The following is a 144,179-nucleotide window of genomic DNA, read 5'->3' on the forward strand; positions in this document are numbered from 1 at the left end:
AGCATGTGTCCCACCAAATTGCAGCAGCATGTGCCATCATCAATTGCAGCAGCATGTGTCCCACCAAATTGCAGCAGCATGTGTCCCACCAAATTGCAGCAGCATGTGTCACCATCAATTGCAGCAGCATGTGTCACCATCAATTGCAACAGCATGTGTCCCACCAAATTTAAGCAGCATGTGTCCCACCAAATTGCAAAAGCATGTTTCACCATCAATTGCAACAGCATGTGTCCCACCAAATTGCAGCAGCATGTGTCACCATCAATTGCAGCAGAATGTGTCTAACCAAATTGCAGCAGCATGTGTCACCATCAATTGCAGCAGCATGTGTCCCACCAAATTGCAGCAGCATGTGTCACCACTAAATTGCAGCAGCATGTGTCATGACCAAATTACAGCAGCATGTATAACCACCAAATTTAAGCAGTATGTACCCCACCAGCACGTGTCACTACCAATTGCAGCAGCATGTGTCCCACCAAATTGCAGCATGTGTCCCACCAAATTGAAGCAGCGTGCGTCACCATCAATTGCAGCAGCATGTGTCCCACCAATTTGCAGCAGCATGTGTCCCACCAAATTACAGCAGCATGTGTCACCATCAATTGCAGCAGCATGTGTCCCACCAAATTGCAGCAGCATGTGTCAACATCAATTGCAACAGCATGTGTCACCATCAATTGCAGCAGCATGTGTCCCACCATATTGCAGCAGCATGTGTCACCAAAAATTGCAGCAGCATGCGTCCCACCAAATTGCAACAGCATGTGTCACCATCAACTGCAGCAGCATGTGTCACCATCAAATGCAGCAGCATGTGTCCCACCAAATTTCAGCAGCATGTGTCACCATCAATTGCAGCAGCATGTGTCCCACCAAATTTCAACAGAATGTGTCCCACCAAATTGCAGCATGTGTCCCACCAAATTGCAGCAGCATGTGTCACCATCAATTGCATCATTTACCTCCAGCACGTGTCACTATCAATTGCCGCAGCATGTACCCCACCAGAATGTGTCCCCATCAATTGCAGAAGCAAGTGTCCCACCAAATTGCAGCAGCATGTGTCACCATCAATTGCAACAGCATGTGTCAACACCAAATTGCAGCAGCATGTGTCACCAACAAATTGCAACAGCATGTGTCACCATCAATTGCAGCAGCATGTGTCTCACCAAATTGCAGCAGCATGTGTCACCATCAATTGCAGCAGCATATGTCACCACCAAATTGCAGCAGCATGTGTCATGACCACCAAATTTAGGCAGTATGTACCCCACCAGCACGTGTCACTATCCATTGCAGCAGCATGTGTCCCACCAAATTGCAGCATGTATCCCACCAAATTGTAGCAGCATGTGTCAACATCAATTGCAACAGCGTGTGTCACCATCAATTGCAGCAGCATGTGTCGCACCATATTGCAGCAGCATGTGTCACCAAAAATTGCAGCAGCATGCGTCCCACCAAATTGCAACAGCATGTGTCACCATCAACTGCAGCAGCATGTGTCACCATCAAATGCAGCAGCATGTGTCCCACCAAATTTCAGCAGCATGTGTCACCATCAATTGCAGCAGCATGTGTCCCACCAAATTTCAGCAGAATGTGTCCCACCAAATTGCAGCATGTGTCCCACCAAATTGCAGCAGCATGTGTCATCAATTGCAGCAGCATGTGTCACCATCAATTGCAGCAGCATGCGTCCCACCAAATTGCAGCAGCATGTGTCACCATCAATTGCATCATTTACCCCCAGCACGTGTCACTATCAATTGCCGCAGCATGTACCCCACCAGAATGTGTTACCATCAATTGCAGCAGTAAGTGTCCCACCAAATTGCAGCAGCATGTGTCACCATCAATTGCAACAGCATTTGTCCCACCAAATTGCAGCAGCATGTGTCACCATCAATTGCAACAGCATGGGTCCCACCAAATTTAAGCAGAATGTTTCCCACCAAATTGCAGCATGTGTCACCATCAATTGCAGCAGCATGTGTCCCACCAAACTGCAGCAGCATGTGTCACCATCAATTGCAGCAGCATGTGTCCCACCAAATTTCAGCAGCATGTGTCATCATCAATTGCAGCAGCATGTGTCCCACCAAATTTCAACAGCATGTGCCCCACCAAATTGCAGCATGTGTCACCGTCAATTGCAGCAGCATGTGTCCCACCAAATTGCAGCAGCATGTGCCATCATCAATTGCAGCAGCATGTGTCCCACCAAATTGCAGCAGCATGTGTCCCACCAAATTGCAGCAGCATGTGTCACCATCAATTGCAGCAGCATGTGTCACCATCAATTGCAACAGCATGTGTCCCACCAAATTTAAGCAGCATGTGTCCCACCAAATTGCAAAAGCATGTTTCACCATCAATTGCAACAGCATGTGTCCCACCAAATTGCAGCAGCATGTGTCACCATCAATTGCAGCAGAATGTGTCTAACCAAATTGCAGCAGCATGTGTCACCATCAATTGCAGCAGCATGTGTCCCACCAAATTGCAGCAGCATGTGTCACCACTAAATTGCAGCAGCATGTGTCATGACCAAATTACAGCAGCATGTATAACCACCAAATTTAAGCAGTATGTACCCCACCAGCACGTGTCACTACCAATTGCAGCAGCATGTGTCCCACCAAATTGCAGCATGTGTCCCACCAAATTGAAGCAGCGTGCGTCACCATCAATTGCAGCAGCATGTGTCCCACCAATTTGCAGCAGCATGTGTCCCACCAAATTACAGCAGCATGTGTCACCATCAATTGCAGCAGCATGTGTCCCACCAAATTGCAGCAGCATGTGTCAACATCAATTGCAACAGCATGTGTCACCATCAATTGCAGCAGCATGTGTCCCACCATATTGCAGCAGCATGTGTCACCAAAAATTGCAGCAGCATGCGTCCCACCAAATTGCAACAGCATGTGTCACCATCAACTGCAGCAGCATGTGTCACCATCAAATGCAGCAGCATGTGTCCCACCAAATTTCAGCAGCATGTGTCACCATCAATTGCAGCAGCATGTGTCCCACCAAATTTCAACAGAATGTGTCCCACCAAATTGCAGCATGTGTCCCACCAAATTGCAGCAGCATGTGTCACCATCAATTGCATCATTTACCTCCAGCACGTGTCACTATCAATTGCCGCAGCATGTACCCCACCAGAATGTGTCCCCATCAATTGCAGAAGCAAGTGTCCCACCAAATTGCAGCAGCATGTGTCACCATCAATTGCAACAGCATGTGTCAACACCAAATTGCAGCAGCATGTGTCACCAACAAATTGCAACAGCATGTGTCACCATCAATTGCAGCAGCATGTGTCTCACCAAATTGCAGCAGCATGTGTCACCATCAATTGCAGCAGCATATGTCACCACCAAATTGCAGCAGCATGTGTCATGACCACCAAATTTAGGCAGTATGTACCCCACCAGCACGTGTCACTATCCATTGCAGCAGCATGTGTCCCACCAAATTGCAGCATGTATCCCACCAAATTGTAGCAGCATGTGTCAACATCAATTGCAACAGCGTGTGTCACCATCAATTGCAGCAGCATGTGTCGCACCATATTGCAGCAGCATGTGTCACCAAAAATTGCAGCAGCATGCGTCCCACCAAATTGCAACAGCATGTGTCACCATCAACTGCAGCAGCATGTGTCACCATCAAATGCAGCAGCATGTGTCCCACCAAATTTCAGCAGCATGTGTCACCATCAATTGCAGCAGCATGTGTCCCACCAAATTTCAGCAGAATGTGTCCCACCAAATTGCAGCATGTGTCCCACCAAATTGCAGCAGCATGTGTCATCAATTGCAGCAGCATGTGTCACCATCAATTGCAGCAGCATGCGTCCCACCAAATTGCAGCAGCATGTGTCACCATCAATTGCATCATTTACCCCCAGCACGTGTCACTATCAATTGCCGCAGCATGTACCCCACCAGAATGTGTTACCATCAATTGCAGCAGTAAGTGTCCCACCAAATTGCAGCAGCATGTGTCACCATCAATTGCAACAGCATTTGTCCCACCAAATTGCAGCAGCATGTGTCACCATCAATTGCAACAGCATGGGTCCCACCAAATTTAAGCAGAATGTTTCCCACCAAATTGCAGCATGTGTCACCATCAATTGCAGCAGCATGTGTCCCACCAAATTGCAGCAGCATGTGTCACCATCAATTGCAGCAGCATGTGTCCCACCAAATTTCAGCAGCATGTGTCATCATCAATTGCAGCAGCATGTGTCCCACCAAATTTCAACAGCATGTGCCCCACCAAATTGCAGCATGTGTCACAGTCAATTGCAGCAGCATGTGTCCCACCAAATTGCAGCAGCATGTGCCATCATCAATTGCAGCAGCATGTGTCCCACCAAATTGCAGCAGCATGTGTCCCACCAAATTGCAGCAGCATGTGTCACCATCAATTGCAGCAGCATGTGTCACCATCAATTGCAACAGCATGTGTCCCACCAAATTTAAGCAGCATGTGTCCCACCAAATTGCAAAAGCATGTTTCACCATCAATTGCAACAGCATGTGTCCCACCAAATTGCAGCAGCATGTGTCACCATCAATTGCAGCAGAATGTGTCTAACCAAATTGCAGCAGCATGTGTCACCATCAATTGCAGCAGCATGTGTCCCACCAAATTGCAGCAGCATGTGTCACCACTAAATTGCAGCAGCATGTGTCATGACCAAATTACAGCAGCATGTATAACCACCAAATTTAAGCAGTATGTACCCCACCAGCACGTGTCACTACCAATTGCAGCAGCATGTGTCCCACCAAATTGCAGCATGTGTCCCACCAAATTGAAGCAGCGTGCGTCACCATCAATTGCAGCAGCATGTGTCCCACCAATTTGCAGCAGCATGTGTCCCACCAAATTACAGCAGCATGTGTCACCATCAATTGCAGCAGCATGTGTCCCACCAAATTGCAGCAGCATGTGTCAACATCAATTGCAACAGCATGTGTCACCATCAATTGCAGCAGCATGTGTCCCACCATATTGCAGCAGCATGTGTCACCAAAAATTGCAGCAGCATGCGTCCCACCAAATTGCAACAGCATGTGTCACCATCAACTGCAGCAGCATGTGTCACCATCAAATGCAGCAGCATGTGTCCCACCAAATTTCAGCAGCATGTGTCACCATCAATTGCAGCAGCATGTGTCCCACCAAATTTCAGCAGAATGTGTCCCACCAAATTGCAGCATGTGTCCCACCAAATTGCAGAAGCATGTGTCACCATCAATTGCAGCAGCATGTGTCCCACCAAATTGCAGCAGCATGTGTCAACATCAATTGCAACAGCATGTGTCACCATCAATTGCAGCAGCATGTGTCCCACCATATTGCAGCAGCATGTGTCACCAAAAATTGCAGCAGCATGCGTCCCACCAAATTGCAACAGCATGTGTCACCATCAACTGCAGCAGCATGTGTCACCATCAAATGCAGCAGCATGTGTCCCACCAAATTTCAGCAGCATGTGTCACCATCAATTGCAGAAGCATGCGTCCCACCAAATTGCAGCAGCATGTGTCACCATCAATTGCATCATTTACCCCCAGCACGTATCACTATCAATTGCCGCAGCATGTACCCCACCAGAATGTGTCACCATCAATTGCAGCAGCAAGTGTCCCACCAAATTGCAGCAGCATGTGTCACCATCAATTGCAACAGCATGTGTCCCACCAAATTGCAGCAGCATGTGTCACCATCAATTGCAGCAGCATGTGTCCCACCAAATTTAAGCAGCATGTGTCCCATCAAATTGCAGCATGTGTCACCATCAATTGCAGCAGCGTGTGTCCCACCAAATTGCAGCAGCATGTGTCACCATCAATTGCAGCAGCATGTGTCACCATCAATTGCAACAGCATGTGTCCCACCAAATTTAAGCAGCATGTGTCCCACCAAATTGCAGCAGCATGTGTCACCATCAATTGCAGCAGAATGTGTCCCACTAAATTGCAGCAGCATGTGTCCCACCAAATTGCAGCAGCACGTGTCACCATCAATTGCAACAGCATGTGTCCCACCAAATTGCAGCAGCATGTGTCCCACCAAATTGCAAAAGCATGTGTCACTATCAATTGCAGCAGCATGCTTCCCACCAAATTGCAGCAGCATGTGTCCCACCAAATTGCAGCATGTCTACCACCAAATTGCAGCAGCATGTGTCACCATCAATTGCAGCATTTACCCCACCGACACATGTCACTATCAATTGCAGCAGCATGTACCTCACCAGCATGTGTCACCACCAATTGAAGCAGCATGTGTCCCACCAAATTTCAGCAGCATGTGTCACCATCAATTTCAGCAGCATGTGTAAAACCAGATTTCAGCAGGTGTCCTACCAAATTGCAGCATGTGTCCCACCAAATTGTAACAGCATGTGTCCCACCAAATTGCAGCTGTATTTGTCACTACCAAATTTCAGCAGCATGTGTCACCATCAAATTGCAGCAGCATGTGTCACCATCAATTGCAGCAGCATGTATTGCAGCAGCATATGTCACCATCAATTGCAGCAGCATGTGTCTCACCAAATTGCAGCAGCATGTCTCACCATCAATTGCAGCAGCATGTGTCCCACCAAATTGCAGCAGCATGTGTCACCACCAAATTGCAGCAGCATATGTCATGACCAAATTACAGCAGCATGTATAACCACCAAATTGAAGCAGTATGTACCCCACCAGCACGTGTCACTACCAATTGCAGCAGCATGTGTCCCACCAAATTGCAGCATGTGTCCCACCAAATTGTAGCAGCATGTGTCACCATCATTGCAGCAGCATGTGTCCCACCAATTTGCAGCAGCATGTGTCCCACCAAATTACAGCAGCATGTGTCACCATCAATTGCAGCAGCATGTGTCCCACCAAATTGCAGCAGCATGTGTCAACATCAATTGCAACAGCATGTGTCCCACCATATTGAAGCAGCATGTGTCACCATCAACTGCAGCAGCATGTGTCACCATCAAATGCAGCAGCATGTGTCCCACCAAATTTCAGCAGCATGTGTCACCATCAATTGCAGCAGCATGTGTCCCACCAAATTTCAGCAGAATGTATCTCACCAAATTGCAGCAGCATGTGTCACCATCAATTGCAGCAGCATGTGTCCCACTAAATTACAGCAGCATGTGTCCCACCAAATTGCAGCAGAACGTGTCACCATCAATTGCAACAGCATGTGTCCCACCAAATTGCAGCAGCATGTGTCCCACCAAATTGCAGCAGCATGTGTCACCATCAATTGCAGCAGCATGTGTCCCACTAAATTGCAGCAGCATGTGTCCCACCAAATTGCAGCAGAACGTGTCACCATCAATTGCAACAGCATGTGTCCAACCAAACTGCAGCATGTGTCAACATCAATTGCAGCAGCATGTACCCCACCAGCATGTGTCACTATCAATTGCAGCAGCATGCTTCCCACCAAATTGCAGCAGCATGTGTCCCACCAAATTGCAGCAGCATGTGTCACCATCAATTGTAACAGCACGTGTCCCACCAAATTGCAGCATGTGTCAATATCAATTGCAGCAGCATGTGTCCCACAAAATTGCAGCAGCATGTGTCACACCAAATTGCAGCAGCATGTGTCATCACCAAATTGCAGCAGCATGTGTCAACATCAATTGCAACAGCATGTACCCACCTGCATGTGTCACCATCAATTGCAACAGCATACGTCCCACCAAATTGCAACAGCATGTGTCATAATCAATTGCAGCAGCATGTGTCAACACCAAATTGCAGCAGCATGTGCCCCACCAAATTTCAACAGCCTGTGTCATCATCAACTGCAGCTGCATGTGTCACCATCAACTGCAGTAGCATGTGTCCCACAAAATTGCAGCAGCATATGACCAACCAGATTGCAGCATGTGTCACCATCAATTGAGACAGCATGTGTCCCACCAAATTAAAGCATGTGTCAACATCAATTGCAACAGCATGTACCCCACCAACATGTATCACTATCAATTGCAGCAGCATGTGTCCCACCAAATTGCAGCAGCATGTGCCACCATCAATTGCAACAGCATGCGTCCCACCAAATTGCAGCAGCATGTGTCATAATCAATTGCAGCAGCATGTGTCAACACCAAATTGCAGCAGCATGTGTCAACACCAAATTGCAGAAGCATGTGTCATCACCAAATTGCAGCAGCATGTGTCACCATTAACTGCAGCAGCACGTGTCACCATCAATTGCAGTAGCATCTGTCACCATCAATTGCAGCAGCATGTGTCCCACCAAATTGTAGCAGCATGTGTCACCATCAATTGCAGGAGCATGTGTCACCATCAATTGCAGCAGCATGTGTCACCATCAATTGCAGTAGCATCTGTCACCATCAATTGCAGCAGCATGTGTCCCACCAAATTGTAGCCGCATGTGTCACCATCAATTGCAGCAGTATGTGTCACCATCAATTGCAGCAGCATGTGTCCCACCAAATTGCAGCATAAGTCCCACCAAACTGAAGCAGCATGTTTCACCATCAATTGCAGTAGCATCTGTCACCATCAATTGCAGCAGCATGTGTCCCACCAAATTGTAGCAGCATGTGTCCCCATCAATTGCAGCAGCATGTGTCCCACCAAATTGCAGCAGCATGTGTCACCATCAATTGAAGCAGCATGTGTCCCACTAAATTGCAGCAGCATGTGTCCCACCAAATTGCAGTATGTGTCAACCTCAAATGCAGCAGCATGTGTCCCACCAAATTGCAGCAGCATGTGTCATCATCAATTGCAGCAGCATGTGTCCCACCAAATTGCAGCAGCATGTGTCCCACCAAATTGCAGCAGCATGTGTCACCATCAATTGCAGCAGCATGTGTCCCACTAAATTGCAGCAGCATGTGTCCCACCAAATTGCAGCAGAAAGTGTCACCATCAATTGCAACAGCATGTGTCCAACCAAACTGCAGCATGTGTCAACATCAATTGCAGCAGCATGTACCCCACCAGCATGTGTCACTATCAATTGCAGCAGCATGCGTCCCACCAAATTGCAGCAGCTTGTGTCCCACCAAATTGCAGCAGCATGTGTCACCATCAATTGTAACAGCACGTGTCCCACCAAATTGCAGCATGTGTCAATATCAATTGCAGCAGCATGTGTCCCACAAAATTGCAGCAGCATGTGTCACACCAAATTGCAGCAGCATGTGTCATCACCAAATTGCAGCAGCATGTGTCAACATCAATTGCAACAGCATGTACCCCACCAGCATGTGTCACCATCAATTGTAACAGCATGCGTCCCACCAAATTGCAGCAGCATGTGTCATAATCAATTGCAGCAGCATGTGTCAACACCAAATTGCAGCAGCATGTGCCCCACCAAATTTCAACAGCCTGTGTCATCATCAACTGCAGCAGCATGTGTCACCATCAATTGCAGTAGCATGTGTCCCACAAAATTGCAGCAGCATATGTCCAACCAGATTGCAGCATGTGTCACTATCAATTGAGACAGCATGTGTCCCACCAAATTGCAGCATGTGTCAACATCAATTGCAACAGCATGTACCCCACCAGCATGTATCACTATCAAATGCAGCAGCATGTGTCCCACCAAATTGCAGCAGCATGTGCCACCATCAATTGCAACAGCAAGCGTCCCACCAAATTGCAGCAGCATGTGTCATAATCAATTTCAGCAGCATGTGTCAACTCCAAATTGCAGCAGCATGTGTCAACACCAAATTGCAGAAGCCTGTGTCATCACCAAATTGCAGCAGCATGTGTCACCATCAACTGCAGCAGCATGTGTCACCATCAATTGCAGTAGCATCTGTCACCATCAATTGCAGCAGCATGTGTCCCACCAAATTGTAGCAGCATGTGTCACCATCAATTGCAGGAGCATGTGTCACCATCAATTGCAGCAGCATGTGTCCCACCAAATTGCAGCATGTGTCCCACCAAACTGAAGCAGCATGTGTCACCATCAATTTCAGTAGCATCTGTCACCATCAATTGCAGCAGCATGTGTCCCACCAAATTGTAGCAGCATGTGTCCCCATCAATTGCAGCAGCATGTGTCCCACCAAATTGCAGCAGCATGTGTCACCATCAATTGAAGCAGCATGTGTCCCACTAAATTGCAGAAGCATGTGTCCCACCAAATTGCAGTATCTGTCAACATCAAATGCAGCAGCATGTGTCCCACCAAATTGCAGCAGCATGTTTCATCATTAATTGCAGCAGCATGTGTCCCATCAAATTGCAGAAGCATGTGTCCCACCAAATTGCAGCAGCATGTGTCACCATCAATTGTAGCAGCATGTGTCCCACCAAATTTCAGCAGAATGTGCCCCACCAAATTGCAGCATGTGTCCCACCAAATTGCAGCAGCATGTGTCATCAATTGCAGCAGCATGTGTCACCATCAATTGCAGAAGCATGCGTCCCACCAAATTGCAGCAGCATGTGTCACCATCAATTGCATCATTTACCCCCAGCACATGTCACTATCAATTGCCGCAGCATGTACCCCACCAGAATGTGTCACCATCAATTGCAGCAGCAAGTGTCCCACCAAATTGCAGCAGCATGTGTCACCATCAATTGCAACAGCATGTGTCCCACCAAATTGCAGCAGCATGTGTCACCATCAATTGCAGCAGCATGTGTCCCACCAAATTTAAGCAGCATGTGTCCCACCAAATAGCAGCATGTGTCACCATCAATTGCAGCAGCATGTGTCCCACCAAATTGCAGCAGCATGTGTCACCATCAATTGCAGCAGCATGTGTCACCATCAATTGCAACAGCATGTGTCCCACCAAATTTAAGCAGCATGTGTCCCACCAAATTTCAAAAGCATGTTTCACCATCAATTGCAACAGCATGTGTCCCACCAAATTGCAGCAGCATGTGTCACCATCAATTGCAGCAGCATGTGTCCCACTAAATTGCAGCAGCATGTGTCCCACCAAATTGCAGCAGCACGTGTCAAGATCAATTGCAACAGCATGTGTCCCACCAAATTGCAGCAGCATGTGTCCCACCAAATTGCAAAAGCATGTGTCACTATCAATTGCAGCAGCATGCTTCCCACCAAATTGCAGCAGCATGTGTCCCACCAAATTGCAGCATGTCTACCACCAAATTGCAGCAGCATGTGTCACCGTCAATTGCAGCATTTACCCCACCGGCACATGTCACTATCAATTGCAGCAGCATGTACCCCACCAGCATGTGTCACCACCAATTGAAGCAGCATGTGTCCCACCAAATTTCAGCAGCATGTGTCACCATCAATTTCAGCAGCATGTGTAAAACCAGATTTCAGCAGAAGGTGTCCTACCAAATTGCAGCATGTGTCCCACCAAATTGTAACAGCATGTGTCCCACCAAATTGCAGCTGTATTTGTCACTACCAAATTTCAGCAGCATGTGTCACCATCAAATTGCAGCAGCATGTGTCACCATCAATTGCAGCAGCATGTATTGCAGCAGCATATGTCACCATCAATTGCAGCAGGATGTGTCCCACCAAATTGTAGCAGAATGTGTCCCGCCAAATTGCAGCAGAATGTGTCACCATCAATTGCAGCAGCATGTGTCCCACCAAATTGCAGCAGCACGTGTCACCATCAATTGCAACAGCATGTGTCCCACCAAATTGCAGCAGCATGTGTCCCACCGAATTGCAAAAGCATGTTTCACCATCAATTGCAACAGCATGTGTCCCACAAAATTTAAGCAGCATGTGTCCACACCAAATATTGCAGCAGCATGTACCCCACCAAATTGCACTAGCATGTGCCACCATCAATTGCAACAGCATGCGTCCCACCAAATTGCAGCAGCATGTGTCATAATCAATTGCAGCAGCTTGTGTCAACACCAAATTGCAGCAGCATGTGTCACCACCAAATTGCAACAGCATGTGTCACCATCAATTGCAGCATCATGTGTCTCACCAAATTGCAGCAGCATGTCTCACCATCAATTGCAGCAGCATGTGTCCCACCAAATTGCAGCAGCGTGTGTCACCACCAAATTGCAGCAGCATATGTCATGACCAAATTACAGCAGCATGTATAACCACCAAATTGAAGCAGTATGTACCCCACCAGCACGTGTCACTATTAATTGCAGCAGCATGTGTCCCACCAAATTACAGCATGTGTCCCACCAAATTGTAGCAGCATGTGTCACCATCATTGCAGCAGCATGTGTCCCACCAATTTGCAGCAGCATGTGTCCCACCAAATTACAGCAGCATGTGTCACCATCAATTGCAGCAGCATGTGTCCCACCAAATTGCAGCAGCATGTGTCAACATCAATTGCAACAGCATGTGTCCCACCATATTGAAGCAGCATGTGTCACCATCAACTGCAGCAGCATGTGTCACCATCAAATGCAGCAGCATGTGTCCCACCAAATTTCAGCAGCATGTGTCACCATCAATTGCAGCAGCATGTGTCCCACCAAATTTCAGCAGAATGTATCTCACCAAATTGCAGCAGCATGTGTCACCATCAATTGCAGCAGCATGTGTCCCACTAAATTGCAGCAGCATGTGTCCCACCAAATTGCAGCAGAACGTGTCACCATCAATTGCAACAGCATGTGTGCCACCAAATTGCAGCAGCATGTGTCCCACCAAATTGTAGCAGCATGTGTCACCATCAATTGCAGGAGCATGTGTCCCACTAAATTGCAGCAGCATGTGTCACCATCAATTGCAGTAGCATCTGTCACCATCAATTGCAGCAGCATGTGTCCCACCAAATTGTAGCCGCATGTGTCACCATCAATTGCAGCAGTATGTGTCACCATCAATTGCAGCAGCATGTGTCCCACCAAACTGAAGCAGCATGTGTCACCATCAATTGCAGTAGCATCTGTCACCATCAATTGCAGCAGCATGTGTCCCACCAAATTGTAGCAGCATGTGTCCCCATCAATTGCAGCAGCATGTGTCCCACCAAATTGCAGCAGCATGTGTCACCATCTATTGAAGCAGCATGTGTCCCACTAAATTGCAGCAGCATGTGTCCCACCAAATTGCAGTATGTGTCAACCTCAAATGCAGCAGCATGTGTCCCACCAAATTGCCGCAGCATGTGTCATCATCAATTGCAGCAGCATGTGTCCCACCAAATTGCAGCAGCATGTGTCCCACCAAATTGCAGCAGCATGTGTCACCATCAATTGCAGCAGCATGTGTCCCACTAAATTGCAGCAGCATGTGTCACACCAAATTGCAGCAGAAAGTGTCACCATCAATTGCAACAGCATGTGTCCAACCAAACTGCAGCATGTGTCAACATCAATTGCAGCAGCATGTACCCCACCAGCATGTGTCACTATCAATTGCAGCAGCATGCGTCCCACCAAATTGCAGCAGCATGTGTCCCACCAAATTGCAGCAGCATGTGTCACCATCAATTGTAACAGCATGTGTCCCACCAAATTGCAGCATGTGTCAATATCAATTGCAGCAGCATGTGTCCCACAAAATTGCAGCAGCATGTGTCACACCAAATTGCAGCAGCATGTGTCATCACCAAATTGCAGCAGCATGTGTCAACATCAATTGCAACAGCATGTACCCCACCAGCATGTGTCACCATCAATTGTAACAGCATGCGTCCCACCAAATTGCAGCAGCATGTGTCATAATCAATTGCAGCAGCATGTGTCAACACCAAATTGCAGCAGCATGTGCCCCACCAAATTTCAACAGCCTGTGTCATCATCAACTGCAGCAGCATGTGTCACCATCAATTGCAGTAGCATGTGTCCCACAAAATTGCAGCAGCATATGTCCAACCAGATTGCAGCATGTGTCACCATCAATTGAGACAGCATGTGTCCCACCAAATTGCAGCATGTGTCAACATCAATTGCAACAGCATGTACCCCACCAGCATGTATCACTATCAAATGCAGCAGCATGTGTCCCACCAAATTGCAGCAGCATGTGCCGCCATCAATTGCAACAGCAAGCGTCCCACCAAATTGCAGCAGCATGTGTCATAATCAATTGCAGCAGCATGTGTCAACACCAAATTGCAGCAGCATGTGTTAACACCAAATTGCAGAAGCATGTGTCATCACCAAATTGCAGCAGCATGTGTCACCATCAATTGCAGTAGCATCTGTCACCATCAATTGCAGCAGCATGTGTCCCACCAAATTGTAGCAGCATGTGTCACCATCAATTGCAGGAGCATGTGTCACCATCAATTGCAGCAGCATGTGTCCCACCAAATTGCAGCATGTGTCCCACCAAACTGAAGCAGCATGTGTCACCATCAATTGCAGTAGCATCTGTCACCATCAATTGCAGCAGCATGTGTCCCACCAAATTGCAGCAGCATGTGTCACCATCAATTGAAGTAGCATGTGTCCCACTAAATTGCAGCAGCATGTGTCCCACCAAATTGCAGTATGTGTCAACATCAAATGCAACAGCATGTGTCCCACCAAATTTCAGCAGCATGTGTCATCATTAATTGCAGCAGCATGTGTCCCATCAAATTGCAGAAGCATGTGTCCCACCAAATTGCAGCAGCATGTGTCACCATCAATTGCAACAGCATGTGTCCCACCAAATTGCAGCATGTGTCACCATCAATAGCAGCAGCATGTGTCCCACCAAATTGCAGCAGCATGTGTCCCACCAAATTGCAGCAGCATGTGTCACCATCAATTGCAGCAGCATGTGTCCCACCAAATTTCAGCAGAATGTGTCCCACCAAATTGCAGCAGCATGTGTCACCATCAATTGCAGCAGCATGCGTCCCACCAAATTGCAGCAGCATGTGTCATAATCAATTGCAGCAGCTTGTGTCAACACCAAATTGCAGCAGCATGTGTCACCACCAAATTGCAACAGCATGTGTCACCATCAATTGCAGCATCATGTGTCTCACCAAATTGCAGCAGCATGTCTCACCATCAATTGCAGCAGCATGTGTCCCACCAAATTGCAGCAGCGTATGTCACCACCAAATTGCAGCAGCATATGTCATGACCAAATTACAGCAGCATGTATAACCACCAAATTGAAGCAGTATGTACCCCACCAGCACGTGTCACTATTAATTGCAGCAGCATGTGTCCCACCAAATTACAGCATGTGTCCCACCAAATTGTAGCAGCATGTGTCACCATCATTGCAGCAGCATGTGTCCCACCAATTTGCAGCAGCATGTGTCCCACCAAATTACAGCAGCATGTGTCACCATCAATTGCAGCAGCATGTGTCCCACCAAATTGCAGCAGCATGTGTCAACATCAATTGCAACAGCATGTGTCCCACCATATTGAAGCAGCATGTGTCACCATCAACTGCAGCAGCATGTGTCACCATCAAATGCAGCAGCATGTGTCCCACCAAATTTCAGCAGCATGTGTCACCATCAATTGCAGCAGCATGTGTCCCACCAAATTTCAGCAGAATGTATCTCACCAAATTGCAGCAGCATGTGTCACCATCAATTGCAGCAGCATGTGTCCCACTAAATTGCAGCAGCATGTGTCCCACCAAATTGCAGCAGAACGTGTCACCATCAATTGCAACAGCATGTGTGCCACCAAATTGCAGCAGCATGTGTCCCACCAAATTGTAGCAGCATGTGTCACCATCAATTGCAGGAGCATGTGTCCCACTAAATTGCAGCAGCATGTGTCACCATCAATTGCAGTAGCATCTGTCACCATCAATTGCAGCAGCATGTGTCCCACCAAATTGTAGCCGCATGTGTCACCATCAATTGCAGCAGTATGTGTCACCATCAATTGCAGCAGCATGTGTCCCACCAAATTGCAGCATGTGTCCCACCAAACTGAAGCAGCATGTGTCACCATCAATTGCAGTAGCATCTGTCACCATCAATTGCAGCAGCATGTGTCCCACCAAATTGTAGCAGCATGTGTCCCCATCAATTGCAGCAGCATGTGTCCCACCAAATTGCAGCAGCATGTGTCACCATCTATTGAAGCAGCATGTGTCCCACTAAATTGCAGCAGCATGTGTCCCACCAAATTGCAGTATGTGTCAACCTCAAATGCAGCAGCATGTGTCCCACCAAATTGCCGCAGCATGTGTCATCATCAATTGCAGCAGCATGTGTCCCACCAAATTGCAGCAGCATGTGTCCCACCAAATTGCAGCAGCATGTGTCACCATCAATTGCAGCAGCATGTGTCCCACTAAATTGCAGCAGCATGTGTCACACCAAATTGCAGCAGAAAGTGTCACCATCAATTGCAACAGCATGTGTCCAACCAAACTGCAGCATGTGTCAACATCAATTGCAGCAGCATGTACCCCACCAGCATGTGTCACTATCAATTGCAGCAGCATGCGTCCCACCAAATTGCAGCAGCATGTGTCCCACCAAATTGCAGCAGCATGTGTCACCATCAATTGTAACAGCATGTGTCCCACCAAATTGCAGCATGTGTCAATATCAATTGCAGCAGCATGTGTCCCACAAAATTGCAGCAGCATGTGTCACACCAAATTGCAGCAGCATGTGTCATCACCAAATTGCAGCAGCATGTGTCAACATCAATTGCAACAGCATGTACCCCACCAGCATGTGTCACCATCAATTGTAACAGCATGCGTCCCACCAAATTGCAGCAGCATGTGTCATAATCAATTGCAGCAGCATGTGTCAACACCAAATTGCAGCAGCATGTGCCCCACCAAATTTCAACAGCCTGTGTCATCATCAACTGCAGCAGCATGTGTCACCATCAATTGCAGTAGCATGTGTCCCACAAAATTGCAGCAGCATATGTCCAACCAGATTGCAGCATGTGTCACCATCAATTGAGACAGCATGTGTCCCACCAAATTGCAGCATGTGTCAACATCAATTGCAACAGCATGTACCCCACCAGCATGTATCACTATCAAATGCAGCAGCATGTGTCCCACCAAATTGCAGCAGCATGTGCCGCCATCAATTGCAACAGCAAGCGTCCCACCAAATTGCAGCAGCATGTGTCATAATCAATTGCAGCAGCATGTGTCAACACCAAATTGCAGCAGCATGTGTTAACACCAAATTGCAGAAGCATGTGTCATCACCAAATTGCAGCAGCATGTGTCACCATCAATTGCAGTAGCATCTGTCACCATCAATTGCAGCAGCATGTGTCCCACCAAATTGTAGCAGCATGTGTCACCATCAATTGCAGGAGCATGTGTCACCATCAATTGCAGCAGCATGTGTCCCACCAAATTGCAGCATGTGTCCCACCAAACTGAAGCAGCATGTGTCACCATCAATTGCAGTAGCATCTGTCACCATCAATTGCAGCAGCATGTGTCCCACCAAATTGCAGCAGCATGTGTCACCATCAATTGAAGTAGCATGTGTCCCACTAAATTGCAGCAGCATGTGTCCCACCAAATTGCAGTATGTGTCAACATCAAATGCAACAGCATGTGTCCCACCAAATTTCAGCAGCATGTGTCATCATTAATTGCAGCAGCATGTGTCCCATCAAATTGCAGAAGCATGTGTCCCACCAAATTGCAGCAGCATGTGTCACCATCAATTGCAACAGCATGTGTCCCACCAAATTGCAGCATGTGTCACCATCAATAGCAGCAGCATGTGTCCCACCAAATTGCAGCAGCATGTGTCCCACCAAATTGCAGCAGCATGTGTCACCATCAATTGCAGCAGCATGTGTCCCACCAAATTTCAGCAGAATGTGTCCCACCAAATTGCAGCAGCATGTGTCACCATCAATTGCAGCAGCATGTGTCCCACTAAATTGCAGCAGCATGTGTCCCACCAAATTGCAGTATGTGTCAACCTCAAATGCAGCAGCATGTGTCCCACCAAATTGCCGCAGCATGTGTCATCATCAATTGCAACAGCATGTGTCCCACCAAATTGCAGCAGCATGTGTCCCACCAAATTGCAGCAGCATGTGTCACCATCAATTGCAGCAGCATGTGTCCCACTAAATTGCAGCAGCATGTGTCCCACCAAATTGCAGCAGAAAGTGTCACCATCAATTGCAACAGCATGTGTCCAACCAAATTGCAGCATGTGTCAACATCAATTGCAGCAGCATGTACCCCACCAGCATGTGTCACTATCAATTGCAGCAGCATGCGTCCCACCAAATTGCAGCAGCATGTGTCCCACCAAATTGCAGCAGCATGTGTCACCATCAATTGTAACAGCATGTGTCCCACCAAATTGCAGCATGTGTCAATATCAATTGCAGCAGCATGTGTCCCACAAAATTGCAGCAGCATGTGTCTCACCAAATTGCAGCAGCATGTGTCATCACCAAATTGCAGCAGCATGTGTCAACATCAATTGCAACAGCATGTACCCCACCAGCATGTGTCACCATCAATTGTAACAGCATGCGTCCCACCAAATTGCAGCAGCATGTGTCATAATCAATTGCAGCAGCATGTGTCAACACCAAATTGCAGCAGCATGTGCCCCACCAAATTTCAACAGCCTGTGTCATCATCAACTGCAGCAGCATGTGTCACCATCAATTGCAGTAGCATGTGTCCCACAAAATTGCTGCAGCATATGTCCAACCAGATTGCAGCATGTGTCACCATCAATTGAGACAGCATGTGTCCCACCAAATTGCAGCATGTGTCAACATCAATTGCAACAGCATGTACCCCACCAGCATGTATCACTATCAAATGCAGCAGCATGTGTCCCACCAAATTGCAGCAGCATGTGCCGCCATCAATTGCAACAGCAAGCGTCCCACCAAATTGCAGCAGCATGTGTCATAATCAATTGCAGCAGCATGTGTCAACACCAAATTGCAGCAGCATGTGTCATCACCAAATTGCAGCACAATGTGTCACCATCAACTGCAGCAGCATGTGTCACCATCAATTGCAGTAGCATCTGTCACCATCAATTGCAGCAGCATGTGTCCCACCAAATTGTAGCAGCATGTGTCACCATCAATTGCAGGAGCATGTGTCACCATCAATTGCAGCAGCATGTGTCCCACCAAATTGCAGCATGTGTCCCACCAAACTGAAGCAGCATGTGTCACCATCAATTGCAGTAGCATCTGTCACCATCAATTGCAGCAGCATGTGTCTCACCAAATTGTAGCAGCATGTGTCCCCATCAATTGCAGCAGCATGTGTCCCACCAAATTGCAGCAGCATGTGTCACCATCAATTGAAGCAGCATGTGTCCCACTAAATTGCAGCAGCATGTGTCCCACCAAATTGCAGTATGTGTCAACATCAAATGCAACAGCATGTGTCCCACCAAATTTCAGCAGCATGTGTCATCATTAATTGCAGCAGCATGTGTCCCATCAAATTGCAGAAGCATGTGTCCCACCAAATTGCAGCAGCATGTGTCACCATCAATTGCAACAGCATGTGTCCCACCAAATTGCAGCATGTGTCACCATCAATAGCAGCAGCATGTGTCCCACCAAATTGCAGCAGCATGTGTCCCACCAAATTGCAGCAGCATGTGTCACCATCAATTGCAGCAGCATGTGTCCCACCAAATTTCAGCAGAATGTGTCCCACCAAATTGCAGCAGCATGTGTCACCATCAATTGCAGCAGCATGTGTCCCACCAAATTGCAGAAGCATGTGTCCCACCAAATTGCAGCAGCATGTGTCACCATCAATTGCAACAGCATGTGTCCCACCAAATTGCAGCAGCATGTGTCACCATCAATAGCAGCAGCATGTGTCACACTAAATTGCAGCAGCATGTGTCACACCAAATTGCAGCAGCACGTGTCACCATCAATTGCAACAGCATGTGTCCCACCAAATTGCAGCAGCATGTGTCCCACCAAATTGCAAAAGCATGTGTCACTATCAATTGCAGCAGCATGCTTCCCACCAAATTGCAGCAGCATGTGTCCCACCAAATTGCAGCATGTCTACCACCAAATTGCAGCAGCATGTGTCACCATCAATTGCAGCATTTACCCCACCAGCACATGTCACTATCAATTGCAGCAGCATGTACCCCACCAGCATGTGTCACCATCAATTGAAGCAGCATGTGTCCCACCAAATTTCAGCAGCATGTGTCACCATCAATTTCAGCAGCATGTGTAAAACCAGATTTCAGCAGAAGGTGTCCTACCAAATTGCAGCATGTGTCCCACCAAATTGTAACAGCATGTGTCCCACCAAATTGCAGCTGTATTTGTCACTACCAAATTTCAGCAGCATGTGTCATCATCAAATTGCAGCAGCATGTGTCACCATCAATTGCAGCAGCATGTATTGCAGCAGCATATGTCACCATCAATTGCAGCAGGATATGTCCCACCAAATTGCAGCAGAATGTGTCCCATCAAATTGCAGCAGAATGTGTCACCATCAATTGTAGCAGCATGTGTCCCACCAAATTGCAGCAGCACGTTTCACCATCAATTGCAACAGCATGTGTCCCACCAAATTGCAGCAGCATGTGTCCCACCGAATTGCAAAAGCATGTTTCACCATCAATTGCAAAAGCATGTGTCCCACCAAATTTAAGCAGCATGTGTCCCACCAAATATTGCAGCAGCATGTACCCCACCAGCATGTGTCACTATCAATTGCAGCAGCATGCGTCCCACCAAATTGCAGCAGCATGTGTCCCACCAAATTGCAGCAGCATGTGTCCCACCAAATTGAACTAGCATGTGCCACCATCAATTGCAACAGCATGCGTCCCACCAAATTGCAGCAGCATGTGTCAACACCAAATTACAGCAGCAGGTGTCAACACCAAATTGCAACAGCATGTGTCACCATCATTTGCAGCAGCATGTGTCTCACCAAATTGCAGCAGCATGTGTCACCATCAATTTCAGCAGGATGTGTCCCACCAAATTGCAGCAGCATGTGTCACCACCAAATTGCAGCAGCATGTGTCATGACCAAATTACAGCAGCATGTATAACCACCAAATTGAAGCAGTATGCACCCCACCAGCACGTGTCACTATTAATTGCAGCAGCATGTGTCCCACCAAATTGCAGCATGTGTCCCACCAAATTGTAGCAGCATGTGCCACCATCATTGCAGCAGCATGTGTCCCACCAATTTGCAGCAGCATGTGTCCCACCAAATTACAGCAGCATGTGTCACCATCAATTGCAGCAGCATGCGTCCCACCAAATTGCAGCAGCATGTGTCAACATCAATTGCAACAGCATGTGTCACCATCAATTGCAGCAGCATGTGTCCCACCATATTGAAGCAGCATGTGTCACCATCAACTGAAGCAGCATGTGTCACCATCAAATGCAACAGCATGTGTCCCACCAAATTTCAGAAGCATGTGTCACCATCAATTGCAGCAGCATGTGTCCCACCAAATTGCAGCATGTGTCCCACCAAACTGAAGCAGCATGTGTCATAATCAATTGCAGCAGCATGTGTCAACACCAAATTGAAGCAGCATGTGCCCCACCAAATTTCAACAGCCTGTGTCATCATCAACTGCAGCAGCATGTGTCACCATCAATTGCAGTAGCATGTGTCCCACAAAATTGCAGCAGCATATGTCCAACCAGATTGCAACATGTGTCACCATCAAATGAGACAGCATGTGTAACACCAAATTGCAGCATGTGTCAACATCAATTGCAAGAGCATGTACCCCACCAGCATGTATCACTATCAATTGCAGCAGCATGTGTCCCCCATGTACCCCATGTACCCCAACATGTACCCCAACAGCATGTGTCACTATCAATTGCAGCAGCATGTGTCCCACCAAATTGCAGCAACATGTGTCACCATCAATTGCAGCAGCATGTGTCCCACCAAATTGCAGCATTATGTGTCATCATCAATTGCAGCAGCATGTGTCCCACCAAATTTCAGCAGCATGTGTCCCACCAAATTGCAGCATGTGTCCCACCAAATTGCAGCAGCATGTGTCATCAATTGCAGCAGCATGTGTCACCATCAATTGCAGCAGCATGCGTCCCACCAAATTGCAGCAGCACGTGTAATCATCAATTGCCGCAGCATTTACCACACCAGAATGTGACACCATCAATTGCAGCAGCATGTGTCCCACCAAATTGCAGCAGCATGTGTCACCATCAATTGCAACAGCATTTGTCCCACCAAATTGCAGCAGCATGTGTCACCATCAATTGCAGCAGCATTGGTCCCAAAAAATTTAAGCAGCAAGTGTCCCACCAAATTGCAGCATGTGTCACCATCAATTGCAGCGGCATGTGTCCCACCAAATTACAGCAACATGTGTCACCATCAATTGCAGCAGCATGTGTCCCACCAAATTGCAGCAGCATGTGTCCCACCAAATTGCAGCATGTGTTCCATCAAATTTCAGCAGCATGTGTCATCATAAATTGCAGCAGCATGTGTCACCATCAATTGCAGCAGCATGTGTCCCACCAAATTGCAGCAGCATGTGTCACCGTCCATTGCAGCAGCGTGTGTCCCACTAAATTTCAGCAGCATTTGTCTCACCAAATTGCAGTATGTGTCAACATCAATTGCAGCAGCATGTACCCCACCAGCATCTGTCACCATCAATTGCAGCAGCATGTGTCCCACCAAATTACAGAAGCATGGGTCACCATCAATTGCAGCAGCATGTGTCCCACCAAATTGCAGCATGTGTCCCACCAAACTGAAGCAGCATGTGTCACCATCAATTGCAGTAGCATCTGTCACCATCAATTGCAGCAGCATGTGTCCCACCAAATTACAACAGCATGTGTCCCCATCAATTGCAGCAGCATGTGTCCCACCAAATTGCAGCAGCATGTGTCAACATCAATTGCAACAGCATGTGTCACCATCAATTGCAGCAGCATGTGTCCCACCATATTGCAGCAGCATGTGTCACCATCAACTGCAGCAGCATGTGTCACCATCAAATGCAGCAGCATGTGTCCCACCAAATTTCAGCAGCATGTGTCACCATCAATTGCAGCAGCATGTGTCCCACCAAATTTCAGCAGAATGTGTCCCACCAAATTGCAGCATGTGTCCCACCAAATTGCAGCAGCATGTGTCATCAATTGCAGCAGCATGTGTCACCATCAATTGCAGAAGCATGCGTCCCACCAAATTGCAGCAGCATGTGTCACCATCAATTGCAGCAGCATGTGTCCCACCAAATTTCAGCAGCATGTGTCCCGCCAAATTGCAGCATGTGTCACCGTCAATTGCAGCAGCATGTGCCCCACCAAATTGCAGCAGCATGTGTCACCATCAATTGCAGCAGCATGTTTGTCCCACCAAATTTAATCAGCATGTGTACCACCAAATTGCAGCAGCATGTGTCATCATCAATTGCAGCAGCATGTGTCCCAACAAATTTCAGCAGCATGTGTCCCACCAAATTGCAGCATGTGTCACCGTCAATTGCAGCAGCATGTGTCCCATCAAATTGCAGCAGCATGTGTCACCATCAATTGCAGCAGCATGTGTCCCACCAAATTTGAGCAGCATGTGTCCCACCAAATTGCAGTATGTGTCCCACAAAATTGCAGCAGCATGTGTCATCATCAATTGCAGCAGCATGTGTCTCATCAAACTTCAGCAGCATGTGTCCCACCAAATTGCAACAGCCTGTGTCATCATCAACTGCAGCAGCATGTGTCACCATCAATTGCAGTAGCATGTGTCCCACAAAATTGCAGCAGCATATGTCCAACCAGATTGCAACATGTGTCACCATCAAATGAGACAGCATGTGTAACACCAAACAGCATGTATCACTATCAATTGCAGCAGCATGTGTCCCCCCATGTACCCCATGTACCCCAACATGTACCCCAACAGCATGTGTCACTATCAATTGCAGCAGCATGTGTCCCACCAAATTGCAGCAACATGTGTCACCATCAATTGCAGCAGAATGTGTCCCACCAAATTGCAGCAGCATGTGTCATCATCAATTGCAGCAGCATGTGTCCCACCAAATTTCAGCAGCATGTGTCCCACCAAATTGCAGCATGTGTTCCACCAAATTGCAGCAGCATGTGTCATCAATTGCAGCAGCATGTGTCACCATCAATTGCAGCAGCATGCGACCCAACAAATTGCAGCAGCACGTGTAATCATCAATTGCCGCAGCATTTACCACACCAGAATGTGTCACCATCAATTGCAGCAGCATGTGTCCCACCAAATTGCAGCAGCATGTGTCACCATCAATTGCAACAGCATTTGTCCCACCAAATTGCAGCAGCATGTGTCACCATCAATTGCAGCAGCATTGGTCCCAAAAAATTTAAGCAGCAAGTGTCCCACCAAATTGCAGCATGTGTCACCATCAATTGCAGCGGCATGTGTCCCACCAAATTACAGCAACATGTGTCACCATCAATTGCAGCAGCATGTGTCCCACCAAATTGCAGCAGCATGTGTCCCACCAAATTGCAGCATGTGTTCCATCAAATTTCAGCAGCATGTGTCATCATAAATTGCAGCAGCATGTGTCACCATCAATTGCAGCAGGATGTGTCCCACCAAATTGCAGCAGCATGTGTCCCACCAAATTGCAGCAGCATGTGTCACCGTCAATTGCAGCAGCGTGTGTCCCACTAAATTTCAGCAGCATTTGTCTCACCAAATTGCAGTATGTTTCAACATCAATTGCAGCAGCATGTACCCCACCAGCATCTGTCACCATCAATTGCAGCAGCATGTGTCCCACCAAATTACAGAAGCATGGGTCACCATCAATTGCAGCAGCATGTGTCCCATCAAATTGCAGCATGTGTCCCACCAAACTGAAGCAGCATGTGTCACCATCAATTGCAGTAGCATCTGTCACCATCAATTGCAGCAGCATGTGTCCCACCAAATTACAACAGCATGTGTCCCCATCAATTGCAGCAGCATGTGTCCCACCAAATTGCAGCAGCATGTGTCAACATCAATTGCAGCAGCATGTGTCACCATCAATTGCAGCAGCATGTATTGCAGCAGCATATGTCACCATCAATTGCAGCAGGATATGTCCCACCAAATTGCAGCAGAATGCGTCCCACCAAATTGCAGCAGCATGTGTCCCACCAAATTGAACTAGCATGTGCCACCATCAATTGCAACAGCATGCGTCCCACCAAATTGCAGCAGCATGTGTCATAATCAATTGCAGCAGCATGTGTCACCATCAATTGCAGCAGGATGTGTCCCACCAAATTGCAGCAGCATGTGTCCCACCAAATTGCAGCAGCATGTGTCACCGTCAATTGCAGCAGCGTGTGTCCCACTAAATTTCAGCAGCATTTGTCTCACCAAATTGCAGCAGCATGTGTCACCATCAATTGCAACAGCATGTGTCCCACCAAATTGCAGCAGCATGTGTCACCATCAATTGCAGCAGCATGTGTCCCAAAAAACTTTAAGCAGCAAGTGTCCCACCAAATTGCAGCATGTGTCATCATCAATTGCAGCGGCATGTGTCCCACCAAATTGCAGCAGCATGTGTCACCATCAATTGCAGCAGCATGTGTCCCACCAAATTTCAGCAGCATTTGTCCCACCAAATTGCAGCATGTGTTATATCAAATTTCAGCAGCATGTGTCATCATAAAATGCAGCAGCATGTGTCACCATCAATTGCAGCAGCATGTGTCCCACCAAATTGCAGCAGCATGTGTCACCGTCAATTGCAGCATCATGTGTCCCACTAAATTTCAGCAGCATTTGTCCCACCAAATTGCAGTATGTGTCAACATCAATTGCAGCAGCATGTACCCCACCAGCATCTGTCACCATCAATTGCAGCAGCATGTGTCCCACCAAATTGTAGAAGCATGGGTCACCATCAATTGCAGCAGCATGTGTGCCACCAAATTGCAACAGCATGTGTCCCCATCAATTGCAGCAGCATGTGTCTCACCAAATTGCAGCAGCATGTGTCACCATCAATTGAAGCAGCATGTGTCCCACTAAATTGAAGCAGCATGTGTCCCACCAAATTGCAGTATGTGTCAACATCAATTGCAGCAGCATGTACCCCACCAGCATGTGTCACTATCAATTGCAGCAGCATGTGTCCCACCAAATTTCAGCAGCATGTGTCCCGCCAAATTGCAGCATGTGTCACCGTCAATTGCAGCAGCATGTGCCCCACCAAATTGCAGCAGCATGTGTCACCATCAATTGCAGCAGCATGTTTGTCCCACCAAATTTAATCAGCATGTGTACCACCAAATTGCAGCAGCATGTGTCATCATCAATTGCAGCAGCATGTGTCCCACCAAATTTGAGCAGCATGTGTCCCACCAAATTGCAGCAGCATGTGTCATCATCAATTACAGCAGCATGTGTCCCATCAAACTTCAGCAGCATGTGTCCCACCAAATTGCAGCAGCATGTGTCACTATCAAATGCAGCATTTACCCCACCAGCATGTGTCACTATCAATTGCAACAGCATGTACCCCACCAGCACGTGTCACCATCAATTGAAGGAGCATGTGTCCCACCAAATTGCAACAACATGTTTCACCATCAATTGCAACAGCATGTGTCCCACCAAATTGCAGTATGTGTCAACATCAATTGCAGCAGCATGTACCCCACCAGCATGTGTCACTATCAATTGCAGCAGCATGTGTCCCACCAAATTGCAACAGCATGTGTCCCACCAAATTGCAGCAACATGTGTCACCATCAATTGCAACAGCATGTGTCCCACCTAATTTTAGCAGCATGTGTCCCACCAAATTGAAGCATGTGTCACCGTCAATTGCAGCAGCATGTGTCACCATCAATTGCAGCAGCATGTGTCCCACCAAATTGCAGCAGCATGTGTCCCACCAAATTGCAGCAGCATGTGTCACCATCAATTGCAGCATCACGTGTCCCACCAAATTGCAGCAGCATGTGTCCCACCAAATTGCAGTATGTGTCAACATCAATTGCAGCAGCATGTACCCCACCAGCTTGTGTCACTATCAATTACAGCTGCATGTGTCCCACCAAATTGCAGCAACACGTGTCACCATCAATTGCAACAGCATGTGACCCACCAAATTGCAGCAGCATGTTTCATCATCAATTGCAGCAGAATGTGTCCCACCAAATTTCAGCAGCATGTGTCCCACCAAATTGCAGCAGCATGTGCCACCATCAATTGCAACAGCATGCGTCCCACCAAATTGCAGCAGCATGTGTCATAATCAATTGCAGCAGCATGTGTCAACACCAAATTGCAGCAGCATGTGTCAACACCAAATTGCAGAAGCATGTGTCATCACCAAATTGCAGCAGCATGTGTCACCATCAACTGCAGCAGCATGTGTCACCATAAAATGCAGCAGCATGTGTCCCACCAAATTGTAGCAGCATGTGTCACCATCAATTGCAGCAGCATGTGCCACCATCAATTGCAACAGCATGCGTCCCACCAAATTTCAGCCGCATTTGTCATTATCAATTGCAGCAGCATGTGTCAACACCAAATTGCAGCAGCATGTGTCAACACCAAATTGCAGAAGCATGTGTCATCACCAAATTGCAGCAGCATGTGTCACCATCAACTGCAGCAGCATGTGTCACCATAAATTGCAGCAGCATGTGTCCCACCAAATTGTAGCAGCATGTGTCACCATCAATTGCAGCAGCATGTGTCACCATCAATTGCAGCAGCATGTGTCCCACCAAATTTCAGCAGCATGTGTCCCGCCAAATTGCAGCATGTGTCACCGTCAATTGCAGCAGCATGTGCCCCACCAAATTGCAGCAGCATGTGTCACCATCAATTGCAGCAGCATGTGTCATCATCAATTACAGCAGCATGTGTCCCATCAAACTTCAGCAGCATGTGTCCCACCAAATTGCAGCAGCATGTGTCACTATCAAATGCAGCATTTACCCCACCAGCATGTGTCACTATCAATTGCAGCAGCATGTACCCCACCAGCACGTGTCACCATCAATTGAAGGAGCATGTGTCCCACAAAAATTGCAACAACATGTTTCTCCATAAATTGCAGCAGCATGTGTCCCACCAAATTTTAGCAGCATGTGTCACCATCAATTGCAGCAGTATGTGCCACCATCAATTGCAACAGCATGTGTCCCACCAAATTGCAGCAGCATGTGTCACCATCAATAGCAGCAGCATGTGTCACACTAAATTGCAGCAGCATGTGTCACACCAAATTGCAGCAGCACGTGTCACCATCAATTGCAACAGCATGTGTCCCACCAAATTGCAGCAGCATGTGTCCCACCAAATTGCAAAAGCATGTGTCACTATCAATTGCAGCAGCATGCTTCCCACCAAATTGCAGCAGCATGTGTCCCACCAAATTGCAGCATGTCTACCACCAAATTGCAGCAGCATGTGTCACCATCAATTGCAGCATTTACCCAACCAGCACATGTCACTATCAATTGCAGCAGCATGTACCCCACCAGCATGTGTCACCATCAATTGAAGCAGCATGTGTCCCACCAAATTTCAGCAGCATGTGTCACCATCAATTTCAGCAGCATGTGTAAAACCAGATTTCAGCAGGTGTCCCACCAAATTGCAGTATGTGTCAACATCAAATGCAACAGCATGTGTCCCACCAAATTTCAGCAGCATGTGTCACCATCAATTGCAACAGCATGTGTCCCACCAAATTGCAGCATGTGTCACCATCAATAGCAGCAGCATGTGTCCCACCAAATTGCAGCAGCATGTGTCCCACCAAATTACAGCAGCATGTGTCACCATCAATTGCAGCAGCATGTGTCCCACCAAATTGCAGCAGCATGTGTCAACATCAATTGCAACAGCATGTGTCACCATCAATTGCAGCAGCATGTGTCCCACCATATTGCAGCAGCATGTGTCACCAAAAATTGCAGCAGCATGCGTCCCACCAAATTGCAACAGCATGTGTCACCATCAACTGCAGCAGCATGTGTCCCACTAAATTGCAGCAGCATGTGTCCCACCAAATTGCAGCAGCATGTGTCACCATCAATTGCAGCAGCATGTGTCCCACTAAATTGCAGCAGCATGTGTCCCACCAAATTGCAGTATGTGTCAAGTTAAATTGCAGCAGCATGTACCCCACCAGCATGTGTCACTATCAATTGCAGCAGCATGTGTCCCACCAAATTGCAGCAGCATGTGTCCCACCAAATTGCAGCAACATGTGTCACCATCAATTGCAACAGCATGTGTCCCACCAAATTGCAGCAGCATGTGTCATCAATTGCAGCAGCATGTGTCCCACCAAATTTCAGCAGCGTGTGTCCCACCAAATTGCAGCATGTGTCACCGTCAATTGCAGCAGCATGTGTCCCACCAAATTGCAGCAGCATGTGTCACCATCAATTGCAGCAGCATGTGTCCCACCAAATTGCAGCAGCATGTGTCACACCAAATTGCAGCAGCATGTGTCATCAATTGCAGCAGCATGTGTCCCACCAAATTTCAGCAGCGTGTGTCCCACCAAATTGCAGCATGTGTCACCGTCAATTGCAGCAGCATGTGTCCCACCAAATTGCAGCAGCATGTGTCACCATCAATTGCAGCAGCATGTGTCCCACCAAATTGCAGCAGCATGTGTCACACCAAATTGCAGCAGCATGGGTCACCATCAATTGCAGCATCATGTGTCCCACTAAATTGCAGCAGCATGTGTCCCACCAAATTGCAGTATGTGTCAACATCAATCGCAGCAGCAAGTACCCTACCAGCATGTGTCACCAACAATTGCAACAGGATGTGTCCCACCAAATTGCAGCAGCATTTTTCACCATCAAAGTGCAGCAGCATGTGTCACCATCAATTGCAGCAGCATTTGTCACCATCAATTGCAGCAGCATGTGTCCCACCAAATTGCAGCAGCATGTGTCCCACCAAATTGCAGCAGCATGTGTCCCACCAAATTGCAGCAGCATGTGTCATCAATTGCAGCAGCATGTGTCCCACCAAATTTCAGCAGCGTGTGTCCCACCAAATTGCAGCATGTGTCACCGTCAATTGCAGCAGCATGTGTCCCACCAAATTGCAGCAGCATGTGTCACCATCAATTGCAGCAGCATGTGTCCCACCAAATTGCAGCAGCATGTGTCACACCAAATTGCAGCAGCATGTGTCATCAATTGCAGCAGCATGTGTCCCACCAAATTTCAGCAGCGTGTGTCCCACCAAATTGCAGCATGTGTCACCGTCAATTGCAGCAGCATGTGTCCCACCAAATTGCAGCAGCATGTGTCACCATCAATTGCAGCAGCATGTGTCCCACCAAATTGCAGCAGCATGTGTCACACCAAATTGCAGCAGCATGGGTCACCATCAATTGCAGCATCATGTGTCCCACTAAATTGCAGCAGCATGTGTCCCACCAAATTGCAGTATGTGTCAACATCAATCGCAGCAGCAAGTACCCTACCAGCATGTGTCACCAACAATTGCAACAGGATGTGTCCCACCAAATTGCAGCAGCATTTTTCACCATCAAAGTGCAGCAGCATGTGTCACCATCAATTGCAGCAGCATTTGTCACCATCAATTGCAGCAGCATGTGTCCCACCAAATTGCAGCAGCATGTGTCCCACCAAATTGCAGCAGCATGTGTCCCACCAAATTGCAGCAGCATGTGTCATCAATTGCAGCAGCATGTGTCCCACCAAATTTCAGCAGCGTGTGTCCCACCAAATTGCAGCATGTGTCACCGTCAATTGCAGCAGCATGTGTCCCACCAAATTGCAGCAGCATGTGTCACCATCAATTGCAGCAGCATGTGTCCCACCAAATTGCAGCAGCATGTGTCACACCAAATTGCAGCAGCATGTGTCATCAATTGCAGCAGCATGTGTCCCACCAAATTTCAGCAGCGTGTGTCCCACCAAATTGCAGCATGTGTCACCGTCAATTGCAGCAGCATGTGTCCCACCAAATTGCAGCAGCATGTGTCACCATCAATTGCAGCAGCATGTGTCCCACCAAATTGCAGCAGCATGTGTCACACCAAATTGCAGCAGCATGGGTCACCATCAATTGCAGCATCATGTGTCCCACTAAATTGCAGCAGCATGTGTCCCACCAAATTGCAGTATGTGTCAACATCAATCGCAGCAGCAAGTACCCTACCAGCATGTGTCACCAACAATTGCAACAGGATGTGTCCCACCAAATTGCAGCAGCATTTTTCACCATCAAAGTGCAGCAGCATGTGTCACCATCAATTGCAGCAGCATTTGTCACCATCAATTGCAGCAGCATGTGTCCCACCAAATTGCAGCAGCATGTGTCCCACCAAATTGCAGCAGCATGTGTCCCACCAAATTGCAGCAGCATGTGTCACCATCAATTGCAGCAGCATGTGTCCCACCAAATTGCAGCAGCACGTGTCACCATCAATTGCAACAGCATGTGTCCCACCAAATTGCAGCAGCATGTGTCCCACCAAATTGCAAAAGCATGTTTCACCATCAATTGCAACAGCATGTGTCCCACCAAATTTAAGCAGCATGTGTCCCACCAAATATTGTAGCAGCATGTACCCCACCAGCATGTGTCACTATCAATTGCAGCAGCATGCGTCCCACCAAATTGCAGCAGCACTTGTCACCATCAATTGCAACAGCATGTGTCCCACCAAATTGCAAAAGCATGCGTCCCACCAAATTGCAGCAGCATGTGTCAACAACAATTTGCAGCAGCATGTGTCAACACCAAATTGCAGCAGCATGTGTCAACAACAAATTGCAGCAGCATGTGTCCAACCAAATTGCAGCAGCATGTGTCACCATCAACTGAAGCAGCATGGGTCACCATCAAATGCAGCAGCATGTGTCCCATCAAATTGCAGCAGCATGTGTCACCATCAATTGCAGCAGCATGTGTCCCACCAAATTTTAGCAGCATGAGTCCCACCAAATTTCAGCAGCATGTGTCCCACCAAGTTGCAGCAGCATGTGTCACCATGAATTGCAGCATTTACCCCACCAGCACATGTCACTATCAATTGCAGCAGCCTGTACCCCACCAGCATGTGTCACCATCAATTGCAGCAGCATGTGTCCCACCAAATTGCAGCAGCATGTGTCACCATCAATTGCAACAGCATGTGTCACCATCAATTGCAGCAGCATGTGTCCCACCAAATTGCAGCAGCATGTGTCACCATCAATTGCAGCAGCATGTGTCCCACCAAATTTCAGCAGCATGTGTCACCATCAATTGCAACAGCATGTGTCACCATCAATTGCAGCAGCATGTGTCCCACCAAATTGCAGCAGCATGTGTCACCATCAATTGCAGCAGCATGTGTCCCACCAAATTGCAGCAGCATGTGTCCCACCAAATTGCAGCAGCATGTGTCACCATCAATTGCAGCAGCATGTGTCCCACTAAATTGCAGCAGCATGTGTCCCACCAAATTGCAGTATGTGTCAACTTAAATTGCAGCAGCATGTACCCCACCAGCATGTGTCACTATCAATTGCAACAGCATGTGTCCCACCAAATTGCAGCAGCATGTGTCCCACCAAATTGCAGCAACATGTGTCACCATCAATTGCAACAGCATGTGTCCCACCAAATTGCAGCAGCATGTGTCATCAATTGCAGCAGCATGTGTCCCACCAAATTTCAGCAGCGTGTGTCCCACCAAATTGCAGCATGTGTCACCGTCAATTGCAGCAGCATGTGTCCCACCAAATTGCAGCAGCATGTGTCACCATCAATTGCAGCAGCATGTGTCCCACCAAATTGCAGCAGCATGTGTCACACCAAATTGCAGCAGCATGGGTCACCATCAATTGCAGCATCATGTGTCCCACTAAATTGCAGCAGCATGTGTCCCACCAAATTGCAGTATGTGTCAACATCAATCGCAGCAGCAAGTACCCCACCAGCATGTGTCACCAACAATTGCAACAGGATGTGTCCCACCAAATTGCAGCAGCATTTTTCACCATCAAAGTGCAGCAGCATGTGTCACCATCAATTGCAGCAGCATTTGTCACCATCAATTGCAGCAGCATGTGTCCCACCAAATTGCAGCAGCATGTGTCCCACCAAATTGCAGCAGCATGTGTCACCATCAATTGCAGAAGCATGTGTCCCACCAAATTGCAGCAGCACGTGTCACCATCAATTGCAACAGCATGTGTCCCACCAAATTGCAGCAGCATGTGTCCCACCAAATTGCAAAAGCATGTTTCACCATCAATTGCAACAGCATGTGTCCCACCAAATTTAAGCAGCATGTGTCCCACCAAATATTGCAGCAGCATGTACCCCACCAGCATGTGTCACTATCAATTGCAGCAGCATGCGTCCCACCAAATTGCAGCAGCACTTGTCACCATCAATTGCAACAGCATGTATCCCACCAAATTGCAAAAGCATGCGTCCCACCAAATTGCAGCAGCATGTGTCAACACCAAATTGCAGCAGCATGTGTCAACACCAAATTGCAGCAGCATGTGTCAACACCAAATTGCAGCAGCATGTGTCACCAACAAATTGCAACAGCATGTGTCACCATCAATTGCAGCAGCATGTGTCCCACCAAATTGCAGCAGCATGTGTCACCACCAAATTGCAGCAGCATGTGTCATGACCAAATTACAGCAGCATGTATAACCACCAAATTTAAGCAGTATGCACCCCACCAGCACGTGTCACTATCAATTGCAGCAGCATGTGTCCCACCAAATTGCAGCATGTGTCCCACCAAATTGTAGCAGCGTGTGTCACCATCAATTGCAGCAGCATGTGTCCCACCAATTTGCAGCAGCATGTGTCCCACCAAATTACAGCAGCATGTGTCACCATCAATTGCAGCAGCATGTGTCCCACCAAATTGCAGCAGCATGTGTCAACATCAATTGCAACAGCATGTGTCCCACCATATTGCAGCAGCATGTGTCACCAAAAATTGCAGCAGCATGCGTCCCACCAAATTGCAACAGCATGTGTCCCACCAAATTGCAGCAGCATGTGTCACCATCAATTCCATCATTTACACCAGCACGTGTCACTATCAATTGCCGCAGCATGTACCCCACCAGAATGTGTCACCATCAATTGCAGCAGGAAGTGTCCAACCAAATTGCAGCAGCATGTGTCACCATCAATTGCAACAGCATGTGTCCCACCAAATTGCAGCAGCATGTGTCACCATCAATTGCAGCAGCATGTGTCCCACCAAATGTAAGCAGCATGTGTCCCACCAAATTGCAGCATGTGTCACCATCAGTTGCAGCAACATGTGTCCCACCAAATTGCAGCAGCATGTGTCACCATCAATTGCAGCAGCATGTGTCCCACCAAATTTCAGCAGCATGTGTCATCATCAATTGCAGCAGCATGTGTCCCACCAAATTTCAACACCATGTGCCCCACCAAATTGCAGCATGTGTCACTGTCAATTGCAGCAGCATGTGTCCCACCAAATTGCAGCAGCATGTGTCACCATCAATTGCAGCAGCATGTGTCCCACCAAATTGCAGCAGCATGTGTCACCATCAATTGCAGCAGCACGTGTCACCATCAATTGCAACAGCATGTGTCCCACCAAATTTAAGCAGCATGTGTCCCACCAAATTGCAAAAGCATGTTTCACCTTCAATTGCAACAGCATGTGTCCCACTAAATTGCAGCAGCATGTGTCACCATCAATTGCAGCAGCACGTGTCACCGTCAATTGCAACAGCATGTGTCCCACCAAATTTAAGCAGCATGTGTCCCACCAAATTGCAAAAGCATGTTTCACCTTCAATTGCAACAGCATGTGTCCCACTAAATTGCAGCAGCATGTGTCACCATCAATTGCAGCAGCACGTATCACCATCAATTGCAACAGCATGTGTCCCACCAAATTTAAGCAGCATGTGTCCCACCAAATTGCAAAAGCATGTTTCACCCTCAATTTCAACACCATGTGCCCCACCAAATTGCAGCATGTGTCACTGTCAATTGCAGCAGCATGTGTCCCACCAAATTGCAGCAGCATGTGTCACCATCAATTGCAGCAGCATGTGTCCCACCAAATTGCAGCAGCATGTGTCACCATCAATTGCAGCAGCACGTGTCACCATCAATTGCAACAGCATGTGTCCCACCAAATTTAAGCAGCATGTGTCCCACCAAATTGCAAAAGCATGTTTCACCTTCAATTGCAACAGCATGTGTCCCACTAAATTGCAGCAGCATGTGTCACCATCAATTGCAGCAGCATGTGTCTCACCAAATTGCAGAAGCATGTGTCACCATCACATGCAGCAGCATGTGTACCACAAAATTGCAGCAGCATGCGTCACCACTAAATTGCAGCAGCATGTGTCATGACCAAATTACAGCAGCATGTATAACCACCAAATTTAAGCAGTATGTACCCCACCAGCACGTGTCACTATCAATTGCAGCAGCATGTGTCCCACCAAATTTCAGCATGTGCCCCACCAAATTGTAGCAGCGTGGGTCACCATCAATTGCAGCAGCATGTGTCCCACCAATTTGCAGCAGCATGTGTCCCACCAAATTACAGCAGCATGTGTCACCATCAATTGCAGCAGCATGTGTCCCACCAAATTGCAGCAGCATGTGTCAACATCAATTGCAACAGCATGTGTCACCATCAATTGCAGCAGCATGTGTCCCACCATATTGCAGCAGCATGTGTCACCAAAAATTGCAGCAGCATGCGTCCCACCAAATTGCAACAGCATGTGTCACCATCAACTGCAGCAGCATGTGTCACCATCAAATGCAGCAGCATGTGTCCCACCAAATTTCAGCAGCATGTGTCCCACCAAATTGCAGCATGTGTCCCACCAAATTGCAGCAGCATGTGTCACCATCAATTGCAACAGCATGTGTCAACACCAAATTGCAGCAGCATGTGTCACCAACAAATTGCAACAGCATGTGTCACCATCAATTGCAGCAGCATGTGTCTCACCAAATTGCAGCAGCATGTGTCACCATCAATTGCAGCAGCATGTGTCCCACCAAATTGTAGCAGCGTGTGTCACCATCAATTGCAGCAGCATGTGTCCCACCAATTTGCAGCAGCATGTGTCCCACCAAATTACAGCAGCATGTGTCACCATCAATTGCAGCAGCATGTGTCCCACCAAATTGCAGCAGCACATGTCAACATCAATTGCAACAGCATGTGTCACCATCAATTGCAGCAGCATGTGTCCCACCATATTTGTCACGTACCTGGTAGGAGAGCCCAGAATGCAGGGAGCGGCTCCTCGTAAGCCTCCGGCTCGAGAGCCCCTGGAAGTGGAGACAGGGGTTCAAGAGTTCGGAGGGCACAAGTGCCAAGCCGGGGTATGCAGCAGCAGAGATCCACGAACAGCAGGCACAGGTGGTCAGGCTGGAACAGCGGGTAGCAGTCAGCGGGTACAGCAGGCACTGGCAATCAGGCAGGAACAGCGGGTACAGCAGGCACTGGCAGTCAGGCGGGAGCAGCGGGTAGCAGCAGACGAGATCGGAAACAAGCCGGGTCGGTATCAGGCGGGCAGCAGAAGTACACAGGAGAAGGCAGAGACGTAGTCAGGCAGGCAGGAGGTCGGTGGCAGGCAGCAATCAAACGAAGTCAGGAACAGGCCGGGTACGGTAATCAGGAACAAGCAGACACAGGTAGCAGAAGTCACAGGAAACGCTGTAGACAGGACAGCAAGAAGGAACAGAAGCTGATTCCTTAAGTAGCCCTTTGGGCGCCAAGAACGGTCACACGATGAGTCTGTGTGCCCCCGCGGGTAACCGTGCTCCCGTTCGTGACCCCACGCACGCCCGTTCACTTCGTCGTGCACCCGTGTGCGCTCGTTTGTGCCGACGCGCACCCGCGTGCGCCTGTTAGAATCTACATGCACTCGCGTGCGTTCGTTCGCGCTAACGCGCGTCTGAGGATACCGACGAGCTCTCCGTAAAGGAAACCTGAGATTTCCTATGTACGACCGGGACAATGGATTGACCGTGACATTGCCCCCCTCCAAGGGGCAGCCTCCGGATTCCCAACTGCACCATCTTATCCGGATGAGACCTTTTGAAGGCAAGGATTAGCCTCTTTGCATGTAAGTTAGATTCCGGTTCCCAGGAGTTTTCCTCAGGGCCATACCCCTTCCATTTGACTAGAAACTGAGTCTGATTCTGTCTTCTCCTGCAATCCAGAATGGATTCGACCTCGTATTCAAATTCTCCGTCGATCACCACAGGTTCTGGAGGGCTGGCATTCTGATTGGCAAAAGAGTCCGGGACTGTAGGTTTAAGTAAAGAAGCGTGAAAGACCGGGTGGATCCGGAATGACTCCGGAAGCTTCAATTCAAATGCCACGTCGTTCAGCTTTCTCACAATAGGGAATGGACCCACAAACTTTGGACCCAGCTTCTTAGATGGACAGGCCAACTTCAGGTTTAGGGTGGACAGCCAGACCTGATCCCCGACCTTGAGGTTGAGTTCCCCTCTTCTCTTCTTATCAAAGACCTCCTTGTTGTATTCCTGTGTCTTAGTCAAAGTCTCTTGTAGGAGTTTATTATTGGTTTCGAAGAAGTTGAGATCTTCCTGTACCGCCGGTACTGAACATTCAGGGAGGTTACTGGATAGAAAAAGCGGGTGAAAGCCAAAATTTGCGAAAAACGGAGATTGCTTGGTGGCGGAATGGATAGAGTTGTTATATGCAAATTCCGCTAGTGGTAAGAGCGATGCCCAGTCATCTTGGGAAAAGGAAGAAAAGCAACGTAGATATTGCTCCAGCGTTTGATTGGTTCTCTCAGTCTGGCCGTTGGTCTGAGGGTGGTAGGCCGAGGAAAAGCGAAGCTCAATTTTCAGGGCCCCACAGAGTGCTCTCCAGAACCTAGACGTAAACTGCACCCCCCTATCTGAAGTAATATTAGCGGGGATGCCGTGAAGCCTCACAACTTCCCTAATAAAAGTCTTAGCTGTCTCTGCGGCCGAAGGGGTGCCCTTCATAGGCAAAAAGTGGGCCATTTTGGTGAGCCTATCTACCACCACAAAGATTGTGGAGTAATCCTCAGAAGGTGGCAACTCCACGATAAAGTCCATGGAGATCATCCTCCATGGTCTATCCGGGACGGGCAGCGGTTTCAGCAGACCCCAAGCCTTTGATTTACTACCTTTATTCCGAATACACGTGGTGCATGCCTCCACATATTCCCTGCAATGCTTCTTCATCTGTGGCCACCAGAATGTACGTTGAAGCAAATCCATGGTTTTAAGTACCCCAAAGTGGCCGGCCAGCAGGTGGTCGTGGCAGGAGCTGAGGACCGAGACACGCACTTCTTGGGGGACGTAGATCCTGTCCTGGTGCCAAAGAAGACCATCTCTGGAAGTTAGTGGAGTGTCAGGTGGGAGGACCGGACCGCTGGAGGCTTGCTTAATTTGGGAGAGTAAATCTCCCTGAAGCAGGAGGAAGTTCCCTGAGGAGAGGATAGTGTCAGGAGATGAGGGACCCTCTGGTTCACTGTACATGCGGGATAGGGCATCGGGTTTAACATTCTTTGATCCCGGACGGTACGTGATATGAAACACGAATCTAGAGAAAAAGAGTGCCCACCTGGCCTGTCTTGGTTTCAGTCTTTTGGCAGTCTTAAGATACTCTAGATTTTTATGGTCGGTGTAGACCAGGATCGGGTGGGTGGCGCCCTCGAGGAGGCACTGGCAGTCAGGCGGGAGCAGCGGGTAGCAGCAGACGAGATCGGGAACAAGCCGGGTCGGTATCAGGCGGGCAGCAGAAGTACACAGGAGAAGGCAGAGACGTAGTCAGGCAGGCAGGAGGTCGGTGGCAGGCAGCAATCAAACGAAGTTAGGAACAGGTCGGGTACGGTAATCAGGAACAAGCAGACACAGGTAGCAGAAGTCACAGGAAACGCTGTAGACAGGACAGCAAGAAGGAACAGAAGCTGATTCCTTAAGTAGCCCTTTGGGCGCCAAGAACGGTCGCACGACGAGTCTGCGTGCCCCCGCGGGTAACCGTGCTCCCGTTCGTGACCCCGCGCACCCGCGTACGCCCATTCACTTCATCGTGCACCCGCGTGCGCTAGATCGTGCCGACGCGCACCCGCGTGCGCCTGTTAGAATCTACATGCACTCGCGTGCGTTCGTTCGCGCTAACGCGCATCTGAGGATACCGACGAGCTCTCCGTAAAGGAAACCTGCGGGCAGGTTTCCTATGTACGACCGGGACAACGGATCGACCGTGACAATATTGCAGCAGCATGTGTCACCAAAAATTGCAGCAGCATGCGTCCCACCAAATTGCAACAGCATGTGTCACCATCAACTGCAGCAGCATGTGTCACCATCAAATGCAGCAGCATGTGTCCCACCAAATTTCAGCAGCATGTGTCACCATCAATTGCAGCAGCATGTGTCCCACCAAATTTCAGCAGAATGTGTCCCACCAAATTGCAGCATGTGTCCCACCAAATTGCAGCAGCATGTGTCATCAATTGCAGCAGCATGTGTCACCATCAATTGCAGCAGCATGCGTCCCACCAAATTGCAGCAGCATGTGTCACCATCAATTGCATCATTTACCCCCAGCACGTGTCACTATCAATTGCCGCAGCATGTACCCCACCAGAATGTGTTACCATCAATTGCAGCAGTAAGTGTCCCACCAAATTGCAGCAGCATGTGTCACCATCAATTGCAACAGCATTTGTCCCACCAAATTGCAGCAGCATGTGTCACCATCAATTGCAACAGCATGGGTCCCACCAAATTTAAGCAGAATGTTTCCCACCAAATTGCAGCATGTGTCACCATCAATTGCAGCAGCATGTGTCCCACCAAATTGCAGCAGCATGTGTCACCATCAATTGCAGCAGCATGTGTCCCACCAAATTTCAGCAGCATGTGTCATCATCAATTGCAGCAGCATGTGTCCCACCAAATTTCAACAGCATGTGCCCCACCAAATTGCAGCATGTGTCACCGTCAATTGCAGCAGCATGTGTCCCACCAAATTGCAGCAGCATGTGCCATCATCAATTGCAGCAGCATGTGTCCCACCAAATTGCAGCAGCATGTGTCCCACCAAATTGCAGCAGCATGTGTCACCATCAATTGCAGCAGCATGTGTCACCATCAATTGCAACAGCATGTGTCCCACCAAATTTAAGCAGCATGTGTCCCACCAAATTGCAAAAGCATGTTTCACCATCAATTGCAACAGCATGTGTCCCACCAAATTGCAGCAGCATGTGTCACCATCAATTGCAGCAGAATGTGTCTAACCAAATTGCAGCAGCATGTGTCACCATCAATTGCAGCAGCATGTGTCCCACCAAATTGCAGCAGCATGTGTCACCACTAAATTGCAGCAGCATGTGTCATGACCAAATTACAGCAGCATGTATAACCACCAAATTTAAGCAGTATGTACCCCACCAGCACGTGTCACTACCAATTGCAGCAGCATGTGTCCCACCAAATTGCAGCATGTGTCCCACCAAATTGAAGCAGCGTGCGTCACCATCAATTGCAGCAGCATGTGTCCCACCAATTTGCAGCAGCATGTGTCCCACCAAATTACAGCAGCATGTGTCACCATCAATTGCAGCAGCATGTGTCCCACCAAATTGCAGCAGCATGTGTCAACATCAATTGCAACAGCATGTGTCACCATCAATTGCAGCAGCATGTGTCCCACCATATTGCAGCAGCATGTGTCACCAAAAATTGCAGCAGCATGCGTCCCACCAAATTGCAACAGCATGTGTCACCATCAACTGCAGCAGCATGTGTCACCATCAAATGCAGCAGCATGTGTCCCACCAAATTTCAGCAGCATGTGTCACCATCAATTGCAGCAGCATGTGTCCCACCAAATTTCAACAGAATGTGTCCCACCAAATTGCAGCATGTGTCCCACCAAATTGCAGCAGCATGTGTCACCATCAATTGCATCATTTACCTCCAGCACGTGTCACTATCAATTGCCGCAGCATGTACCCCACCAGAATGTGTCCCCATCAATTGCAGAAGCAAGTGTCCCACCAAATTGCAGCAGCATGTGTCACCATCAATTGCAACAGCATGTGTCAACACCAAATTGCAGCAGCATGTGTCACCAACAAATTGCAACAGCATGTGTCACCATCAATTGCAGCAGCATGTGTCTCACCAAATTGCAGCAGCATGTGTCACCATCAATTGCAGCAGCATATGTCACCACCAAATTGCAGCAGCATGTGTCATGACCACCAAATTTAGGCAGTATGTACCCCACCAGCACGTGTCACTATCCATTGCAGCAGCATGTGTCCCACCAAATTGCAGCATGTATCCCACCAAACTGTAGCAGCATGTGTCAACATCAATTGCAACAGCGTGTGTCACCATCAATTGCAGCAGCATGTGTCGCACCATATTGCAGCAGCATGTGTCACCAAAAATTGCAGCAGCATGCGTCCCACCAAATTGCAACAGCATGTGTCACCATCAACTGCAGCAGCATGTGTCACCATCAAATGCAGCAGCATGTGTCCCACCAAATTTCAGCAGCATGTGTCACCATCAATTGCAGCAGCATGTGTCTCACCAAATTTCAGCAGAATGTGTCCCACCAAATTGCAGCATGTGTCCCACCAAATTGCAGCAGCATGTGTCACCATCAATTGCAGAAGCATGCGTCCCACCAAATTGCAGCAGCATGTGTCACCATCAATTGCATCATTTACCCCCAGCACGTATCACTATCAATTGCCGCAGCATGTACCCCACCAGAATGTGTCACCATCAATTGCAGCAGCAAGTGTCCCACCAAATTGCAGCAGCATGTGTCACCATCAATTGCAACAGCATGTGTCCCACCAAATTGCAGCAGCATGTGTCACCATCAATTACAGCAGCATGTGTCCCACCAAATTTAAGCAGCATGTGTCCCATCAAATTGCAGCATGTGTCACCATCAATTGCAGCAGCGTGTGTCCCACCAAATTGCAGCAGCATGTGTCACCATCAATTGCAGCAGCATGTGTCACCATCAATTGCAACAGCATGTGTCCCACCAAATTTAAGCAGCATGTGTCCCACCAAATTGCAGCAGCATGTGTCACCATCAATTGCAGCAGAATGTGTCCCACTAAATTGCAGCAGCATGTGTCCCACCAAATTGCAGCAGCACGTGTCACCATCAATTGCAACAGCATGTGTCCCACCAAATTGCAGCAGCATGTGTCCCACCAAATTGCAAAAGCATGTGTCACTATCAATTGCAGCAGCATGCTTCCCACCAAATTGCAGCAGCATGTGTCCCACCAAATTGCAGCATGTCTACCACCAAATTGCAGCAGCATGTGTCACCATCAATTGCAGCATTTACCCCACCGACACATGTCACTATCAATTGCAGCAGCATGTACCTCACCAGCATGTGTCACCATCAATTGAAGCAGCATGTGTCCCACCAAATTTCAGCAGCATGTGTCACCATCAATTTCAGCAGCATGTGTAAAACCAGATTTCAGCAGGTGTCCTACCAAATTGCAGCATGTGTCCCACCAAATTGTAACAGCATGTGTCCCACCAAATTGCAGCTGTATTTGTCACTACCAAATTTCAGCAGCATGTGTCACCATCAAATTGCAGCAGCATGTGTCACCATCAATTGCAGCAGCATGTATTGCAGCAGCATATGTCACCATCAATTGCAGCAGCATGTGTCCCACCAAATTGCAGCAGCACGTGTCACCATCAATTGCAACAGCATGTGTCCCACCAAATTGCAGCAGCATGTGTCCCACCGAATTGCAAAAGCATGTTTCACCATCAATTGCAACAGCATGCGTCCCACCAAATTTAAGCAGCATGTGTCCACACCAAATATTGCAGCAGCATGTACCCCACCAAATTGCACTAGCATGTGCCACCATCAATTGCAACAGCATGCGTCCCACCAAATTGCAGCAGCATGTGTCATAATCAATTGCAGCAGCTTGTGTCAACACCAAATTGCAGCAGCATGTGTCAACACCAAATTACAGCAGCAGGTGTCACCACCAAATTGCAACAGCATGTGTCACCATCAATTGCAGCAGCATGTGTCTCACCAAATTGCAGCAGCATGTCTCACCATCAATTGCAGCAGCATGTGTCCCACCAAATTGCAGCAGCATGTGTCACCACCAAATTGCAGCAGCATATGTCATGACCAAATTACAGCAGCATGTATAACCACCAAATTGAAGCAGTATGTACCCCACCAGCACGTGTCACTATTAATTGCAGCAGCATGTGTCCCACCAAATTGCAGCATGTGTCCCACCAAATTGTAGCAGCATGTGTCACCATCATTGCAGCAGCATGTGTCCCACCAATTTGCAGCAGCATGTGTCCCACCAAATTACAGCAGCATGTGTCACCATCAATTGCAGCAGCATGTGTCCCACCAAATTGCAGCAGCATGTGTCAACATCCATTGCAACAGCATGTGTCCCACCATATTGAAGCAGCATGTGTCACCATCAACTGCAGCAGCATGTGTCACCATCAAATGCAGCAGCATGTGTCCCACCAAATTTCAGCAGCATGTGTCACCATCAATTGCAGCAGCATGTGTCCCACCAAATTTCAGCAGAATGTATCTCACCAAATTGCAGCAGCATGTGTCACCATCAATTGCAGCAGCATGTGTCCCACTAAATTACAGCAGCATGTGTCCCACCAAATTGCAGCAGAACGTGTCACCATCAATTGCAACAGCATGTGTCCCACCAAATTGCAGCAGCATGTGTCCCACCAAATTGCAGCAGCATGTGTCACCATCAATTGCAGCAGCATGTGTCCCACTAAATTGCAGCAGCATGTGTCCCACCAAATTGCAGCAGAACGTGTCACCATCAATTGCAACAGCATGTGTCCAACCAAACTGCAGCATGTGTCAACATCAATTGCAGCAGCATGTACCCCACCAGCATGTGTCACTATCAATTGCAGCAGCATGCTTCCCACCAAATTGCAGCAGCATGTGTCCCACCAAATTGCAGCAGCATGTGTCACCATCAATTGTAACAGCACGTGTCCCACCAAATTGCAGCATGTGTCAATATCAATTGCAGCAGCATGTGTCCCACAAAATTGCAGCAGCATGTGTCACACCAAATTGCAGCAGCATGTGTCATCACCAAATTGCAGCAGCATGTGTCAACATCAATTGCAACAGCATGTACCCACCTGCATGTGTCACCATCAATTGCAACAGCATACGTCCCACCAAATTGCAACAGCATGTGTCATAATCAATTGCAGCAGCATGTGTCAACACCAAATTGCAGCAGCATGTGCCCCACCAAATTTCAACAGCCTGTGTCATCATCAACTGCAGCTGCATGTGTCACCATCAACTGCAGTAGCATGTGTCCCACAAAATTGCAGCAGCATATGACCAACCAGATTGCAGCATGTGTCACCATCAATTGAGACAGCATGTGTCCCACCAAATTAAAGCATGTGTCAACATCAATTGCAACAGCATGTACCCCACCAACATGTATCACTATCAATTGCAGCAGCATGTGTCCCAACAAATTGCAGCAGCATGTGCCACCATCAATTGCAACAGCATGCGTCCCACCAAATTGCAGCAGCATGTGTCATAATCAATTGCAGCAGCATGTGTCAACACCAAATTGCAGCAGCATGTGTCAACACCAAATTGCAGAAGCATGTGTCATCACCAAATTGCAGCAGCATGTGTCACCATTAACTGCAGCAGCACGTGTCACCATCAATTGCAGTAGCATCTGTCACCATCAATTGCAGCAGCATGTGTCCCACCAAATTGTAGCAGCATGTGTCACCATCAATTGCAGGAGCATGTGTCACCATCAATTGCAGCAGCATGTGTCACCATCAATTGCAGTAGCATCTGTCACCATCAATTGCAGCAGCATGTGTCCCACCAAATTGTAGCCGCATGTGTCACCATCAATTGCAGCAGTATGTGTCACCATCAATTGCAGCAGCATGTGTCCCACCAAATTGCAGCATAAGTCCCACCAAACTGAAGCAGCATGTTTCACCATCAATTGCAGTAGCATCTGTCACCATCAATTGCAGCAGCATGTGTCCCACCAAATTGTAGCAGCATGTGTCCCCATCAATTGCAGCAGCATGTGTCCCACCAAATTGCAGCAGCATGTGTCACCATCAATTGAAGCAGCATGTGTCCCACTAAATTGCAGCAGCATGTGTCCCACCAAATTGCAGTATGTGTCAACCTCAAATGCAGCAGCATGTGTCCCACCAAATTGCAGCAGCATGTGTCATCATCAATTGCAGCAGCATGTGTCCCACCAAATTGCAGCAGCATGTGTCCCACCAAATTGCAGCAGCATGTGTCACCATCAATTGCAGCAGCATGTGTCCCACTAAATTGCAGCAGCATGTGTCCCACCAAATTGCAGCAGAAAGTGTCACCATCAATTGCAACAGCATGTGTCCAACCAAACTGCAGCATGTGTCAACATCAATTGCAGCAGCATGTACCCCACCAGCATGTGTCACTATCAATTGCAGCAGCATGCGTCCCACCAAATTGCAGCAGCATGTGTCCCACCAAATTGCAGCAGCATGTGTCACCATCAATTGTAACAGCACGTGTCCCACCAAATTGCAGCATGTGTCAATATCAATTGCAGCAGCATGTGTCCCACAAAATTGCAGCAGCATGTGTCACACCAAATTGCAGCAGCATGTGTCATCACCAAATTGCAGCAGCATGTGTCAACATCAATTGCAACAGCATGTACCCCACCAGCATGTGTCACCATCAATTGTAACAGCATGCGTCCCACCAAATTGCAGCAGCATGTGTCATAATCAATTGCAGCAGCATGTGTCAACACCAAATTGCAGCAGCATGTGCCCCACCAAATTTCAACAGCCTGTGTCATCATCAACTGCAGCAGCATGTGTCACCATCAATTGCAGTAGCATGTGTCCCACAAAATTGCAGCAGCATATGTCCAACCAGATTGCAGCATGTGTCACTATCAATTGAGACAGCATGTGTCCCACCAAATTGCAGCATGTGTCAACATCAATTGCAACAGCATGTACCCCACCAGCATGTATCACTATCAAATGCAGCAGCATGTGTCCCACCAAATTGCAGCAGCATGTGCCACCATCAATTGCAACAGCAAGCGTCCCACCAAATTGCAGCAGCATGTGTCATAATCAATTTCAGCAGCATGTGTCAACACCAAATTGCAGCAGCATGTGTCAACACCAAATTGCAGAAGCCTGTGTCATCACCAAATTGCAGCAGCATGTGTCACCATCAACTGCAGCAGCATGTGTCACCATCAATTGCAGTAGCATCTGTCACCATCAATTGCAGCAGCATGTGTCCCACCAAATTGTAGCAGCATGTGTCACCATCAATTGCAGGAGCATGTGTCACCATCAATTGCAGCAGCATGTGTCCCACCAAATTGCAGCATGTGTCCCACCAAACTGAAGCAGCATGTGTCACCATCAATTTCAGTAGCATCTGTCACCATCAATTGCAGTAGCATGTGTCCCACCAAATTGTAGCAGCATGTGTCCCCATCAATTGCAGCAGCATGTGTCCCACCAAATTGCAGCAGCATGTGTCACCATCAATTGAAGCAGCATGTGTCCCACTAAATTGCAGCAGCATGTGTCCCACCAAATTGCAGTATCTGTCAACATCAAATGCAGCAGCATGTGTCCCACCAAATTGCAGCAGCATGTTTCATCATTAATTGCAGCAGCATGTGTCCCATCAAATTGCAGAAGCATGTGTCCCACCAAATTGCAGCAGCATGTGTCACCATCAATTGTAGCAGCATGTGTCCCACCAAATTTCAGCAGAATGTGCCCCACCAAATTGCAGCATGTGTCCCACCAAATTGCAGCAGCATGTGTCATCAATTGCAGCAGCATGTGTCACCATCAATTGCAGAAGCATGCGTCCCACCAAATTGCAGCAGCATGTGTCACCATCAATTGCATCATTTACCCCCAGCACATGTCACTATCAATTGCCGCAGCATGTACCCCACCAGAATGTGTCACCATCAATTGCAGCAGCAAGTGTCCCACCAAATTGCAGCAGCATGTGTCACCATCAATTGCAACAGCATGTGTCCCACCAAATTGCAGCAGCATGTGTCACCATCAATTGCAGCAGCATGTGTCCCACCAAATTTAAGCAGCATGTGTCCCACCAAATAGCAGCATGTGTCACCATCAATTGCAGCAGCATGTGTCCCACCAAATTGCAGCAGCATGTGTCACCATCAATTGCAGCAGCATGTGTCACCATCAATTGCAACAGCATGTGTCCCACCAAATTTAAGCAGCATGTGTCCCACCAAATTTCAAAAGCATGTTTCACCATCAATTGCAACAGCATGTGTCCCACCAAATTGCAGCAGCGTGTGTCACCATCAATTGCAGCAGCCTGTGTCCCACTAAATTGCAGCAGCATGTGTCCCACCAAATTGCAGCAGCACGTGTCAAGATCAATTGCAACAGCATGTGTCCCACCAAATTGCAGCAGCATGTGTCCCACCAAATTGCAAAAGCATGTGTCACTATCAATTGCAGCAGCATGCTTCCCACCAAATTGCAGCAGCATGTGTCCCACCAAATTGCAGCATGTCTACCACCAAATTGCAGCAGCATGTGTCACCGTCAATTGCAGCATTTACCCCACCGGCACATGTCACTATCAATTGCAGCAGCATGTACCCCACCAGCATGTGTCACCACCAATTGAAGCAGCATGTGTCCCACCAAATTTCAGCAGCATGTGTCACCATCAATTTCAGCAGCATGTGTAAAACCAGATTTCAGCAGAAGGTGTCCTACCAAATTGCAGCATGTGTCCCACCAAATTGTAACAGCATGTGTCCCACCAAATTGCAGCTGTATTTGTCACTACCAAATTTCAGCAGCATGTGTCACCATCAAATTGCAGCAGCATGTGTCACCATCAATTGCAGCAGCATGTATTGCAGCAGCATATGTCACCATCAATTGCAGCAGGATGTGTCCCACCAAATTGTAGCAGAATGTGTCCCGCCAAATTGCAGCAGAATGTGTCACCATCAATTGCAGCAGCATGTGTCCCACCAAATTGCAGCAGCACGTGTCACCATCAATTGCAACAGCATGTGTCCCACCAAATTGCAGCAGCATGTGTCCCACCGAATTGCAAAAGCATGTTTCACCATCAATTGCAACAGCATGTGTCCCACCAAATTTAAGCAGCATGTGTCCACACCAAATATTGCAGCAGCATGTACCCCACCAAATTGCACTAGCATGTGCCACCATCAATTGCAACAGCATGCGTCCCACCAAATTGCAGCAGCATGTGTCATAATCAATTGCAGCAGCTTGTGTCAACACCAAATTGCAGCATCATGTGTCACCACCAAATTGCAACAGCATGTGTCACCATCAATTGCAGCATCATGTGTCTCACCAAATTGCAGCAGCATGTCTCACCATCAATTGCAGCAGCATGTGTCCCACCAAATTGCAGCAGCGTGTGTCACCACCAAATTGCAGCAGCATATGTCATGACCAAATTACAGCAGCATGTATAACCACCAAATTGAAGCAGTATGTACCCCACCAGCACGTGTCACTATTAATTGCAGCAGCATGTGTTCCACCAAATTACAGCATGTGTCCCACCAAATTGTAGCAGCATGTGTCACCATCATTGCAGCAGCATGTGTCCCACCAATTTGCAGCAGCATGTGTCCCACCAAATTACAGCAGCATGTGTCACCATCAATTGCAGCAGCATGTGTCCCACCAAATTGCAGCAGCATGTGTCAACATCAATTGCAACAGCATGTGTCCCACCATATTGAAGCAGCATGTGTCACCATCAACTGCAGCAGCATGTGTCACCATCAAATGCAGCAGCATGTGTCCCACCAAATTTCAGCAGCATGTGTCACCATCAATTGCAGCAGCATGTGTCCCACCAAATTTCAGCAGAATGTATCTCACCAAATTGCAGCAGCATGTGTCACCATCAATTGCAGCAGCATGTGTCCCACTAAATTGCAGCAGCATGTGTCCCACCAAATTGCAGCAGAACGTGTCACCATCAATTGCAACAGCATGTGTGCCACCAAATTGCAGCAGCATGTGTCCCACCAAATTGTAGCAGCATGTGTCACCATCAATTGCAGGAGCATGTGTCCCACTAAATTGCAGCAGCATGTGTCACCATCAATTGCAGTAGCATCTGTCACCATCAATTGCAGCAGCATGTGTCCCACCAAATTGTAGCCGCATGTGTCACCATCAATTGCAGCAGTATGTGTCACCATCAATTGCAGCAGCATGTGTCCCACCAAATTGCAGCATGTGTCCCACCAAACTGAAGCAGCATGTGTCACCATCAATTGCAGTAGCATCTGTCACCATCAATTGCAGCAGCATGTGTCCCACCAAATTGTAGCAGCATGTGTCCCCATCAATTGCAGCAGCATGTGTCCCACCAAATTGCAGCAGCATGTGTCACCATCTATTGAAGCAGCATGTGTCCCACTAAATTGCAGCAGCATGTGTCCCACCAAATTGCAGTATGTGTCAACCTCAAATGCAGCAGCATGTGTCCCACCAAATTGCCGCAGCATGTGTCATCATCAATTGCAGCAGCATGTGTCCCACCAAATTGCAGCAGCATGTGTCCCACCAAATTGCAGCAGCATGTGTCACCATCAATTGCAGCAGCATGTGTCCCACTAAATTGCAGCAGCATGTGTCCCACCAAATTGCAGCAGAAAGTGTCACCATCAATTGCAACAGCATGTGTCCAACCAAACTGCAGCATGTGTCAACATCAATTGCAGCAGCATGTACCCCACCAGCATGTGTCACTATCAATTGCAGCAGCATGCGTCCCACCAAATTGCAGCAGCATGTGTCCCACCAAATTGCAGCAGCATGTGTCACCATCAATTGTAACAGCATGTGTCCCACCAAATTGCAGCATGTGTCAATATCAATTGCAGCAGCATGTGTCCCACAAAATTGCAGCAGCATGTGTCACACCAAATTGCAGCAGCATGTGTCATCACCAAATTGCAGCAGCATGTGTCAACATCAATTGCAACAGCATGTACCCCACCAGTATGTGTCACCATCAATTGTAACAGCATGCGTCCCACCAAATTGCAGCAGCATGTGTCATAATCAATTGCAGCAGCATGTGTCAACACCAAATTGCAGCAGCATGTGCCCCACCAAATTTCAACAGCCTGTGTCATCATCAACTGCAGCAGCATGTGTCACCATCAATTGCAGTAGCATGTGTCCCACAAAATTGCAGCAGCATATGTCCAACCAGATTGCAGCATGTGTCACCATCAATTGAGACAGCATGTGTCCCACCAAATTGCAGCATGTGTCAACATCAATTGCAACAGCATGTACCCCACCAGCATGTATCACTATCAAATGCAGCAGCATGTGTCCCACCAAATTGCAGCAGCATGTGCCGCCATCAATTGCAACAGCAAGCGTCCCACCAAATTGCAGCAGCATGTGTCATAATCAATTGCAGCAGCATGTGTCAACACCAAATTGCAGCAGCATGTGTCAACACCAAATTGCAGAAGCATGTGTCATCACCAAATTGCAGCAGCATGTGTCACCATCAACTGCAGCAGCATGTGTCACCATCAATTGCAGTAGCATCTGTCACCATCAATTGCAGCAGCATGTGTCCCACCAAATTGTAGCAGCATGTGTCACCATCAATTGCAGGAGCATGTGTCACCATCAATTGCAGCAGCATGTGTCCCACCAAATTGCAGCATGTGTCCCACCAAACTGAAGCAGCATGTGTCACCATCAATTGCAGTAGCATCTGTCACCATCAATTGCAGCAGCATGTGTCCCACCAAATTGCAGCAGCATGTGTCACCATCAATTGAAGTAGCATGTGTCCCACTAAATTGCAGCAGCATGTGTCCCACCAAATTGCAGTATGTGTCAACATCAAATGCAACAGCATGTGTCCCACCAAATTTCAGCAGCATGTGTCATCATTAATTGCAGCAGCATGTGTCCCATCAAATTGCAGAAGCATGTGTCCCACCAAATTGCAGCAGCATGTGTCACCATCAATTGCAACAGCATGTGTCCCACCAAATTGCAGCATGTGTCACCATCAATAGCAGCAGCATGTGTCCCACCAAATTGCAGCAGCATGTGTCCCACCAAATTGCAGCAGCATGTGTCACCATCAATTGCAGCAGCATGTGTCCCACCAAATTTCAGCAGAATGTGTCCCACCAAATTGCAGCAGCATGTGTCACCATCAATTGCAGCAGCATGTGTCCCACTAAATTGCAGCAGCATGTGTCCCACCAAATTGCAGTATGTGTCAACCTCAAATGCAGCAGCATGTGTCCCACCAAATTGCCGCAGCATGTGTCATCATCATTTGCAGCAGCATGTGTCCCACCAAATTGCAGCAGCATGTGTCCCACCAAATTGCAGCAGCATGTGTCACCATCAATTGCAGCAGCATGTGTCCCACTAAATTGCAGCAGCATGTGTCCCACCAAATTGCAGCAGAAAGTGTCACCATCAATTGCAACAGCATGTGTCCAACCAAATTGCAGCATGTGTCAACATCAATTGCAGCAGCATGTACCCCACCAGCATGTGTCACCAACAATTGCAACAGGATGTGTCCCACCAAATTGCAGCAGCATTTTTCACCATCAAAGTGCAGCAGCATGTGTCACCATCAATTGCAGCAGCATGTGTCCCACTAAATTGCAGCAGCATGTGTCCCACCAAATTGCAGCAGCACGTGTCAAGATCAATTGCAACAGCATGTGTCCCACCAAATTGCAGCAGCATGTGTCCCACCAAATTGCAAAAGCATGTGTCACTATCAATTGCAGCAGCATGCTTCCCACCAAATTGCAGCAGCATGTGTCCCACCAAATTGCAGCATGTCTACCACCAAATTGCAGCAGCATGTGTCACCGTCAATTGCAGCATTTACCCCACCGGCACATGTCACTATCAATTGCAGCAGCATGTACCCCACCAGCATGTGTCACCACCAATTGAAGCAGCATGTGTCCCACCAAATTTCAGCAGCATGTGTCACCATCAATTTCAGCAGCATGTGTAAAACCAGATTTCAGCAGAAGGTGTCCTACCAAATTGCAGCATGTGTCCCACCAAATTGTAACAGCATGTGTCCCACCAAATTGCAGCTGTATTTGTCACTACCAAATTTCAGCAGCATGTGTCACCATCAAATTGCAGCAGCATGTGTCACCATCAATTGCAGCAGCATGTATTGCAGCAGCATATGTCACCATCAATTGCAGCAGGATGTGTCCCACCAAATTGTAGCAGAATGTGTCCCGCCAAATTGCAGCAGAATGTGTCACCATCAATTGCAGCAGCATGTGTCCCACCAAATTGCAGCAGCACGTGTCACCATCAATTGCAACAGCATGTGTCCCACCAAATTGCAGCAGCATGTGTCCCACCGAATTGCAAAAGCATGTTTCACCATCAATTGCAACAGCATGTGTCCCACCAAATTTAAGCAGCATGTGTCCACACCAAATATTGCAGCAGCATGTACCCCACCAAATTGCACTAGCATGTGCCACCATCAATTGCAACAGCATGCGTCCCACCAAATTGCAGCAGCATGTGTCATAATCAATTGCAGCAGCTTGTGTCAACACCAAATTGCAGCAGCATGTGTCACCACCAAATTGCAACAGCATGTGTCACCATCAATTGCAGCATCATGTGTCTCACCAAATTGCAGCAGCATGTCTCACCATCAATTGCAGCAGCATGTGTCCCACCAAATTGCAGCAGCGTGTGTCACCACCAAATTGCAGCAGCATATGTCATGACCAAATTACAGCAGCATGTATAACCACCAAATTGAAGCAGTATGTACCCCACCAGCACGTGTCACTATTAATTGCAGCAGCATGTGTCCCACCAAATTACAGCATGTGTCCCACCAAATTGTAGCAGCATGTGTCACCATCATTGCAGCAGCATGTGTCCCACCAATTTGCAGCAGCATGTGTCCCACCAAATTACAGCAGCATGTGTCACCATCAATTGCAGCAGCATGTGTCCCACCAAATTGCAGCAGCATGTGTCAACATCAATTGCAACAGCATGTGTCCCACCATATTGAAGCAGCATGTGTCACCATCAACTGCAGCAGCATGTGTCACCATCAAATGCAGCAGCATGTGTCCCACCAAATTTCAGCAGCATGTGTCACCATCAATTGCAGAAGCATGTGTCCCACCAAATTTCAGCAGAATGTATCTCACCAAATTGCAGCAGCATGTGTCACCATCAATTGCAGCAGCATGTGTCCCACTAAATTGCAGCAGCATGTGTCCCACCAAATTGCAGCAGAACGTGTCACCATCAATTGCAACAGCATGTGTGCCACCAAATTGCAGCAGCATGTGTCCCACCAAATTGTAGCAGCATGTGTCACCATCAATTGCAGGAGCATGTGTCCCACTAAATTGCAGCAGCATGTGTCACCATCAATTGCAGTAGCATCTGTCACCATCAATTGCAGCAGCATGTGTCCCACCAAATTGTAGCCGCATGTGTCACCATCAATTGCAGCAGTATGTGTCACCATCAATTGCAGCAGCATGTGTCCCACCAAATTGCAGCATGTGTCCCACCAAACTGAAGCAGCATGTGTCACCATCAATTGCAGTAGCATCTGTCACCATCAATTGCAGCAGCATGTGTCCCACCAAATTGTAGCAGCATGTGTCCCCATCAATTGCAGCAGCATGTGTCCCACCAAATTGCAGCAGCATGTGTCACCATCTATTGAAGCAGCATGTGTCCCACTAAATTGCAGCAGCATGTGTCCCACCAAATTGCAGTATGTGTCAACCTCAAATGCAGCAGCATGTGTCCCACCAAATTGCCGCAGCATGTGTCATCATCAATTGCAGCAGCATGTGTCCCACCAAATTGCAGCAGCATGTGTCCCACCAAATTGCAGCAGCATGTGTCACCATAAATTGCAGCAGCATGTGTCCCACTAAATTGCAGCAGCATGTGTCCCACCAAATTGCAGCAGAAAGTGTCACCATCAATTGCAACAGCATGTGTCCAACCAAACTGCAGCATGTGTCAACATCAATTGCAGCAGCATGTACCCCACCAGCATGTGTCACTATCAATTGCAGCAGCATGCGTCCCACCAAATTGCAGCAGCATGTGTCCCACCAAATTGCAGCAGCATGTGTCCCACCAAATTGCAGCAGCATGTGTCACCATCAATTGTAACAGCATGTGTCCCACCAAATTGCAGCATGTGTCAATATCAATTGCAGCAGCATGTGTCCCACAAAATTGCAGCAGCATGTGTCACACCAAATTGCAGCAGCATGTGTCATCACCAAATTGCAGCAGCATGTGTCAACATCAATTGCAACAGCATGTACCCCACCAGTATGTGTCACCATCAATTGTAACAGCATGCGTCCCACCAAATTGCAGCAGCATGTGTCATAATCAATTGCAGCAGCATGTGTCAACACCAAATTGCAGCAGCATGTGCCCCACCAAATTTCAACAGCCTGTGTCATCATCAACTGCAGCAGCATGTGTCACCATCAATTGCAGTAGCATGTGTCCCACAAAATTGCAGCAGCATATGTCCAACCAGATTGCAGCATGTGTCACCATCAATTGAGACAGCATGTGTCCCACCAAATTGCAGCATGTGTCAACATCAATTGCAACAGCATGTACCCCACCAGCATGTATCACTATCAAATGCAGCAGCATGTGTCCCACCAAATTGCAGCAGCATGTGCCGCCATCAATTGCAACAGCAAGCGTCCCACCAAATTGCAGCAGCATGTGTCATAATCAATTGCAGCAGCATGTGTCAACACCAAATTGCAGCAGCATGTGTCAACACCAAATTGCAGAAGCATGTGTCATCACCAAATTGCAGCAGCATGTGTCACCATCAACTGCAGCAGCATGTGTCACCATCAATTGCAGTAGCATCTGTCACCATCAATTGCAGCAGCATGTGTCCCACCAAATTGTAGCAGCATGTGTCACCATCAATTGCAGGAGCATGTGTCACCATCAATTGCAGCAGCATGTGTCCCACCAAATTGCAGCATGTGTCCCACCAAACTGAAGCAGCATGTGTCACCATCAATTGCAGTAGCATCTGTCACCATCAATTGCAGCAGCATGTGTCCCACCAAATTGCAGCAGCATGTGTCACCATCAATTGAAGTAGCATGTGTCCCACTAAATTGCAGCAGCATGTGTCCCACCAAATTGCAGTATGTGTCAACATCAAATGCAACAGCATGTGTCCCACCAAATTTCAGCAGCATGTGTCATCATTAATTGCAGCAGCATGTGTCCCATCAAATTGCAGAAGCATGTGTCCCACCAAATTGCAGCAGCATGTGTCACCATCAATTGCAACAGCATGTGTCCCACCAAATTGCAGCATGTGTCACCATCAATAGCAGCAGCATGTGTCCCACCAAATTGCAGCAGCATGTGTCCCACCAAATTGCAGCAGCATGTGTCACCATCAATTGCAGCAGCATGTGTCCCACTAAATTGCAGCAGCATGTGTCCCACCAAATTGCAGTATGTGTCAACCTCAAATGCAGCAGCATGTGTCCCACCAAATTGCCGCAGCATGTGTCATCATCAATTGCAGCAGCATGTGTCCCACCAAATTGCAGCAGCATGTGTCCCACCAAATTGCAGCAGCATGTGTCACCATCAATTGCAGCAGCATGTGTCCCACTAAATTGCAGCAGCATGTGTCCCACCAAATTGCAGCAGAAAGTGTCACCATCAATTGCAACAGCATGTGTCCAACCAAATTGCAGCATGTGTCAACATCAATTGCAGCAGCATGTACCCCACCAGCATGTGTCACTATCAATTGCAGCAGCATGCGTCCCACCAAATTGCAGCAGCATGTGTCCCACCAAATTGCAGCAGCATGTGTCACCATCAATTGTAACAGCATGTGTCCCACCAAATTGCAGCATGTGTCAATATCAATTGCAGCAGCATGTGTCCCACAAAATTGCAGCAGCATGTGTCTCACCAAATTGCAGCAGCATGTGTCATCACCAAATTGCAGCAGCATGTGTCAACATCAATTGCAACAGCATGTACCCCACCAGCATGTGTCACCATCAATTGTAACAGCATGCGTCCCACCAAATTGCAGCAGCATGTGTCATAATCAATTGCAGCAGCATGTGTCAACACCAAATTGCAGCAGCATGTGCCCCACCAAATTTCAACAGCCTGTGTCATCATCAACTGCAGCAGCATGTGTTACCATCAATTGCAGTAGCATGTGTCCCACAAAATTGCAGCAGCATATGTCCAACCAGATTGCAGCATGTGTCACCATCAATTGAGACAGCATGTGTCCCACCAAATTGCAGCATGTGTCAACATCAATTGCAACAGCATGTACCCCACCAGCATGTATCACTATCAAATGCAGCAGCATGTGTCCCACCAAATTGCAGCAGCATGTGCCGCCATCAATTGCAACAGCAAGCGTCCCACCAAATTGCAGCAGAATGTGTCATAATCAATTGCAGCAGCATGTGTCAACACCAAATTGCAGCAGCATGTGTCAACACCAAATTGCAGAAGCATGTGTCATCACCAAATTGCAGCACAATGTGTCACCATCAACTGCAGCAGCATGTGTCACCATCAATTGCAGTAGCATCTGTCACCATCAATTGCAGCAGCATGTGTCCCACCAAATTGTAGCAGCATGTGTCACCATCAATTGCAGGAGCATGTGTCACCATCAATTGCAGCAGCATGTGTCCCACCAAATTGCAGCATGTGTCCCACCAAACTGAAGCAGCATGTGTCACCATCAATTGCAGTAGCATCTGTCACCATCAATTGCAGCAGCATGTGTCCCACCAAATTGCAGCAGCATGTGTCCCACCAAATTGCAGCAGCATGTGTCACCATCAATTGCAGCAGCATGTGTCCCACCAAATTTCAGCAGAATGTGTCCCACCAAATTGCAGCAGCATGTGTCACCATCAATTGCAGCAGCATGTGTCCCACCAAATTGCAGAAGCATGTGTCCCACCAAATTGCAGCAGCATGTGCCACCATCAATTGCAACAGCATGTGTCCCACCAAATTGCAGCAGCATGTGTCACCATCAATAGCAGCAGCATGTGTCACACTAAATTGCAGCAGCATGTGTCACACCAAATTGCAGCAGCACGTGTCACCATCAATTGCAACAGCATGTGTCCCACCAAATTGCAGCAGCATGTGTCCCACCAAATTGCAGCAGCATGTGTCCCACCAAATTGCAGCATGTCTACCACCAAATTGCAGCAGCATGTGTCACCATCAATTGCAGCATTTACCCCACCAGCACATGTCACTATCAATTGCAGCAGCATGTACCCCACCAGCATGTGTCACCATCAATTGAAGCAGCATGTGTCCCACCAAATTGCAGCAGCATGTGTCACCATCAATTGAAGTAGCATGTGTCCCACTAAATTGCAGCAGCATGTGTCCCACCAAATTGCAGTATGTGTCAACATCAAATGCAACAGCATGTGTCCCACCAAATTTCAGCAGCATGTGTCATCATTAATTGCAGCAGCATGTGTCCCATCAAATTGCAGAAGCATGTGTCCCACCAAATTGCAGCAGCATGTGTCACCATCAATTGCAACAGCATGTGTCCCACCAAATTGCAGCATGTGTCACCATCAATAGCAGCAGCATGTGTCCCACCAAATTGCAGCAGCATGTGTCCCACCAAATTGCAGCAGCATGTGTCACCATCAATTGCAGCAGCATGTGTCCCACCAAATTTCAGCAGCATGTGTCATCACCAAATTGCAGCAGCATGTGTCAACATCAATTGCAACAGCATGTACCCCACCAGCATGTGTCACCATCAATTGTAACAGCATGCGTCCCACCAAATTGCAGCAGCATGTGTCATAATCAATTGCAGCAGCATGTGTCAACACCAAATTGCAGCAGCATGTGCCCCACCAAATTTCAACAGCCTGTGTCATCATCAACTGCAGCAGCATGTGTTACCATCAATTGCAGTAGCATGTGTCCCACAAAATTGCAGCAGCATATGTCCAACCAGATTGCAGCATGTGTCACCATCAATTGAGACAGCATGTGTCCCACCAAATTGCAGCATGTGTCAACATCAATTGCAACAGCATGTACCCCACCAGCATGTATCACTATCAAATGCAGCAGCATGTGTCCCACCAAATTGCAGCAGCATGTGCCGCCATCAATTGCAACAGCAAGCGTCCCACCAAATTGCAGCAGAATGTGTCATAATCAATTGCAGCAGCATGTGTCAACACCAAATTGCAGCAGCATGTGTCAACACCAAATTGCAGAAGCATGTGTCATCACCAAATTGCAGCACAATGTGTCACCATCAACTGCAGCAGCATGTGTCACCATCAATTGCAGTAGCATCTGTCACCATCAATTGCAGCAGCATGTGTCCCACCAAATTGTAGCAGCATGTGTCACCATCAATTGCAGGAGCATGTGTCACCATCAATTGCAGCAGCATGTGTCCCACCAAATTGCAGCATGTGTCCCACCAAACTGAAGCAGCATGTGTCACCATCAATTGCAGTAGCATCTGTCACCATCAATTGCAGCAGCATGTGTCCCACCAAATTGCAGCAGCATGTGTCCCACCAAATTGCAGCAGCATGTGTCACCATCAATTGCAGCAGCATGTGTCCCACCAAATTTCAGCAGAATGTGTCCCACCAAATTGCAGCAGCATGTGTCACCATCAATTGCAGCAGCATGTGTCCCACCAAATTGCAGAAGCATGTGTCCCACCAAATTGCAGCAGCATGTGCCACCATCAATTGCAACAGCATGTGTCCCACCAAATTGCAGCAGCATGTGTCACCATCAATAGCAGCAGCATGTGTCACACTAAATTGCAGCAGCATGTGTCACACCAAATTGCAGCAGCACGTGTCACCATCAATTGCAACAGCATGTGTCCCACCAAATTGCAGCAGCATGTGTCCCACCAAATTGCAGCAGCATGTGTCCCACCAAATTGCAGCATGTCTACCACCAAATTGCAGCAGCATGTGTCACCATCAATTGCAGCATTTACCCCACCAGCACATGTCACTATCAATTGCAGCAGCATGTACCCCACCAGCATGTGTCACCATCAATTGAAGCAGCATGTGTCCCACCAAATTGCAGCAGCATGTGTCACCATCAATTGAAGTAGCATGTGTCCCACTAAATTGCAGCAGCATGTGTCCCACCAAATTGCAGTATGTGTCAACATCAAATGCAACAGCATGTGTCCCACCAAATTTCAGCAGCATGTGTCATCATTAATTGCAGCAGCATGTGTCCCATCAAATTGCAGAAGCATGTGTCCCACCAAATTGCAGCAGCATGTGTCACCATCAATTGCAACAGCATGTGTCCCACCAAATTGCAGCATGTGTCACCATCAATAGCAGCAGCATGTGTCCCACCAAATTGCAGCAGCATGTGTCCCACCAAATTGCAGCAGCATGTGTCACCATCAATTGCAGCAGCATGTGTCCCACCAAATTTCAGCAGAATGTGTCCCACCAAATTGCAGTATGTGTCAACCTCAAATGCAGCAGCATGTGTCCCACCAAATTGCCGCAGCATGTGTCATCATCAATTGCAGCAGAAAGTGTCACCATCAATTGCAGCAGCATGTGTCCCACCAAATTGCAGCATGTGTCAACATCAATTGCAGCAGCATGTACCCCACCAGCATGTGTCACTATCAATTGCAGCAGCATGCGTCCCACCAAATTGCAGCAGCATGTGTCCCACCAAATTGCAGCAGCATGTGTCACCATCAATTGTAACAGCATGTGTCCCACCAAATTGCAGCATGTGTCAATATCAATTGCAGCAGCATGTGTCCCACAAAATTGCAGCAGCATGTGTCACACCAAATTGCAGCAGCATGTGTCATCACCAAATTGCAGCAGCATGTGTCAACATCAATTGCAACAGCATATACCCCACCAGCATGTGTCACCATCAATTGTAACAGCATGCGTCCCACCAAATTGCAGCAGCATGTGTCATAATCAATTTCAGCAGCATGTGTCAACACCAAATTGCAGCAGCATGTGCCCCACCAAATTTCAACAGCCTGTGTCATCATCAACTGCAGCAGCATGTGTCACCATCAATTGCAGTAGCATGTGTCCCACAAAATTGCAGCAGCATATGTCCAACCAGATTGCAGCATGTGTCACCATCAATTGAGACAGCATGTGTCCCACCAAATTGCAGCATGTGTCAACATCAATTGCAACAGCATGTACCCCACCAGCATGTATCACTATCAAATGCAGCAGCATGTGTCCCACCAAATTGCAGCAGCATGTGCCGCCATCAATTGCAACAGCAAGCGTCCCACCAAATTGCAGCAGCATGTGTCATAATCAATTGCAGCAGCATGTGTCAACACCAAATTGCAGCAGCATGTGTCAACACCAAATTGCAGAAGCATGTGTCATCACCAAATTGCAGCACAATGTGTCACCATCAACTGCAGCAGCATGTGTCACCATCAATTGCAGTAGCATCTGTCACCATCAATTGCAGCAGCATGTGTCCCACCAAATTGTAGCAGCATGTGTCACCATCAATTGCAGGAGCATGTGTCACCATCAATTGCAGCAGCATGTGTCCCACCAAATTGCAGCATGTGTCCCACCAAACTGAAGCAGCATGTGTCCCACCAAACTGAAGCAGCATGTGTCACCATCAATTGCAGTAGCATCTGTCACCATCAATTGCAGCAGCATGTGTCTCACCAAATTGTAGCAGCATGTGTCCCCATCAATTGCAGCAGCATGTGTCCCACCAAATTGCAGCAGCATGTGTCACCATCAATTGAAGCAGCATGTGTCCCACTAAATTGCAGCAGCATGTGTCCCACCAAATTGCAGTATGTGTCAACATCAAATGCAACAGCATGTGTCCCACCAAATTTCAGCAGCATGTGTCATCATTAATTGCAGCAGCATGTGTCCCATCAAATTGCAGAAGCATGTGTCCCACCAAATTGCAGCAGCATGTGTCACCATCAATTGCAACAGCATGTGTCCCACCAAATTGCAGCATGTGTCACCATCAATAGCAGCAGCATGTGTCCCACCAAATTGCAGCAGCATGTGTCCCACCAAATTGCAGCAGCATGTGTCACCATCAATTGCAGCAGCATGTGTCCCACCAAATTTCAGCAGAATGTGTCCCACCAAATTGCAGCAGCATGTGTCACCATCAATTGCAGCAGCATGTGTCCCACCAAATTGCAGAAGCATGTGTCCCACCAAATTGCAGCAGCATGTGTCACCATCAATTGCAACAGCATGTGTCCCACCAAATTGCAGCAGCATGTGTCACCATCAATAGCAGCAGCATGTGTCACACTAAATTGCAGCAGCATGTGTCACACCAAATTGCAGCAGCACGTGTCACCATCAATTGCAACAGCATGTGTCCCACCAAATTGCAGCAGCATGTGTCCCACCAAATTGCAAAAGCATGTGTCACTATCAATTGCAGCAGCATGCTTCCCACCAAATTGCAGCAGCATGTGTCCCACCAAATTGCAGCATGTCTACCACCAAATTGCAGCAGCATGTGTCACCATCAATTGCAGCATTTACCCCACCAGCACATGTCACTATCAATTGCAGCAGCATGTACCCCACCAGCATGTGTCACCATCAATTGAAGCAGCATGTGTCCCACCAAATTTCAGCAGCATGTGTCACCATCAATTTCAGCAGCATGTGTAAAACCAGATTTCAGCAGAAGGTGTCCTACCAAATTGCAGCATGTGTCCCACCAAATTGTAACAGCATGTGTCCCACCAAATTGCAGCTGTATTTGTCACTACCAAATTTCAGCAGCATGTGTCATCATCAAATTGCAGCAGCATGTGTCACCATCAATTGCAGCAGCATGTATTGCAGCAGCATATGTCACCATCAATTGCAGCAGGATATGTCCCACCAAATTGCAGCAGAATGTGTCCCATCAAATTGCAGCAGAATGTGTCACCATCAATTGTAGCAGCATGTGTCCCACCAAATTGCAGCAGCACGTTTCACCATCAATTGCAACAGCATGTGTCCCACCAAATTGCAGCAGCATGTGTCCCACCGAATTGCAAAAGCATGTTTCACCATTAATTGCAAAAGCATGTGTCCCACCAAATTTAAGCAGCATGTGTCCCACCAAATATTGCAGCAGCATGTACCCCACCAGCATGTGTCACTATCAATTGCAGCAGCATGCGTCCCACCAAATTGCAGCAGCATGTGTCCCACCAAATTGCAGCAGCATGTGTCCCACCAAATTGAACTAGCATGTGCCACCATCAATTGCAACAGCATGCGTCCCACCAAATTGCAGCAGCATGTGTCAACACCAAATTGCAGCAGCATGTGTCAACACCAAATTACAGCAGCAGGTGTCAACACCAAATTGCAACAGCATGTGTCACCATCATTTGCAGCAGCATGTGTCTCACCAAATTGCAGCAGCATGTGTCACCATCAATTTCAGCAGCATGTGTCCCACCAAATTGCAGCAGCATGTGTCACCACCAAATTGCAGCAGCATGTGTCATGACCAAATTACAGCAGCATGTATAACCACCAAATTGAAGCAGTATGCACCCCACCAGCACGTGTCACTATTAATTGCAGCAGCATGTGTCCCACCAAATTGCAGCATGTGTCCCACCAAATTGTAGCAGCATGTGCCACCATCATTGCAGCAGCATGTGTCCCACCAATTTGCAGCAGCATGTGTCCCACCAAATTACAGCAGCATGTGTCACCATCAATTGCAGCAGCATGCGTCCCACCAAATTGCAGCAGCATGTGTCAACATCAATTGCAACAGCATGTGTCACCATCAATTGCAGCAGCATGTGTCCCACCATATTGAAGCAGCATGTGTCACCATCAACTGAAGCAGCATGTGTCACCATCAAATGCAACAGCATGTGTCCCACCAAATTTCAGAAGCATGTGTCACCATCAATTGCAGCAGCATGTGTCCCACCAAATTGCAGCATGTGTCCCACCAAACTGAAGCAGCATGTGTCATAATCAATTGCAGCAGCATGTGTCAACACCAAATTGAAGCAGCATGTGCCCCACCAAATTTCAACAGCCTGTGTCATCATCAACTGCAGCAGCATGTGTCACCATCAATTGCAGTAGCATGTGTCCCACAAAATTGCAGCAGCATATGTCCAACCAGATTGCAACATGTGTCACCATCAAATGAGACAGCATGTGTAACACCAAATTGCAGCATGTGTCAACATCAATTGCAAGAGCATGTACCCCACCAGCATGTATCACTATCAATTGCAGCAGCATGTGTCCCCCCATGTACCCCATGTACCCCAACATGTACCCCAACAGCATGTGTCACTATCAATTGCAGCAGCATGTGTCCCACCAAATTGCAGCAACATGTGTCACCATCAATTGCAGCAGCATGTGTCCCACCAAATTGCAGCATTATGTGTCATCATCAATTGCAGCAGCATGTGTCCCACCAAAGTTCAGCAGCATGTGTCCCACCAAATTGCAGCATGTGTCCCACCAAATTGCAGCAGCATGTGTCATCAATTGCAGCAGCATGTGTCACCATCAATTGCAGCAGCATGCGTCCCACCAAATTGCAGCAGCACGTGTAATCATCAATTGCCGCAGCATTTACCACACCAGAATGTGACACCATCAATTGCAGCAGCATGTGTCCCACCAAATTGCAGCAGCATGTGTCACCATCAATTGCAACAGCATTTGTCCCACCAAATTGCAGCAGCATGTGTCACCATCAATTGCAGCAGCATTGGTCCCAAAAAATTTAAGCAGCAAGTGTCCCACCAAATTGCAGCATGTGTCACCATCAATTGCAGCGGCATGTGTCCCACCAAATTACAGCAACATGTGTCACCATCAATTGCAGCAGCATGTGTCCCACCAAATTGCAGCAGCATGTGTCCCACCAAATTGCAGCATGTGTTCCATCAAATTTCAGCAGCATGTGTCATCATAAATTGCAGCAGCATGTGTCACCATCAATTGCAGCAGGATGTGTCCCACCAAATTGCAGCAGCATGTGTCCCACCAAATTGCAGCAGCATGTGTCACCGTCCATTGCAGCAGCGTGTGTCCCACTAAATTTCAGCAGCATTTGTCTCACCAAATTGCAGTATGTGTCAACATCAATTGCAGCAGCATGTACCCCACCAGCATCTGTCACCATCAATTGCAGCAGCATGTGTCCCACCAAATTACAGAAGCATGGGTCACCATCAATTGCAGCAGCATGTGTCCCACCAAATTGCAGCATGTGTCCCACCAAACTGAAGCAGCATGTGTCACCATCAATTGCAGTAGCATCTGTCACCATCAATTGCAGCAGCATGTGTCCCACCAAATTACAACAGCATGTGTCCCCATCAATTGCAGCAGCATGTGTCCCACCAAATTGCAGCAGCATGTGTCAACATCAATTGCAACAGCATGTGTCACCATCAATTGCAGCAGCATGTGTCCCACCATATTGCAGCAGCATGTGTCACCATCAACTGCAGCAGCATGTGTCACCATCAAATGCAGCAGCATGTGTCCCACCAAATTTCAGCAGCATGTGTCACCATCAATTGCAGCAGCATGTATCCCACCAAATTTCAGCAGAATGTGTCCCACCAAATTGCAGCATGTGTCCCACCAAATTGCAGCAGCATGTGTCATCAATTGCAGCAGCATGTGTCACCATCAATTGCAGAAGCATGCGTCCCACCAAATTGCAGCAGCATGTGTCACCATCAATTGCAGCAGCATGTGTCCCACCAAATTTCAGCAGCATGTGTCCCGCCAAATTGCAGCATGTGTCAACGTCAATTGCAGCAGCATGTGCCCCACCAAATTGCAGCAGCATGTGTCACCATCAATTGCAGCAGCATGTTTGTCCCACCAAATTTAATCAGCATGTGTACCACCAAATTGCAGCAGCATGTGTCATCATCAATTGCAGCAGCATGTGTCCCAACAAATTTCAGCAGCATGTGTCCCACCAAATTGCAGCATGTGTCACCGTCAATTGCAGCAGCATGTGTCCCATCAAATTGCAGCAGCATGTGTCACCATCAATTGCAGCAGCATGTGTCCCACCAAATTTGAGCAGCATGTGTCCCACCAAATTGCAGTATGTGTCCCACAAAATTGCAGCAGCATGTGTCATCATCAATTGCAGCAGCATGTGTCTCATCAAACTTCAGCAGCATGTGTCCCACCAAATTGCAACAGCCTGTGTCATCATCAACTGCAGCAGCATGTGTCACCATCAATTGCAGTAGCATGTGTCCCACAAAATTGCAGCAGCATATGTCCAACCAGATTGCAACATGTGTCACCATCAAATGAGACAGCATGTGTAACACCAAATTGCAGCATGTGTCAACATCAATTGCAAGAGCATGTACCCCACCAGCATGTATCACTATCAATTGCAGCAGCATGTGTCCCCCCATGTACCCCATGTACCCCAACATGTACCCCAACAGCATGTGTCACTATCAATTGCAGCAGCATGTGTCCCACCAAATTGCAGCAACATGTGTCACCATCAATTGCAGCAGCATGTGTCCCACCAAATTTCAGCAGCATGTGTCCCACCAAATTGCAGCATGTGTTCCACCAAATTGCAGCAGCATGTGTCATCAATTGCAGCAGCATGTGTCACCATCAATTGCAGCAGCATGCGACCCAACAAATTGCAGCAGCACGTGTAATCATCAATTGCCGCAGCATTTACCACACCAGAATGTGTCACCATCAATTGCAGCAGCATGTGTCTCACCAAATTGCAGCAGCATGTGTCACCATCAATTGCAACAGCATTTGTCCCACCAAATTGCAGCAGCATGTGTCACCATCAATTGCAGCAGCATTGGTCCCAAAAAATTTAAGCAGCAAGTGTCCCACCAAATTGCAGCATGTGTCACCATCAATTGCAGCGGCATGTGTCCCACCAAATTACAGCAACATGTGTCACCATCAATTGCAGCAGCATGTGTCCCACCAAATTGCAGCAGCATGTGTCCCACCAAATTGCAGCATGTGTTCCATCAAATTTCAGCAGCATGTGTCATCATAAATTGCAGCAGCATGTGTCACCATCAATTGCAGCAGGATGTGTCCCACCAAATTGCAGCAGCATGTGTCCCACCAAATTGCAGCAGCATGTGTCACCGTCAATTGCAGCAGCGTGTGTCCCACTAAATTTCAGCAGCATTTGTCTCACCAAATTGCAGTATGTTTCAACATCAATTGCAGCAGCATGTACCCCACCAGCATCTGTCACCATCAATTGCAGCAGCATGTGTCCCACCAAATTACAGAAGCATGGGTCACCATCAATTGCAGCAGCATGTGTCCCATCAAATTGCAGCATGTGTCCCACCAAACTGAAGCAGCATGTGTCACCATCAATTGCAGTAGCATCTGTCACCATCAATTGCAGCAGCATGTGTCCCACCAAATTACAACAGCATGTGTCCCCATCAATTGCAGCAGCATGTGTCCCACCAAATTGCAGCAGCATGTGTCAACATCAATTGCAGCAGCATGTGTCACCATCAATTGCAGCAGCATGTATTGCAGCAGCATATGTCACCATCAATTGCAGCAGGATATGTCCCACCAAATTGCAGCAGAATGCGTCCCACCAAATTGCAGCAGCATGTGTCCCACCAAATTGAACTAGCATGTGCCACCATCAATTGCAACAGCATGCGTCCCACCAAATTGCAGCAGCATGTGTCATAATCAATTGCAGCAGCATGTGTCACCATCAATTGCAGCAGGATGTGTCCCACCAAATTGCAGCAGCATGTGTCCCACCAAATTGCAGCAGCATGTGTCACCGTCAATTGCAGCAGCGTGTGTCCCACTAAATTTCAGCAGCATTTGTCTCACCAAATTGCAGCAGCATGTGTCACCATCAATTGCAACAGCATGTGTCCCACCAAATTGCAGCAGCATGTGTCACCATCAATTGCAGCAGCATGTGTCCCAAAAAACTTTAAGCAGCAAGTGTCCCACCAAATTGCAGCATGTGTCATCATCAATTGCAGCGGCATGTGTCCCACCAAATTGCAGCAGCATGTGTCACCATCAATTGCAGCAGCATGTGTCCCACCAAATTTCAGCAGCATTTGTCCCACCAAATTGCAGCATGTGTTATATCAAATTTCAGCAGCATGTGTCATCATAAAATGCAGCAGCATGTGTCACCATCAATTGCAGCAGCATGTGTCCCACCAAATTTCAGCAGCATGTGTCCCACCAAATTGCAGCAGCATGTGTCACCGTCAATTGCAGCATCATGTGTCCCACTAAATTTCAGCAGCATTTGTCCCACCAAATTGCAGTATGTGTCAACATCAATTGCAGCAGCATGTACCCCACCAGCATCTGTCACCATCAATTGCAGCAGCATGTGTCCCACCAAATTGTAGAAGCATGGGTCACCATCAATTGCAGCAGCATGTGTGCCACCAAATTGCAACAGCATGTGTCCCCATCAATTGCAGCAGCATGTGTCTCACCAAATTGCAGCAGCATGTGTCACCATCAATTGAAGCAGCATGTGTCCCACTAAATTGAAGCAGCATGTGTCCCACCAAATTGCAGTATGTGTCAACATCAATTGCAGCAGCATGTACCCCACCAGCATGTGTCACTATCAATTGCAGCAGCATGTGTCCCACCAAATTTCAGCAGCATGTGTTCCGCCAAATTGCAGCATGTGTCACCGTCAATTGCAGCAGCATGTGCCCCACCAAATTGCAGCAGCATGTGTCACCATCAATTGCAGCAGCATGTTTGTCCCACCAAATTTAATCAGCATGTGTACCACCAAATTGCAGCAGCATGTGTCATCATCAATTGCAGCAGCATGTGTCCCACCAAATTTGAGCAGCATGTGTCCCACCAAATTGCAGCAGCATGTGTCATCATCAATTACAGCAGCATGTGTCCCATCAAACTTCAGCAGCATGTGTCCCACCAAATTGCAGCAGCATGTGTCACTATCAAATGCAGCATTTACCCCACCAGCATGTATCACTATCAATTGCAACAGCATGTACCCCACCAGCACGTGTCACCATCAATTGAAGGAGCATGTGTCCCACCAAATTGCAACAACATGTTTCACCATCAATTGCAACAGCATGTGTCCCACCAAATTGCAGTATGTGTCAACATCAATTGCAGCAGCATGTACCCCACCAGCATGTGTCACTATCAATTGCAGCAGCATGTGTCCCACCAAATTGCAACAGCATGTGTCCCACCAAATTGCAGCAACATGTGTCACCATCAATTGCAACAGCATGTGTCCCACCTAATTTCAGCAGCATGTGTCCCACCAAATTGAAGCATGTGTCACCGTCAATTGCAGCAGCATGTGTCACCATCAATTGCAGCAGCATGTGTCCCACCAAATTGCAGCAGCATGTGTCCCACCAAATTGCAGCAGCATGTGTCACCATCAATTGCAGCATCACGTGTCCCACCAAATTGCAGCAGCATGTGTCCCACCAAATTGCAGTATGTGTCAACATCAATTGCAGCAGCATGTACCCCACCAGCTTGTGTCACTATCAATTACAGCTGCATGTATCCCACCAAATTGCAGCAACACGTGTCACCATCAATTGCAACAGCATGTGACCCACCAAATTGCAGCAGCATGTTTCATCATCAATTGCAGCAGAATATGTCCCACCAAATTTCAGCAGCATGTGTCCCACCAAATTGCAGCAGCATGTGCCACCATCAATTGCAACAGCATGCGTCCCACCAAATTGCAGCAGCATGTGTCATAATCAATTGCAGCAGCATGTGTCAACACCAAATTGCAGCAGCATGTGTCAACACCAAATTGCAGAAGCATGTGTCATCACCAAATTGCAGCAGCATGTGTCACCATCAACTGCAGCAGCATGTGTCACCATAAAATGCAGCAGCATGTGTCCCACCAAATTGTAGCAGCATGTGTCACCATCAATTGCAGCAGCATGTGCCGCCATCAATTGCAACAGCATGCGTCCCACCAAATTTCAGCCGCATTTGTCATTATCAATTGCAGCAGCATGTGTCAACACCAAATTGCAGCAGCATGTGTCAACACCAAATTGCAGAAGCATGTGTCATCACCAAATTGCAGCAGCATGTGTCACCATCAACTGCAGCAGCATGTGTCACCATAAATTGCAGCAGCATGTGTCCCACCAAATTGTAGCAGCATGTGTCACCATCAATTGCAGCAGCATGTGTCACCATCAATTGCAGCAGCATGTGTCCCACCAAATTTCAGCAGCATGTGTCCCGCCAAATTGCAGCATGTGTCACCGTCAATTGCAGCAGCATGTGCCCCACCAAATTGCAGCAGCATGTGTCACCATCAATTGCAGCAGCATGTGTCATCATCAATTACAGCAGCATGTGTCCCATCAAACTTCAGCAGCATGTGTCCCACCAAATTGCAGCAGCATGTGTCACTATCAAATGCAGCATTTACCCCACCAGCATGTGTCACTATCAATTGCAGCAGCATGTACCCCACCAGCACGTGTCACCATCAATTGCAGTAGCATGTGTCCCACAAAATTGCAGCAGCATATGTCCAACCAGATTGCAACATGTGTCACCATCAAATGAGACAGCATGTGTAACACCAAATTGCAGCATGTGTCAACATCAATTGCAAGAGCATGTACCCCACCAGCATGTATCACTATCAATTGCAGCAGCATGTGTCCCCCCATGTACCCCATGTACCCCAACATGTACCCCAACAGCATGTGTCACTATCAATTGCAGCAGCATGTGTCCCACCAAATTGCAGCAACATGTGTCACCATCAATTGCAGCAGCATGTGTCCCACCAAATTGCAGCAGCATGTGTCATCATCAATTGCAGCAGCATGTGTCCCACCAAATTTCAGCAGCATGTGTCCCACCAAATTGCAGCATGTGTTCCACCAAATTGCAGCAGCATGTGTCATCAATTGCAGCAGCATGTGTCACCATCAATTGCAGCAGCATGCGACCCAACAAATTGCAGCAGCACGTGTAATCATCAATTGCCGCAGCATTTACCACACCAGAATGTGTCACCATCAATTGCAGCAGCATGTGTCCCACCAAATTGCAGCAGCATGTGTCACCATCAATTGCAACAGCATTTGTCCCACCAAATTGCAGCAGCATGTGTCACCATCAATTGCAGCAGCATTGGTCCCAAAAAATTTAAGCAGCAAGTGTCCCACCAAATTGCAGCATGTGTCACCATCAATTGCAGCGGCATGTGTCCCACCAAATTACAGCAACATGTGTCACCATCAATTGCAGCAGCATGTGTCCCACCAAATTGCAGCAGCATGTGTCCCACCAAATTGCAGCATGTGTTCCATCAAATTTCAGCAGCATGTGTCATCATAAATTGCAGCAGCATGTGTCACCATCAATTGCAGCAGGATGTGTCCCACCAAATTGCAGCAGCATGTGTCCCACCAAATTGCAGCAGCATGTGTCACCGTCAATTGCAGCAGCGTGTGTCCCACTAAATTTCAGCAGCATTTGTCTCACCAAATTGCAGTATGTTTCAACATCAATTGCAGCAGCATGTACCCCACCAGCATCTGTCACCATCAATTGCAGCAGCATGTGTCCCACCAAATTACAGAAGCATGGGTCACCATCAATTGCAGCAGCATGTGTCCCATCAAATTGCAGCATGTGTCCCACCAAACTGAAGCAGCATGTGTCACCATCAATTGCAGTAGCATCTGTCACCATCAATTGCAGCAGCATGTGTCCCACCAAATTACAACAGCATGTGTCCCCATCAATTGCAGCAGCATGTGTCCCACCAAATTGCAGCAGCATGTGTCAACATCAATTGCAGCAGCATGTGTCACCATCAATTGCAGCAGCATGTATTGCAGCAGCATATGTCACCATCAATTGCAGCAGGATATGTCCCACCAAATTGCAGCAGAATGCGTCCCACCAAATTGCAGCAGCATGTGTCCCACCAAATTGAACTAGCATGTGCCACCATCAATTGCAACAGCATGCGTCCCACCAAATTGCAGCAGCATGTGTCATAATCAATTGCAGCAGCATGTGTCACCATCAATTGCAGCAGGATGTGTCCCACCAAATTGCAGCAGCATGTGTCCCACCAAATTGCAGCAGCATGTGTCACCGTCAATTGCAGCAGCGTGTCCCACTAAATTTCAGCAGCATTTGTCTCACCAAATTGCAGCAGCATGTGTCACCATCAATTGCAACAGCATGTGTCCCACCAAATTGCAGCAGCATGTGTCACCATCAATTGCAGCAGCATGTGTCCCAAAAAACTTTAAGCAGCAAGTGTCCCACCAAATTGCAGCATGTGTCATCATCAATTGCAGCGGCATGTGTCCCACCAAATTGCAGCAGCATGTGTCACCATCAATTGCAGCAGCATGTGTCCCACCAAATTTCAGCAGCATTTGTCCCACCAAATTGCAGCATGTGTTATATCAAATTTCAGCAGCATGTGTCATCATAAAATGCAGCAGCATGTGTCACCATCAATTGCAGCAGCATGTGTCCCACCAAATTGCAGCAGCATGTGTCCCACCAAATTGCAGCAGCATGTGTCACCGTCAATTGCAGCATCATGTGTCCCACTAAATTTCAGCAGCATTTGTCCCACCAAATTGCAGTATGTGTCAACATCAATTGCAGCAGCATGTACCCCACCAGCATCTGTCACCATCAATTGCAGCAGCATGTGTCCCACCAAATTGTAGAAGCATGGGTCACCATCAATTGCAGCAGCATGTGTGCCACCAAATTGCAACAGCATGTGTCCCCATCAATTGCAGCAGCATGTGTCTCACCAAATTGCAGCAGCATGTGTCACCATCAATTGAAGCAGCATGTGTCCCACTAAATTGAAGCAGCATGTGTCCCACCAAATTGCAGTATGTGTCAACATCAATTGCAGCAGCATGTACCCCACCAGCATGTGTCACTATCAATTGCAGCAGCATGTGTCCCACCAAATTTCAGCAGCATGTGTTCCGCCAAATTGCAGCATGTGTCACCGTCAATTGCAGCAGCATGTGCCCCACCAAATTGCAGCAGCATGTGTCACCATCAATTGCAGCAGCATGTTTGTCCCACCAAATTTAATCAGCATGTGTACCACCAAATTGCAGCAGCATGTGTCATCATCAATTGCAGCAGCATGTGTCCCACCAAATTTGAGCAGCATGTGTCCCACCAAATTGCAGCAGCATGTGTCATCATCAATTACAGCAGCATGTGTCCCATCAAACTTCAGCAGCATGTGTCCCACCAAATTGCAGCAGCATGTGTCACTATCAAATGCAGCATTTACCCCACCAGCATGTGTCACTATCAATTGCAACAGCATGTACCCCACCAGCACGTGTCACCATCAATTGAAGGAGCATGTGTCCCACCAAATTGCAACAACATGTTTCACCATCAATTGCAACAGCATGTGTCCCACCAAATTGCAGTATGTGTCAACATCAATTGCAGCAGCATGTACCCCACCAGCATGTGTCACTATCAATTGCAGCAGCATGTGTCCCACCAAATTGCAACAGCATGTGTCCCACCAAATTGCAGCAACATGTGTCACCATCAATTGCAACAGCATGTGTCCCACCTAATTTCAGCAGCATGTGTCTCACCAAATTGAAGCATGTGTCACCGTCAATTGCAGCAGCATGTGTCACCATCAATTGCAGCAGCATGTGTCCCACCAAATTGCAGCAGCATGTGTCCCACCAAATTGCAGCAGCATGTGTCACCATCAATTGCAGCATCACGTGTCCCACCAAATTGCAGCAGCATGTGTCCCACCAAATTGCAGTATGTGTCAACATCAATTGCAGCAGCATGTACCCCACCAGCTTGTGTCACTATCAATTACAGCTGCATGTGTCCCACCAAATTGCAGCAACACGTGTCACCATCAATTGCAACAGCATGTGACCCACCAAATTGCAGCAGCATGTTTCATCATCAATTGCAGCAGAATGTGTCCCACCAAATTTCAGCAGCATGTGTCCCACCAAATTGCAGCAGCATGTGCCACCATCAATTGCAACAGCATGCGTCCCACCAAATTGCAGCAGCATGTGTCATAATCAATTGCAGCAGCATGTGTCAACACCAAATTGCAGCAGCATGTGTCAACACCAAATTGCAGAAGCATGTGTCATCACCAAATTGCAGCAGCATGTGTCACCATCAACTGCAGCAGCATGTGTCACCATAAAATGCAGCAGCATGTGTCCCACCAAATTGTAGCAGCATGTGTCACCATCAATTGCAGCAGCATGTGCTACCATCAATTGCAACAGCATGCGTCCCACCAAATTTCAGCCGCATTTGTCATTATCAATTGCAGCAGCATGTGTCAACACCAAATTGCAGCAGCATGTGTCAACACCAAATTGCAGAAGCATGTGTCATCACCAAATTGCAGCAGCATGTGTCACCATCAACTGCAGCAGCATGTGTCACCATAAATTGCAGCAGCATGTGTCCCACCAAATTGTAGCAGCATGTGTCACCATCAATTGCAGCAGCATGTGTCACCATCAATTGCAGCAGCATGTGTCCCACCAAATTTCAGCAGCATGTGTCCCGCCAAATTGCAGCATGTGTCACCGTCAATTGCAGCAGCATGTGCCCCACCAAATTGCAGCAGCATGTGTCACCATCAATTGCAGCAGCATGTGTCATCATCAATTACAGCAGCATGTGTCCCATCAAACTTCAGCAGCATGTGTCCCACCAAATTGCAGCAGCATGTGTCACTATCAAATGCAGCATTTACCCCACCAGCATGTGTCACTATCAATTGCAGCAGCATGTACCCCACCAGCACGTGTCACCATCAATTGCAGTAGCATGTGTCCCACAAAATTGCAGCAGCATATGTCCAACCAGATTGCAACATGTGTCACCATCAAATGAGACAGCATGTGTAACACCAAATTGCAGCATGTGTCAACATCAATTGCAAGAGCATGTACCCCACCAGCATGTATCACTATCAATTGCAGCAGCATGTGTCCCCCCATGTACCCCATGTACCCCAACATGTACCCCAACAGCATGTGTCACTATCAATTGCAGCAGCATGTGTCCCACCAAATTGCAGCAACATGTGTCACCATCAATTGCAGCAGCATGTGTCCCACCAAATTGCAGCAGCATGTGTCATCATCAATTGCAGCAGCATGTGTCCCACCAAATTTCAGCAGCATGTGTCCCACCAAATTGCAGCATGTGTTCCACCAAATTGCAGCAGCATGTGTCATCAATTGCAGCAGCATGTGTCACCATCAATTGCAGCAGCATGCGACCCAACAAATTGCAGCAGCACGTGTAATCATCAATTGCCGCAGCATTTACCACACCAGAATGTGTCACCATCAATTGCAGCAGCATGTGTCCCACCAAATTGCAGCAGCATGTGTCACCATCAATTGCAACAGCATTTGTCCCACCAAATTGCAGCAGCATGTGTCACCATCAATTGCAGCAGCATTGGTCCCAAAAAATTTAAGCAGCAAGTGTCCCACCAAATTGCAGCATGTGTCACCATCAATTGCAGCGGCATGTGTCCCACCAAATTACAGCAACATGTGTCACCATCAATTGCAGCAGCATGTGTCCCACCAAATTGCAGCAGCATGTGTCCCACCAAATTGCAGCATGTGTTCCATCAAATTTCAGCAGCATGTGTCATCATAAATTGCAGCAGCATGTGTCACCATCAATTGCAGCAGGATGTGTCCCACCAAATTGCAGCAGCATGTGTCCCACCAAATTGCAGCAGCATGTGTCACCGTCAATTGCAGCAGCGTGTGTCCCACTAAATTTCAGCAGCATTTGTCTCACCAAATTGCAGTATGTTTCAACATCAATTGCAGCAGCATGTACCCCACCAGCATCTGTCACCATCAATTGCAGCAGCATGTGTCCCACCAAATTACAGAAGCATGGGTCACCATCAATTGCAGCAGCATGTGTCCCATCAAATTGCAGCATGTGTCCCACCAAACTGAAGCAGCATGTGTCACCATCAATTGCAGTAGTATCTGTCACCATCAATTGCAGCAGCATGTGTCCCACCAAATTACAACAGCATGTGTCCCCATCAATTGCAGCAGCATGTGTCCCACCAAATTGCAGCAGCATGTGTCAACATCAATTGCAGCAGCATGTGTCACCATCAATTGCAGCAGCATGTATTGCAGCAGCATATGTCACCATCAATTGCAGCAGGATATGTCCCACCAAATTGCAGCAGAATGCGTCCCACCAAATTGCAGCAGCATGTGTCCCACCAAATTGAACTAGCATGTGCCACCATCAATTGCAACAGCATGCGTCCCACCAAATTGCAGCAGCATGTGTCATAATCAATTGCAGCAGCATGTGTCACCATCAATTGCAGCAGGATGTGTCCCACCAAATTGCAGCAGCATGTGTCTCACCAAATTGCAGCAGCATGTGTCACCGTCAATTGCAGCATCATGTGTCCCACTAAATTTCAGCAGCATTTGTCCCACCAAATTGCAGTATGTGTCAACATCAATTGCAGCAGCATGTACCCCACCAGCATCTGTCACCATCAATTGCAGCAGCATGTGTCCCACCAAATTGTAGAAGCATGGGTCACCATCAATTGCAGCAGCATGTGTGCCACCAAATTGCAACAGCATGTGTCCCCATCAATTGCAGCAGCATGTGTCTCACCAAATTGCAGCAGCATGTGTCACCATCAATTGAAGCAGCATGTGTCCCACTAAATTGAAGCAGCATGTGTCCCACCAAATTGCAGTATGTGTCAACATCAATTGCAGCAGCATGTACCCCACCAGCATGTGTCACTATCAATTGCAGCAGCATGTGTCCCACCAAATTTCAGCAGCATGTGTTCCGCCAAACTGCAGCATGTGTCACCGTCAATTGCAGCAGCATGTTTGTCCCACCAAATTTAATCAGCATGTGTACCACCAAATTGCAGCAGCATGTGTCATCATCAATTGCAGCAGCATGTGTCCCACCAAATTTGAGCAGCATGTGTCCCACCAAATTGCAGCAGCATGTGTCATCATCAATTACAGCAGCATGTGTCCCATCAAACTTCAGCAGCATGTGTCCCACCAAATTGCAGCAGCATGTGTCACTATCAAATGCAGCATTTACCCCACCAGCATGTGTCACTATCAATTGCAACAGCATGTACCCCACCAGCACGTGTCACCATCAATTGAAGGAGCATGTGTCCCACCAAATTGCAACAACATGTTTCACCATCAATTGCAACAGCATGTGTCCCACCAAATTGCAGTATGTGTCAACATCAATTGCAGCAGCATGTACCCCACCAGCATGTGTCACTATCAATTGCAGCAGCATGTGTCCCACCAAATTGCAACAGCATGTGTCCCACCAAATTGCAGCAACATGTGTCACCATCAATTGCAACAGCATGTGTCCCACCTAATTTCAGCAGCATGTGTCTCACCAAATTGAAGCATGTGTCACCGTCAATTGCAGCAGCATGTGTCACCATCAATTGCAGCAGCATGTGTCCCACCAAATTGCAGCAGCATGTGTCCCACCAAATTGCAGCAGCATGTGTCACCATCAATTGCAGCATCACGTGTCCCACCAAATTGCAGCAGCATGTGTCCCACCAAATTGCAGTATGTGTCAACATCAATTGCAGCAGCATGTACCCCACCAGCTTGTGTCACTATCAATTACAGCTGCATGTGTCCCACCAAATTGCAGCAACACGTGTCACCATCAATTGCAACAGCATGTGACCCACCAAATTGCAGCAGCATGTTTCATCATCAATTGCAGCAGAATGTGTCCCACCAAATTTCAGCAGCATGTGTCCCACCAAATTGCAGCAGCATGTGCCACCATCAATTGCAACAGCATGCGTCCCACCAAATTGCAGCAGCATGTGTCATAATCAATTGCAGCAGCATGTGTCAACACCAAATTGCAGCAGCATGTGTCAACACCAAATTGCAGAAGCATGTGTCATCACCAAATTGCAGCAGCATGTGTCACCATCAACTGCAGCAGCATGTGTCACCATAAAATGCAGCAGCATGTGTCCCACCAAATTGTAGCAGCATGTGTCACCATCAATTGCAGCAGCATGTGTCACCATCAATTGCAACAGCATGCGTCCCACCAAATTTCAGCCGCATTTGTCATTATCAATTGCAGCAGCATGTGTCAACACCAAATTGCAGCAGCATGTGTCAACACCAAATTGCAGAAGCATGTGTCATCACCAAATTGCAGCAGCATGTGTCACCATCAACTGCAGCAGCATGTGTCACCATAAATTGCAGCAGCATGTGTCCCACCAAATTGTAGCAGCATGTGTCACCATCAATTGCAGCAGCATGTGTCACCATCAATTGCAGCAGCATGTGTCCCACCAAATTTCAGCAGCATGTGTCCCGCCAAATTGCAGCATGTGTCACCGTCAATTGCAGCAGCATGTGCCCCACCAAATTGCAGCAGCATGTGTCACCATCAATTGCAGCAGCATGTGTCATCATCAATTACAGCAGCATGTGTCCCATCAAACTTCAGCAGCATGTGTCCCACCAAATTGCAGCAGCATGTGTCACTATCAAATGCAGCATTTACCCCACCAGCATGTGTCACTATCAATTGCAGCAGCATGTACCCCACCAGCACGTGTCACCATCAATTGCAGTAGCATGTGTCCCACAAAATTGCAGCAGCATATGTCCAACCAGATTGCAACATGTGTCACCATCAAATGAGACAGCATGTGTAACACCAAATTGCAGCATGTGTCAACATCAATTGCAAGAGCATGTACCCCACCAGCATGTATCACTATCAATTGCAGCAGCATGTGTCCCCCCATGTACCCCATGTACCCCAACATGTACCCCAACAGCATGTGTCACTATCAATTGCAGCAGCATGTGTCCCACCAAATTGCAGCAACATGTGTCACCATCAATTGCAGCAGCATGTGTCCCACCAAATTGCAGCAGCATGTGTCATCATCAATTGCAGCAGCATGTGTCCCACCAAATTTCAGCAGCATGTGTTCCACCAAATTGCAGCAGCATGTGTCATCAATTGCAGCAGCATGTGTCACCATCAATTGCAGCAGCATGCGACCCAACAAATTGCAGCAGCACGTGTAATCATCAATTGCCGCAGCATTTACCACACCAGAATGTGTCACCATCAATTGCAGCAGCATGTGTCCCACCAAATTGCAGCAGCATGTGTCACCATCAATTGCAACAGCATTTGTCCCACCAAATTGCAGCAGCATGTGTCACCATCAATTGCAGCAGCATTGGTCCCAAAAAATTTAAGCAGCAAGTGTCCCACCAAATTGCAGCATGTGTCACCATCAATTGCAGCGGCATGTGTCCCACCAAATTACAGCAACATGTGTCACCATCAATTGCAGCAGCATGTGTCCCACCAAATTGCAGCAGCATGTGTCCCACCAAATTGCAGCATGTGTTCCATCAAATTTCAGCAGCATGTGTCATCATAAATTGCAGCAGCATGTGTCACCATCAATTGCAGCAGGATGTGTCCCACCAAATTGCAGCAGCATGTGTCCCACCAAATTGCAGCAGCATGTGTCACCGTCAATTGCAGCAGCGTGTGTCCCACTAAATTTCAGCAGCATTTGTCTCACCAGATTGCAGTATGTTTCAACATCAATTGCAGCAGCATGTACCCCACCAGCATCTGTCACCATCAATTGCAGCAGCATGTGTCCCACCAAATTACAGAAGCATGGGTCACCATCAATTGCAGCAGCATGTGTCCCATCAAATTGCAGCATGTGTCCCACCAAACTGAAGCAGCATGTGTCACCATCAATTGCAGTAGCATCTGTCACCATCAATTGCAGCAGCATGTGTCCCACCAAATTACAACAGCATGTGTCCCCATCAATTGCAGCAGCATGTGTCCCACCAAATTGCAGCAGCATGTGTCAACATCAATTGCAGCAGCATGTGTCACCATCAATTGCAGCAGCATGTATTGCAGCAGCATATGTCACCATCAATTGCAGCAGGATATGTCCCACCAAATTGCAGCAGAATGCGTCCCACCAAATTGCAGCAGCATGTGTCCCACCAAATTGAACTAGCATGTGCCACCATCAATTGCAACAGCATGCGTCCCACCAAATTGCAGCAGCATGTGTCATAATCAATTGCAGCAGCATGTGTCACCATCAATTGCAGCAGGATGTGTCCCACCAAATTGCAGCAGCATGTGTCCCACCAAATTGCAGCAGCATGTGTCACCGTCAATTGCAGCAGCGTGTCCCACTAAATTTCAGCAGCATTTGTCTCACCAAATTGCAGCAGCATGTGTCACCATCAATTGCAACAGCATGTGTCCCACCAAATTGCAGCAGCATGTGTCACCATCAATTGCAGCAGCATGTGTCCCAAAAAACTTTAAGCAGCAAGTGTCCCACCAAATTGCAGCATGTGTCATCATCAATTGCAGCGGCATGTGTCCCACCAAATTGCAGCAGCATGTGTCACCATCAATTGCAGCAGCATGTGTCCCACCAAATTTCAGCAGCATTTGTCCCACCAAATTGCAGCATGTGTTATATCAAATTTCAGCAGCATGTGTCATCATAAAATGCAGCAGCATGTGTCACCATCAATTGCAGCAGCATGTGTCCCACCAAATTGCAGCAGCATGTGTCCCACCAAATTGCAGCAGCATGTGTCACCGTCAATTGCAGCATCATGTGTCCCACTAAATTTCAGCAGCATTTGTCCCACCAAATTGCAGTATGTGTCAACATCAATTGCAGCAGCATGTACCCCACCAGCATCTGTCACCATCAATTGCAGCAGCATGTGTCCCACCAAATTGTAGAAGCATGGGTCACCATCAATTGCAGCAGCATGTGTGCCACCAAATTGCAACAGCATGTGTCCCCATCAATTGCAGCAGCATGTGTCTCACCAAATTGCAGCAGCATGTGTCACCATCAATTGAAGCAGCATGTGTCCCACTAAATTGAAGCAGCATGTGTCCCACCAAATTGCAGTATGTGTCAACATCAATTGCAGCAGCATGTACCCCACCAGCATGTGTCACTATCAATTGCAGCAGCATGTGTCCCACCAAATTTCAGCAGCATGTGTTCCGCCAAATTGCAGCATGTGTCACCGTCAATTGCAGCAGCATGTGCCCCACCAAATTGCAGCAGCATGTGTCACCATCAATTGCAGCAGCATGTTTGTCCCACCAAATTTAATCAGCATGTGTACCACCAAATTGCAGCAGCATGTGTCATCATCAATTGCAGCAGCATGTGTCCCACCAAATTTGAGCAGCATGTGTCCCACCAAATTGCAGCAGCATGTGTCATCATCAATTACAGCAGCATGTGTCCCACCAAATTGCAGCAGCATGTGTCACTATCAAATGCAGCATTTACCCCACCAGCATGTGTCACTATCAATTGCAACAGCATGTACCCCACCAGCACGTGTCACCATCATTTGAAGGAGCATGTGTCCCACCAAATTGCAACAACATGTTTCACCATCAATTGCAACAGCATGTGTCCCACCAAATTGCAGTATGTGTCAACATCAATTGCAGCAGCATGTACCCCACCAGCATGTGTCACTATCAATTGCAGCAGCATGTGTCCCACCAAATTGCAACAGCATGTGTCCCACCAAATTGCAGCAACATGTGTCACCATCAATTGCAACAGCATGTGTCCCACCTAATTTCAGCAGCATGTGTCTCACCAAATTGAAGCATGTGTCACCGTCAATTGCAGCAGCATGTGTCACCATCAATTGCAGCAGCATGTGTCCCACCAAATTGCAGCAGCATGTGTCCCACCAAATTGCAGCAGCATGTGTCACCATCAATTGCAGCATCACGTGTCCCACCAAATTGCAGCAGCATGTGTCCCACCAAATTGCAGTATGTGTCAACATCAATTGCAGCAGCATGTACCCCACCAGCTTGTGTCACTATCAATTACAGCTGCATGTGTCCCACCAAATTGCAGAAACACGTGTCACCATCAATTGCAACAGCATGTGACCCACCAAATTGCAGCAGCATGTTTCATCATCAATTGCAGCAGAATGTGTCCCACCAAATTTCAGCAGCATGTGTCCCACCAAATTGCAGCAGCATGTGCCACCATCAATTGCAACAGCATGCGTCCCACCAAATTGCAGCAGCATGTGTCATAATCAATTGCAGCAGCATGTGTCAACACCAAATTGCAGCAGCATGTGTCAACACCAAATTGCAGAAGCATGTGTCATCACCAAATTGCAGCAGCATGTGTCACCATCAACTGCAGCAGCATGTGTCACCATAAAATGCAGCAGCATGTGTCCCACCAAATTGTAGCAGCATGTGTCACCATCAATTGCAGCAGCATGTGCCACCATCAATTGCAACAGCATGCGTCCCACCAAATTTCAGCCGCATTTGTCATTATCAATTGCAGCAGCATGTGTCAACACCAAATTGCAGCAGCATGTGTCAACACCAAATTGCAGAAGCATGTGTCATCACCAAATTGCAGCAGCATGTGTCACCATCAACTGCAGCAGCATGTGTCACCATAAATTGCAGCAGCATGTGTCCCACCAAATTGAAGCAGCATGTGTCACCATCAATTGCAGCAGCATGTGTCACCATCAATTGCAGCAGCATGTGTCCCACCAAATTTCAGCAGCATGTGTCCCGCCAAATTGCAGCATGTGTCACCGTCAATTGCAGCAGCATGTGCCCCACCAAATTGCAGCAGCATGTGTCACCATCAATTGCAGCAGCATGTGTCATCATCAATTACAGCAGCATGTGTCCCATCAAACTTCAGCAGCATGTGTCCCACCAAATTGCAGCAGCATGTGTCACTATCAAATGCAGCATTTACCCCACCAGCATGTGTCACTATCAATTGCAGCAGCATGTACCCCACCAGCACGTGTCACCATCAATTGAAGGAGCATGTGTCCCACCAAATTGCAACAACATGTTTCACCATAAATTGCAGCAGCATGTGTCCCACCAAATTTTAGCAGCATGTGTCACCATCAATTGCAGCAGTATGTGCCACCATCAATTGCAACAGCATGCGTCCCACCAAATTTCAGCAGCATGTGTCATAATCAATGGCAGCAGCATGTGTCAACACCAAATTGCAGCAGCATGTGTCAACACCAAATTGCAGCAGCATGTGTCACTATCAACTGCAGCAGCATGTGTCACCATAAATTGCAGCAGCATGTGTCCCACCAAATTGTAGCAGCATGTGTCACCATCAATTGCAGCAGCATGTGTCACCATCAATTGCAGCAGCATGTGTCCCACCAAATTTCAGCAGCATGTGTCCCGCCAAATTGCAGCATGTGTCACCATCAATTGCAGCAGCATGTGCCCCACCAAATTGCAGCAGCATGTGTCACCATCAATTGCAGCAGCATGTTTGTCCCACCAAATTTAATCAGCATGTGTACCACCAAATTGCAGCATGTGTCCCACCAAATTGCCGCAGCATGTGTCATAATCAATTGCAGCAGCATGTGTCAACACCAAATTGCAGCAGCATGTGCCCCACCAAATTGCAACAGCCTGTGTCACCATCAACTACAGCAGCATATGTCACCATCAATTGCAGTAGCATGTTTGTCCCACCAAATTGCAGCTGCATGTGTTCAAACAGATTGCAGCATGTGTCACTATCAATTGAGACAGCATGTGTCCCACCAAAATGCAGCATGTGTCATCATCAATTGCAACAGCATGTACCCCACCCGCATGTATCACTATCAATTGCAGCAGCATGTGTCCCACCAAATTGCAGTAGCATGTGTCCCACCAAATTGAAGCAGCATGTACCACCATCAATTGCAACAGCATGCGTCCCACCAAATTGCAGCAGCATGTGTCATAATCAATTGCAGCAGCATGTGTCAACACCAAATTGCTTCAGAATGTGTCAACAACAAATTGCAGCAGCATGTGTCACCACCAAATTGCAGCAGCATGTGTCCCGCCAAATTGCAGCATGTGTCACCGTCAATTGCAGCAGCATGTGTCCCACCAAATTGAAGCATCATGTGTCACCATCAATTGCAGCAGCATGTGCCCCACCAAATTTCAGCTGCATGTGTCCCACCAAATTGCAGCATGTATCCCACCAAATTGCAGCAGCATGTGTCATCATCAATTGCAGCAGCATGTGTCCCACCAAATTCCAGCAGCATGTGTCCCACCAAATTGCAGCATGTGTCACCGTCAATTGCAGCAGCATGTGTCCCAACAAATTGCAGCAGTATGTGTCACCAACCAATTGCAGCAGCATGTGTCCCAACAAATTTGAGCAGCATGTGTCCCACCTAATTGCAGCATGTGTCATCATCAATTGCAGCAGCATGTGACAACATCAATTGCAGCAGCATGTGTCCCACCAAATTTCAGCAGCATGTGTCCCACCAAATATCAGCAGCATGTGTCCCACCAAATTGCAGCAGCATGTGTCAACATCAATTGCAGCATTTACCCCACCAGCACATGGTACTATCTATTGCAGCAGCATGTACCCCACCAGCATGTGTCACCATCAATTGAAGCAGCATATGTCCCACCAAATTGCAGCAGCATGTTTATCCATCAATTGCAACAGCATGTGTCCCACCAAATTGCAGTATGTGTCAACGTCAATTGCAGCAGCAAGTCCCCCAAAAGCATGTGTCACTATCAATTGCAGCAGCATGTGTCCCACCAAATTGCAACAGCATCTGTCACCACCAAATTGCAGCAACATGTGTCACCATCAATTGCAACAGCATGTCTCCCACCAAATTGCAGCAGCATGTGTCACCATCAATTGCAGCAGCATGTGTCCCACTAAATTTCAGCAGCATGTGTCCCAACAAATTGCAGCATGTGTCCCACCAAATTGCAGCAGCATGTGTCATCATCAATTGAAGCAGCATGTGTCCCACCAAATTTCAACAGCATGTGTCCCACCAAATTGCAGCATGTGTCACCGTCAATTGCAGCAGCATGTGTCCCAACAAATTGCAGCAGCATGTTTATCCATCAATTGCAACAGCATGTGTCCCACCAAATTGCAGTATGTGTCAACATCAATTGCAGCAGCAAGTACCCCAAAAGCATGTGTCACTATCAATTGCAGCAGCATGTGTCCCACCAAATTGCAACAGCATCTGTCACCACCAAATCGCAGCAACATGTGTCACCATCAATTGCAACAGCATGTGTCCCACCAAATTGCAGCAGCATGTGTCACCATCAATTGCAGCAGCATGTGTCCCACCAAATTTGAGCAGCATGTGTCCCACCAAATTGCAGCAGCATGTGTCATCATCAATTACAGCAGCATGTGTCCCATCAAACTTCAGCAGCATGTGTCCCACCAAATTGCAGCAGCATGTGTCACTATCAAATGCAGCATTTACCCCACCAGCATGTGTCACTATCAATTGCAGCAGCATGTACCCCACCAGCACGTGTCACCATCAATTGAAGGAGCATGTGTCCCACCAAATTGCAACAACATGTTTCACCATCAATTGCAACAGCATGTGTCCCACCAAATTGCAGTATGTGTCAACATCAATTGCAGCAGCATGTACCCCACCAGCATGTGTCACTATCAATTGCAGCAGTATGTGTCCCACCAAATTGCAACAGCATGTGTCCCACCAAATTGCAGCAACATGTGTCACCATCAATTGCAACAGCATGTGTCCCACCTAATTTCAGCAGCATGTGTCCCACCAAATTGAAGCATGTGTCACCGTCAATTGCAGCAGCATGTGTCACCATCAATTGCAGCAGCATGTGTCCCACCAAATTGCAGCAGCATGTGTCCCACCAAATTGCAGCAGCATGTGTCACCATCAATTGCAGCATCACGTGTCCCACCAAATTGCAGCAGCATGTGTCCCACCAAATTGCAGTATGTGTCAACATCAATTGCAGCAGCATGTACCCCACCAGCTTGTGTCACTATCAATTACAGCTGCATGTGTCCCACCAAATTGCAGCAACACGTGTCACCATCAATTGCAACAGCATGTGACCCACCAAATTGCAGCAGCATGTTTCATCATCAATTGCAGCAGCATGTGTCCCACCAAATTTCAGCAGCAGGTGTCCCACCAAATTGCAGCAGCATGTGCCACCATCAATTGCAACAGCATGCGTCCCACCAAATTGCAGCAGCATGTGTCATAATCAATTGCAGCAGCATGTGTCAACACCAAATTGCAGCAGCATGTGTCCCACCAAATTGTAGCAGCATGTGTCACCATCAATTGCAGCAGCATGTGCCACCATCAATTGCAACAGCATGCGTCCCACCAAATTTCAGCAGCATGTGTCATAATCAATTGCAGCAGCATGTGTCAACACCAAATTGCAGCAGCATGTGTCAACACCAAATTGCAGAAGCATATGTCATCACCAAATTGCAGCAGCATGTGTCACCATCAACTGCAGCAGCATGTGTCACCATAAATTGCAGCAGCATGTGTCCCACCAAATTGTAGCAGCATGTGTCAACACCAAATTGCAGAAGCATGTGTCATCACCAAATTGCAGCAGCATGTGTCACCATCAACTGCAGCAGCATGTGTCACCATAAATTGCAGCAGCATGTGTCCCACCAAATTGTAGCAGCATGTGTCACCATCAATTGCAGCAGCATGTGTCACCATCAATTGCAGCAGCATGTGTCCCACCAAATTTCAGCAGCATGTGTCCCGCCAAATTGCAGCATGTGTCACCGTCAATTGCAGCAGCATGTGCCCCACCAAATTGCAGCAGCATGTGTCACCATCAATTGCAGCAGCATGTTTGTCCCACCAAATTTAATCAGCATGTGTACCACCAAATTGCAGCATGTGTCCCACCAAATTGCCGCAGCATGTGTCATAATCAATTGCAGCAGCATGTGTCAACACCAAATTGCAGCAGCATGTGCCCAACCAAATTGCAACAGCCTGTGTCACCATCAACTACAGCAGCATATGTCACCATCAATTGCAGTAGCATGTTTGTCCCACCAAATTGCAGCTGCATGTGTTCAACCAGATTGCAGCATGTGTCACTATCAATTGAGACAGCATGTGTCCCACCAAAATGCAGCATGTGTCATCATCAATTGCAACAGCATGTGTCCCACCAAAATGCAGCATGTATCACTATCAATTGCAGCAGCATGTGTCCCACCAAATTGCAGCAGCATGTGTCCCACCAAATTGAAGCAGCATGTACCACCATCAATTGCAACAGCATGCGTCCCACCAAATTGCAGCAGCATGTGTCATAATCAATTGCAGCAGCATGTGTCAACACCAAATTGCTTCAGAATGTGTCAACAACAAATTGCAGCAGCATGTGTCACCAACAAATTGCAGCAGCATGTGTCACCACCAAATTGCAGCAGGATGTGTCCCGCCAAATTGCAGCATGTGTCACCGTCAATTGCAGCAGCATGTGTCCCACCAAATTGAAGCATCATGTGTCACCATCAATTGCAGCAGCATGTGCCCCACCAAATTTCAGCAGCATGTGTCATAATCAATTGCAGCAGCATGTGTCAACACCAAATTGCAGCAGCATGTGTCCCACCAAATTCCAGCAGCATGTGTCCCACCAAATTGCAGCATGTGTCACCGTCCATTGCAGCAGCATGTGTCCCAACAAATTGCAGCAGTATGTGTCACCAACCAATTGCAGCAGCATGTGTCCCAACAAATTTGAGCAGCATGTGTCCCCCCTAATTGCAGCATGTGTCATCATCAATTGCAGCAGCATGTGACAACATCAATTGCAGCAGCATGTGTCCCACCAAATTTCAGCAGCATGTGTCCCACCAAATATCAGCAGCATGTGTCCCACCAAATTGCAGCAGCATGTGTCAACATCAATTGCAGCATTTACCCCACCAGCACATGTCACTATCTATTGCAGCAGCATGTACCCCACCAGCATGTGTCACCATCAATTGAAGCAGCATGTGTCCCACCAAATTGCAGCAGCATGTTTATCCATCAATTGCAACAGCATGTGTCCCACCAAATTGCAGTATGTGTCAACATCAATTGCAGCAGCAAGTACCCCAAAGCATGTGTCACTATCAATTGCAGCAGCATGTGTCCCACCAAATTGCAACAGCATCTGTCACCACCAAATTGCAGCAACATGTGTCACCATCAATTGCAACAGCATGTGTCCCACCAAATTGCAGCAGCATGTGTCACCATCAATTGCAGCAGCATGTGTCCCACCAAATTTCAGCAGCATGTGTCCCAACAAATTGCAGCATGTGTCCCACCAAATTGCAGCAGCATGTGTCACCATCAATTGCAGCAGCATGTGTCCCACCAAATTGCAGCAGCATGTGTCCCACCAAATTGCAGCAGCATGTGTCACCGTCAATTGCAGCATCACGTGTCCCACCAAATTGCAGCAGCATGTGTCCCACCAAATTGCAGTATGTGTCAACATCAATTGCAGCAGCATGTACCCCACCAGCTTGTGTCACTATCAATTACAGCTGCATGTGTCCCACCAAATTGCAGCAACACGTGTCACCATCAATTGCAACAGCATGTGACCCACCAAATTGCAGCAGCATGTTTCATCATCAATTGCAGCAGCATGTGTCCCACCAAATTTCAGCAGCAGGTGTCCCACCAAATTGCAGCAGCATGTGCCACCATCAATTGCAACAGCATGCGTCCCACCAAATTGCAGCAGCATGTGTCATAATCAATTGCAGCAGCATGTGTCAACACCAAATTGCAGCAGCATGTGTCCCACCAAATTGTAGCAGCATGTGTCACCATCAATTGCAGCATGTGCCACCATCAATTGCAACAGCATGCGTCCCACCAAATTTCAGCAGCATGTGTCATAATCAATTGCAGCAGCATGTGTCAACACCAAATTGCAGCAGCATGTGTCAACACCAAATTGCAGAAGCATATGTCATCACCAAATTGCAGCAGCATGTGTCACCATCAACTGCAGCAGCATGTGTCACCATAAATTGCAGCAGCATGTGTCCCACCAAATTGTAGCAGCATGTGTCAACACCAAATTGCAGAAGCATGTGTCATCACCAAATTGCAGCAGCATGTGTCACCATCAACTGCAGCAGCATGTGTCACCATAAATTGCAGCAGCATGTGTCCCACCAAATTGTAGCAGCATGTGTCACCATCAATTGCAGCAGCATGTGTCACCATCAATTGCAGCAGCATGTGTCCCACCAAATTTCAGCAGCATGTGTCCCGCCAAATTGCAGCATGTGTCACCGTCAATTGCAGCAGCATGTGCCCCACCAAATTGCAGCAGCATGTGTCACCATCAATTGCAGCAGCATGTTTGTCCCACCAAATTTAATCAGCATGTGTACCACCAAATTGCAGCATGTGTCCCACCAAATTGCCGCAGCATGTGTCATAATCAATTGCAGCAGCATGTGTCAACACCAAATTGCAGCAGCATGTGCCCCACCAAATTGCAACAGCCTGTGTCACCATCAACTACAGCAGCATATGTCACCATCAATTGCAGTAGCATGTTTGTCCCACCAAATTGCAGCTGCATGTGTTCAACCAGATTGCAGCATGTGTCACTATCAATTGAGACAGCATGTGTCCCACCAAAATGCAGCATGTGTCATCATCAATTGCAACAGCATGTACCCCACCAGCTTGTATCACTATCAATTGCAGCAGCATGTGTCCCACCAAATTGCAGCAGCATGTGTCCCACCAAATTGAAGCAGCATGTACCACCATCAATTGCAACAGCATGCGTCCCACCAAATTGCAGCAGCATGTGTCATAATCAATTGCAGCAGCATGTGTCAACACCAAATTGCTTCAGAATGTGTCAACAACAAATTGCAGCAGCATGTGTCACCAACAAATTGCAGCAGCATGTGTCACCACCAAATTGCAGCAGGATGTGTCCCGCCAAATTGCAGCATGTGTCACCGTCAATTGCAGCAGCATGTGTCCCACCAAATTGAAGCATCATGTGTCACCATCAATTGCAGCAGCATGTGCCCCATCAAATTTCAGCAGCATGTGTCATAATCAATTGCAGCAGCATGTGTCAAAACCAAATTGCAGCAGCATGTGTCATCATCAATTGCAGCAGCATGTGTCCCACCAAATTCCAGCAGCATGTGTCCCACCAAATTGCAGCATGTGTCACCGTCCATTGCAGCAGCATGTGTCCCAACAAATTGCAGCAGTATGTGTCACCAACCAATTGCAGCAGCATGTGTCCCAACAAATTTGAGCAGCATGTGTCCCCCCTAATTGCAGCATGTGTCATCATCAATTGCAGCAGCATGTGACAACATCAATTGCAGCAGCATGTGTCCCACCAAATTTCAGCAGCATGTGTCCCACCAAATATCAGCAGCATGTGTCCCACCAAATTGCAGCAGCATGTGTCAACATCAATTGCAGCATTTACCCCACCAGCACATGTCACTATCTATTGCAGCAGCATGTACCCCACCAGCATGTGTCACCATCAATTGAAGCAGCATGTGTCCCACCAAATTGCAGCAGCACGTTTATCCATCAATTGCAACAGCATGTGTCCCACCAAATTGCAGTATGTGTCAACATCAATTGCAGCAGCAAGTACCCCAAAGCATGTGTCACTATCAATTGCAGCAGCATGTGTCCCACCAAATTGCAACAGCATCTGTCACCACCAAATTGCAGCAACATGTGTCACCATCAATTGCAACAGCATGTATCCCACCAAATTGCAGCAGCATGTGTCACCATCAATTGCAGCAGCATGTGTCCCACCAAATTTCAGCAGCATGTGTCCCTACAAATTGCAGCATGTGTCCCACCAAATTGCAGCAGCATGTGTCATCATCAATTGAAGCAGCATGTGTCCCACCAGATTTCAACAGCATGTGTCCCACCAAATTGCAGCATGTGTCACCGTCAATTGCAGCAGCATGTGTCCCACCAAATTGCAGCCGCATGTGTCCCACCAAATTGCAGCAGCATGTGTCACCATCAATTGCAGCAGCATGAGTCCCACCAAATTTGAGCAGCATGTGTCCCACCAAATTGCAGCATGTGTCCCACCAAATTGCAGCAGCATGTGTCATCATCAATTGCAGCAGCATGTGTCCCACCAAATTTCAGCAGCATGTGTCCCACCAAATTGCAGCATGTGTCCCACCAAATTGCAGCAGCATGTGTCACCATCAATTGCAGCATTTACTCCACCAGCAGGTGTCACTATCAATTGCAGCAGCATGTACCCCACCAGCATGTATCACCATCAATTGAAGCAGCATGTGTCCCACCTAATTGCAACAGCATGTTTCACCATCAATTGCAACAGCATGTGTCCCACCAAATTGCAGTATGTGTCAACATCAATTGCAGAAGCATGTACCCCACCAGCATGTGTCACTATCAATTGCTGCAGCATGTATCCCACCAAATTGCAACAGCATGTGTCCCACCAAATTTCAGCAGCATGTGTCACCATCAATTGCAGCAGCATGTGTCCCACCAAATTGCAGCATGTGTCCCACCAAATTGCAGCAGCATGTGTCACTATCAGTTGCAGCAGCATGTATTGCAGCAGCATGTGTCACCATCAATTGCAGCAGCATGTGTCCCACCAAATTTCAGCAGCATGTGTCACCGCCAAATTGCCGCAGCATGTGTCACCACCAAACTTCAGCAGCCTGTGGCACCACCAAATTGCAGCAGCATGTGTCACCACCAAATTGCAGCAGCATATGTCCCACCAAATTGAAGCAGCATGTGTCACCACCAAATTGCAGCAGCATGTGTCACCACCAAATTGCAGCAGCATGTGTCACCAAATTGCAGCAGCATGTGTCATCACCAATTTTCAGCAGCATGTGTCAGCACCAATTGCAGCAGCATGTGTCCCACCAAATTGCAGCATGTGTCCCACCAAATTACAGAAGCATGTGTCACTATCAATTGCAGCAGCATGTGTCTCACTAATTTGCAGCAGCATGTGTCCCACCAAATTGCAGCAGCATTTTCAATAGCAATTGCAACAGCATGTGTCACCATCAATTGCAGCAGCATGTGTCTCACCATATTGCAGCAGCATGTGTCACCATCAATTGCAGCAGCATACGTCCCACTAAATTGCAACAGCATGTGTCACCATCAACTGCAGCAGCATGTGTCACCATCAAATGCAGCAGCATGTGTCCCACCAAATTGCAGCAGCATGTGTCACCATCAATTGCAGCAGCATGTGTCCCACTAAATTGAAGCAGCATGTGTCACCATCAATTGCAACAGCATGTGTCCCACCAAATTACAGCAGCATGTGTCACCATCAATTGCAGCAGCATGTGTCCCACCAAATTGCAGCATGTGTCCCACCAAATTGCAGCAGCATGTGTCACCATCAAATGCAGCAGTATGTATTGCAGCAGCATGTGTCACCATCAATTGCAGAAGCATGTGTCCCAACAAATTGCAGCATGTGTCACCAACAATTTCAGAAGCATGTGTCCCACCAAATTTCAGCAGCATGTGTCTCACCAAATTGTAGCAGCATGTGTCACCATAAATTGCAGCAACATGTATTGCAGCAGAATGTGTCACCATCAACTGCAGCAGCATGTGTCATCACCAAATTGCAGCAGCACGTGTAACCACCAAATTTCAGCAGAATGTGTCATCTCCAAATTGCAGCAGCATGTGCCACCACCAAATTGCAGCAGCATGGGTCACCATCAATTGCAGCAGCTTGAGTTACCATTGAGTGCAGCACTATCTGTCCCACCAAATTACAGCACCATCTGTCACCACCAAATTGCAGCAGCATGTGTCACCATCAATTGCAGCAGCATGTGTCACCACCAAATTGCAGCAGCATGGGTCACCATCAATTGCAGCAGCTTGTGTTACCATTGATTGCAGCAGAATGTGTCCCACCAAATTACAGCAGCATGTGTCATCACCATATTGCAGCAGCATGTGTCCCACCAAATTGCAGCAGCATGTGTCACCACCAAATTGCAGCAGCATGGGTCACCATCAATTGCAGCAGCAAGTGTCACCATCGATTGCAGCAGCATGTGTCCCACCAAATTGCAGCAGCATGTGTCACCACCAAATTGCCACAGCAAGTGTCATCACCATATTGCAGCAGCATGTGCAACCACCAAATTGCAACAGTATGTGTCATCACCAAATTGCAGCATGTGTCGCCACCAAAGTGCAGCAGCATGTGTCACCACCAAATTGCAGCAGCATGTGTCAACATCAATTGCAGCAGCATTCATTTCAGCAGCATGTGTCACCATCAATTACAGCAGCATGTGTCACCACCAAAGTGCAGCAGCATGTGTCACCACCAAAGTGCAGCAGCATGTGGCACCATCAATTGCAGCAGCATGTGACCCACCAAATTTCAGCAGCATGTGTCACCACCAAATTGCAGCAGCATGGGTCCCACCAAATTTCAGCAGCATGTGTCCCACCAAATTGCGCAGGCATGTGTCACCATCAAATTGCAGCAGCATGTGTCATCACCAAATTGCAGCAGCATGTGTAACCACCAAATTGCAGCAGCATGTGTCATCACCAAACTGCAGCAGCATGTGTCATCACCAAACTGCAGCAGCATGTGTCACAATCGATTGAAGCAGCATGTGTTCCACCAAATTGCAGCAGCATGTGTCACCACCAAATTGCAGCAGCATGTGTCATCACCATATTGCAGCAGCATGTGTAACCACCAAATTGCAGCAGCATGTGTTATCAGCAAATTACAGCAACATTTGTCATCAATAATTGCAGCAGAATGTGTCCCTCCAAATTGCACCAGCATGTGTCCCACCAAATTGCAGCAGCATGTGTCACCATCAATTGCAGGAGCATACATCCCAACAAATTGCCGCATGTGTCACTATCAATTGCAGCAGCATGTACCCCACCAGCATGTGTCACTATCAATCGCAACAACATGTGTCCCACCAAATTTCAGCAACATGCGTCACACCAAATTGCAACATGTGCCCCACCAAATTTCAGCAGCATGTGTCACGATCAATTGCAGCAGCATGTTTCACCATGAATTGCAGCAGCATGTGTCCCACCAAATTGCAGCAGCATATGTCACTACCAAATTGCAGCAGCACGTGTCACTATCAATTGCAGCAGCATGTATTGCAGCAGCATGTGTCACCATCAATTGCAACAGCATGTGTCCCACCAAATTGCAGTATGTGTCAGCATCAATTGCAGCAGCATGTACCCCACCAGCATGTGTCACTATCAATCGCAACAACATGTGTCCCACCAAATTTCAGCAACATGCGTCACAGTAAATTGCAACATGTGCCCCACCAATTTTCAGCAGCATGTGTCACGATCAATTGCAGCAGCATGTTTCACCATGAATTGCAGCAGCATGTGTCCCACCAAATTGCAGCAGCATATGTCACTACCAAATTGCAGCAGCACGTGTCACTATCAATTGCAGCAGCATGTATTGCAGCAGCATGTGTCACCATCAATTGCAGCAGCATGTGTCACCACCAAATTGCAGCAGCATGTGTCACCACCAAATTTCAGCAGTATGTGTCCCACCAAAATGCAGGAGCATGTTTCCCACCAAATTGCAGCATGTGTCACCCTCACTTGCAGCAGCATGTGCCCCACCAGGATGCAGCAGCATGTTTCCCGCCAAATTTCAGCAGCATTTGTCCCTCCAAATTGCAGCATGTGTCCCACCAAATTTCAGCAGCATGTGTCACCATCAATTGCAGCATTATGTGTCCCACCAAATTGCAGCAGCATGTATCCTACCAAATTGCAGCAGCATGTGTCACCATCAATTGCAGCATGTGCCACACCAAATTGCAGCAGCATGTGTCACCATCAATTACAACAGCATGTGTCCCACCAAATTGAAGTAGCATGTGTCACCATTGATTGCAGCAGCATGTGTCCCAGCAAATTGGAGCAGCATGTGTCACCACCAAATTGCAGCAGCATGTGTCACCATCAATTGCAGCAGCATGTGTCACTACCAAATTGCAGCAGCACGTATCACCATCAATTTCAGCAGCATGTATTGCATCAGCATGTGTCACCATCAATTGCAGCAGCATGTGTCCCACCAAATTGCAGCAGCATGTGTCCCATCAAAATGCAACAGCATGTGTCACTACCAAATTGCAGCAGCATGTGTCACCACCAAATTTCAGTAGCATGTGTCACTACACAATTGCAGCAGCATGTGTCCCACTAAATTGCAGCAGCATGTGTCACCATCAATTGCAGCAGCATGTGTCCCACCAAATTGCAGCGGCATGTGTCCCACCAAATTGCAGCAGCATGTGTCACCATCAATTGCAGCAGCATGCATCCCAACAAATTGCAGCATGTCTCACCATCAATTGCAGCAGCATGTGCCCCACCAGCATGTGTCACAATCAATTTCAGCAACATGTGTCCCACCAAATTTGAGCAGCATGTGTCCCACCAAATTGCAACATGTGCCCCACCGAATTGCAGCAGCATGTGTCACCATCAATTGCAGCAGCACGTGTCACCATCAATTGCAGCAGCATGTGTGCCACCAAATTGCAGCAGCATGTGTCCCACCAAATTGCAGCAGCATGTGTCCCACCAAATTGTAGCAGAATGTGTCACCATCCATTGCAACAGCATGTGTCCCACCAAATTGCAGCAGCATGTGTCACCATCAATTGCAGCAGCATGTGTCCCACCAAATTGCAGCAGCATTTGTCACTACAATGTTGCAGCAGCATGTGTAACCACCAAATTGCAGCAGCATGTGTCACCATTAATTGAAGCAGCATGTGTCACAATCAATTGCAGCAGTATGTGTCACCATCAATTGCAGCAGCATGTGTCCCACCAAATTGCAGCAGCATGTGTCCCACCAAATTGCAGCAGAATGTGTCCCACCAAATTGTAGCAGAATGTGTCACCATCCATTGCAACAGCATGTGTCCCACAAAATTGCAGCAGCATGTGTCACCATCAATTGCAGCAGCATGTGTCCCACCAAATTGCAGCAGCATTTGTCACTACAATATTGCAGCAGCATGTGTAACCACCAAATTGCAGCAGCATGTGTCACCATTAATTGCAGCAGCATGTGTCACAATCAATTGCAGCAGTATGTGTCACCATCAATTGCAGCAGCATGTGTCCCACCAAATTGCAGCAGCATGTGTCCCACCAAATTGCAGCAGTGTGGGTCACACCAAATTTCAGCAGCATGTGTCCCCACCAAATTGCAGCCGCCCTCGGAGGGCGGAGCTGCTGGTGGAGATTGCTGTTGCTCCGTAGAGTGGACCTAATGCTGCTGCCGCTGCTGCTGCTTTAATGCTGGCGCTGCTGTTCTAGCCTGTTTTAGCCTGAACTATATGGCTGGATAGATTAGCAGAGAAAGGATGGCCTATGCTTGGAGGGGAAAGTTCTAACTTTTACGTTGCCCTACCTGCTTGTGCTGCGGACCTGCTGTGGTTGCTTGTGTTCCTCTTCAACCTGTCACTGAAGCTCCATCGGAAGGGAAGTAATGGAAACCCGAGTCAGTCTGTGAAGCGCCGAGGAACAAGACGCAGCCGAATCGAGGAAGTGGAGGAGATCCAGCGAAGGGGGTCGGTGCGTGGGCGGAAGCTGGTGGCCGATACCGAAAGCCATTTGATCATCCACGTGACGGCGGTCCCGGAGGTTCCCGGCGGAGACCAGGTAAAATCTCGGGGGAAGCGGTGGGGAAGCCCATAATAGGAAGCAGTGAGCTGAGGTGGGAAGCCAGAAGATCCCGAAGGTAAAGTAACGAAACCGAGCAACAGTAAAAAAAAAAAAAGGAAACAGCATGGGAGAATGAAAGACGAAATAAGGATAGCGAGCTGAGAAAAAAAAACTTCTGATGTTAAAGGTTAAAAGACTGCATATATATTATAAAGAAAAGAGAAGAATTCCTGGAAAAGAGCTAAGAGAAAAAAAAAAAAAAGAGGGGATTGTGCAATAAAAATAAAAGCTGGCTGGTCGGTTTGATGTTAAAACTACTGGGTTAACTAAGGGAACTTGACTGATTAATTAGTGTAAAAACCCAAAAGGCTAAAGCACATAAAAACAGAGGGTTTGTTTAAACTAGGTTGGATTGTTACGGACTGTCTGTATAAAGGTGGATTATATTTAAATACTATTATTGAAAATATAATAAATACTGATTAACCATTAAAGACCATTAAGACCATCGCTGATAAGATCTGCAATCTCTTAAAGGGCCATTTACGGTGTAATAGAAAAAGGCTGAAACCCCTACAGGAAAACATAATAAATACTGATTAACCATTAAAGACCATTGCTGACAAGCTTTGCAGCTTTGCAATCTCTTAAAGGGATAATTACGGTTTAATAGAAAAGGGCCGAAATTCCCACAAGAAAGCTAAAGGGCAAGTTTTGGCACCAAAGAGGGGTAGTAAAACACCCCAAAATCAAAAAGATAAAAAGGATAAAAAAGTAGAAAGAAGTAAAGGCACCATAGGGGGCCAAGCCATTCAAACTACTGATATCAAGGAGTTTTTTCAGCAAATGCATCCACAGAAAGAGATACAGGGTCAATCTCAATCGCCTCAGCAAACATCACATATAGGGCACACGTTACAAACATCACAGGAACTATTGGAAATGACAGAAACAGAAACATCAGCGTCTTTGGGGATACTAGGAGAGGATACAACGAATCACCCTAGGAATAGCTCACCAATAGAAATAATGGGATCATTAACAGAACAAAGGGAAGGTGATAATGAAAATTGGGATATAAGGACATATATTCGTTCCCTCCCTACTAGGACAGACATGGATCAATATATACACAGATTGGAGGATACCTATAAAGCTGAAATACAAGAGATTAAAACATCTACCCAAAGAACACAGGAGATAATAGGCAAACTGGATGTAAGAATGACAAATATGGAGCAAGAAATATCTCGACTAAAAGAGAAACTACATGAACAGGAAAATGATTTAGTACAAGCTAGAAATGCTTTAGATGAACAGGAAAATAAAAGTCGAAGAAATAATATAAGAATTAGAGGTTTGGATGAAAATGTGAATTCAAGGGACTTGATATCGGTTTTACAGGGGATCTTCCAGAGGTTGGACATGGACTTGTCCATAGACGATCTGCTGATCGATCGGGCGCACAGAATAGCTGGAGTGAGAAGGGTAAAAACTGGTGAAACTAGAGACGTTATCTGTAAACTGCATTATGCACGAATAAAAGATAAAATAATGACTGCAATAAGACATAAAGAGAATATAGAATATGACGGAAAACAACTGACATTTTTTCAGGATCTATCCAAATATACTTTGGACAAAAGAAGAGCACTAAAACCACTGTTGGAGCAACTTAGAAAAAGGAACTTACAATATAGATGGAAATTTCCATTTCAACTACAAGTTTATTATGAAGATTTGTCAGTAGTTTACAGGAACCTAGAAGACCTACCGGAATTTGTAAAGGTTCTTGGTCTTTCACCAGTAAACTTACCAGAATGGCCAAAACCTTACAGAAAAGTAGTAAAAAGCTTATAGGGAATTGTGGAAACGGATCGGGGGAGGGGGAATTTAACGATGGGGGATTAGTTTGAGATTTATGGTTAATTTTGGTTTTTTACTTCCCTTTTTTTTTTTCTCTCTCTTTTTTGTTTTTTTTTTGTTTGTTTTGTTTTTTTTAATTAGGGGTAAAAGGGAAGAGGAGGTTTTTTTGATATAATGAAATATGGAAAAGTTTTTTTTTTTTGTTTTTTTTTTTTTAACAATTAGGGGTAAATTGGAAGAGGAGGTTTTTGATATAATTGAATATGGCAAATTTCTTTAATTGATTTATTTATCTATTTATGTATTTATTTATTTATTTTCTTCTTTTTTTCACAATTAGGGGTAAAAGGGAAAAGGAGGTTTTTGATATAATGAAATATGGCAAATTTACTTTTTTTTTATTTTATTTATTTATTTATTTTCTCACAATTAGGGGTAAAAGGGAGGAGGAGGTTTTTGATATAATGAAATATGGCAAAATTGTTTTTTTTTCTCACAATTAGGGGTAAAAGGGAGGAGGAGGTTTTTGATATAATGAAATATGGCAAAACTGTTTTTTTTTTTTTCACAACTAGGGGTAAAGGGGAAGAGGAGGTTTTTTTGGAATATGGTAAAATTTATTTAATTGATTTATTTATCTATTTATGTATTTATTTATTTTCTTCTTTTTTTCACAATTAGGGGTAAAAGGGAAAAGGAGGTTTTTGATATAATGAAATATGGCAAATTTACTTTTTTTTTAATTTATTTATTTATTTTTTTCTCACAATTAGGGGTAAAAGGGAGGAGGAGGTTTTTGATATAATGAAATATGGCAAAACTGTTTTTTTTTTTTTTATTTTGTTTTTTTTTACAATTAGGGGTAAAGGGGATAAGGAGGTTTTTGATATAATGTGATTGATATATAAAATTCTTTTTTTTATTTTTTTATTTTTTCACAACTAGGGGTAAAGGGGAAGAGGAGTTTTTTTTGGAATATGGCAACATTTATTTAATTGATTTATTTATCTATTTATTTATTTAATTTTTTTTTCCCACAATTAGGGGTCAAAGGGAGGAGGAGGTTTTTGATATAATGAAATATGGCAAAATTGTATTTTTATTTTTATTTTTTTATTTTTTTATTTTTTACTCACAATTAGGGGTAAAAAGGAGGAGGAGGTTTTTGATATAATGAAATATGGCAAAACTGTTTTTTTTTTTTTTCACAACTAGGGGTAAAGGGGAAGAGGAGGTTTTTTTGGAATATGGTAAAATTTATTTAATTGATTTATTTATCTATCTATTTATTTATTTATTTTAAATTTTTCCACACTTAGGGGTAAAAGGGAGGAGGAGGTTTTTGATAAAATTAAATATGGCAAATTTTTTTTTTTTTTTTTGGGGTGTGGTATGATTTAAAGAGTAAATGAAGATGATATAAAATACGATAATAACGTTTAATAAAAGTATATATGGGAACACACAGATACAAATTTAAATGGAAATGTTTAATAGAAAATTTTTGCTGTTTTTTTTATTTTTATTTTTTTATTTTTTATTTTTTCTTCTCTCACAATTAGGGGTAAAAGGGATGAGGGGGTTTTCTGTTATATTGAAATATATTTATAACAATATGTTTATTTTTTTATTTTTATTTTATTTATTTTTTATGTTTATTGGGGGTAGGATTTAAAGAGTAAATGAAGTCGAAAAGAAAAAAAACACGTGTAATAAAAGTAATAAAAGGTATATATATATATATATATGTATATATGGGAATACACGGATATAAATTTAAAGCGAAAATCGTTTTTTTTTTAATTTATTTATTTATTTTTTTCCCCCCCTCGCCCCATCCGTGTGCCAATCGTTCCCAGATTACGCCTTGGCCCCCCTCCTTTGTTTAAATTTTTATTTTTTCTCTTTCTTGTGGGGATCAAAGGTAAGAGGGGTGAGGCTTAGGGATATAAACTAAGGGATAAGCTGAATGGCAATAGAAGCCGTAAGTACGGAGCTAGATATGAATAAATAGGCGGCTTAAGTGGCATGGAAAAAACTGACGGACGGCTAATCTGGACCAGCAGTTCCAATATTTTCCCTCCTAATAGGGATCTTACTTGTTAAGTAAGTTAGACTTTTAGAAATCGTTAGTTATAGGGTAGTGAATGAGAAGGAGTGAGTGGGGGGGGGGGAGTGAGTGGAGAAGAGATAAGGGGGGGGTGGGGAGAAAATTAGGGATAAGGGGGGTTAGGATTAAGTGCGGGTGGTTAAAAGTAGATTTTTTTTTTTCTCTTTTCTCTCTTTCTTCTCTCCTCTCTCTCTCTCTCTCCTTCTCTCTATTTTTTCGAAATTAGCTGGGACCCCTACAGGGACTCCCATAGGGAACAGTATATTTCCCCCTTGAAATTAAAAATGGAGGGGTTGAAAATTTGTTCTTTCAATGCAAGAGGCCTTAACTCTCCCTCAAAAAGAAACCAAATTTTAGACTTTTTCCATAAACAAAAGATAAAAATAATCCTATTACAAGAAACGCATTTTCGTTCCGACCACATTCCGAAATTAACTAATAAGAATTATGCTAATTGGATTCATGATACATTCTCATATTCCAAATCAAGAGGGGTATCAATAGCGTTTCATAAAGATTTGTTACATCAAATAGTTCAGGAATATAAGGGAAAAGATGGTAGGTCAGTAGTCGTAAAGGTAAAACTATTTGAGAGGATGGTTACAATTATTAATCTTTATCTACCAAATTATGAACAGATTAAGACAGGGATAAAAATCCTAAGGAATGCACTGGACAGTGCAGAAGGAATAATAATAATAGGAGGTGACTTGAATTTTATAATGCATATGAAAAGGGACACTACCAATATCAATTCTCAAAGGGAAAATAAACAACTAAAAGAATTTAAAGAATTATTAGATAAACATCAAATGATTGATATATGGAGAGTACAACACCAAAAGGAAAAGAACTACACATACTATTCAAATGTTCACGACTCTTATCATAGGATAGATTACTTTTTCTTGAACCAAAAGGGGCTATTGATGAATCCAACAACAAATATAGGAGGATTTTTATGGTCAGATCACGCACGGATATATCTAGAGTTAGAAATAACGGAATATAAAAAAACAAGAGGAAGGTGGAGTCTGAATGATAACCTGCTTAAAGATAAAAAATGTGTAGAGGATATTCAGCGAGCGATAAGGGAATTTCAGTTAAATCACGATAAAGATGATACCTCACCCCCCATGCAGTGGGAAACTTTAAAATGCGTACTAAGGGGACTGTTCATCAAGCACGGATGTAGAGTAAAAAGGGAAAAAGAGCAAAGGAAAACTAAACTGTTGCTGGAAATTGGGAGACTGGAAGGCAAACACAAACAGAAAATGAAGTCGGAGGACTATATATTCTTAAAAGGTAAAAGAATTGAGCTGCAGGCCGTGCTGGATGAAGAGTCTCTTAGGATAAGGGATAGGAACAAAACACAATGGTATCAATACGGAAATAAACCGGGGAAATTATTAGCAAAAACATTGAGTGTTCAACAACCTACAACATCTATAGTAAAGATTTTAAAAACAAATGGGGAAATAACACACGACCCAGCTGAAATTATAAAAACATTTCAAAACTATTATGATAAACTATATAATATAGAAATACAGCAGGAAAATAAAAAGGAGGAAAGGGCAGAAGAGATTCGAAAATATGTTAATGAGACAGCTTTGCCTAGATTCTCTAGAGAAGCAATTGAGGAAATGGAAGAAAAAATTTCAAGGGAAGAGATACAACAGGCAATAACCAAAATGGCCCCGGGAAAGAGCCCAGGACCAGATGGCTATACAGCAAGGTTTTATAAACTATTTCAAAATTTAATTATACCTTTACTTGAAAAAACATATAACTCAATAACCAAAATGCAAACTTTTGTACCACAGAGTACAGAAGCTCACATTATACTTATCCCAAAACCAGAAAAAGACCATATATTAAGTAAAAACTTTCGCCCTATTTCATTAACAAATATCGATATTAGATTATATTAAAAAATTATTTCTAATAGATTAACTCCAAGAATGCCAGAATATATAAAGTTAGATCAAACAGGGTTTATAAAGGGGCGAGAAACTAGGGATAATATAATAAAGACATGCACACTTATGGAGTATGTTCAGAGAACCGCCATCCCAGCCTGTTTATTAACTATAGATGCCGAGAAAGCTTTTGATAGGGTGGGATGGCGGTTCTTAGAAGAGGCATTATTACAGATAGGACTGGGTCCTAGGATGATAGGCAGGATTATGGCACTATATGCCAACTCAAGAGCCAAAGTAAGAATAAACGGGATGCTTTCAGAGTTTATAAAGGTATCAAATGGGACCCGTCAAGGATGCCCCCTATCTCCTTTATTATATATAATAGTAATGGAACACTTAGAAAATAAAGATATACAAGGGATTAAGATTAAAGATAAGGAGTATAAACTGGCAGTATACGCTGATGATTTATTACTTTATATAACAAATCCTATTATAACAATCCCTAATATAATAAAGGAACTTTATAGATTTGGGGAATTAAGTAACTTCAAGGTAAATTACGAGAAATCAGAAATGATGAATATTACTTTAGAAGATAAAATGCAACTACTCCTACAAAAAGATTTTCCGTTTAAATGGCAGAAAGAGATGATTAAATATTTGGGCATTATGATCCCGAAGGATCTGAAGCAAATACAAGAACTCAATCATAATGTGATTATACGTAAAGTAATAAAACAACTGCAAAAATATGAAAGAATAACACATTCATGGTTAGGGAGAATAAATATAGTAAAAATTGAATTATTACCAAAGATTTTATATGTATTCCAAACGTTACCTATCGCTTTATCTAAGAGGATAATGATAGATTTAAGAAAGGCTATAAATAGTTTTGTATGGACAAAAAAAACCTCCCGAATAAAAAGAGAAACATTAACTAGAACAAAAGAAAATGGAGGTTTGGCATTACCTGATTTTTTACAATATATGCAAGCGGCATCACTGGTTAGAATTATAAATTGGCAACATGACAGTAAAAATAAACAATGGGTAATGCTGGAAGAGGATATTGCAGGTACACAGTTAAAATTCCTGCCATGGATAAGACCTGAATTAAGGGGAAAAAAAAAGGAACTACCAATTTTTGTGAGAGCTACTTTAAAAATATGGGATGCGGGGCTTAAAAAAGGAAAGCTATCCTCCAGGACTGGACCCTTGTCCCCATTGATGTCCAAACCGGAATTTAAGCCAGCAATGGAAAGCGTTAGCTATTTGAAATGGAACAGGATGGAGAATATAAGATTGGTCCAGATCCTGGTGGATGGTAATATGCCTAGTATAAGTGATCTTGGATTAGAAATAAAAAAACATTGGTTACAATATCACCAACTAGAAACATTTATTGAAACAAACATAAACTTAATAAATAGACCATTAACTAAATTTGAGCAGATAATATTAAAGGAGCAGGACTATAAGAGTCTAAAATATATGTATCACTGTTACCCACAGGAGATATTAGAGACTTAATAGGAATAAGAAAGTGGGAAGAAGAGCTAGGAGAGGTAATTGTAGAAGAAGAATGGAATTTTTTTTTAGGAATAGTACACAAAACCCCAATGGCGTTAAAATATCAAGAACGAAATTATAAAGTAACAATGAGGTGGTATTGGAGTCCAGTGGCATTAAAAATAATTAATAAAGGTAATACAGATAAATGTTGGAGGTGTGGGATAGAAAAAGGGACAATGGAGCATATTTGGTTCAGTTGTAAGAAAGTAAAAAATTTCTGGTTAAGGATTTTCGAGATATATGAAAAAGTGACTGGAAAAAGACTGGCTCCAGATGTGAACATAGCATTATTCTCTCTTACGTCAGATACAGTGCACAGGATGAAAAAGGGGATAATACAACATATGACAACAGCAGCTAGAACAATAATAGCATGTAAATGGAAAGAAACAACGAGCCCAACAATAGGGGAATGGATATGTGAAATGAACGAAATATGCTTTATGGAAAAACAAATAAGAGAAGAAGGATATATAAATAATCAACTACCAATTGTATGGAAACAATGGGAAGAGTTTAGGTTCTCTAATGGAATGAAGGAATACTTATAGGGTAAGGGGGGGGAGGGGAAGGAGAGAGAGAGGATAGGAGGGGGCAATAGGGATATTAGAGGGAGGAGAGATAGGTAAGGAGGGGGGAAAGGGAAGAGAGAAGATAAGAAGCGAGGGGGAGTTGGGCCTTTATTTTTTATTTTTTCCTCTTCTCTGTGTGTATGGGGATATGTTAGTATATGTGTTATATATTTAGAGGGTTTTTATGTATGATGTTGTAAATGAACCAGTATGTATTATGGTTAATTTTGAAAAAGAATAATAAAAAGGAAATTTGAAACAAATTGCAGCAGCCTGTGTCAGCACCAAATTGCAGCAGCATGTGTCACCACCAATTTGCAGCAGCATATGTCCCACCAAATTGAAGCAGCATGTGTCACCACCAAATTGCAGCAGCATGTGTCACCACCAAATTGCAGCAGCATGTGTCACCAAATTGCAGCAGCATGTGTCACCATCAAATTGCAGCAGCATGTGTCATCGCCAAATTGGAGCAACATGTGTAACCACCAAATTGCAGCAGCATGTGTCATCACCAATTTGCAGCAGCATGTGTCATCACCAATTGCAGAAGCATGTGTCCCACCAAATTGCAGCAGCATGTGTCACCACAAAATTGCAGCAGCATGTGTCACCACCAAATTTAAGTAGCATGTGTCACCATTAATTGCAGCAGCATGTGTCCCAGCAAATTGGAGCAGCATGTGTCACCACCAAATTGCAGCAGCATGTGTCACCATCAATTGTAGCAGCATGTATTGCAGCAGCATGTGTCACTACCAAATTGCAGCAGCACGTGTCACCATCAATTGCAGCAGCATGTATTGCATCAGCATGTGTCACCATCAATTGCAGCAGCATGTGTCCCACCAAATTGCAGCAGCATGTGTCCCACCAAATTGCAACAGCATGTGTCACTACCAAATTGCAGCAGCATGTGTCACCACCAAATTTCAGTAGCATGTGTCACTACCAAATTGCAGCAGCATGTGTCCCACCAAATTGCAGCAGCATGTATCACCATCAATTGCAGCAGCATGCATCCCAACAAATTGCAGCATGTCTCACCATCAATTTCAGCAACATGTGCCCCGCCAGCATGTGTCACAATCAATTTCAGCAACATGTGTCCCACCAAATTTGAGCAGCATGTGTCCCACCAAGTTGCAACATGTGCCCCACCAAAATGCAGCAGCATGTGTCACCATCAATTGCAGCAGCATGTGTCACCATCAATTGCAGCAGCATGTGTCCCACCAAATTGCAGCAGCATGTGTCCCACCAAATTGCAGCAGAATGTGTCCCACCAAATTGTAGCAGAATGTGTCACCATCAATTGCAGCAGCATGTGTCCCACCAAATTGCAGCAGCATTTGTCACTACAATATTGCAGCAGCATGTGTCACCACCAAATTGCAGCAGCATGTGTCACCATTAATTGCAACAGCATGTGTCACAATCAATTGCAGCAGCACGTGTCACCATCAATTGCAGCAGCATGTGTCCCACCAAATTGCAGCAGCATGTGTCCCACCAAATTGCAGCAGCGTGGGTCCCACCAAATTTCAGCAGCGTGTGTCACCATCAAATTGCCGCAGCATGTGTCACCACCAAATTGCAGCAGCCTGTGTCACCACCAAATTGCAGCATCATGTGTCACCACCAATTTGCAGCAGCATATGTCCCACCAAATTGAAGCAGCATGTGTCACCACCAAATTGCAGCAGCATGTGTCACCACCAAATTGCAGCAGCATGTGTCACCATCAATTGCAGCAGTATGTGTTCCTCAAAATTACAGCAGCATGTGTCCCACCAAATTGCAGCAGAATGTGTCCCACCAAATTGCAGCAGAATGTGTCACCATCAATTGCAACAGCATGTGTCCCACTAAATTGTAGCAGCATGTGTCACCAACAATTGCTGCAGCATGTGTCCCACCAAATTGCAGCAGCATGTGTCACTACAATATTGCAGCAGCATGTGTCCCACCAATTTGCAGCAGCATGTGTCACCATCAATTGCAGCAGCATGTGTCACCATCAATTGCAGCAGCATGTATTGCAGCAGCATGTGTCACCCACCATCAATTGCAGCAGCATGTGTCCCACCAAATTGCAGCAGCATGGGTCCCACCAAATTGCAGCAGCATGGGTCCCACCAAATTTCAGCAGCATGTGTCACCACCAAATTGCCGCAACATGTGTCACCACCAAATTGCAGCAGCCTGTGTCACCACCAAATTGCAGCAGCATGTGTCACCACCAAATTGCAGCAGCATATGTCCCACCAAATTGAAGCAGCATGTGTCACCACCAAATTGCAGAAGCATGTGTCACCACCAAATTGCAGCAGCATGTGTCACCACAAAATTGCAGCAGCATGTGTCACCATCAATTGCAGCAGTATGTGTCCCTCCAAATTGCAGCAGCATGTGTCCCACCAAATTGCAGCAGAATGTGTCCCACCAAATTGCAGCAGAATGTGTCACCATCAATTGCAACAGCATGTGTCCCACTAAATTGCAGCAGCATGTGTCACCATCAATTGATGCAGCACGTGTCCCACTAAATTGCAGCAGCATGTGTCATCACCAAATTGCAGCAGCCTGTGTCACCATCAATTGCAGCAGCATGTGTCACCATCAATTGCAGCAGCATGTTTAGCAGCAGTATGTGTCACCACCAAATTGCCGCAGCATGTGTCCCACCAAATTGCAGCAGCATGGGTCCCACCAAATTGCAGCAGCATGGGTCCCACCAAATTTCAGCAGCATGTGTCACCACCAAATTGCCGCAACATGTGTCACCACCAAATTGCAGCAGCCTGTGTCACCACCAAATTGCAGCAGCATGTGTCACCACCAAATTGCAGCAGCATATGTCCCACCAAATTGAAGCAGCATGTGTCACCACCAAATTGCAGAAGCATGTGTCACCACCAAATTGCAGCAGCATGTGTCACCACCAAATTGCAGCAGCATGTGTCACCATCAATTGCAGCAGTATGTGTCCCTCCAAATTGCAGCAGCATGTGTCCCACCAAATTGCAGCAGAATGTGTCCCACCAAATTGCAGCAGAAGGTGTCACCATCAATTGCAACAGCATGTGTCCCACTAAATTGCAGTAGCATGTGTCCCACTAAATTGCTGCAGCACGTGTCCCACTAAATTGCAGCAGCATGTGTCACTGCAATATTGCAGCAGCATGTGTCATCACCAAATTGCAGCAGCATGTGTCACCATCAATTGCAGCAGCATGTGTCACCATCAATTGCAGCAGCATGTTTAGCAGCAGCATGTGTCACCATCAATTGCAGCAGCATGTGTCCCACCAAATTGCAGCAGCATGTGTCCCACCAAATTGCAGCAGCATGGGTCCCACCAAATTTCAGCAGCATGTGTCACCACCAAATTGCCACAACATGTGTCACCACCAAATTGCAGCAGCATGTGTCACCACCAAATTGCAGCAGCATATGTCCCACCAAATTGAAGCAGCATATGTCACCACCAAATTTCAGCAGCATGCGTCACCACCAAATTGCAGCAGCATGTGTCACCATCAAATTGCAGCAGCATGTGTCACCACAAAATTGCAGCAGCATGTGTCACCACCAAATTGCAGCAGCATGTGTCACCACCAAATTTCAGCAGCATGTGTCACCACCAAATTTCAGCAGCATGTGTCACCACCAAATTGCAGCAGTATGTGTCACCCTCAATTGCAGCAGCATGTGTCCCATCAAATTGCAGCAGCATGTGTCACCACCAAGTTTCAGCAGCATGTGTCACCACCAAATTTCAGCAGCATGTGTCACCATCAATTGCAGTAGCATGTGTCACCATCAATTGCAGCAGCATGGGTCCCACCAAATTGCAGCAGCATGTGTCACCATCAATTGCAGCAGCTTGCATTGCAGCAGCATGTGTCACCATCAATTGCAGCAGCATGTGTCCGATCAAATTGAAGCAGCATGTGTCACCACCAAGTTGCAGCAGCATGTGTCACCACCAAATTGCAGCAGCATGTGTCCCACCAAATTGCAGCAGCATGTGTCCCACCAAATTGCAGCAGTATGTGTTACCACCAAATTGCAGCAGCATGTTCCCCACCAAATTGCCACAGCATGTTCCCCACCAAATTGCAGCAGCATGTTTCACCACCAAATTGCAGCAGCATGTGTCACCACCAGGGATGGTCGAACGGTTCGCCCGGCGGTTGTTTTGCGGCAAATTTTGGCTGTTCGTGGTGCGCCCAATTGACGGACTATTGCCGCCGTTCGCCCGGCGGACTTCCGTGTTTACTGTGTAAAAGAACTTTGACCTATGATGACACATCCATCATGGGGTACAGGACAGCCAATTGAGACATTATAGCACATGGACACTTGGACATTCCCCCTAACTTATAAATAGACAGTCAGTTTAATCATTAACTGTTACTATTAGGTCCACAAAAGTCCTTTTCAGGACTAGTATGGTAAAGTAGTACAGGATTAGTTTTGAGTGCTATTCAAGTTATTGTTCCAGCAGCCTGTGTTTTGTCAGTTTAAATAGGGACAGGCAGGAAGCTGTGGGTGGCAGTGAGGGACAGTCAGTTTAATCAGTAGCTGTTACTATTAGGTCCACAAAGGTTCTTTTCAGGACTGGTATGGTAATAGGCTTGTACACGTATAATATTCTATCTTCCAAATATAGAAAGAATATTATACTTGACTGCTGCCCTTCAGCTGCAGTAGTCCTTTATGAGTATAGGGACTGAGGTACAGTCTGCTAATCATTCACAACCTACTAATTCCACATCAAAGGTCCTTATAAGGACTGGTAAGGTATAGGGTACTACAGTACATAGGGTTGAGTGAGGTACAGTCTGCTATTCCTTAAGGACTGGTATAGGTCCACAATATATAGGGTTGAGGTGCACTACTGCTGACTCCTGCCCTTCTGGTGCAGTAGTCCTTTATCAGTATAGGGACTGAGGTACAGTCTGCTAATCATTCACAACCTACTAGTTCCACAAAAAGGTCCTTATAAGGACTTGTAAGGTATAGGGTACTACAGTACATAGGGTTGAGTGAGGTATAGTCTGCTATTCCTTAAGGACTGGTATAGGTCCACAATATATAGGGTTGAGGTGCACTACTGCTGACTGATGCCCTATACTGCGAGCAGTCCTTTATCAGTATAGGGACTGAGGTACAGTCTGCTAATCCTTCACAACCTACTAGTTCCACAAAGGTCCTTATAAGGACTGGTAAGGTATAGGGTACTACAGTACATAGGGTTGAGTGAGGTACAGTCTGTTATTCCTTAAGGACTGGTATAGGTCCACAATATATAGGGTTGAGGTGCACTACTGCTGACTGCTGCCCTATACTGCAAGCAGTCCTTTATCAGTATAGGGACTGAGGTACAGTCTGCTAATCCTTCACAACCTACTAGTTCCACAAAGGTCCTTATAAGGGCTGGTAAGGTATAGGGTACTACAGTACATAGGGTTGAGTGAGGTACAGTCTGCTATTCCTTAAGGACTGGTATAGGTCCACAATATATAGGGTTGAGGTGCACTACTGCTGACTGCTGCCCTTCTGCTGCAGTAGTCCGTTATCAGTATAGGGACTGAGGTACAGTCTGCTAATCATTCACAACCTACTAGTTCCACAAAAAGGTCCTTATAAGTACTGGTAAGGTATAGGGTACTACAGTACATAGGGTTGAGTGAGGAACAGTCTGCTATTCCTTAAAGACTGGTATAGGTCCACAATATATAGGGTTGAGGTGCACTACTGCTGACTGCTGCCCTAAACTGCGAGCAGTCCTTTATAAGTATAGGGACTGAGGTACAGTCTGCTAATCATTCACAACCTACTAGTTCCACAAAAAGGTCCTTATAAGTACTGGTAAGGTATAGGGTACTACAGTACATAGGGTTGAGTGAGGAACAGTCTGCTATTCCTTAAAGACTGGTATAGGTCCACAATATATAGGGTTGAGGTGCACTACTGCTGACTGCTGCCCTAAACTGTGAGCAGTCCTTTATAAGTATAGGGACTGAGGTACAGTCTGCTAATCATTCACAACCTACTAGTTCCACAAACAGGTCCTTATAAGGACTGGTAAGGTATAGGGTACTATAGTACATAGGGTTGAGTGAGGTACAGTCTGCTATTCCTTAAGGACTGGTATAGGTCCACAATATATAGGGTTGAGGTGCACTACTGCTGACTCCTGCCCTTCTGCTGCAGTAGTCCTTTATCAGTATAGGGACTGAGGTACAGTCTGCTAATCATTCACAACCTACTAGTTTCACAAAAAGGTCCTTATAAGGACTGGTAAGGTATAGGGTACTACAGTACATAGGGTTTAGTGAGGAACAATCTGCTATTCCTTAAGGACTGGTATAGGTCCACAATATATAGGGTTGAGGTGCACTACTGCTGACTCCTGCCCTTCTGCTGCAGTAGTCCTTTATCAGTATAGGGACTGAGGTACAGTCTGCTAATCATTCACAACCTACTAGTTCCACAAAAAGGTCCTTATAAGGACTGGTAAGGTATAGGGTACTACAGTACATAGGGTTGAGTGAGGTACAGTCTGCTATTCCTTAAGGACTGGTATAGGTCCACAATATATAGGGCTGAGGTGCACTACTGCTGACTGCTGCCCTATACTGCGAACAGTCCTTTATCAGTATAGGGACTGAGAGTTTTGTCACAGGGTCATTTAAAAAATGACAGGCAGAGGAAGAGGCAGGCCCTTCCGCAGGGGTGGTAGGGGTAGGGCAGGAGCAACAGGCTTGAGCCAAAGTGGGAAGTTGCAGAAGGTGCGTTCAATTACTTTAAAGGACGCACCAGACTTGGTTGAGTGGCTCACTCAGCCTTACTCTTCTGCCCCCTCCTCATCCTCTCGATCTGCACCCTCTTCTTCACTCTCTGCTATGTGCTCCGCAGTGTGGGCTTTTTTTAATGTGTCCGCTGCTGACAATAGCGTTGCCATCTGCAATCTTTGCAGTCAACGCATTAGTCGCGGTAAGCCCAACACTCACCTAGGGACGACCGCCTTAAGAAGGCACATGAGCAGCCATCACCGAGCCCAGTGGGAGCAACGGAACACACAAAGCCACACTCCAGGCTCTCACCGTCCAGCCTCGTCTTCTACTTCTCCTTCTCCTCTCTCCTCACAATTTTCCTCCACTCCACCTTCCATCACGCCAAGCTCAAGTTTTTCTGCAAAAAGGCAGGCTTCTGTGGGCCTAATGTTCGAGCGTAAAAAAATGATGACGCCGGATAACCCTCTTGCCCAACGGTTGATGGCTGGCTTGTCAGAACTCATAGCCTGCCAACTACTGCCATATAAACTGGTGGACACGGAGGCCTTTCGAACATTTGTGGCCATTGGAACACCACAATGGAAGGTCCCAGGAAGGAAGTATTTCTCAGAGAAGGGCATCCCAGAGCTATATGGCCATGTTTAGCGGCAAGTGAATGTATCTCTGGCACACAGTGTCGGTGCCAAGATACATCTGACCACCGACACGTGGTCTAGCAAAAACGGGCAGGGAAGGTATATCACTTTTACTGCCCACTGGGTGAACCTTCTGACGGCCGTCAAGCATGTAACCCGTGGCACCCGTGTAGATTTGGTTTTACCGCCACGGATTGCATGCAGGCCTGGCTCTTCTTCTCCTCCTCCTACTCCATCCTCCTCCCTCTCCTCCTCGGCTGACTCCTCCTTTTCCGCTGCTAGCGTCTCTTCCGCTGCTCCGCCCAAGCTCCCCAGAACCTATTCGACATGCCAGGTGAGACGTTGCCATGCCGTGCTGCGTCTGTTGTGCCTGGAAGCTAAGAGCCACACTGGCCCGGCACTCCTTTCAGCTTTGCGTTCACAAGCAGATCAGTGGCTAACACCGCTCAATTTGACAGTTGGTAAAGTGGTGTGTGACAATGGTGCCAATCTGCTTAGCGCATTGAAACAGGGCAAAATTATGCACGTGTCATGCATGGCACACGTCTTAAACTTGGTCGTGCAGCGATTCATTGTCAAATACCCTGGGGTCCAGGACATCTTGCGGCAGGCAAGGAAAATCTCGACCCATTTCAGAAGATCTTACACGGCCATGGCTCGCCTTGCTGACATTCAGCGGCGACACAATCTGCCGGTCAGACGTCTTATTTGCGATTGCCCGACGTGATGGAACTCAACCTTCTATATGCTTCATAGGCTGCTCCAGCAGAAACGTGCAGTTAACGTCTACCTGTATGAACTCTGCAGCAGAACAGGTTCTGGGGAGCTGGGGTTTTTTTCACCGCGCCAGTGGTGGCTCATGCGCGACGCATGCAGACTTCTGCGGCCATTTAAGGAGATCACCAAACTGGTCAGTCGCAGCCATGGCGCCATCAGTGACATGGTACCTTATGCCTTCTTTATGGAGCGTGCATTGCGTCGTGTCATTGATCAAGCTGTGGAGGAGCAGGAGCGGGAAGATGAAGAAGTCGCAATGCTGGATGAATTCCCAGGGGGGGGCTACTCTATCTGAGACAAGTGATCAACAGGAGTCTGAAGAGGAGTCAGAGGAGGATGGTGCCGGGGCGGATGAGGAGGAGCAAGAAGAGCATGCTTTAAACCTTTCTGGGATCCCCGTTGTGTGTGGATGGGGAGAGGAGAATGAAGAGGATGACATTATCCTGGATGATGAGCAGGAGCCGGGCCACCACACCACTTCCAGTTTAGTGAAAATGGGGGCCTTCATGCGCCGGTGTTTTAATAGGGACCCCCGTATAAAAAGCATAAGGGTCAAGGACCAGTACTGGATGGCAACGTACTTAGACTCCCGGTACAAACACAAAATGGCAGAAATGTTACCGCCATCACAGAGGGCTGTCAGAATGGAGCACTTCAAGGCCTTGCTTCGAGAAATGCTGCATTCTGCTTTTGCGTGCGCTGGCAGAGGAGCAATTCCCACTCCCAGAGAAGGAGTTGCGGGTACCAATCCAACAGCGCCTGCAAGAAGAGGCCAATTTGAAGATGTGTTGGTGACTTCGGATATGAGGTCATTCTTTCAGCCAACCCATCGACAGGTGTCATCCGGATCCAGCATCCTAGACCGTCAGGTGTCCGACTACATCGGGTTAACGGCCGATGTGGATGCTCTGAGGAGTGATGAACCCCTGGACTACTGGGTGGGCAGGCTTGACCTCTGGCCAGAGCTTGCCCAATTTGCAATCAAACTTTTGGCTTGCCCCTCTTCCAGTGTCCTGTCCGAAAGGACGTTCAGCGCAGCAGGGGGGATCGTGATCGATAAGCGTACTCGCCTAGCTCACGACAGTGTTAACTACCTCACATTTCTAAAAATGAATGAGGCATGGACAGAGGCGGCTCTAGACTTTGTGAGGCCTTAGGCAAAACAGACATGAGGCCCCACTCACACCCATAATGGCAAAAATATTTTAAAAAACAATTAAAAATTAACTGTATAAATGCATATATTAACTTAAATCCTATGAATTCACAGTTTCTATAAATTTCTCTAACCAATTATTTTTTAATCAACTATCATTAAACATAGGGTGGGTGGGTAGGTATGATTTTATATATATATATATATATATATATGTTACACGCACACAGATATAGATCAAATTGTGCAGCTGCCTACTCATTATCCTCTGTGCTGTCTGTCTTGTAAATGTAAAATAAATGTGTCAACAAACTTATTCTTGCACATAACCTGTTTAATGCAACAAGGATGCAACAAGGATGCAACAAGTGATTTTTTTTACAAAAATGGAAAACATAAAAACATAGAAATATGTAACTTGGCATATTTGCTCAGTAGTGCATGGAACATAATAGGTGTAAAGTGCAATATTTTTCAAGTAAGAAAATAACTCAGTTTCTTGTTTTCTTTAGCAAAACATCAATAAAAAAAAAAAAAAAACTTAAATTGGAAGTTTTGTCAGAAAATTAAGTCCTGGTAGATTTAGTGTCTATACTGTTTAAAATGTAGTAGTAGTAGTACACTGTCTCACCCCACTTTGCACTTCCTTAGTTGCTCTCCATTTTTAGACACTGTTGAGTTTGTAGAGGCCAATCTGCTGACAGCCTTAAAGTGACATTAAACTCTCCTATCCTGTACAGCCAAGGAAGCTGCTTCTGTTTGATCTGCAGCTACCATGGTGCTGCTCCAATAAATGCCTGTCAATTCTGTACACGTGTCTATTTACGGTGCCTGCAGGAAAACAGCCTGGTGTAAGAGTGCCCTATTAGAATTCTCAGGCACTTACTGAAAGTCAATCAAAACAAAAACAAACAAAAAAAAACTTTGTTTCAATATACAATGCCACAATATATGTGCTAACTATAGTTGGGGCTCATACACAAACCCCCTGGAAAGTTTTAACAGTAATACATTTTTTTTTTAATGTTTCAATATCAGAAGTTTCAAAACATTCTCCTACATTTGGCAGTTGTAAATTCATCTATCACAGATGAATAATTTAATTTTGAAGCCAGATCACGTTCAATGGACAAAACTGCTAAGGCAGATAATCTCTCTTGGCTCATAGTTGATCTTAAGTAAGTTTTTATTAATTTTAGTTTTGAAAAGCTCCTCTCAGCTGATGCAACAGTAACTGGAATTGTTAAGATGACTCTCAATGCAATATAGATGTTTGGATAAACGTCAGTTAAATTGTTATGAATGAGATATTTCAAGGAATCGGACATATTCAATTTTGGAGGTACAGTACGCATACACATTCGTAGCTCTTCATACAATTCCAGACCTCTTATGTCAGAATCAGAAGAATTAGGTAAAGTAAGTAGGGCTTCAAGTTCTTTGCAGTCTTCTAATAAGTCTTTCTCAGATTTCATGCATAAAGAGGAGATATCATATAAAAATCCAAAATTGCTGACATAGCTTTTTAAACCTTCAAAGCGAGGCTCAGCACTAGCACGAATCTTGTCGACAATAACATTGAAATATTCTGCTCTAAACCTGTCTGCAGGGTTAACAACTGCTTCATCTGGACACTCATAATCAAACATTCTTTTGGTCCTGCGTATCCTGCACTGTCGAAATTCTTTTGGAATGTCCATTTCTTCAGCAATTTCTCTGGCAGTAACAATGGCAGAATTAAAGCCATGTTGGCGATATTCTTTCAGCCAGCACAGGAAGGCCTCCAAATGTTTTACTGCAGTGTCCAGCTGCATACAAGACTTTTGCCACACCTTGCTGATAAGTAGTGATGGACGAACTTCCGACGGGACGTTTCGCGAACGCGAAACGCGAACGGACACAAACGTTCGCGAAAACGACCGTTCGCCGCGGGCTCCATTGACTTCAATGGGAGGCGAATTTCGCAAACCTTTAGGTCGAATTTGCGGCCACGGGGTAATTATTAGGGGGTAGCACGTAGTCCCACCACCTGGACAATAGCATAATACATGTATGAGGTGAATTTGGGATCGATAACTACAAGCATTTTTTTTTTATTTGGGAAATTGTTCTGACAATTCAGGACTATGGAGCTAATGAAGGCAATGGAGGAGAGGGAAGGTCAGGGACCAGGGTAGGCAAACAAGAGGGTGCAGGAGATACAGAGCACTGACAGCAGCACCGTAATACAGAGCACTGACATCAGCACCGTGACATACAGCGCTGACAGCAGCTCCGTGACATACAGCGCTGACAGCAGCTCCGTGACATACAGCGCTGACAGCAGCTCCGTGACATACAGCGCTGACAGCAGCTCCGTGACATACAGCGCTGACAGCAGCTCCGTGACATACAGCGCTGACAGCAGCACCGTGACATACAGCGCTGACAGCAGCTCCGTGACATACAGCGCTGACAGCAGCTCCGTGACATACAGCGCTGACAGCAGCTCCGTGACATACAGCACTGACAGCAGCTCCGTGACATACAGCGCTGACAGCAGCTCCGTGACATACAGCGCTGACAGCAGCACCGTGACATACAGCGCTGACAGCAGCTCCGTGACATACAGCGCTGACAGCAGCTCCGTGACATACAGCGCTGACAGCAGCTCCGTGACATACAGCGCTGACAGCAGCTCCGTGACATACAGCGCTGACAGCAGCTCCGTGACATACAGCGCTGACAGCAGCTCCGTGACATACAGCGCTGACAGCAGCTCCGTGACATACAGCGCTGACAGCAGCTCCGTGACATACAGCGCTGACAGCAGCTCCGTGACATACAGCGCTGACAGCAGCTCCGTGACATACAGCGCTGACAGCAGCACCGTAAGCAGCCCCAGGAGGAAGTCAGCACAGCACAGGGATGGTGTGATCCCCTCATAATAAGAACCCCCAGGAGGAAGTCAGCACAGCACAGGGATGGTGGGAGCCCCTCATAATAAGAACACCCAGGAGGAAGTCAGCACAGCACAGGGATGGTGGGAACCCCTCATAATAAGCAGCCCCAGTAGAAATATGACACCGCTCAACCTCTTCAAAGAGGAGGGTAGGGGCATATAGTACGGTGTGCTTTTTTGGGTCAGGGAAGTGAGCCAAATGAATTAAGAAGGTCTGTGTGCTTGATTCCAAAAATTGTTTATAGACATATACATGGTCTACTGATCACATGTGTTGAATTCCTCCGAGATCCATGCCTCATTCATTTTTAGAAATGTGAGGTAGTTAACACTGTGGTGAGCTAGGCGAGTACGCTTATCGGTCACAATCCCCCCTGCTGCGCTGAACGTCCTTTCGGACAGGACACTGGATGAGGGGCAAGCCAACAGTTCGATTGCAAATTGGGCAAGCTCTGGCCAGAGGTCAAGCCTGCCCACCCAGTAGTCTAGGGGTTCATCACTCCTCAGAGCGTCCACATCGGCCGTTAACCCAATGTAGTCGGACACCTGACGGTCTAGGCGTTCCCTGATGCTGGATCCGGATGACACCTGTCGATGGGTCGGCTGAAAGAATGACCTCATATCCGAAGTCACCAACACATCTTCAAACCGGCCTCTTCTTGCAGGCGCTGTTGGATTGGTACCCGCAAATCCTTCTCTGGGAGTGGGAATTGCTCCTCTGCCAGCGCACGCAAAAGCAGAATGCAGCATTTCTCGAAGCAAGGCCTGGAAGTGCTGCATTCTGACAGCCCTCTGCGACGGCGGTAACATTTCCGCCATTTTGTGTTTGTACCGGGGGTCTAAGTACGTTGCCACCCAGTACTGGTCCTTGACCCTCATGCTTTTTATACGGGGGTCCCTATTAAAACACTGGAGCATGAAGGCCCCCATTTGCACTAAAGTGGAAGCGGTGTGGTGGCCTGGCTCCTGCTCATCATCCAGGATAATGTCGTCCTCTTCATTCTCCTCTCCCCATCCTCGCACAACAGGGATCCCAGAAAGGTTTAAAGCATGCTCTTCTTGCTCCTGCTCATCCGCCCCGGCACCATCCTCCTCTGACTCCTCATCAGACTCCTGTTGTTGACTTGTCTCAGATAGAGTAGCCCCCCCTGGGAATTCATCCAGCATTGCGACTTCCTCATCTTCCCGCTCCTGCTCCTCCACAGCCTGATCAATGACACGACGCAATGCACGCTCCAGAAAGAAGGCATAAGGTACCATGTCACTGATGGCGCCATGGCTGCGACTGACCAGTTTGGTGATCTCCTCAAATGGCCGCAGAAGTCTGCATGTGTCGCGCATGAGCAGCCACTGGCGCGGTGAAAAAAAACCCAGCTCCCCAGAACCGTTTCTTTCGCAGAGTTCATACAGGTAGACGTTAACTGCACGTTTCTGCTGGAGCAGCCTATCAAGCATATAGAAGGTTGAGTTCCATCGCGTCGGGCAATCGCAAATAAGACGTCTGACCGGCAGATGGTGTCGCCGCTGAATGTCAGCAAGGCGAGCCATGGCCGTGTAAGATCTTCTGAAATGGGCCGAGATTTTCCTTGCCTGCCGCAAGATGTCCTGGACCCCAGGGTATTTGACAAGGAATCGCTGCACGACCAAGTTTAAGACGTGTGCCATGCACGGCACGTGCGTGATTTTGCCCTGTTTCAATGCGCTAAGCAGATTGGCACCGTTGTCACACACCACTTTACCAACTGTCAAATTGAGCGGTGTTAGCCACTCATCTGCCTGTGAACGCAAAGCTGAAAGGAGTGCCGGGCCAGTGTGGCTCTTTGCTTCCAGGCACAACAGACGCAGCACGGCATGGCAACGTCTCACCTGGCATGTGGAATAGGTTCTGGGGAGCTTGGGCGGTGCAGTGGAAGAGACGCTAGCAGCGGAAAAGGAGGAGGCAGCTGAGGAGGAGAGGGAGGAGGATGGAGTAGGAGGAGGAGAAGAAGAGTCAGGCCTGCATGCAATCCGTGGCGGTAAAACCAAATCTACACGGGTGCCACGGGTTACATGCTTGACGGCCGTCAGAAGGTTCACCCAGTGGGCAGTAAAACTGATATACCTTCCCTGCCCGTGTTTGCTAGACCACGTGTCTGTGGTCAGATGTATCTTGGCACCGACACTGTGTGCCAGAGATACATTCACTTGCCGCTGAACATGGCCATATAGCTCTGGGATGCCCTTCTCTGAGAAATACTTCCTTCCTGGGACCTTCCATTGTGGTGTTCCAATGGCCACAAATTTGCGAAAGGCCTCCGAGTCCACCAGTTTATATGGCAGTAGTTGGCGGGCTATGAGTTCTGACAAGCCAGCCGCCAACCGTTGGGCAAGAGGGTTATCCGGCGTCATCATTTTTTTACGCTCAAACATTAGGCCCACGGAAGCCTGCCTTTTTGCAGAAAAATGTGAGCTTGGCGTGATGGAAGGTGGAGTGGAGGACAATTGTGAGGAGAGAGGAGAAGGAGAAGTAGAAGACGAGGCTGGACGGTGAGAGCCTGCAGTGTGGCTTTGTGTGTTCCGTTGCTCCCACTGGGCTCGGTGATGGCTGCTCATGTGCCTTCTTAAGGCGGTCGTCCCTAGGTGAGTATTGGGCTTACCGCGACTAACGCGTTGACTGCAAAGATTGCAGATGGCAACGCTATTGTCAGCAGCGGACACGTTAAAAAAAGCCCACACTGCGGAGCCATGTGCCGGTGTCCTGGGAGCGCCAGATGTGACCGTACATGGTCGATGACTCGCTCCTGATACATTTGCAGTCTGCTTTGTCCCTGCTGTGCAATGTAAGTCATTGCTGCTTCTCCTCCCTATCTGCTGGTCCATATCTCCCTCTGAACTCCCCTCCTCTTCCTCTCTTGTGGGCACCCACGTGACATCACTAGACACGTCATCATCAACGTCACCTTCCCCACCGCTATAAGTAGAGTAGGCAGCAACACCGGGGACCAACCTCCTCCTTGGGCTGATCTGGGTACTGGCGTCAGACTGCTGAGTAGCGCTTGTTGCTACCTCCTCTTCCTGATCCAATACCAAGAGTGGCTGCGCATCAGAAATGTCCTCTTGATATGGATCGGAAAATAATTCCAGTGACTCAAGCGGAAGGTATGTGGTGGTGGTGGTGGTGGTCGTGTTGTTGGTGGTAGTGTCTTTGGGGGTGCACATAGCAGAGAGTGAAGAAGAGGGTGCAGATCGAGAGGATGAGGAGGGTGCAGAAGAGTAAGGCTGAGCGAGCCACTCAACCAAGTCTGGTGCATCCTTTAAAGTAATTGAACGCACCTTCTGCAACTTCCCACTTTGGCTCAAGCCTGTTGCTCCTGCCCTACCCCTACCACCCCTGCGGAAGGGCCTGCCTCTTCCTCTGCATGTCATTTTTTAAATGACCCTGTGACAAAACTCTTAGTCCCTATACCGCTGAAGGACTGCTGCAGTATAGGTGAGCGGTCAGCAGTGGTGCACGTCAACCCTATCTATTGTGGACCTATAGCGGTCCTTACAGAACAGCAGACTGTACCGCACTCAAGCCTATGTACCGTAGCACCCTATACCAAGTTACCAGTCCTTATAAGAACTTTTGTGGACCAAGCAGGTTGTGTATTAGTGTTTAGCAGACTGTACGTCAGTCCCTATACCGCTGAAGGACTGCTGCAGTATAGGGCAGCGGTCAGCAGTGGTGCACGTCAACCCTATCTATTGTGGACCGATAGCGGTCCTTACAGAACAGCAGACTGTACCGCACTCAAGCCTATGTACCGTAGCACCCTATACCAAGTTACCAGTCCTTATAAGAACTTTTGTGGACCAAGCAGGTTGTGTATTAGTGTTTAGCAGACTGTACGTCAGTCCCTATACCGCTGAAGGACTGCTGCAGTATAGGGCAGCGGTCAGCAGTGGTGCACGTCAACCCTATCTATTGTGGACCGATAGCGGTCCTTACAGAACAGCAGACTGTACCGCACTCAAGCCTATGTACCGTAGCACCCTATACCAAGTTACCAGTCCTTATAAGAACTTTTGTGGAACAAGCAGGTTGTGTGTTAGTGATTAGCAGACTGTACGTCAGTCCCTATACCGCTGAAGGACTGCTGCAGTATAGGTGAGCGGTCAGCAGTGGTGCACGTCAACCCTATCTATTGTGGACCGATAGCGGTCCTTACAGAACAGCAGACTGTACCGCACTCAAGCCTATGTACCGTAGCACCCTATACCAAGTTACCAGTCCTTATAAGAACTTTTGTGGACCAAGCAGGTTGTGTATTAGTGTTTAGCAGACTGTACGTCAGTCCCTATACCGCTGAAGGACTGCTGCAGTATAGGGCAGCGGTCAGCAGTGGTGCACGTCAACCCTATCTATTGTGGACCGATAGCGGTCCTTACAGAACAGCAGACTGTACCGCACTCAAGCCTATGTACCGTAGCACCCTATACCAAGTTACCAGTCCTTATAAGAACTTTTGTGGACCAAGCAGGTTGTGTATTAGTGTTTAGCAGACTGTACGTCAGTCCCTATACCGCTGAAGGACTGCTGCAGTATAGGGCAGCGGTCAGCAGTGGTGCACGTCAACCCTATCTATTGTGGACCGATAGCGGTCCTTACAGAACAGCAGACTGTACCGCACTCAAGCCTATGTACCGTAGCACCCTATACCAAGTTACCAGTCCTTATAAGAACTTTTGTGGAACAAGCAGGTTGTGTGTTAGTGATTAGCAGACTGTACGTCAGTCCCTATACCGCTGAAGGACTGCTGCAGTATAGGGCAGCGGTCAGCAGTGGTGCACGTCAACCCTATCTATTGTGGACCGATAGCGGTCCTTACAGAACAGCAGACTGTACCGCACTCAAGCCTATGTACCGTAGCACCCTATACCAAGTTACCAGTCCTTATAAGAACTTTTGTGGAACAAGCAGGTTGTGTGTTAGTGATTAGCAGACTGTACGTCAGTCCCTATACCGCTGAAGGACTGCTGCAGTATAGGGCAGCGGTCAGCAGTGGTGCACGTCAACCCTATCTATTGTGGACCGATAGCGGTCCTTACAGAACAGCAGACTGTACCGCACTCAAGCCTATGTACCGTAGCACCCTATACCAAGTTACCAGTCCTTATAAGAACTTTTGTGGAACAAGTGAGTTGTGAATGTTTAGCAGACTGCAGCAGAAGGGCAGCAGTCAAGTATAATATCCTTTCTATATTTGGAAGAAAGAATATTATACATGTACAAGCCTATTACTGTACCACTGATACCAGTCCTGAAAAGAACCTTTGTGGAACTAATAATAACAGCAAGTCTTTAAAATTACCCTCACTGCCTGACAACACTGCTTCCTTCCTGTCCCTATACAAATTGGCAAAAAAAGAGAACGATTAGTGGTTACTGGAACAGCTCTTTTGTGGACCTTGATAGTAACAGCTAATGATGATGATGATGATGATGATGATGAAAGACTAATCTGGCTGTCCCTGTAGCATACACCGTCCTTTCCCTTTCTCTAAACTAACAAAAGACACTCAGGCTGCTGCAAGAATCAGCAGCACAGCAAACCTATCAACACCTAACACCTATACCAGTCCTGAAAAGAACTTTTGTGTACCAAATAGCTAGTGGTTTATCTCTCCCTACTCCACACAGGAACCTGTCCCTATCTTAACAGAAGAAAGAATGTAAAATGGCCACCGGATCGGGTGTATTTATAGGTTAGGGGGAATGTACAAGTGTCCATGTGCTGTCATGTCTCAATTGGCTGTCCTGTATCACATGATAAACGTGTCACCAAAGGTTAAAGTTCTTGTATACATTAAACACGTAAGTCCGCCGCGGCGAACGACGGAAAAAGGCGTTCGAACGTGCGGACCGCGAATGTCGGAAATTCGCCGCGAAACGACCGCCGGGCGAACCGTTCGGCCATCACTACTGATAAGGTTGATTTTTACTAAAATCTCATACCATATAATTAATGACAGAACAAACTCGTATGACAAAATTTCTTCTTTTAGTGAATTACATTCACTACAGAAAGCAGGATCAGCATTCATCTGTGTCATCTCTTCCAGGCACTCAGCAATTTCTTTTAGCTGGTAACGGACAGCCTTTACACTCTCGACTCTGCACTCCCATCTGGTTTCTGACAATGGCTTGAGGGTAATATTTACCTTCTCTTTTAAAATTGCCCATCTATTAGATGAGCCAGAAAACAATGTGTAAAGTCTTTGCAAAACCCCAAAAAATAATTTGGCTTTTACACAAGATGCTGCTGCATCACCCAGAACCAAATTCCAAACTATGACAACCACAGGGTGTAAAAAAAGCTAAAGGATTGATATTTAATATCCTAGTTTTTACACCACTTTTCTCCCCTCGCATGTTTGCTCCATTGTCATATCCTTGACCACGGCAATTTTTGATGTCCAAACCTGATTCCTCAATTTCCAGCAGTATGGTTTTAGTTAACTCTTCAGCTGTTGTTTTCTCAACTGGTAAAAATCCAATAAAATGCTCTTCAACATCTCCAGATATTTCATCAACATGTCGTAATACCACAGTCATCTGTTCAATGTGGCTCACATCCCTAGTGCAATCCAGAATTATGGAATAATATTTAGCTTGAAGAATCTTTTCAATTACTTTTTGCTTGACAAGTTTGGCCATCAATGAAATTAGTTCATTTTGTATGTTTTTTCCCAAGTAATGGTTGTGAATACGTTTTGCTTCAATTCGTTGCAAGTGTTCACGAAGAACAGGATCAAACCTTGCACAAAGCTTTATTAGATCGATAAAATTGCCACTATTCTCTTCCTCTAAATTATCTCTGTGTCCTCGAAATGGCAAGTTATGGCATGACAAGAATTGAACAGTGGCTATAAGCCTTTCCAGAATTTCATGCCAACGTTGCTTTTCCAGGAGTATTTGCTTTTGCACCGATGCATCAATAGTTTTCCCACATCTAAATCTTTTCTCAGTTTCCATCCATGTGATGATGTTCTTTAAGTGGTCAGAACTGTCTTCATGCAAACCAAGACGATTGCTCAGGTTCTTCCAGTCATTGCAGCCATTAGACACTAAAGCGCTCCCTAATGGTGAGAACAAACGACAGGCAAAACAGAAAACACAGTCCTTGCTTTTGGAATAAACTAACCAGCGCCGGTCTTGTGTTTCCTTGTTGCTTAGAACCCTGGTGTAATGAAAGGTAGAAAAATGTCTTTTTCCACTGTCTAATGGAAAAGTTACCTTTTCTTCCCTTACTGGTCCTTTCTGTATAAAACAGATTCGGTCTTTATCTTCCACTGGAAAAGTCCATTCTCCAGGATCATAACTTAGAGGCTGATATGTAGACTCTGGTTGCTCAGAACCAGGAACACTAGGTCTTTCTTGAATTCCTTCTTCTGCGCTACCCCAAATGGTATACGATTCAGATTCAACAGAAGTGCTTGGCTGTGAATCATCTTCTATTTCAGTCAAAACTGATTCCATCGTCTCGTGTTGATGCTCAGGCACCTCTTGACTTGTATTTATCTTGCCTGTCTTCAAAAACGTATGCATAGAGCCACGTAGCTCTTGTTTGCATTCCTCAAAAGCAATATTCTTTTTTCTTTTTTGGTGACCAGATTCACATTTTCGCCCTTTGTCACGTTCTCTTCCACCTTTTTGCATATTTGTTTTAAATTTATGGAAAACTAATGTAAATTCTGCTAATCTAGTAATTACACAAAGTGTACTAACACACAATTTTTAGAACAAAATAAACAAAATGGTAAAAAGACCAATGCTGGAACAGAATTGAATTGATTGAAGTGATTTCTGCTTCTGGTCTCTCAATTGGTCAAACTGTTTTCATGCTAAATCACTTGCTGTTGTCACACCCTTTATAAGCAAACAAATTCACTGGTTAACAAGGGTACTTGCATAATGAGTTTTTCAGTGTATATCTGACAAAAAGCTAAGAGGCAGTCCAATCCAGTTAAGAGGTAGTCCGATCTGTGGGACAGTCAAACCCAGCTGAGGGACAGCCAAACCCAGCTGAGGGACAGTCAAACCCAGCTGAGGGACAGTCAAAACCAACTGAGGGACAGTCAAACCCAGCTGAGGGACAGCCAAACCCAGCTGAGGGACAGCCAAACCCAGCTGAGGGACAGCCAAACCCATGAGGGATAGTCAAATCCAGCTGAGGGATAGTCAAATCCAGCTGAGGGATAGTCAAATCCAGCTGAGGGATAGTCCAATCCAGCTAAGGGAGTGCGACAGTTCAATCCAGCTATGGGACTGTGACAATCCAATCCACCTAAGAGACAGTCCAATCCAGCTAAGGAAAAGTCCCAGATAAGGGACAGTCCGACCCAGATAAGGGACAGTCCGGCCCAGCTAAGGGACAGTCACAGATAAGGGACAGCCTGACCCAGCTGAGGGACAGTCCAATATAGCCGAGGGACAGTCCAATCAGATGGGGGACAGGCCAATCAAGCTATGGGAGTGCGGCAGTTCAATCCAGCTATGGGACTGTGACAATCCAATCCACCTAACAGACAGTCCAATCCAGCTGAGGGATAGTCCAATCCGGCTGAGGGATAGTCCAATCCGGCTGAGGGATAGTCCAATCCGGCTGAGGGATAGTCCAATCCGGGCTAAGGGATAGTCCAATCCAGCTAAGGGAGTGTGACAGTTCAATCCAGCTATGGGACTGTGACAATCCAATCCACCCAAGAGACAGTCCAATTCAGCTAAAGGACATTCCCAGATAATGGACAATCTGACCCATTTAAGGGACAGTCAATCCAGCTGAGGGACAGTCCAATCCAGTTGAGGGACAGGCCAATCCAGCTATGGGAGTGCGGCAGTTCAATCCAGCTATGGGACTGTGACAATCCAATCCACCTAACAGACAGTCCAATCCAGCTAAGGGATAGTCCAATCCAGCTAAGGGAGTGTGACAGTTCAATCCAGCTATGGGACTGTGACAATCCAATCCACCCAATACACAGTCCTACTCAGTTAAAGGACAGTCTGACCCATCTAAGGGACAGTCCAATCCAGTCAAGGGTCAGTCCAATCAGATGAGGGACAGGCCAATCCAGCTATGGGAGTGTGACAATCCAATTCACCTAAGGGACAGTCCGACCCAGCTGAGGGACAGTCCGACCCAGCTGAGGGACAGTCCGACCCAGCTGAGGGACAGTCCAATCCAGCTGAGGGACAGTCCAATCCAGCTGAGGGACAGTCCAATCCAGCTGAGGGTCAGGCCAATCTAGCTATGGGAGTGTGACAGTTCAATCCAGCTATGGGACTGTGACAATCCAATCCACCTGGGAGACAGTCCAATCCAGCTAAGGGACAGTCCCAGCTGAGGGACAGTCCGACCCAGCTGAGGGACAGTCCAACCCAGCTGAGGGACAGTCCAATCCAGCTGAGGGACTGTGACAATCCAATCCACCTAAGGGACAGTCCAAACCAGCTAAGGGACAGCCCAATACAGCTATGGGAGTGTCACAGTTCAATCCAGGTATGGGACTGCGACAATCCAATTCACCTAAGGAATAGTCAAATCCAGCTAAGGGACAGTCCCAGCTAAGCGACAGTCCAATCCAGCTGAGGGACAGCCCAATCCAGCTGAGGGACAGCCAAATTCAGCTATAGGAGTGTGACAGTTCAGTTCAGCTATGGGACTGCGACAATCCAGTACACCTAAGGGACAGTCCAAATCAGCTAAGGGATATAGTCATAGTCTGACCCAGCTGAGGGACATAGTCCAACCCAGGTGAGGGACATAGTCCAACCCATCCAATCCAGAAAAGGTACAGTCCCAGCTAAGGGACAGCTAAGCCCACCTGAGGGACAGTCCAACCCATGACACAAGAGAAGGTCAGAGACTGTGTATGGACAATGATACAGGAGATGGTCGGAGACTGTGTATGGACAATGATACAGGAGATGGTCGGAGACTGTGTGTGGACAATGATACAGGAGATGGTGAGAGAATATGCAGACAATAATACAGGAGATGGTCAGAGATTGTGCAGACAGTGCTACAGACGATGGTCAGTGCGGACAATGATACAGGAGATGGTTTTATTATGGTAATGACAAGCAAACTCTTTCCTGGTTAACACGATATCAAACGTTGGAGCCACAGACAGGGAGCTGACAGACAATCACCCCAGAAAGATGCAGGAGATGGTCATAGACTGTGCGGAAAATTATACAGGAGATGGTCAGAGACTGCACAGCCATGATACAGGAGATGGTCAGAGACTGTGTGTGGACAATGATACAGGAGATGGTCAGAGACTGTATGTGGACAATGATACAGGAGATGGTCAGAGACTGTGCGGCCATGATACAGGAGACGGTCAGTGACTGTGTGGCCATGATACAGGAGACGGTCAGTGACTGTGCGGCCATGATACAGGAGACGGTCAGTGACTGTGCGGCCATGATACAGGAGACGGTCAGTGACTGTGCGGCCATGATACAGGAGACGGTCAGAGACTGTGTGGCCATGATACAGGAGGCAATCAGAGACTGTGCGGCCATGATACAGGAGACGGTCAGAGACTGTGCGGCCATGATACAGGAGACGGTCAGAGACTGTGCAGAAAATGATACAGGAGACAGTTTTATTATGGTAATGACAAGCAAACTCTTACCTTGCCAACACGGTATGAAAAGTTGGAGCCACAGACAGGGAGCTGACAGACAATCATGCCACAAAGATACAGGAAATGGTCAGAGACTGTGCGGACAATGATACAGGAGACGGTCAGAGACTGCGCGGCTATGATAACAGAATGAGCATAATTGATAACTTATCAGTGTAATGCTTCTTCATCGTCAGCAGGTTTAGGAAGAGGGTAAATAAAACTGCTGTATTACTTAACTGTAATAAAAAAGGTGGTACTGTCACACCATTCTAAGTGTACTGTCTGGCAGAGGAATATGAATCACAAAAATAGCTGCACAGAATTATAAATCTTTTGGTGGAGGAAACATTTCACATATGTGTGTGAATATGTGTGTGAAAGCAGAACTGCAGCAAGATAATGAATTAAAATAATTAAAATGAAAAAGAAAATAATCCCTCCAGTTTGAATGACAGCCAGCCTCATTCAACGGCATTCAACTGGAATGTACATGCCCTCAGCCTGTCATTCAACAAGTAAGGAGAAGGGCACAATGATGATCCCATCCAGTGGTGGCTGGTGCTCAATTTTTTTTTGGGGGGGGGGGCGCAAACTGAAAAAAAAACAGCAATTGCAGGCTCACTGTGCCCATCAAACACAGCCACTGTGCCATCAATTGCAGCCACTGTGCCATCAATTGCAGCCACTGTGCCATAAAACACAGTCACCAAGCCCATCAAATGCAGCCACTGTGCCATCAAATGCAGCCACTGTGCCATCAAATGCAGCCACTGTGCCATAAAACGCAGCCACTGAGCCCATCAATAGTTGTCACTGTGACAGGGTACAGTACAGACAACGATGATGAGACCAATAGACAGAGATTGGGTACAGTACAGACAGACAGCATGTCTAAGACGGAAAGGATGGAGTGTAATGGAAGCTAATAAAAAGTAATGGAAGTATTGGATAGGAAAGTTAGGAAAAGGTGAATATGATCCAGAAAGGAAGAGTCACCCATAATACTAAGCTTTTGCTGACTCGCACATTGTGGATCATGTTACAGGAAATGGATAAAGATATGGCTTGTGCCATGATGGGCCCATTAGCTACTAAGGTTCATAGAGAACCAACCTTCAGTATGGTGGAACTATTCTAAGCCCCTGTACACACCGACTGAAAATGTCCGATCGGACTGCGTTGTTGGATAATCCGACCGTGTGTGGGTTTCATCTGACTTTTTCTGTCGGAATGTCCGACCAACAAAGTTTAACAGCTGGATATAAAATTTTCCGACAACATGATCCGATCGGACTTGGTCCAATCGTTTGTAGAGAATTCCGATTGGACAAAGTGGCCAGATCAAATTACGAGATCAAAGCTATTGGCTACTAGCCGCAACGTAGTCCTGTCGCAACGATCGAACGTCATCACGTTCCGAACAATCAGATTTTTCAACAACTTTGTCCGACCGTGTGTATGCAACACCAGGGCTAATTCTATTGATCTAGCAAAAGGCATACCAAAACCTCAGTAAAGCAGATGACAAGTTATTTTTTATTTTTTTTTGGGGGGAAAATAAAACTGTCTTGTTAACCACTTGCTTACTGGCCACTTAAAATCCACTCCTGCCCAGACCAATTTTCAGCTTTCAGCGCTAATGCGCTTTGAATGACAATTGCGTGGTCATACAACACTGTACCCAAATTACATTTTTATCATTTTTTTCCCACAAATAGAGCTTTCTTTTGGTGGTATTTAATTACAGCTGGGAGTTTTATTTTTTACTAATAAAAATTACAATAAATCATGTTTAATAGTTTGTTATAAAATTTTGCAAACAGGTAATTTTTCTCCTTCATTGAAATGCACTGATGAGGCGGCACTGATAGGCACGGTTAAGGTGGCAACGATAGGCACAGATAAGGCGATACTGATAGGCACAGAAAAGGCAGCACTGATGGGCACAGATAAGGCGGCACTGATGGGCAAAATGGGCACAGATAAGATGGCACGGATGGGTGGCACGGATGGGCACGGATAGGTACCACTGATAGATGGGACTGATGGGCACTGATAGGTGGCACTGATAGGTGGCACTGCTGGGCACTGAGGGGCAGCACTGATGGGCACTGTTAGATGACGCTGATGGGCACGGATGTGTGGCATATGAGGTGCAGCAGTGTTGTTGAGGCAGATTGTGGGCACTGATAGGTGGCACTGTGGGCACTGATAGGTGGCACTATGGGCACTGATAGGTGGCACTATGGGCACTGATAGGTGGCACTACGGGCACTAAGGGGTGGTACTGATGGGTGGCACTTTTACTTTAATTAGGTTGGCAGGTGGGCACTGATGACTTGGCCGTGATCGGGGCCGATCATGGCCACCGGTGATCGGCTTTTTTTTTACTGGCTCTGTTGTGATCACATGATCAGCTGTCATTGGCAGTGGTAAGGGGTCGGGATCGGCCCCTTGCTCCGATCCGTGATCAGGCGAGTCTCATAGACTCGCCGATCACAGAGCTCGCCACGCGTGCCCCTCAGGGGGCACGCAGGCCGCTCGTGCACGGGACGACGTCAATAGACGTGGTCCCGGGAAAGCAGGTCCACGCTGTAGCCGTCATTCGGCTATAGCGCGGATCTCAAGCGGTTAAAGATACATGAATGAATAGGTCAACATTTTCAAATGATTCATTTCAGAAAAGAAGCACTTTGCCATGAATGCAGAAAACAATTTAAACTCCTCCAATAATTCATAATAGGACTTGTGGATGCATTGCTGTAGTTTTTTTCACACACACGCACACACACACACGCACACACACACACACACACACACACACATATATATATATATATATATATATATGTGTGTGTGTGTGTGCGTGTGTGTGTGTGCGTGTGTGTGAAAAAAACTACAGCAATGCATCCACAAGTCCTATTATGAATTATTGGAGGAGTTTAAATTGTTTTCTGCATTCATGGCAAAGTGCTTCCTTATATATATATATATATATATATATATATATATATATATATATATTAATATTAATTTATAGTTAGAATACCTGCTCCTGCTCCTCGCTTCGGTCCCCTGCTAAAGCCAGCAGGACAGGGAGGAGCAATACACAATGTTCCCTCTCTCTCTCTCTCTCTCTCTCTCTGCTTGCAGTGCAATCTGGGAGTTGTAGTCTCACTGTCTCTGCAGAGCACAGGCACCAGATGGCCCTATTGAAGTCTGTGTGCTGTGCTCTGTTGGAGAACTACAACTCCCGCCATGCATTGGGGCCGCCGTCGCTGACTTGGGGAAAGGCTGGAGGACGGCGCTGTGGCAGTGGAGCCTGCTATTGGATGCAGGCAGCTTGAGCCATGCCCAGCACCACCCATCCACCATGATCGATTGTAGTCCCGCCTCGTCTGCCGCCGCGGATCGCGGCGGTGGCACACCAGTCAAAGCACCGTGCACGAGTCAGCTCACCATGCGCAGAGCGCCCGCCGCCTGCTCACCCTGCCGTTTGCGAGTGCCAGTTACATAATGATGATGATGATGACAGTGAGTCAACACACAGACACACAACAACCGTAAATGCAAATTAGGCAATCGCGCGACGGCGAGGCCCTTTCTGTGGGCGAGGCCTAAGGCAATCGCCTAATTTGCCTAATTAAAGGGCCGCCTCTGGGCATAGATCTCGGAGGAATTCAACACATGTGACCAGTAGACCATGTATATGTCTATAAACGATTTTTTTAATCGAGCACACAGACCTTCTTTCTTCATTTGGCTCACTTCCTTGTCCAAAAAAACCACACACTACTATATGCCCGTACCCTCCTGTTTGAAGAGGTTGAGCGGTGTCATATTTCTACTGGGGCTGCTTATTATGAGGGGCTCCCACCATCCCTGTGCTGTGCTGACTTCCTCCTGGGGCTGCTTATTATGAGGGGCTCCCACCATCCCTGTGCTGTGCTGACTTCCTCCTGGGGCTGTACCTCTGCTGTGCATATTATGAGGGGCTCACACCATCCCTGTGCTATGCTCATTATGAGGGGCTCCCACCATCCCTGTGCTGTGCTGACTTCCTCCTGGGGCTGCTTATTATGAGGGGCTCCCACCATCCCTGTGCTATGCTGACATCCTCCTGTGGCTGCTTATTATGAGGGGCTCCCACCATCCCTGTGCTGTGCTGACTTCCTCCTGGGGCTGTACCTCTGCTGTGCATATTATGAGGGGCTCCCACCATCCCTGTGTTATGCTGACTTCCTCCTGGGGCTGCTTACGGTGCAGGTGTCAGTGCTGTATATCACGGTGCTGGTGTCAGTGCTGTATATCACGGTGCTGGTGTCAGTGCTTTATGTTACGCTGCTGATGTCAGTGCTCTCTATCATGGTGCTGTGTCAGTGCTGTATATTGCGGTGCTGGTGTCAGTGCTTTATGTCACGCTGCTGATGTCAGTGCTCTCTATCACGGTGCTGTGTCAGTGCTGTATATCGCGGTGCTGGTGTCAGTGCTTTATGTCACGCTGCTGATGTCAGTGCTCTCTATCACGGTGCTGGTGTCAGATCACTCTATCACGGTACAGCTGTCATTGCTTTATGTCACGCTGCTGATGTCAGTGCTCTCTATCACGGTGCTGGTGTCAGATGACTCTATCACGGTGCAGGTGTCATTGCTGTATGTCACGCTGCTGGTGATCATCTCCTGCACCCTCTTCTTTGCCTACCCTGACCTTCCCTCTCCTCCATTGCCTTCATGCGCTCCACAGTCCTGAATTGTCACAATTTCACATATAAAAAAAGAATGCTTGTAGTTGTCGATCCCAGATTCACCTCATACATGTGTTATGTCATTGGCCATGTGGTGGGACTATGTTTGCACAGCTAGTAATTATTTTGTGGCTGCAAATTTGACCTGTAGGTTTGCAAAGTTTGCCTCCCATTGAAGTCAATGGGGCCCGCCGCGAACGTTACGGTTCGCGAACTATCGGCCGCGTTCGCGGTCTGCGTTCGTGAAACGTCCCATCGGAAGTTCGTCCATCACTAGTCACCACCAAATTGCACCAGCATGTGTCACAACTAAATTGCAGCAGCCTACGTGTGTTGTCCTCTCCAGAGGTGTCTCCTGTGGAGAGGTCCGTCCTCTCATACTTCCTGTTTCCTCTCTCCTGGGCCGCAATTAGAGAGAGAGAACAGGAAGTGACATCAAACTCAGATATCAAACTGCCTGGCCATAGTAATATATACTACGAGCACCGGGCAGAAGCAAGGTGGGCTAAACGCCCGCAAATGAAGCACCACGTCTGCAACTTCGTGATTGCATAGACGTGGCGCTTCCCCTAGGTGCACTATGTCTGGTGACTGCCTGGAGGGGGGCAGAGCCCAGGTGTGCCCTGTGGATTGGCCGTCACTGCCTTTATCACAAGGATAGAGATGTAAAAAGGGGGGAGGGGTATGCCTACTATATAACAAGAATAATGCACAAGTGAATGTTAGAGATTACATCACTAAGGGTGCTAGAGAGGAGGTGGAATCCTTATGAGAAGAGCTCCAAAGGAATGAAGCTAAGGGAAAAATAATGATGGGAGTATGCTATAGGCCCCTAACCTGAGGGAGGAAGGGGAGACTGATCTGCTATCACAATTTTGGATTAGCAGCAAGGATGGGAAGTGTTATCATAACGGGGGATTTTTATTATCCAGCTATAGACTGGGCAGAGGTAACCGCGCATTAATCTAATGCCACATACACACAATCGGAATTCTCATCGGAAAAAGCTCTGATGGTTTTCCCGTTGGAATTCCGATGGAATTTCGCTCAAACTGTCTTGCCTACACACGGTCATACCAAATTCCGACGGTCAATAACACAGCGAAATAAAACACGTTCGACGGCTGTCACATACCTAGTAGGCGAGCCCGGAATGCAGGGAGCGGCCCCTCGTATCCCCTGGCTCAAGAACCCCTGGAGGTGGTAACAGGGATTCAAAAGTTCAGAGGGCACAAGTGCCTGGCAGGTAGAGGCAGGTCCGGATAGTCAGCAGCACACAGACAGCAGGTGGATAAGGCTGATGACAATCGGCTGGTGACGGCAGGCACAAGCGGATAGACTGGCAAGCAGACGATCGTCAGCGGAGACAGCAGGCACAGGAAATCCGAACGGATTGGCAGGAACAGCAGAGTCGGGTACAGGCCGGGTCGGCAGCAGGCGGTCAACACAGTACAAGGGGACGAGGCAGAGACGTGGTCAGACAGGCAGGTAGTCGAAGGCAGGCAGCAACGGATCGTGGTCAAGAACAAGCCGGGTCACAGGAATCTAGGCAACGGGTAACAGGTAACAGAATAGCAGAATCTCCGAACACGCTGCAGACTGGACAGCAAGAAGGGGATGGAGCAGAGACCTTAAGAAGCCTTTAGAGCGCCAAAACGGTCACACGACGAGTCAGCGTGCCCCCGCGAGTGGCCGTGCGCCCGTTCGTGACCCCGCGCACACGTGTGCGCCCGTTCGTGCCGGCGCGCACCCGAGTGCGTCCGTTCGCGCTAACGCGCGTCAAAGGGGAACGACGGGTTCTCGGCAACAGGTTTCTGTGGGTAATTCTCCCGTGTGCGACCAAGACGCCAGGACGATCGTGACAACGGCACTATAAAAGGGACGTTTAATGCTTCCGAGCATGCGTCAAATTGTTTCCGAGCATGCGTCGGAATTTTGCATGTCGGAATTTCATACACACAATCGGAAAATCTGATAGAAAGGTTTTCCGTCGGAAAAATTAAGAACAGGCTCTCAATCTAAAGTCCGTTGAAAATGCCAACAGAAAAAGAGTGATGAGCATACACACGGTCGGAAAATCAGATGAAAAGCTCCCATCGGACTGTTTCCATCGGAAATTCCGGCCATGTGTATGCGGCATTAGGCTCGCCAGTTCCTAAATGTCTTGCAGGACAATTTTATGAGTTAGATGGTAGATGCACCAACTAGAAATAAAGCGTTACTGGATCTAGTGATTACCAACAATACAACAATAGACTTGATCACGGATGTGGAAATACGGGGCAAATCAGGAAACAGCGACAACAGGTCAATTGGATTCTGTATAAATTACACAAATAGGAAACATAAGGGAAATACAAAGACACTGAATTTCAAAAGAGCCAACTTCCCTAAACTACAAACCTTACTAGAAGGCATAAATTGGGATAAAATCTTAGGAACAAAGAACATGGAGGAGAGATGGGTTTGCTTTAAGAGCATATTAAATAAGGGCATTAGCAAATGCATCCCATTGGTTAATAAATTTAAAAGAGCGAACAAAAGTCATGGATGGCTTAACTCCAATGTAAAAATACATATAAAAGCAAAGGAGAAGGCCTTCAAAAAATACAAGGTTGGAGGATCATAATCAGCATTCAGACTTTATAAAGAATGCAACAAGAAATGTCAGGGTGCAATAAGGATGGCTAAGATAGAACATGAAAGACACATAGCGATGAGACCAAAAAAAAATCCCAAGAAATTCTTTAAGTATGTAAATAGTATAAAAGGAAAGACAGACCATATTGGCTCCATAAAGAACGAGGAAGGACATCTGGTTACAAAGGATGGGGAGATGGCGAAGGTATTGAATTTATTCTTCTCCTCAGTATTTATGAGGGAATCGGGGGCTTCAGTAACCAAAACTGCAGTGTTTATCCTCAAGACACATCACAGGATGCACCTCCATGGTTAACAGAGGACATAATTACAATTAGACTTGGGAAACTTAACATTAATAAATCACTGGGACCAGATGGCTTGCACCCAAGGGTACTTAGGGAACTCAGTCAAGTAATTGCCAGACCATTGTTCCTAATTTTTACTGACAGTCTACTGACTGGATTGGTACCAGCTGATTGGAGAAAAGCCAATGTAGCACCAATATTTAAAAAGGGCCCAAAATACATCCCTGGGAATTACAGACCAGTTAGCCTAACATCAATAGTATGTAAACTCTTGGAGGGGATGATAGGGGATTATATACAAGATTTTAGTAATCAGAGCGGTATCATTAGCAGTAATCAGCATGGATTCATGAAGAATCATTCTTGCCAAACCAATCTATTAACCTTCTATGAGGAGGTGAGTTGCCAGCTAGATAAAGGAAATCCCATAGACATGGTGTATCTGGATTTTGCAAAAGCATTTGACACAGTTCCCCATAAACGTTTACTGTACAAAATAAGGTCCCTTGGCATGGACCGTAAGGTGAGTACATGGATTGAAAACTGGCTACAAGGGTGAGTTCAGAGGGTGGTGATAAATGGGGAGTACTCTGAATGATCAGGGGTGGGTAGTGGGGTCCCCCATGGTTCTGTGCTGGGACCAATCCTATTTAATTAGTTCATAAAAGACCTGGAGGAGGGGGTAAACAGTTCAATCTCTGTATTTGCGGAGGATACTAAGTTAAGCAGGGCAGTAACTTCTCCGCAGGATGTGGAAACCTTGCAAAAAGATCTGAACAAATGAATGGGGTGGGCAACTACATGGCCAATGAGGTTCAATGTAGGAAAATGTAAAATAATGCATTTGGGTGGCAAAAATAGGAACACACTCTACAATGGAGAGAGAACCTCTGGGGGAATCTAGAATGGAAAAGGACCAGGGGGTCCTAGTAGATGATAGGCTCAGCAATGGCATGCAATGCCAAGCTGCTGCTAACAAAGCAAACAGAATATTGGCATGCATTAAAAAGGGATCAACTCCAGAGATAATACGATAATTATCCCGCTCTACAAGACTCTGGTCCGGTCGCACCTGGAGTATGCCAGAATATGTCCAGTTCTTGGGACTAGTCCTCAGGAAGGATGTACTGGAAATGGAGCAAGTACAAAGAAGTGCAACAAAGCTGATAAAGGGTCTGGAGGATATTAGTTATCAGGAAAGGTTGCAAGCACTGAACTTATTCTCTCTAGAGAAACACTTGAGAGGGGATATGATTTCAATATACAAATACCATACTGGTGACCCCACAATAGGGATAAAACTTTTTCGCAAAAGGGAGTTTAACAAGACTTAAGATTAAAATTAGAAGAAAAGAGGTTTAACCTTAAACTACGTAGTGGGTTCTTTACTGTAAGAGCGGCAAGGATATGGAATTCCCTTCCACAGGCGGTGGTCTCAGTGAGGGCATTGATAGTTTCAAGAAACTATTAGATAAGCACCTGAACGACTACAACATACAGGGATATACAATGTAATACTGACATATAATCACACACATAGGTTGGACTTGATGGACTTGTGTCTTTTTTCAACCTCACCTACTATGTAACTATGATGTGATAAAGATGCAGTGGTAATATAATAAAATGAAATAAATAATTATCAGAAAAAAAATGTGGGTGAGAAAAAAAAATGTGGCTGAGAAAACGAATGCAGATACCAAAACATATATTAATACAAAATAATGAACCAATAGCTACTAATAACCTAGTGAGACAAAAATAAAATTAAATGTGAATCAACTGATGCGTATTGGTGAAAAGCTCTCACCTACCAAAACTAAAGCAGATACCACAAAAAAAGTGATAAGGCATAAATAATCATGGCACTCGAAAGACAAAAGAAGAAATTGCTCCCATAGTGTAAACGTTCATAAAAGATAATGTATTAAGCAAAAAGGATTGTACTTACAAAAAATGTCATCCAAGATAAGCGTAGTAATAATGTGGATCAAAGAATAGAGATCACAGCGTCTCCACAGGCTTCCTGCTGCTTGCTTGCTTCCCATCAATCTCCGAAGTGAAAACGTAATGATGTCAGCATCACAGGCTCCACCCTACGCGTTTTATCATGATAGGCCGTCATCTGGGGACAGGCCAAGTGATGCTGTCATTACGCGTGGGGTTTAAATAGTCCCGCAGCGCCATCTAAAGTACTGGCTGCTCCAAAGGGATGACGGCTGGCTACCTAGGCAAGCTTAATGGACAAAACAAATGAAGCCGTATAAATGAAGGGAAAGATTTGCACCATCTTGTGGCCACAAATTATAGTGAACCGATGGGTTACGGAACAGCCAGCAAGAAGTCAAATGAAGCTCCACATAGTATACATAATACCTTCACAATCGTTTACAAAAATTTATTAATTCAATAACAAACAAAAAGACCCATATAGTACATTCTATAGATATCTAAAAGGATTATTTAAATCCAAATGAATTAAATGAAATGAATTGCAATAATAATTAAAATTAAAAAGAAAAATGACATTAAAAAAAAATATATAAAATATATCTAAAAAAAATAAAATATATATAAAAATATTAAGAATTGTTAATGAAACATTAATGTTAATATCCCAGTCGACGTTTAAGCCATAGGGCATGTTGGATTTCATGCCCAAAATCCATCTAGTTTCAAGCCTGGAGATGGCTTTAACTTTATTTATGCCCCTCCAGTGGAGTTGAAGTTTATCTAAGGCTACAAAAAGAGTCCCTTTAAGTTTTTTTGTTGTGGTATTTAGCATAATGTCTGGACAAGTTATTTTTACTAAAACCACGCTTGATGTTACCCACATGCTCAGACAAATGCACATGAAGAGCTCTCTTGGTGTGTCCAATGCATTGTTTCGAGCATGGGCACTGTAACATATACACCACACACTCTGTAGAGCATGTAATGAATGACTATATTAAAAAAATTCACACCTATGCCCTCTGAAAGAATTCATTTATGTCAGGGCTGGGTTCAGCCCTTATTTCTCTGAGCTGGCCGCTCAGCTGTCAGCTAATTGCCAGTTCTATTCTCTCCACAGTGACTCAGCTGTTGATGATGTGCTCATCAGTCCTGCCTACTTAAAGCCATCCAGCTCACTTCATCTCTGCCTTCGCCTTTCTGAGACTTTCTCCTGAGTTCCTGTTGAAGACTTACTCAGCTGATGTCCCTTCTGGCTCCTGATCCTGCTTGCTGTATTACTACGTTGATTTCTGGCTCTCTGACAATGGCATTGGCTGACTATCCGATCTGGTTACTGAACTTTGGCTATGTATTGACTACGCTTACTCTGTTTACCCTTTTATTATTAAACAAGTGTGATTAACTGTACTTCTGTCTCGGTCTGATTCATGGTTTCTGACAGTAGGTGAAGGACATGAATTCAGAAGATGCAGTCAGTTCATTTGTTGGTAATATTTTTTTACAGATTGGATGACTAGATTCACCACATGGATCAGTTTGCTTTGGCATTACAAACGCTCCTGAGTAGCACGGCTTACCTGGAATCTTCCATTATGACTGCTCCGGTACAACCTGTGTTGCAGGCTGTCCCTGCTGCTGCTCCAGTCTCTATGAAGGCACCTGCTTCGAGTATTACCTCTATAAGAGGCATGTCTGGTTCCGCTCCACTTCCCCGGCGATTTGCGGGTGATCCAGTTCAATTCAGAAGGTTTCTCAACCAGGTTGAGATATACTTTGAGATGCTACCCCAGGCATTTCCAACGGACAGAAGCAAAGTAGGTTTTGTGATATCTTTGCTTTCTGAGAAAGCCTTGGCCTGGGCAAACCCTCTATGGGAGACGCAAAAACCTGTGGTCCTGAGTTACCCAGAATTTGTGGCTTCCTTCAAAAGGGTATTTGATGTTCCCACAAGGTCTGCTTCTGCTGCCAAGAGTCTCATGTCCATCAGAGTACAAGAACTGTTGCCGATTACGCCATTGAATTCCGTACTCTGGCAGCAGAGGTTGCTTGGAACAATGAGGCCCTCGTGGCTGCCTTCTCTCATGGTCTCTCAGATAACATCAAGGATGAGACAGCAGCCCGAGATATACCCACTGAGCTGAAGAGATTGATCACATTTGTCACCCTCCCACAGGAGAAGGACATCATCGATGTACCTTCTCCAAAGACGCAGCTCCTTTGGTGGGTTAACATCAATCACTTCACTTTCCCATTGGGCCATAAAGAGGTTTGCTAAACTAGGAGCCAATTTTGCACCCATAAAACACCAACAGTTTGTAAAAAGAAATCCCCTCCAAACCAAAAATAATTGTGGCTTGTGGCGAAGACCAGGACCTTTAAAATAAAATCCCTCTGTATTGATGGCAGAGACTAGTCTTGTTTCAGCTAAAACTTAGCCGCCTCAAACCCATGCTGATGCGATATAAAGGCGTAGAGAGAGGCCATATCGGCGGTTGCCAAAATGTAACCGTCTCTCCACCCGCAATCCACTAAGAGATTAATGACTTGAGTTGTATCTTTCAAATACGCAGGAGTCTTGACAACAAGAGGTTGTAAAAAGTTATCAACATATCTCCCTATTCTCAATGTAATTGGGTCAATTCCACTGATGATTGGGCAGTCGGATTTTGATAGACTCTTGTGGATTTTGGGTAAATAATAAATCACTGGTACCTTCGGAGCTGAAGGCACCAGATATGTCTTCTCTTTTTTATTTAGAATACTCAATTGAAATCCACCATCAATCAGAAATAAAAGTTCTCTCTAATACTTAAGGGTAAGATTCAACCCCAATCTTGTATAGGTCACACTATCTGACAAGAGTCTATTAATCTCATCCAGATAATCGCTTTTATATGAAACAACAACCCCACCGTCACCTGCAGGACGTATGACAATGTCATTATGTATGACAATGTCATTAAGAACAACCAAATCCTTAACTACAATTTCCTTAACCACTTGCTTACCGGGCATTTAAACCCCCCTCCTATCCAGACTATTTGAATGATAATCACGCGCTCATACAACACTGTACCAAAATAAATTTTTATCATTTTTTCCCCCAAATAGAGCTTTCTTTTGGTGGTATTTGATTACCTGTGCGATTTTTTATTTTTTGCTAAAAAAATGTAAAAAGACAGAATTTGTTTAAAAAAATGTTTTGTCCGTCATTGATGTACGCTGATGAGGTGGCACTGATGGGCATCGATAGGTGGCAGTGATGGGCACTGATGGGTGGCAGTGATGTGCACCGATTGGTTACACTGATAGGCAGCACTTCTAGGTGGCACTGATTGGCACCACTGGTGGGCATTGATAGGTGGCACTTGTGGGCAGTGATAGGTGGCACTTGTGGGCATTGATAGGTGGCACTTGTGGGCACTTTTAGATGGCATAAATGAGGCATAATTGCCTCTTCCGTTTCAGGACCGATGTCCCTTTAAGATGATCCGGTGATCTGCTTTTTTTTCTCCTCTGCTGTCAGCATGAGGAGAAAAAAAAAATGATCACTGAGCTTTTGTTTTGATCATGTGATCAGTTTTCATTGGCTGACCACATGGTAAGTGGCCAGGATCGGTTATGACGCGAGTCTCAGTGACTCGGTGATCACAGCATTTGCAGGGAGCGTGCACAGGGGAGGCCGTCATATGACGGCCTCCCAGGAATTCACATCCGCGCTGTGGCCATCATTCGGCCATACGCAGATGTCAAGTGGTTAAACACTTGAAATGGATGGAGCTACAAAACCTGGGAGATTGAACAATGAAGCATTCGAAAAGTTAGTATGCGTAATCTGGACTGTGCTTCCTTCTCTAGATATACTAGGAGGTGGAGTATTAACTCCTAGGTTAATATTCTGAGAGGCATTAGAGGACACATTGGTACTTTGATATACATTAGTAGAAACTAACTGGCATTGATCACCCATTGGGTGCAAAAGAAAGTGTCTCTTAACATTCATCTTGCGGATGAATTTATGGACATCTATAAATGTCTCAAACTTGTTGAGTCCATGAGGGGGTGCGAATTTGAGTCCATGACTGAGAACAGCTTGTTCACCCTACGACAGTTGAACAGAACTCAAATTAAAAACGCCACTGATATTTATTGCGTTCTTTTCTTTGGACCTAACCCTCCTCCCCCCTCTGATGGCTCTCTTTCTTCATATCCCCTTTTTGGCCTGGTGTTGCCCAAGGGAAAAAAACAACGAGATTGTTCCATTCTGTCAAAGTTAGAGGGGGACTCCTGTTACTCATCCCTTTGTCTTAATGGATAATCATTAGGGTGTCTCATAATGGCAGAGTCAGCCCCACAGTTATCATCCTTATAGTATGAAAGGGGAGCAAACCTATTTTGAAGAGGGATGTCATTATTTCTAGGGGTCTGCCTTTCAAGCCTTCCTCTGTATTGGTTTACAAGATCTCTAGGATCCTCCCTATGTTTCTGATACTTAAAATCATTCACTTACTTAAAATCATACCTAAGATCCTCTGAGGTGGATAATTATTTCTATAGGGGATCCGCTGTGTTGGAACATCATTTCTTCTGTAAATGAAAATCAGATCTCCTAGAATAATTACCATTCTGTTGAGTCTGTAGAGGAACACCAGATTGTTGATAATTATTACTATTATTTTTATTGTTATATTTCGGTCTAATAGAACTATAACAATGATGGTCGTTGCAACTTTTTATCTTGTACGATATTTGCGCAGCAATTTTTCAAACACGTTTTTTCAGAGAAAAAAAAACAGTTTCATACTTTAAAAGAAAATATAATGTGAAAGATGAAGATATGCTGAGTAAATAGATACCCAACATGTCCCGCTTCAAAATTGCACATGCTCGTGAAATGGCACCAAACTTTGGTATTTAAAAATCCCCATAGGCGACGCTTTAAATTTTTTTACTGGTTACATGTTTTGAGTTACAGAGGAGGTCTAGGGCTAGAATTATTGCTCTTCCTCTAATGTTCGCGGCGATACCTCACATGTGTGGTTTGAACACCGTTTTCATATGTGGGCAGGACTTACGTATGCGCTCACTTCTGCATACGAGCTCACGGGGACAGGGATGCTTTAAATATTTTGAGTTGCAGAGGAGGTCTAGGGCTAGAATTATTGCTCTCGCTCTAACGTTTGCGGCAATACCTCACGTGTGTGGTTTGAACACTGTTTTCATATGTGAGCGGGACTTACGTATGCGTTCGCTTCTACGTACGAGCTCATGGTGGACAGGGACGCCTTCAATTTTATTTTTATTTTTTATTTTAGTTTTATTTTTTAGTTTGACACTGTAAAAAAAAAAAAAAGATTACTTTTATTCCTATTACAAGGAATGTAAACATCCCTTGTAATAGGAATATGGCATGATCGGACCTATTTACAGTGAGATATGGGGTCAATAAGACCCCACATCTCACCACTAGGCTGGGAAGCCTAAAATCCAAAGAAAAAAAAAACGATCACGGCTTCTCAGCCAAGGCGGGGCCATTATTTAAATGTAGAGGCCGGGCGTGACGTCATAACATCGCGCCTGGCCTCCGAACGATCATAGAGACTCTAGCGGACCTCTCTATGATCACCATTCGGGGGCCAGCGGATCCTGTGTCCGACTCACCGATGGAAGCGGTGAGTCGGTAGAAGCACCGGAGGGCGGCGAGAGGGGGGACGTCCCCTCCTGCCGCCGATAAGAATGATCAAGCGGCGGAACAGCCACTATGATCATACTTATGGTGCAGGGAATTGCTGGATGAAAATGCTGATATCTGAATGATGTCTGTAGCCTCAGGCATCATTCAGATATGACCCCGGAAAGTAGAGGCCGTCATATGACGTACCTTGGGCGCCAAGTGGTTAAGCCGCCGACACAGCTCCAGACAAAAAGCAAGAACAATCAAACAGAAAAAAATACATGTAGAGCTATACCAAAGTATTAAAGTACAAATATATACGTGCAAATAAATATATATCTTAAGACAAATAAATCAAACCAAGATCACTAGTGCTCCGTGAGCTCAAAATAATAAACACTAAGTGGAAAAATATATAGAATCATATACAGCTTATTCTTAGAAAAGTGCAAGTGCTATAAAGGCCCAAAAGATGGAATTTGGTGCCAACTTAAGTAAAAACTTCCAAGATGTACTCTCCATACATGCAACACCACCACCACTGTGGAATTGTAGGAGGCTTACCAGAAGACTTGGACTTAGCTAGGCATATGCCCCCCAAGTCATGTAGGCTTATGGATGGAATTCAACCCAATGAGTGTAGGTAGTCCACCGAATCAACTTGCACCGCAACATCAATTTGGCAAAGGTACGTGGTTATCCAGTAAAGGATGATGTGGTGATATCATACATAGAACCATAAAAATAGGAATCCAACATAGCGTAATATTGTCACGAAAATTGCTTTAATATAAAAGGCGAATAAAAAACACTCACATTTTGAGGGTATCAAAAACAGCATATATATGAATATGTATGCAAGTGATGGGTAGAGAGTGGAGAGTAAGGGTTAGAAATTCTTTCTAACCCTTAACTTAAACGATTGGGGAACCTCGTTAACATTCCAATCCAGCCCATTCAGAATTAATTTTCTGGACCTTGAGGTAGAAAAGGCTGGACAGGTATTTACATTTAGTACATATTTTAAACCTACAGACAGAAACGGCTTCATACCCTTTGATAGTTGCCATCATAAGGTATGGCTGAACTCTATCCCAAAAAGTAAATTTTTTATGGCTGTACAGAGGTAGAAACCTTTAGAGCACATGCTGATGTCCTTAGATCGAGATTCCTGGAAAAAGGGTACAATCGGGGTGATGTGGACAGGGTTTTAGCGGAAGTTACAAATATAGACTGCTCCCAATTGTTAGTTGAAAGGCCTCGGAATGAGGAAGATAAGAGTTTTAAATGGTCTTTTCTTACAAAATTTTCAACACAACACAAACAAATAAAGGACATTTTTGTGAAACATTGGGACATCTTAAGAAATGACAGGATTTTGGGTTCTATTATTCCAGAAAGACCTAAGGTTGTGTATAGAGGTTTACCTGCACTTAAAAGCAAAATAGCACCCTCTATTATCAACCCCCCTTCAGGCCGTCTCTTTTTCACAACTGGACAGATTACTTTCCATGCAAAAGGTGCCTCGTGTGTCAATACATGTCGGCGCAAAACCACAAAAGAATTTAAATCGACCATTATAGGCTGCACTTATAGTATTAAACAATTTTGTATCTGCGTCACTTCGAA

The sequence above is a fragment of the Lithobates pipiens genome, unplaced genomic scaffold (genome assembly GCF_037356315.1).
Source record: "Lithobates pipiens isolate NorthernLeopardFrog02 unplaced genomic scaffold, aLitPip1_a1.2 Scaffold_23, whole genome shotgun sequence".
Lineage (NCBI taxonomy): Eukaryota > Metazoa > Chordata > Amphibia > Anura > Ranidae > Lithobates > Lithobates pipiens.